The sequence below is a fragment of the Diceros bicornis genome, chromosome 34, assembly GCF_020826845.1.
Source record: "Diceros bicornis minor isolate mBicDic1 chromosome 34, mDicBic1.mat.cur, whole genome shotgun sequence".
NCBI classification, from domain to species: Eukaryota; Metazoa; Chordata; class Mammalia; order Perissodactyla; family Rhinocerotidae; genus Diceros; species Diceros bicornis.
This window is the reverse complement of record NC_080773.1, coordinates 25621688-25754864: the sequence shown is the minus strand read 5'-3', so window position 1 is coordinate 25754864 and position 133177 is coordinate 25621688. Positions and strand designations below refer to the sequence as shown.

The window sequence follows — 133177 nt, the reverse complement described above, 5'->3', positions numbered from 1 at the left end:
ACTAGGGGTACATTTAACTCGTATCTCAAGGAGCGAGCAGCTGTTTTCAACAGCTAATAAATATCAAGGTTATAAAAGCACAAGACCATTTGTAAAGTTCAGCTTAAAGGTAAACAGGGCAGCCTGTTAGCATCCACAAGAATTGTGAGTTAATTTTAACCTAATAAATATTCTGAAAGTACCCATAAGAAGACAATCTATCATGCCAAAGAAACTTATCCTTTCAATTAATGTCATACTCTATGCAATCTTTGCAATCTTTGAGGATGCCACTATCTTCAGTGAGAGTTTATCTGTTAAGCAAGCTTTGAAGTCAGACAGCCTAGATTCAAGTTCCTCCTCCCCATGGATTAGCTCTGTGATTTGGGGCAAAGTATATAATCTCTTTACGCCCCAACTTCTGTAACCGTAAGATAAAGAAAATGAAAATGGTTCCTTCGTAAGAGTGTCATGCAGATTAAATGAAATAATGTACATGAGACACTTAGCACAGTATTTGGTATATAGTAACACGACCCAAATGTTAGCTATTGATAGTAATTATTATAATTGCTAATAATTATCATATATTATTAGAATATATTTATGCATTAGGAATCTTCATAATCACTTTAATATTGACCGACCTAATATATACGTATCAGCTGTTCCAGAAGGGAGCAAGATTTTTCAGTGCAGGGAAATGTAAACTGGGCAATATTTTATCACCGGTTTGCTTTGAATAGGCATAAGTTGGTTACAATCATTTCTACGTCTTTTTTTTTTTTTCTGCCTTTCTTATATGAGGACATCTGTCATTGGATTTAGGGACCACTGTAAATCCTAGATGATCTTATCTGGAGATCTTTAATTACACCTGCAAAGATCTTTTTTTCCAGATAAGGTCACATTCACAGGTTCTGGGGGGTTAGGACATGCACATATCTTTTGGGGGCCACCATTCAACCCACTACAGCCACCTTGAAAAACAGTTTATCAGTGTCTTACAAAGTTAAATAGAAATTTACCAAGTGACTCAGCCCTCCCACGCCTAAGTATTTACCCATGAGAAATAAAAAGTGTCACCTTGAAAAGCCTCAAAATGAGTTTATTCTATTCGGGACTAGCCAAAAGAATTACAACTCAGGATGTGCATGCTCTGGCAAACATAGGCAAATTCAGAAAACAAAGGCAGGGAGCTGCTTTTATAGAGAAAAGGGGGAGTAAGGAGGCGCTGTTCCATTGGGGGAAAGTAACAGTTTAGGGTGGCAACTGCTTCTCATTGGCTGAGCTGTGGCATTTCTCATTGGCTGAGCTGCAGCATTTCTCATTGGCTGAGCTGTGTTGTTTCTCATTGGCTGAGCTGCTGCGATTCTCATTGGCTGAGCTGTGGCATTTCTCATTGGCTGAGCTGCAGCATTTCTCATGGGCTGGACTGTTGCCAGGTGGGGAGAGAAATCTTCCTTCAGTAGTAAAGCAGTTTTACTTCCTGTGGAAGATGCAGGAGTATGTCTCTTCATGGTTGGTGTAATTTACGATGTGTCATAGGGTGTGAGAACTCCCCCTACAGGCCTTCCTAACTCCAATTTAGTTAAGGTTTCTTCTATTAATTTCCACAAAACATATGTCCATGCAAACATTCACAACAACCTTGTTCATAACAGCCCCAACCTGGAAAATTGGAAACTACTGAAATGTCCATCAACAGGAATAGATAGTGTAGTGTGTCCACAGGATGGAATACTACTCAGTAGTAAAAAGAACTACCTACTGGTATATGTAACACCACCGATAAATCTCAAAAACAGTATGTTTTGTGCAAGAAGCCAGACACAAAAGAGGGCAAGCTGTATGAGTCCATTTATGTGAAATTGTATACAAGGGAGCACTAATCTATAGGGACAGAGATCAGATCAAGGTTGCCTGGGGCCGAGGAGTGGGGATAGGGGATTGATTACACACAGGCATGAAGGAACCTTTGGGATCATGGCACTCTTCTGTATCTTGATCGTGGAGGTGGTCACACACTGTACACAATTGTCAAAACTCATTGAAGAGTACATTTATAATTGGTGCATTTAAAATTTTTTCATTGTGGTAAAATACACGTAACAAAATGTATCATCTTAACCCTTTTTAAGTGTACAGTTCAGTAGTGTTAAAAACATTCACATTGTTGTGCAACCAATCTTCTGAACTCTTTTCATCTTGCAAAATGGGAACTTTATATCCATTAAACAACGATTCTACATTCCCCCCTCCTTCCAGCCCCTGGCAACCACCATTCTGCTTTCTGTCTGTATGAATTTGACTGCTCTAGGGACCTCATATAAGTGGAATCATACAGTATTGTCCTTCAGTTGTAACAAATGTACCACACTAATGCAAGATGTTAATAATAGTGGGAATTGGGTGGGTGTATTAAGGTGTACAGAATTAGGGTATGGGGTTCCACTATAACATATACCCTTTAGGGTGTATGGGAACTCTGTAGTTTTTGCTCAATTTTTTTCTGTAAACTAAAACTGCTAAAAAAAAAAAAAGTCCATTAATTTAAAAAAAATCGTGGATAACGCGTTAGTCAGGCAAAAACAACAGGTGTCCATTATAGGGGTCCATAGCTGCACTTGGTATCCACTCTAATAGTAATTTGCACGTCTGGGGGTGATTATGGAGATTAGAAGAGATAATAAAGGTGAATGCCCTTTGCATATTTAAGTATTTGAGACCAAGGTCATTCATCATTCCTGGGCACACGGTTTCTCTCTTTCCTCCTAAGATACAATTCTCCAGGCCTCCCTTATGACTTCGCGATTGCAGAGAGATGTAGCCAATCAAGAGTGGCTCGCCAGTGACATCACCTGTCACCAAGGCCTCCACGGGCCCAGCGCACTGTGGCGCCCTCTGGCGGGCTGTGGGGAGCCGGTATCTGAGAGCGAGCCAATCTGGTCAGCTGACTCAGGCAGTGCCCTGTGCAACGCCCCTCACGCCCCCTGGCGACTCAGGTCACTTTCCATCTCCACACTGACAGTGCTTGTGGGAGAAACCTGGCCAGGAGAGAGAAATGCTGAGAAGAAGGGAAGGTCAAAATTCCCTGGCATCCAATCAGATACAGGCATTCACTCGTCAGGCATCCAATCAGATTAGCGGATCCAACCAAATAGCGCAGGTATCCAATCAGCTAGGGCAGGGTTGCCATGACGACACGAGTCTCCACAGGGTCTGCAGGGTGCGCGAGCTCAGGCGCTGAGCGCCACCTGGCGCTTGGCAACGCTTGGCCACCTCCTCCAGCCAGCGCGTGCAGGTTGAAGGCAGCCAATAAGGCGGGGCAAAGTCTCCGTGACGTCACCAGTTGCCTAGCGGTCCGGGGGAGCGCGTGAGCTCGCGCGCGAGTTCGCGTGAGCTCCCGCGAGCCCGCAGGCGGGTCGCGCGCACTGTCTCCAGTGCAACGGTCGGTGCGCATGCGCTCATGTTTCAGTTTTTTGTTGTTTTTTTTTTTAGCGCGATAAAGGGCGGGAAAGGGCGAGAGGCGCGAGGGGAAGGGCCCTGAGGCCAGAGAGACAGCGACCGTGATCAGGAAGGATGGAGGGGGGTTGTTATAGAGATGGAGGGGACAGAAGAAGAACCTGTGGTCACAGGGGACCCGGGCGGAGGTAGTGAGGACAGCGACAGAGAAGCCCACAGAGGGGGCTGTGTGATAAGTGGAATCAACCATGACGAAGAGGATGGTCAGAGGCAGAGGGAGAGTGTCAGAGACAAGACAGTGAAGCAGACAGGGGGAAAGTTGCAGAGGAGATGGAGACGGATATGGAGATGAGCAGAGCCCGAGGGGACTGAGATGGAAGACCCCGGGGGTCCTGGACGGAGACCCGGGGTCTAAGAAAGAAGGGAGAGAGACCCCGAGGACAGTAATAGAGACACAGAGAGAACCATGAAGAGAGAGGACAGCAACAGAAGGGACAAAGACCACGGAGACAGCCATGGAGGGGAAAGAGATAAGGGGACAGTGGCAGATAAAGAGAAGGTGACAACTACAGAGACAGGAGACAGAAGACAGAGACTCAGGGGCGACAGAGACACAGAGGGCAGCGACAGAGAGAAGGCAGAGATAACGGAGAGTGATATAGGGAACAGTGACAAAAACAGAGGAGAAGGTGCCAGGGACGAAGTTGGGGACAGCAGTGACAGAGGCAAAGAGCAACTGCATACAGAGGGGCGGAGATAAAAGTAACAGCACTAGAGATACAGGAAACAGTGTCAGATATGGAGCGGACCGGCATACAGAGGGGACAAAGAGAGAGACGGAGGGGACAGCGCTGGAAGGCTCAGAGGCAGAGAGGGGACTGTGACAGAAATAGAGGAAAGGAGCAGAGTGGGGGACAGAGAGGGAGGAGACAGGGTCAGGGGAAGAGCAACGATGCACAGACTTAGGACGGAGGGCGATGGCGGTGGCAGGACCAGAGCACGTCCAGTGACTCAGGGACGGAGGAAGAAATCGAGGCAGAGGGGACGGTGACATAGGAGGGACAGTGATGCAGGTGACAGAGACAGATGTAGAAACGTAAAAGGCATCGAGACGAGAAGGGGCGTGGGGCAGGGACGAGGGACTGGTGACGGAGATGGAGGCTGGCGGGGCAGACGTCCTGGAGACAAGGCTGGGGAGCAGGGGTGTGGGCATCCAAAACAGCTGGAACTGTGTCTCGTGGAGGAGGGTGGAGACAGAAGGAGGACATGACCGAGACACGACAGAGGAAGAGAGGGACACTGGGAAACCAAGTCACGGAGGTGAACAGAGAGACGGGAGGAAGGAAGTGAGAGTCAGAGTCACCTGGGACCTGGTGAGAGGAAGGATGACAGACAAAAGTGGAGACGAGCGGAGAAAGGAACGAAGTCGCAGAGACAGTAAAAGGGACTCACTAACCCACTCATGCCAACTGAGACCCACGACCCAGCCTATGACGAGCTGATCCTGGGAAGTACCCGAAACAGGGAGGCTCGAGCCTCCCCCCTGATGCCACTCTGATGACCTGTGACCTTGATTCGAGATTGTGTTTTGAGAGGTGTCCACACAGCTTCTACAGTTGTGACCGTGTTTCCGAATACCCCAGTCGTCCCCACGGTAGCCAGAGCACAAAAAGCCTCCAAAATCGCTCTGTTTTCATTCATTCATTCATTCCACAACTACTGAGGACTCACTATGTGCCGGACACTATTCTGGGTGCTGGGGAAGCAGCAGCAGACAAAACAAAGGCCGTGCACCCAGGGAGATTTCAGCCTAGTTGGTGGACAAGTAATATGTAATGTTAAGTAGTGTTAGGTGCTGAGAAGGAAGATTGAGCAAAGCTAAGAGGACAGAGGAATTGGCGTTGTTGATGGCAGGCTGGGTTACTCAGATCACCCCTCCCACCAAAACGACTACAAATGCTGGGTGAAACTTTTTTCTGTAAGTCTTAAAAGCATTGAAGGTCTCTCAAGATTGATCAGGCCATAAACAGAGGGAAACAGGAACGCAGCAAAGTCGTCCGAGGACTTCTGCCCCCAGGGAATTTTACGATCCCGGCAAATTTGAACTTTCACTTTGACGGCTTCTTACACGAAGGGAATAAAAAAGGCTGAGGGTCCACGCAAGGTGGGGAGTCCACACGGAATGGGAGAGCGTGGCTGTCCCTTCAGGGGAAGGAAAACCAGAAGCAAATTGACCCTCACTTGAGAATTTGCAGTCCATTACACACGTGGCCCAAAAGACCTTGGGTGTGAATTTAGTTTAGTCTTAGACTGGGAGTGTTTCTAAACTCTTCACGATATCATACACAAGATCTCTCTGGGGAAAAGAACCTTCATTAAAGGCCTCAAATCATGCCTGTAAATGTATTTTCAGGGAAAGTGAGTAGCACACAGTGAGATATACCCAAGTAGACAAAGTACCAGGAGCAAAAATCCGCAGCAATGAGAGACACTAGACACAGACTCACCAAATACTTGTGATATTGGAATTATCAGACAAACATACAAACCGTATGCTCTGTTTATATAAAACATGATTGCAATTTTTTTTTTTTGCAGGGGCCAAAAACTATAAAAAATTATCTAGATGCTTTGAAAATGACAAAAGTAGTGGAAACTTAAAACTTCGTGAAGAGGTTTAAAATTAAAAGCAACAGCTGAATAGAGATATAGTGAACTGGAACATGGGTTAAAAGAAACGATACACGAGGTACCATGAAGAGACAGGGCAGGAAACATATAGAAGTGAAGAGACACGGAAGGAGTGAGAGGGTCTTATCTGTATTTATTGTGAGTCTCCGAAAGAGAGGAGAGTGAGGATGTGGCAAAAGGAATATTTAAAGAAATAATCGTGGATTTTTCAAATTTTCCAAAATTGATGAGAAACCAAAAGATTCAAGAAGCCCAATGAATCAAAAGTAGGATAAATATAAAGAAATCCACACCTAGGAACATTATTCTATGTTTGAATAAAACCAAAGGCAAAGAGATCTCAATAGCAACCAGAGGAAACATGTCCTTCAAAAGAGCAATAGTTAGATAACAACCAACTTCTCAACAATATCAGTGGAAGCCAGGATAAGACCAGTGTGCTGATAGAAAATAACTGCCAATTTTATTTATTTATTTATTTATTTATTTATTTATTTATTTATTTATTTATTTATTTTTGGTGAGGAAGATTGGCCCTGAGCTAACATCTGTTGCCAATCTTCCTCTTTTTGCTTAAGGAAGATTGTTCCTGAGCTAACATCTGTGGCAATCTTCCTCTACTTTGTATAAGGGACACCACCACAGCGTGGCTTGATGAGCCGTTAGGTCCATGCCCGGGATCAGAACCCGTGAACCCCGGGCCGCCGAAGCAGAGTGAGCAAACTTAACCACTGTGCCACTGCGCCAGCCCCCAAGAAGTGCCAATTTTATACTCAGTGAAAAATAAATTTCACGGATGAGATGAAAATACATTTTTTGATTAAAAAGATGAAGAGAATTTACCACTAGCAGCAGATCCTTAGCAAAATATATTCTAAAGAATATAATTTAGGCAAGAAAAAAAAAGTGATCACAGGTGGAATATCAGAGATGCAAGATGAAATAAAAAGCAAAGAAAGTGATAACTATGTGAATAAATCTGAACAAATTTTGGCTGTGTAAAACAGTAACAACAATAATCATGATACCTTGTATATTGAAGAAAGACAAAATGTAAACACATAACAATAAAAACACATGTGTTAGGAGGGGTTATATGGTGTTAGAGTATTCTAAAGTCCTTGTATTGTCTAAGAGGTAGGTAAAGGTGTTGATTAATTTTAAGCTTAGTTAAGTTAGTTTGCAAGTTTTGGTTTCTAGGATGAGCAGTAAAATAACTAGAATTTATTATTTAAAAACTAGTACAGGGGCTGGCCTGTTAAGCGGTTAAGTGCGTGTGCTCCGCTGCAGCAGCCTGGGGTTCGCCTGTTCGGATCCTGGGAGCGCACTGACGCACCGCTTGGCAAGCCATGCTGTGGCGGCGTCCCATATAAAGTGGAGGAAGATGGGCATGGATGTTAGCCCAGGGCCAGTCTTCCTCAGCAAAAAAAAAAAAGAGAGAGAGAGAGGAGGATTGGCAGGTGTTAGGACAGGGCTGATCTTCCTCAAAAAAAAAAAAACTAGTACATAGGATAATGAAATGATAAAAATTAATGAATTTGAAAGGAAAGAAATGAGAGGAAAAGAAAAATAGAGCAGGTAGAACAAATAGAAAGTGCAAAAGTATAAGATGGTAAATTTCAACTCAGATATCATTGTAATTTTATTACATGTACATGGACCAAATATTCCTATTAAAGTATTGGCAGACTGGACTTTTTAAAAATCCAACTATGGATATTTACAAGATACATTTAGGACATAAGAATCTAGAAAAGCTGAAAGTAAAACAATGGAAGGAGATATATTGTACAAATATCAAAATAAAGCTGGTGTAGCTATGAGTATTAGATGAAATATAATTTAAGGCAAAAAAATTACTAAAGATAAAGAGGTATTTTAACGATAAAAGGTTTAATTCACCAGAAAGTTTTGAAAGTTTTAAATTTGTATGCACCTAACAACATAGCCTCAAAATACATAAAGTAAAAATTGACAAAACTTTGAGGAAAACTAGATAAATCAGCAATCATAGTGGGCGGTTTGAACCTACTTCTCTAATAAGTGATAGCACCAACAGAAAAAAAATCATTGAAGATATATAATATTTGAAAAACAAAAATTTGACCTCATGGACATGTATAGAACACTGTAACCGCTAGCTTCAGAACACACATTCCACTCAAGCACAGATAGCACGTTTAGAACAATTTACCATATTCTGGGCCATAAAGCAAGTATCAACAAATTTCAAATACTTGAAATCAAACAGAATGTGTTTCTTTACCACAAGAAAATTAAGTTATAAATTCATTACAAAAATATAACTTTAAAAATCCTCACTTATGAATTAAGAGATGCTCTTTGAAATAGCCCCCCGGGTCAATGAAGAAGTCATATGGAAATTCGAAAACATTTTGATCTGTATGATGACAAAACTACTATATACTAAAACTTGTGTGATGCAGTAAAGAAGTACTTAGAGGGAATTTTTAGCATTAAATGCATCCATCTCAAGGAGTTAGAAAAAGAATAACAGAATAAGCCCAAAAAAAGCAAAAGGAAAAAGTTGCAATAAAGAGGGAAAAAAATAAATACGATGCAAACATACAGTAGGGACGACCAGCTAAACCATAAGTTGGTTCCTTGAAAAGTCTAGTAAAATTGTCAGACCTCCAGTGATGCTGGTCAAAGACAAAAAGAGAAAAGGTAAAAATAGCCAATATCAGGAATTAAAAAGGGTCCAGGTGTTGCAGAAATTAACAAGGTAAAAATTGGATATTGAAAACAATTTTATACCAAAAAATTTGAAAATATAGATGAAATGGACCAATCCCTAGAAAACTATAAGCTACCAAAAATGACTCAAGAAGAAATATAGCATTTAATTAGCCCTAAAACCATTTAAACAAATGGAATCAGTGACTGAGAAAAAAAAATTAACCACAAAGAAAATGCTGGGTTTGGACATTGCCACTGCCAAGTTCTGCCAAACATTTAAGGAAGAAATAATTCCAATATCATGCAAACTCTTCCAGAGGCTGTGAGAGGGATCACTCTCCAGCTCATTTTATGAGGCTAGCCTAACAGTGGTGCCAAACCTGACAAGGAGAGCATGAGGAAAGAAAATTATAGGCCAGTGTTCATTTAAAAAATGCTAAATAATGAAACAAATTCAAGGGAATCCATGCTGGCTTCTCTGCAATATTAAATGTTTTCCCCAAAAAATTCGGAGAGCGCATACTTTGCTGGTTCTTGAACGTGCATTTGGTCTGCCTCTTGGGTGGTCCAGTATTGCTTCCAGGCAGAAAGAAGAGAGGGGAGCATGTTTGAGGGGCAGAAAGAAAGCCAAAATAGCTGGAGGGAGCATAACGAATGAGAGGGAGAGGGGCTCAAAGTAGGGGCGTAGAGGCAGGGGTCAAGTTGTATAGGGCCTTGTAGCCATAGTGAGATGTTTCTTTCTTATTCTAAAAGGAGAGGGAAGCCACGGAAGGACTCTTTCTGTGTAAAAAGAGCTAACCAGGCCAGAATTCAAAACCTTCTTCACACATTTGCTGTGTATCTTGGGCAATTCACTGTACCTCTCTGATCTTTAGTTGTGCCAAGTATGTGAAGAGAGAGAGAGAGAGAGAAACAACCCGGGAAGGAGATTCTAGAGATACTGAATCTCCCCCCACCCCAGTTTATATCCTCCCTCCAGTAGATCCCAAAAGAGGGGCTGAGAGATTTCCCTCAAAGAAGCTAAGAGTGCTGTGATCCCAAAGAGCCTTTTTCCCCTTCCACAGAGAGCTCGCACCTTTAATTCCTTGGTCCAGTCATTTGTCTATGACCCACGTCAAAGCTCCCCTCCAGGAACGGAGGGAGGGATCCTGGACCCCCAGGAGACATGCTCTCTTCTCTCTTTCTCTTCGATGTCTCTTTCTTTTTTTGGTGAGGAAGATTGGCCTTGAGCTAATACCTGTTGCCAATCCTCCTCTTTTTGCTTGAGGAAGGCTGGCTCTGAGCTAACATCTGTGCCCATCTTCCTCTATTTTATGTGTGGGTCACTGCCACAGCATGGCTTGATAAGCGGTGCAGGTCTGCGCCTGGGATCCAAACCCGCCAACCCCAGACCACTGCAGCAGAGCACGCCGAGCTTAACCCCCACTCCCGCTGGCGATAGGTTTGGGACAGAGCTGGGCTTCATAACCTGGGCCCTGACCTCAAGGGGGTCAGAAGTTTCCCTGAAATTGTATACAGAGGTTTGTCTGCCTGTGCTTTTCTCTAGGGAAAGTGTTTCTAGCCCAGATTCTCAAAGGATTATTTCACTTGCAAAGGACAAAACTCCAATTCAAATTGGCTGAAGAAAAGGTGGGGGGAGTTCATTGCCTCATATAAATGAAAAGTCGTGGCTGGCCCCAAGCTTCAAGCACGGGTCCAGGCTTACGTGATGTGCGTCGCTGCATTTCTGAGCCCTGATGTCCTCTGATTGGCTTCATCCTCAGACAGGCTCTCCCCCGATGGTGGAAATACAAGCTTGCGATTATACGGGGCCCACCTTGATAATCCAGGCTGCTCTCCCCGTTGTGGAGTCGGCTGATTTAATTCCATCAACAGCCTTAATTCCCCTTTACCATCCAACCAGATGCATTTACAGGTTCTGGGGATTAAGGCATCTTTGGGGAGCCATTATTCCGCCTACCACAGAGGGATAAATGCTGAGGGGGCACCCACAGAGTGGTCACCACAGTTTGACTCGGGGGTTAGAAGCAAAGTCAGGGTGAGGAGGGGCAGAGAAACGGAAGGGGAGGGAATAAACTGAACACACGTTACCTATCAAACGCTACTCTTGGAACTTCATGTACATTCTCATTTACTTTTTATGACAACCCTATTAAATACAAATGAGCATCCTGTTTTATGTATGAGAAAACAGAAGCTCAGGGTCCTGCCTGGTGACGTAGTGGTTAAGTTCATACACTCCACTTCTGTGGCCTGGTGTTCTCAGGTTTGGATCCCGGGTGCGACCCATGCACCACTCATCAAGCCATGCTGTGGCGGCGTCCCACATGCAAAATAGAGGAAGATGGGCACAGATGTTAGCTCAGGGCCAATCTTCCTCACCAAAAAAAAAAAAAATGACTACAACAGAAGCTCAGAGTGATGGAGTGACTTGTGTCACACAGGGAGCTGGGGGCACAGGCGGGATTTGAATTCAAGCCTGTCTGCTCTAAAAGACGTTTAAAAGAGAACCTTCGGTTTATATCATAGTATGCATGCATATATAATCATATATATTTCTTCCGCTTTAGAAAATTATTTTTCAATTTTACAAGTAATGTATGGATAGATTGTCCTTACTTTTTTTTTTTTTGCTGAGGAAGATTGGCCCTGAGCTAACATCTGTGCCCATCCTCCTCTATTTTGTATGTGGGACACGACCACAGCATGGCTTGATGAACGGTGCATAGGTCCACACCCGGGATCTGAACCTGTGAACTCTGGGCCGCCAAAGCAGAGCATTCAAACTTAACCACTATGCCACTGGGCCGGCTCCTATTATCCTTGATTTCTTAAAACGGTGTTTCAGATGAAGCTAAATTCCCCTTCGATCAGCTGTCTCCAACCTAGGTCTCTTCCCCTGGAACTAACTGTTGTCATCAGTTTATGTGGGTCCTTCCAGATCTTTGCCTAAAAGTGTGCATATACATCTAGTAATGTAGTGCATGCATAGTATTGTATAGTAAATGAGTAGTATTGTTTTGAGCAAGCCTGTGAGTGTGTTTTAACATAAATGGGATCCTACCGTACATATTGTTCTGCAGCTTGCTTTTTTAGCTTGACAATATGTCTTGGAAACTTTTCCAGATTTATTTAAATAGCTCTGTACCATTTCTTTTAAGAGCTGCAAAGGCATTCCAGAACGCTCGTGTTTCTTTATTCGTTCTCCTGTGGCTGGACATTCGGGTTGTTTTTGGTTTCTTTGCTTTTACAAACAACATTGCCGTGAACATCTTTATACAGGTTTCCTTGGGCATGTGTATGTTCCTTGGGGTCAGTTAGGAGAGGCAGAAGAATCAGGTCATGTGAGTGTATTCATTTTAATTTTAATGAACATTTCTGATAATTTTCAACTATTGCTACGTCGCAAATACCAAAAACTCAGCAACTTCAAGTAATAATCATGCGTTATTGCTTAGGTGCCGGCTGATCCAGCCTGGCTTGTCTAACGCTGCTCTGCTGTGGGCTGCAGGTCTGGCTGGCTCAGGCTGCTCCAAGTGTCTCACTCTGGGTCCCAGGCCAAGGGAGGGTCGGCTACCACGGAAAGCTTCTCGTGGCCAGAGCAGAGATGCAGAGGACTAACGGCAACGCGCTGGGCCACCTAAGTCCTAAACTCAGAATTGACAAACTGTTGTTTCCACCCACATGTCATTGGCCAAAGCAACTCATGTCACCAGGCACAGAGTTAAGGGGCAGGGAAGTACTCCACACGTATGATGAAGGCATGACAACAGTGTGCACGCAGTGCATACCAGTTTTCGCTTCTGCAAGCCATGGGGCAGAGGGCCTGCTTTCCCACATTCTCATCACACAATACACTGGTCAACTTAGTTCTCGCCAGTCCTATGGGGCAAATATATATTGACTTTTTTTCCCAAATGCTTTCATGGCTACCATCAGCCATGAGGCAGCACAACGCAGAGGGAAAAGCACCAAGTGGAAACGAGAAGAGGCTTCACTAATAACCCCTCTAGCCGTTCCCTGTGATTTTAAAGTCGCTTCCTCCATACAGATCCCAGCTGCCCCACCCATCAGCGGAGCCCAGGACTTGGAGCCAGATGGCCCAAGGTCCGAGTCCCAGCAGCTCTCTGTGCTTGTTTTATGTGACTTTGAACAAATCACTTAATTGCTCCCAGTTGCCATCATCGCAGCAGCAGAATAGGGTCAATAAATTCTGCCTTCCCCACTTCGTGTAACCAGAGTCCTCTAAAATCACGCATATGCAATCGGCACTGAAACAGGAAGCACTGCTGATTCAACTCTTCATTTTAGGGTTAAGTCAAGTGACAGCCCATAGAGTGGAAATGAGAGTGTGCTGGGCAGTATGAGACGATGGAGTCAGCTGGCAGTCCCTCACAGCGTCGGTCAATTGTGTTACACTTGCAAGTAACAGAACCCCAGGGAAAACTGGTTTAAGCAAAAAAAAAAAAAAAAATGGAGAGAGAGTGCATATTTCTTGGTTCATGTAACTTAAAAGTTCAGGACTGGGGTCGGCATCAGGAATGGCTGGATCAGGCAGCCAAACATTGCTGTCAGGAACATGTCTCTCCGTTTCTCCCCTCCGCTTTCCTCCATGTTGCCGTTATTCTCAGGCAGCCTGTTCTCTATACGGCACAGTCAACAGGTGCCTTCAGGGAAAATTACAAAACAAAACAAACAAAGATGCCCCTGGGATGGACAAATTACAAAAAGCCACTGACTCTGGGTGGATAAATTTCAAAAAGTCATCCCTCTCATCTGGCTGGCACGGTCTTGTATCCAGGACACAAGGTTTGGCTAGAGGAGCACAGGCTGAATTTGTGCAGAGCACAGATTGCCCAAACGTGGGCAGCAGCCCTCCGTGCAGCAGCATGGTCACTGGCAGCTCCAGGCTACATTTCTACGAGCTAACCAACCCCAGGATCCAGCCAGCACCTTCTCCCTGGTAACCAGGAAAGGTCCCAGGATTGATTCGCATTGGTCAGGAGACTCCAGGCCCGGGTCCCACACCTTCTCCTAATGCCTAGGATGGGATAGCTGGTGAAATGGCATAGAATGAAAGTAGCACAGGGCATGTTCCCACAGGAAAATGACAGCCCCTACCAGAAAGAGGAGGAAAGGCACGCTGGGCTGATGAGAAAACGGATCCCCAGTGCACCCCCCCAAGGAGATTTCAGTCTAATGAGGGGAATAATAAACAAGGAGATTAACTAGAGACTTAGAAGCTGGATCTGGAAGGGCACACATGGTATCTAATTCAACTCCCCTATCATAAAGATGGGAAAACTGAGGTGAAGAGACCCTTCAGTGAGAGATCAGTCTACTAGATGACATCGTAAGCTTCATGAGGGCAACTTTTTCTTCCCCACTGTTGCGTTCGTCACTGTACCCCCAGCCGCCAGCACAGAGCTTAGTCCATATATGAGATGAATGAATGAGTTATTAATAAATAGATAGGGCCAGAGTGATTAGAAATGAAAGCAAGAGGACGGGATACAGTGACATCCCCAAGATCATACATACTCTATTAACGTTTCAGTTGTTTCCAAATTTGGCTATTACAAATGATACACATCTTTGTGTGTATATTTTTGTCTACTTCTCTGATTCTTTCTTTCTTTCTTTTTTTTTTTTGGTGAGGAAGATTGGCCCTGAGCTAACATCGGTGCCCATCTTCCTCTATTTTGTATGTGGGACGCCGCCACAGCACGGCTTGATGAGCCGTGTGTAGGTCTGTGCCCAGGATTCGGGCCCACAAGACCCGGGCCACCAAAGTGGAGCGTATGACTTAACCACTACACCACTGGGCCAGCCCCTGTATTTCATTTCATAAAGAAATCGATATTTTTTTTTTTCTGGGAAAGAGTCACCCTGAGCTAACATCTGTTGCCAATCTTCCTCTCTCTCTTTTTTTCCTCCGAAAGCCCCAGTACATAGTTGCATATTCTAGTTGTAAGTCCTCCTAGTGCTTCTATGTGAGCGGCACCCACAGCATGGTGACTGACAGACGGGTGGTGTGGGTCCACATCCAGGAACCCAATCCGGGCCACCAAAGCAGAGTGCGCCAAACTTTAACCGCCCAGGCCATCAGGGCTGGCTCTCTGATTATTTCCTTAATATAAGTTCCTAGGAGTCAAATTACCAGGTCATTAACAAGACTTGGCAGCAAAACCTGAAATGATTTTTACATTAACCATTTCTTTTCATTCCTTTCAATAAAGCCCAAGGGCATAGCATAAAACAGCTCAGTGATTCTTTTTTCTGGCCATCAAATGAGCAACAAATGTTTTAAGCTTCTACTGAATGCTGGGAGAGTGCAGCAAAGCAGACATTCGTGCCCATACGCGGTGTCAGAATGTAAATTGCTACCACCCTTTTGGAAAGCGATTTGGCAGTAGATGTCAAGTGCAGGAAAAATATTTATGCTCTTAAAGCCTGGAATCCACCTGCAAGTCAAAGAGAGACTTATATACCAAGAGGTTCATCATGATGTTATTTATAATAGTTTTTTTAAATGAAATTACCAGGGTGTCCGACTAGAAGGGAATGGTTAAGTTAACTATGCTATATCCACTCCATAGAATATTACACAGCCATTTAAAGTGACATTTGGAAGAATACATATTAGCATGGAAATGTTGGCGAGATAATGTTCAGTGAGCAAAAGCAGAATGCACACATTTTATATGAAGTATGAATGTAACTATGCTTTTCAAGACTGAGTGGAAATGCACCAAACTGTTAAAGAGCAACTCTATTTGGAAAGTGAGAGTATGGAAATTTTTTTCCACTTTTCTCTGTTTCCCACCTGTTCTTTCATGACCACTGTGGTGACAGAATAAAGATGCCCGCGTCCTACTGCCTGGAGCCTGTGAATGTGTTGATTTACACGGCAGAAGGCACTTTGAAGATGTGACTAAGTTAAGGATCTTGAGATGGGGAGGTGATCCCGCATTACCCAGGGGGGCCCAACATAATCACAAGGGTCCTTACAAGAGGGAGACAAGAGAACCAGGGTCGTGAGGGCAATATGACAATGGAAGCAGAGGTGAGGGTGATGCGAGGCCACGAGCCAAGGAACGCAGGCGGCCTCCAGAAGCCGGAAAAGGCTGGGGAACAGATTCTCCCCTGGAGCCTCCAGAAGGAACACACCCTGATTTTAGCCCAGTGAGACTGATTTTGGACTTCTGACCTCCAGAGCTGCAAGATAATAAATCTGTGTTGTTTTAAGCCACAAAGTTTGCGGTACTTTATTAGAGCAGCAATAGAAAACTAATCCAATCATGCACTACTTTATTTATTTGTTTATTTTTTTGTGAGAAAGATCAGCCCTGAGCTAACATCTGTTGCCAATCCTCCTCTTTATGCTGAGGAAGACTGGCCCTGGGCTAACATCTGTGCCCATCTTCCTCCACTTTATATGGGACGCGGCCACAGCATGGCTTAGCCAAGCAGCACGTTGGTGCGTGCCCGGGATCCGAACCGGTGAACCCCGGGGCCACCGCAGCAGAGCGCGTGCACTTAACTGCTTGCGCCACCGGGCCAGCCCCATGAATAACTTTACTTTAAAAAGTAAACCTTTAAAAAAATAAACGCAGAGAAAAATACACATATCGTAAGTGTCCAGCTCAGTCAATTTCCATAAAGGGAGCACGTCCGCGGAATCAGCTGCCAGATCAAGAGAGAGAACATCCCTAGCCTCCCAGAAGCCCTTTCGCGTTCCCTTCCAGGCACCACCCTCCCTCAAAGGGTGCTCACCATCCTAGCCTCAAAGCCCCTGGATGAGTTCTGCCTCTTTTCTGATTGCCTTCGTTTTTCATTCATTATGGGTGGGTCGTTGTGAGACCCATCCATGTTGTTGCATCTGGTTGTGGGCCATTCATTCTCGTTGCTGTGGGGGACGCCATTTGTAAATATACCACAATTTACTCATCCATTCTATTGTCCACGCACATTTGGATGGCTTTCAGGTTCTGGCTTTTATGAACAGTGTTACTATGAAAGTCCTCGTACATGGGTGAACATGTGTATGCATTTCTGGTGAAGAGATACCCAGGAGTCATAGGGTGGCAGATGCTCAGATTAGAGGACACTGCAAGCTGTTTTCCAGAGTGGTTATACCAACCTGTGCTCCCACCAGCGATGTAAGACAGTTTGCCCGGTTTTCTGACGGTTTGTCTGTTTCCTTAGTGGTTATGTGGAATAAATAAGAGGAACCTCAACTAAATTGGAGTCGGGAAGGCCTGTAGGGGGAGCTCTCATGCCCTATCACACATCATCAATTACACTAAACAGGAAGAGACAGACGCCTGCATCTTCAGAGAAAGTAAAAGTACTTTACTACTGAAGGAAGATTTCTCTCCCCACCTGGCAACAGCCCAGCCAATGAGAAACGCTGTAGCTCAGCCAATGAGAAACGCAGTAGCTCAGCCAATGAGAAGCTGTGGCTGCACTGAACTGTTACTTTCCCCCAATGGACTTTCATTTAGAACAGCCCCTCCCTACTCCCCCTTTTCTCTATAAAAGCAGCTCCTCTCTTTTGTTTCCTGGATTTGCCACAGCATGCACGTCCTGAATTGAGATTCTTTTGGCTATTCCTGAATAAACTCATTCTGGGGATAAAATAACAGGGGAATTTGCTTTTTAAGTTGATGATTAGAAGGAATTCTTTACATATTCTGGACAGGAATCTACCCCTGTCTGTGGCTTGCCTTTTCACTTTCTTGTTGGTGTCTTTTGATGAACAGAGGTTCTTAATCAAGTCTAATTTACCAATTTTTTTCCTTTGTTTAACTTCGATCTTCTTTAAGAGATCTGTCTTACTCCAAGTACATGAAAATGTTCCCCTATGCTTTCTTTTAAAAGCTGTATTGTTTTACCTCTTAGATTTAGATATATAATCCATCTAGAATTAATTTTTGTAAATTATATGGGGTAGAGGCCAATGAATTACTTTTAGGTACAATTTACATAGAGTGAAATGCATAGATATTAAGGTTACAATTCATGGAGTTTGACAAATCTACACACATGTAACCAACACCTCATTCAAGATAACAAAACTCAGAAAATTTCCTTGTGCCCCTTTCCAATTAATCTCCAACCCCATAGGCAACCACTACTCTGATTTCTATTAGTAAAAATTAATTTTACCTTATCTTGAACTTTATATAAGTAGAATCATACAATATGTACTCTTTGGGGCCTGTTTTTTTCTTGCTTAACATAATGTCAATGAGATTCATCCACATTGTTAAATGTATCAATAGTTTATTCTTTTTGTTGCTAAATAGTATTCCATTTTATGAATACACTACAATTGGTTTATCTATTCCATTGTTGATGAAAGTTGGGGTTGTTTCTAGTTTTGTGTTATTATTAATAAAGATACTCCCAACTGTCTCACCCAAGTCTTTGTGTGGACAGTGAGGATACACGTTTTCATTTCTCTTGAGTAAACAACTAAGAGTGAAATTACTGGGTTATAGCAGAGGTTATAGGATCACAGTCTTCTTCCGCTTTGTTCAATGCCTGTAAACAGTGGCCTCATGTATTTTGTCCAGTTTTATAGTTGTTCCTCGCAGGAGGGCACGTCTGGTACCAGTCACTCCACGGGGGCCATAAGCAGGAGTTCCCGACGTGTTACATTTATAATGAAAAGAAATTGTGACTCAGTTATGTCCCCAACAGTGTGGCAGAGGAGAAAGAGCACGTGCTTTGGAGTCACATACAGCTGGTCTGGAATCCAAATCTGTAAGTGCTGTGTCATCTTGTGTACATACTCACCTCTTTGAACTTGGGTCTTCTCCTCTGTAAAATGGGGAGGATAATAGCACCTTCCTGGGGGGATTGTTGGGAGGGGTAGAGATCACTCAAGCGCCTGTCTAATATATAATAGACCCAGCAAAAACAGTTAATGGTTTGCTGTGCTGAGGGGTGACTTTGTTTCAAGAAGAGCTTTTGAAGTATGTAGAAGACTGGATGGATTACGTATTGTATTCAGCAAATTTAATGCAAATACACAATTTTCCTTTACACTTTCTAGACTCTGGAAATGTAGTGATCACTGAGAAGAGACCACGTCTCTGTTCTCAAAGAGTCTGCCTTCTAGTGAGGGAAGGCAGTGAGTAGTAGGTAAACAAACAAATAAAAAAAATTTCAGTTATGGATAAACGCTATGAAGAAAATAGAACAAAGTAGTGTTACAGAGAGTAGCCAGGAATGGGTAGGAGGGTGCCTTCAAATCGGTTGGACAAGGAAGGCCTCTTTGAGGAGGTGATATTTGAACTGAGACCTGAAAACAAGAAGGAGCCAACCACGTGAAGATCTGGGAGAAGAGTGTTCCAGGCATAGAATAGCCAGTGCAAAGGCCCTGAGGTAGGCATGAAGTCACTGCAGTGGAAGAAGCTGGAGTGTAGTGAGTGATGGGGAGAGAGGCAGGAGATGAGGTTGGAGTGGTATGGGGGCCCAGACCATGCAAGGTCTTAAGGCCACAATAAGCACGGCAGATTTAACTTGAAGTAAGGTGGGAAGTCCTCAGAGTATCTTAACTTGAGGGATAATATGATCTGAGTTACATTTTACAGGATCGCTCTGGCTGCTGTGTGGAGAATGGATCGTAGGGAGGCAAGAGTGGCAGCAATAAGGCCACTGAGGAGGCCTTCAGCCGGCCATGGGAGAGAGGGTGGAGGCTTTTGCTACTGTAGTGGCAGAAGGGGTGGAAAGAAGGGACTGTGTGCAATATATTTTGGAGGGCGAGCCCCAGGACTGGATTTAGGGATGAGGAGAAGAGCACCAGTGAGGACAATTTCTACCTTCTTTCCTGGACAACTGAATGGAGGGTGGTACATTTGCTGAGATAAGGAAGATGGGAGGCACGGCAGGTGTGTGTGGGTGGGGCGGAGTGGAGGGCTCTGGTTTGGACGTGCTGCATTTGGGAAGTGGAGATGTCAAGTGGTCCTCTGTGTGCTTGCAGGGGGAGCTGGTGCAGAGGGCAGGGCTGGAGACCCGCACTGGGGGGTCCTCCGCTGACTGTGGGTTTACAGCTGGGGAACTGGGTTGGGTCACCTGGGGGAGAGAGAGCAGAGTGCGAAGAGGGCCTGGCTCCTGCGGCTCTCCTCCCACACTGAGAGGCCAAGGAAGGAAGGTGGAGAATCGGACAACGTCAGTGAGGGAGGAGGAAATCGAGGAGAGCTTGGAGTCACTAAAGCCAAGAGAAGAGGTGGTGTCAAGGAGGTAGTGGGGAAGGGCTGCAAAGCGGAGGAACAGTATGGGGGGTGACAAGCAGCCCCGGGATCTGCACCATGGAGGTCACTAGTGACCTTGACAAGGGCAGCTGAGTCAAGTGGGGGGCAGAAGCCCAGCTGGTCTTTGAAGAGAGACTAGGACATGAGGAAGTGGAGATAGGGAGTGTTCCCGACTGTTTCAGAAGTTTTGCAGAAAAGGGCAAAGAATGCAGCACACTGCAGGGAGATGTGGTGTCAAAGGAGGGGATTGGGGCATGACGATGATGATGATGATGATGATGATGATGATGATGATGATGATGATTTTCTGGGAAAGATTCATCCTGAGCTAACATCTGCTGCCAATCTTCCTCTCTCTCTCTCTCTTTTTTTCCCTCCCCAAAGCCCCAGTACATAGTTGTATATTTTGGTTGTAAGTCCTTCTAGTTCTTCTATGTGAGCCACCACCACAGCATGCTGACTGACAGATGGGTGGTGTGGCTCCGTGACCAGGAACCGGACCCTGGCCACCAAAGCAGAGCACGCCAAACTTTAACACCAGGTCATCAGGGCTGGCTCAAGATTATTTTTTAAGATGAGCGATACCAGTGCAATCTTAAGTGCTGATGCAGAGAGAGAGAAATAGTTTATGCAGGAAGGGGAGAGGGTTGATTGCAAGTGACAACCTGCCCTAAATGTTACTTCTCTCAGCCAAATCCCCCCCCAATTTTCCATGAAAAATGTCAAATATACAGAAAATTGGAAAAAAAATTTAATGAGCATCCATATACCTAGAATTTACATTCAACAAATGTTAACATTTCAAATGCCAAACTATTTGAAAGTAAGTTGCAGATGTAAATACTGCAGCATGAATCTCCTGAGAATAAGAACATTCTCCTACATAATCACTATATCATCTCATTATCACACCTAAGAAAATCAAGATGAATTCCCTAATGTTTTTAAGATCAAGTCCAAATTCACATTTTCCCAATTGCCCAGAGACTGTCTTTTTTTTTTTTTTTTTTTTTGCTGAGGAAGATTCGCCCTGAGCTAACATCTGTGCCAATCTTCCTCTATGTTGTATGTGGGTCACCACCACAGCATGGTTAATGAGTGGTGTGGGTCCACACCCAGGATCCAAACCCAAGAACCCAGGCCACTGACGTGGAACATGCCGAACTTAACCACTATGCCTCAAGACTGGCCCCCAGAGATTGTCTTTTAAGGCTTATAAAAAATGTTTCAAACCAGGATCCAAGCAAGGTTCATTCATTGCATTTGGTTGTTATATCTCTTGAATCTCTTTTAATCTAGAGCAACTACTCCAACCTTGTTTTTCCCCTGTGATAACTGACTTTTTGAAGAGACCAGGCTGATCATCTTGTAGTATGCCCCACATTCCGGATTTGTCTGATTGTTTCTTCATGGTGTCTTTTAGCTTGTTCCTCTATCCTATTTTCTGTAAAATGGAAATTAGGTCTGGAGTAGGGGTTCCCAGATGTTGTCACTTCACAGTGCCTTTAGTGTGTCAGCGATTCTTTCATTGTACACCTACGTCCAAAAGAAACACCTAGCCATTCCATTTATTAAGTAGTTAGGTCCACACAACTTAAGGAGTATTTATGTCCTAACAACTTACCCCTAGTTGAAAAAGTAATGCACATAAATTGAAATAAAAATATTTTATTTCACTCTTAGACGACACTAATTTCTTACTAATGGGATGTGTGCACCTGTCAGGCCCTGTACAGCCTCTCAGACTTGAGAATCAGGTTGGACACCCCCACACTCATTTCTTGTTCCACAAAGATGTTCAAGGCAGTGCTTGCTTTAAATCACTGAACTGCCAAAAACTCAGTTTCACAAAGATAGATCATCCCAAAAAATGTTACACAAGTCTAATGTTGAAACCATGAACCACTTCAGAGCTAGTGGGTCACGTGGTGTCTAATTGATACCAAGTATCACATTTCACTTGAAAATTTTACATATCCTGTAACCAGGTGTGTGCTGAGCCAGCCAGTGCCAGCTTTCCAAGAAGGAAGAAGAAAGAACCGTGCATCTCTTCTCGTCTGAACATTGAGGTCACAGTGTTCAGTGACAACTTTTTCCCAGAGAACTGGTTGTTAAACATTTACAGCGCAGCACTGTGTGGCCCACTGTGAATTCGCTGTGGTTCCCCCAGGGTGTCTCGGCATATGGTTTGGGAACCGGGGGTCTTGAGGCTTCATTCGATTCAATTTAAACATTCTTGGCAAGAAAATTTCATACATGATGCTGCAAGAATCGTAAATGATGCTGCGTTCTTCATGTTGCGTTCCATCAGGAGGCACGTATGTCAGAGTGTCCCACAATTAGTGATGCTAAGTTCAGATGGTGCCTACTATCTCTCTCCATTACAAAGAGATGACTCACCTGTAGGGTCAGATTCCAGTGACATGTGAATATCCGGACGATCCTGGCAGGAATGAATTTGGGGGTTCACAATGATGATTATCATTCTATCATATGTACATATCATCATATCACATCTATATATGATGCATCTGTGTATATATATACACACACACATACACATATATACATGCATATATGTGTATGTGTTACACATACACACACACAAAATAACATTACAGTCATTCATTTCGATGTTGAAACTGTCCCAACTTTTGCCAGTAGGAGCCCCTTCAAGCTGGCTCCTGTGTCCTTTTAATGTGACCCCATTAGTATTCAAGCACTTCCTTGCCTTTTGAGCACAAAAGATACCCCAGGCTTACTTTGTGCTTGCCCCACCCAAAATCGAGAAGCAGTTACTTTTCCAAGGAGTCTGGTTCTTTTTTGGGGGAATAACATCTAGAAACCAAGCACAGGGTGGTACACGTGCTTATTTCAGCCAAACTTTCAACCACCGATGGAAGCAGATGGTCTGAGACCATCCTGTCTAGGAAACAACCAGAGTGCTGGTGTTCTGTGTTGCTGTGTGTTGTAGTCACCTATTGCTGTAGTCATCTATCACCCCCAATACTGAGTGGCTTAAAACAACAAAATCATCGTATTGTCTCTTAAGGTTTCGGTGAGTCAAGAATTTGGGAAGGACTCCGCTGGGCAGTGCTGGGTCTGGGTCTCTACGTGGACACAGTGAGACTGTGGCTGGAGCTGTACCAGACGGGCAGCTAAAGCAGCTGAGTGCTAGCCAGGCATCTTTCCCCCTTTGGGTGGTGTCAGGAGCTTCCTCCCAGCGTGGCAGCCTCAGGACAGTCAGTCAGCTTACAGAGCCACCGAAGGCTCAGAGCGAATATTCTGTGGAGGAAAGCAGAAGCTGCAGCTCTTTTATGACCCAGCCTTGGAAGTCACATGGCCTCACTTCTGCCAACTCATTGGTCGAAAAAGGCACAAAAGCCCTCCCACTTCCAAGGGAAGTGCCCGTGGAGGCGTGTCAGAGCATGTGGGGTGGGGATCTCCGCCATCTTTGAGAAATATGATCAGCCACACTGACTCAGCACAAATACAGATGTTTTGGAACCCAGACAAGCAGACAACAGGGATGTTACTCTGCTTTGAAAGTTGAGCAACCAATACCATGTTCCTTTTTCATCTGTTGCCATCTCTCCTAAGAGTTAGAGTTAGGGTTTGGGTTAGAGGCACTTGAAGGTCAGAATTGGGGGTAGGGTCTAGGGCCTAGCTTAGCAACCACTGTGATGTTCCCGCCTTTGTAGAACTCTCCACCATCAGAGATGAACTTGATGACCTACCAGCAAAGGTGAAGGCCCACGGTTGCCCAGTGTAAGTGTATTGAACGAAACACATGGACACTGGGGGGTGTGGTGGGGGTGGTACCTTTGTCCCCCATGGATCCCACTTTGAAACAGTTTTCTGAGCAAACCAACTACATTAAGTGACAATTTCCTTCCTTTGCCCATAGTTTATTTATCAAAGATATACCTAACTACCCATCAGAACTTCTAATCAGGGTGAGACAAGCAGGTAACACACTGAATAGATAAAAATTTTTTTTTTTTACAGCCTGAAGCAGAGAAATTTGATGTTTGGGTTACCCTCTGAAACACCACGCCAAAGGAAAGGTATAATTTACGTTTGGTTTTCTGAAACAGTCAACATACATCTTGAGTCTCCGTTACTACGGAGGGTCCCCAGGTCACTGCCACCCCATCTTACATCACAGGCCCCAATCAGTGTTAAAAACACGAATGAAAAATGGGGGTCGGGGGTCAGGGGTCAGGTTGCTCAGGCCGGCCGCTTGAGTTAAGCTTTAGGGCAAAGTTTAGGGGCCAGCGGGTAACGCTGAGGTTTGCTTTTGTGTCTGAGCTAACCCTGGGGCTCTGTCATCGCCTTCGTCCACTCTCCTTGGCTCTCACCATGCTTCTGCCACCTGTCTGACGTCCTCTCCCAAACAGGCCAAGCTTGCTGCCTTCCCAGGGCCTCTGCTCCCCAGACCCCTCTGCCTGAGGGCTCTTGCCTGCTCCCACACGGCTGCCTCCTCCCCATCAGTTAGGAGGCCTCCCCCATCACCCTCCGCCCCGCCAGCCCCCTCCTCCCTAGCACCTTCTTTGATTTCTCTGAAACGGGCCCTCGGGTTAGCTCTCTTTTGGAAAGTAGTCTCCCGGAGAGCAGGGACCCCCTCTGTCCTGTTCTCCAGCTGATTCTCAGGGCCCTGAACAGCGCAGGCACTCAGTGAACACCGGTAGCTGACTGCAGCTCATGGCAGCTCATTTCTCCTCCGTCACACGGGGACAGTCATACCCTACGGGCAGGGCTTCAGACCAGGACCAGGGAGGATCACAGGCTGGTAAGACATTGAAATTCTCCCCTACATCCCGCCTCTGGCCTCTCCCCAGGGCCCTCTAGTAACTAAAGGGTTAACTCTGAGCACAACGGGGGCCTCCAAGACCTGCTCTGCTGTGCCCACCAGCGCCCACAGCCCTAGGAGTCAGCTCAGGGTGGTTGTTCAGAATCAAGATGTTTCTGAAGTGCTCAGCACAGAGTCTGATGGTGCACGCACACACGCACGCAGGCCACGCTGGCTGCTATTACTATTGTTTCCCCAGTGTTACCACTGACCTTGGGCCTACGCTGTGCTGCGCTCCGGGTGTTCACACTCCTCCTAAACCAGACCTTAGCAGAGCCCAGGTGGGAGTCCAAAGCTGCACAACCCACCTGTCGCTCTCCGGCCCTCCTCTCTGTTCCTTGGTTTCCCCTCTCTGTAGCGCTCACGTCGTCTCCAAGTTAACCAAGCCCCACCCACAGCTGCTTCTCTGCGCCCAAATGTGACCTCCCTCGTCTTGTGAACTCATCATCTGTCTCTCACTCTGGTTCATTACAGATGTCTGTCTGGCCCGCTTTCCCTCCCCCTCCAAGCCCCCTCTTTCCCCAGACCCGCCTCCACGGCGCCCCATTTCTGCCTGTGGTGGGGAAGGCCCACTTTCCCTTCCTGGGGCTCTCAGAAGGAGAAGGCGAAGCGGGAGGGCCAGTCTCTGGGGCCCTGGCACTGACGGCAGGATCCTTCATCAGTTCTCTCTCCTCCACGTCCATAGTTAGTAGCTGGACTTCTTGGGGGGACAAGGGAGAGGTGAGATTTCTGCCCTAATTTCACAACCTGAAAGGCAGTTCAGTGCCCAGGACCGGGACTGCCTCCTTTTAGCCCCCTCTGGGTTTCTTTGCCCCCAAATTCCCAGTGCCCCCCATCCTTGGTGCCGCAGCCCTTGGGGGTAGTGGACAGGAGGAGTTGATGGGGCGGGGGAGGGCAAGGTGATCTCTCTGAGGCCTCTGCCATCCCCCCTCCCCCCTCCCCACACCCGAGGTGCAGTGGCGGCTTCACAGCTCTAAATGTGTCCCCAGCACCCGCTGCCAGCACCTGGGGGAGGTGAGAACTCGGGTGGGGAGGCTGTGGGGCCACGGCCCCTGCCCCCTCCCAGGCGCCTCCACCTGACAGGTCTGGGCCAGGGCCCCCCTTCTTCTCTAGCTCCTCCAAGATCCCCCGTCCAGCCCAGGACCCCGGATTTGGAGCCTGCCCTGCTCTCTGAGAGCCTCCTTTCCTCCCGGCCTCTCCCTCCTCTCCCCTCCCTCTCCCTCCCCCCGCATCCCTGCTCCTGGGCCCTTTCCTGCCCCGGTCCCCTAACCACCTCTCCTGGTGCTCTGCCCGCTCCCTCTGGCTCCCCAGTGGGCTTCCCTCCATCGTCTCTCCCTACCTTCCCCTTCGCTCCCGCATTCATCCCGCTAATATTTATCACAGGGGCACTAGGAGTTTCTCCTGGCCTGGCCTGCCTTCTCGTCCCGACACCCCCCCCCTCCCCTCTTTCCCTCCTCTCCCCTCTTCCCTCCCTCTCTTCTCTCCCCCTTCTTCCTTCCCTGCCCTCTCTCTCCCCCCCTCCTTTTTCTCCCACCCCCTTCCCCCTGCTCTCCATCCCCCTCGCTCGCCCCCCTCCCCCGTCCATCCCCCTCGCTCGTCCCGCCCCCTCCCCCGTCCTCTGCGCTGCTCTCCCCCTCTCCTCTGCCCCCCCCCGCCCGGCAGCTCCCCTCCGGCCCGCCCTCCGCTCTCCTCCATCATCAGTATTCGGCTCCCGTCTCCGGCGCCCTCGGCTGCTCGCGGTCGCTGCCGCACCGTCCGAGGCGGGGGCCGGGGCCGGGGCCGGGGCCGGGGGGGTGGGTGGGGGGAGCGCGGCGCCGGCGGCCCGCGGAGGGAGGAAGGAAGGAAGGAAGGCAGGCTGGAAGGAAGGAAGCGAGGAAAGAAAGAAGGGAAGAAAGGCCGGCGAGAAGGAAGGCGGGCGGCGGGCCGCGCGGCGGGCGGGCGAGGCGGCGGAGCGGCCCCCCGAGCCCCCCGGGCCCCCCGAGCCCCCCGCGGCCGCTGCGGACGCCCCCTCCCCATCCCGGAGCCGGGGAGGGGGGAGCGAGAGACCCCGCCGGCCGCGCCCCGCCCCCCGCGCCTCCCGCAGCGGCCGCGCGCCCCGATCCCCGAGCCTCCTGGGGGGGTCCCCCCCCGCGGCCGGGCATGCTGCCCCCCGAAGGAGCCCCTCTCCTCGCTGTGAGTAGCCGCCGAGGGGCCCGGGCGGGGGTGGGGGGCCTTCTCTAATTAGGGGCCACTGGTCTCCGGCCTCCTCGGGAGGGGGGGGCGGCGGCAGAGGACAGTGGGCGGGGCCTGATGGAGAACCGAGGCGGGGGGCGGGGAGGCTGGGGGGGGGGGGTCTCCGGGCCGTCGAGTTGTGTATTGGGGGGTCGTCGCCAATGCCTGGGGACCGGCGGGGGGGTGTTCGTCCTGCGGCCGCTGCGTATCCAGCTGCGGGTTGAGGATGGAGGCTTAGGGTGGGGGGGGCTCGCCGCGCGGGTTTGGGCCCCCCTTTCCGGGGCGGGAGTGCGGGGTCTTCCCCCTCCATGGCCCCTCCCACCCTCCACACCGCTGCTGCTTGGGGGGGGCACGCCGGGGATGGGGAGGGGGAGAGGCGGGCACGGGGTTTCCTTGGTGACGGCGCCTGGCAGGAGCGGTTGCCGTGGCAACCGGGGAGAACCGGGGAGTTTGGGAAGTGAGAATGGGAGAGATGGAGGGGGTGACTAGAGAGAGACAACCCCCTCCCCAAGCTTCAGCCCTTCTCCTTCTGGGGTCCCCAACCCCTCCCTCTTCCCAAGACCCCCTTCCTTGACCCCATTCTGCTTCGGGCCGTTTCTCCTTGGGCACGTGTCTCTCTGGGACCAGGCCTCTCTCCCACCATCCTTAGCCCTCTCCTCTGAGGGACCTCTCCTCTCCCCATTTGCTGCCCTCCCGAGCCTTCCCCCGCCAGACACACACCTGCTCTTCTAGGACCTTCTAACTGCACCTCACCTTCCCCTCAGGATCCTCTCATCCCCGCATCTCTGACTCTCTCCCCCCAGATAGTCTCTTCCTTGGCCCTCTCTCCGGGATACCCCAACTTGAGCCTCTCTCTCCTCCAGCCCCACTCCCTGTTCCTCTCAGGACCCCCTGTCCCTCTCCTCTCTGCTTGGGACCCCTCCCCCCAGCACTCCAGCGTCTGTCTCTCAGACCCATCTCTGTCCAGGACCCCCTTCTCTGACCTTTCTTCACGCAGAGCCCCTGTCCCTGCCTCCTCGCCCCGTGGGATCCCCCAACCCCAGAGCCCCCAGTCCTAGGGCCCTCCTTTCTGGAACCTGTCCTTCTCGGACCCTCGACTCCTTCCAACTCCCCATCAGTCCCGGGAGCCAGAGGCCCAGGCTCTGTCCAGGGTTCCTCCCATGTTTTCAAGCCTCCACTTCCCTAGGATCCTCGTCCTCTTGGGCCAGGGGCCCAGCCAGTCCCTCCAGGGTATGAGTCCCATGCCCTTGATGCCCCCCCGCCCGCCCACCCCAGCCCCTTCCCACTGCCACTCCCACCTGACCCTCCTCTCCCCACCCCCACCTCTGCTGCTCCTCGGGAGCACCATCCCCTCCTCCCTGTCCTGCTCCCTGCAGCCTCAGACCCCGCTCTTCCAAAGAGACTTTCTCAGGGTGGGGAATTCCCCTGGGGAGAGCCCAGCTGGGAAGGCGGAGGGGGAAGGGAGCCTCAGGGCTGCCCCTCAGCCCCCTCCCCGCCCCCTCCCCAGCTGGGAGCTGCAGTGGAGCCTCCGCAGCCCCATTGCTATGCGCCTCACATCCCGAGTCCCGGCCGCGCAGCCGCCAGACAGGAACTCGGGCTCCAGCAGCAGCTGGGAGTAGCCCGAGTCGCTTCCCTCAAGGTCCAGGCGGCAGGCAGCATCCTCTCTCTCCCCCCAAAAACTCCCCACCCCCAGGGCCTCGGCCAGGATCAGCCCCTCCCTCCTCCTGTGGCATCTCTGTCTCCTCGGTCCTTCCAACCTGCATCTCACAGGTTCCTCTTCCCTTTCCCACCTTCCTCCGGCTCTTTCCGGGTCTCCTCTAATCCTGGCCACCCGATGATCCCAAACTCAGAAAGGAGAGACAGAGAGTGAAGCAGCAGAGAGAGAGAGAGAGACACTCGCAGGCAGGGACCAGGCAGGGGAAGGTGGGAGCCAGAGAGGGGGAGGCACAGCCGGAGCGAGAGAGGGGGACCCGACTCCCAAACAGACACACACACAACGAGGGCGCATCACCACGGAGCCAGACAGACACAGAGTTACTCACTTCATTTCCAAAAGAAAGGGGGAGTTGGGGAGAGAGGGGGACACACCATCTGCACACAGAGGAGCGTGCGAGGCAGAGACACAGGGAGCCACAGACTCAGGGAGAGTGGGGCCGACCCACAGAGCTGGTGAGAAGGAGCCACGAGTGGGGCGGGGGGGGGTGAGAGGCACAGTGTCTGACTTGTCACAGGGACCCCAATCAGCCGTGGGAGGGTGGGAGAATGGGAGAAAGACACAGAGGCATGTGTAGGCAGAGGTGGACACTCGTGTACGTGCACACACACACACACATGCAGAGTCATTCGCTGGCAGCCAGAGACCCAGATGTGGAATCAGCGAGACCCAGTTACAAGTGCGGCCGGGGGACCCAGAGTCAGCCAGGGGCCAGGAGAAAGACCTGGAGTCCCGTGCACGCACGGAGACACACACGGTCCCTCACACACAGAGACCTGGAGGCAGCACCTCATGGACACGCGCGCTCTGGCCTCCGCACGCATGCGGCCACCCCAGGACCTCACACTCACAGAGACACAGAGCGAGAGGCACGGAGGTGGCTCCTCTAAGAGGCAGCCCACGTCTTGCTAATACTGTCACAGAGCACACACCGCCAAACCCAGAGCCCAGCGTGAGGGGCAAACGTGTGTGGAGGGACGTCCCGCTCCATCAGGACACCGGCCGTCACCCTGAATCCCACCCAGAGGCGGCTGGGAGAATGCTCCCCACGTCAGAGGGCTCCCGGAGGTCTCCCTGCTACCCCAGGGGACGGCAGGTATCAGAGCCACTGACACGTCTCTTCAAAGTAGCTCCATGGCTAAGCACACGCGGGCACGCAGTCTCGCGCACACGTGCGCAGAGGCCACATGGAGAGGCAGATCCCCAGGGGGAGAGAGGTGCTGGGAGGGGAGGGGAAGCGCTGAGTTCTCAGCCTCCTCCAGTGCCTGGCTCCCCTCTCCACCTCGGTCCCCACCTCTGTCTCCTCTCCTCCTGCCCCCATGGTGCCCGGCTCACCTGCTGGGTTGGCAGCCCTCTCTCTTCATCCTCCCTCCCCATCTGTCATCCCTTCTCACCTCTCTGGCCCAGCATCTGTCATCAGGTGTCACCTGGGCCTCCGTCTCCATCAAGCCTCTGCATCTCCCATCCCGTGGGCTGACCCCTCACCCTGTGCCTTCCTGTCCTCGAACAGCCATCTACACATCCCTGTGCACCTCGGACTCATTCATCAGTCTTTCCCCGCCTCCATCTGCTGTGAAACCTGCCTCTATTTCCGGTCCCGCTCAGCACCGTGCTCCATGCCTGTGTCACTCTCCCACACCTCGGCCTGTCCCCTCTCCGTCATCTCCCTGCCTCCTCCCTGCCCGGGCTCTCCAGCCATCCCCGAGCACTTTCTCTGTGTCCTGCGGGCCCTGAGTGTTATCTCCCCCTGGTGCTTTCAAAGTGTTTAATTTGTTACCAACTTTCTAAAAAATTAGCAATTTCACATAAAAATCCATTCTCATCACAAGAAAAAGTATTTGTGTGTGTGGCAATGGGTGTTAATTTGATCAGTTTGCAAATATCCAACCGTTACGTTGTACACCTGAAATGAATATAGCATTATATGTCAATTATACAGCAAAAAAGTCCAGATTCTCAGCTTCTTTTGAAAAGTCCTCCCCCGGGGTAGCAGTGGGCTGTGCCCGGGTGCCCCTCAGGCCACCATCCCCGCTCTGCTCTAACCTGTCACATCCACCTGTCTCGGCTGCCAAGCTGCTGGGCTCCACGGTCCACTGAGTTTTCAAACTCTGCTATGTTCTCTTCTCTTTCCTCTCCGCATGGCGCTCTTTCTGCCCTGTCGCTCTCTCACGCTCCTTCCCTTGGTTCCTTCCAAAATCTGAGCCCCTCTGTCACCGGCTATCTGCCCACCTGTCTTGCTCCTTCCTTCTCCTCAGCAGCGTGGCCCCAGCTCCGAGCTCCCCGCCCACCAAGGGCAGGAAGACTTTTGAGGCCACGAGCGTGCAGAGCACACACAAGCTCTCCATGGCCGTGGTCCGCTTTGAAACCGCCAGCCCCTCGCATGTTCTAGAGTCAGCGTGGCATGACGCCACCATGTTGCAGCCCGTCCTGGGCTGGCTGAAGCTGGGGCGGGCCCCAGACCGCACACTTGTCCCCTCGTGTCAGACTGCAGCTCACAGGCAGGGGCAGGATTCCGTGTGCGGTGGGGGCGGGGGCATGTTTGGAAGTTTGTCTGGTCCCAGGTCTCAGAGCGTGTGGGGCGTGATGCTTATCAGTGGTGGGCCCAACTGTGATGGGCCAGTCGCTGTCCCAGGAGGGCGGGGGCTTCGCCTGGCCCCACGTCCAGGTCAGGGTGCACATGGCAGGGGCCCCTTAGGGCTGTGACAGCTTCAGGCCCGGCATGAGCCTTGTCCGGGTGTGGGGACCACATCTTCGTTTCCTATCTGGCAGGGGGTAGGGAACCTCCTCATCTCTGAGTTCAGGAACCGCCATCCCCACTGGGGAGAAACCCCTCTCCCTTCCCTCCCGTCCCTGAGAGTGGGGTGGCTCTGCCAGACAGGGGGTGGCAGGAGAGTAGAAAAGAGGCAGGATGCCCCCTGGTTGCCTGGAAACCTGCACACAACTGTTGTCATGGCAGGCGGAGGCGGAGGGGCTGCATCAGAGGCCTGGGGGATGGATGGGAGGGGGCCCTGCTGTCTGGGGACCAGGCAGGAGTCCATCCCAGGGGACCACTGGGTCCCCACAAGGGCCGCCCAGAGTGAGCATGCAGGGTCCTGGTCGGGGAGTTGAGAAGCACGTGTGTGACCCAGGCTGGGAGGACAGGGAGCAAGGCGGGCTGGGGGCAGCGGCCTGGGCCACCCCTTTCCTATCTCAGCTGTGTCCCCCTGACCCCCTCAGGCACACTGCTGCCCAGGGAGCCGAGCTCAGGCCTCGGAGCTCTTGTTCAAACATTGCGACAGAGGTCAGAAAGCTGTGCCAGCCCCAGCTCTCCCAGAGGAACAACCCCCAGGCGGTAAATGGGGAGATTTGCCCTCCCCTTGCCTGAACCCTGAAACGCAGGGCCGAGATGATAGTGAGAAGAGCTGACATTACTGAGAGCCAGGCTCCGCGCTAAGCGTTCTGTGGATTCCTTCCGTAGACTCCTCATGGTAGTCCTGCGAGGGAGGAGCGTCATCTCTAGTCTGACGTATGGGGAAACTGAGGCCCAGAGAGACGAGGTCCTTGCGGAGCTGGGACTGCAAACCAGGCATCGGGTGCCCTGCAGATTGCCTCCCCCAGCTGAGGCCACTGCTCTCCAGAGGGGAAACTGAGGCCCAGAGAGGGGGTCGTGCTGGTCCATCGGGCCCTCCCAGTGGAAATGAGGATTGCTAATAATAACGATGATTAGATTGCTAATAACAATAGACTCCTAGAAGGTTAGGCTTTAAGAGAACTTGGAGTTCCTACAACTCAGGGGCTCCCAGCGTCTCAAGCTTGTTTGTGCCCTAAGCTCCAGGGGGAAGGGACCTGCCCACGCCGTCCTCACAGTGGACTCTCCTCACTCAGGTGGGAGTGTCCAATCCACGTCCGGCTGGTGGGGGCAAAGGACCCTCAGGTGATTCTCTGAGCCCCCCCCTCCCCAATAAATGAGTGGTTTTGATCCATCTAGAAATGTTGGCCTTACATCTGGGGAGGGGGAGACTGAGTCACAGAATGCAGAAAAGATTTGTTCTTCTGACCCAGTGAGAATAAACGATCACTTTCAACATCACTGTCATTCACGTGCCCAGCACGGGCGGGACATGTCATCACGGACCCCCACCCAGCTAGGTGTCATTATCTTCACAGACAGAGCCAGGGCGGGGGGGACCACCGCCAGGAAGTGGCGAGGCAAGAGTTTAAACCCAGTTTTCTCTGACACCAACGCTCTTTCCACCTCTCCATCCTTCCTGGAGTGACGGGGTGACGCTATTGAGGAGGAGGAGGGTATTCACAGTTAGATAACGATTTTATTGAGCACTCTCTGTGCCAGGCAGCGCTCAGCTCATCAGCTTTCGGACCACTGAATCCCTTCCACCCTAGGAGGTAGATTAGCGATGTGCCCACTTTACAGATGAGCAAGCTGAGGCCCTGAGAAGTGGTGGCCCCTCTCCAAGGCCATGTGGCTAATTGTAGCAGTTGAGGTTCTAACATGGGTCCGGCCCACCCTGGAGCACACGCTACACAGAGCAGGGGGAGGGAGGAGGGGAGTTCCTTATGCATTCTGAAACGGGACGCCAGAGCGAGATGTGCCCTCAGAGCCCCGTGGCTCGTGGCTCCTCAGAGTGAGCCCCGCGACCAGCATCCCCGGGGACCAGCGTCCCCGGGGACCAGCATCCCCGGGGAAGTGCAGAATCTCAGCTTCACCCTGGATCCACCGAATCCAAACCTGCCTCTTGCACAAGGCGTTCTGGACGCACACGGATGTCTGAGAAACACTGCCCCTCTTCCAGCAGTCTGCAACTTTTTATTACATTTTGTAGCACCCCCAACACACACTTTTTTTAAATGAAATAGCTGTGCACACCCTGAGATAGAGAACAGACCACAGCATCGCCCGCCCTTCCAGGGAGAAGGAGCGAGGGAGGCCACAGTCGGGCTGGCTCACACCGTGCCCCGCCTGGCCTGCAAACTCACCCTCTGCACCCCTGCCGAAGCCTTGGCAATGACCGCCATTTTGAAAACCACCAATACCAGGCCTGCCTGGTCCTAGCTCTCTCCTGGGGAGACGCGGTTCTCAGTGTTCTCAGTGTTCAGCTGCCCTCACCTCCCAGAGTCACACAGGGTGGGGGCCAGAGGGTCAGTTTCCATCTTGGAGCCCGCCTGGGTCTGGGGGTTCATGGGTGCAGCAAGGGCCTCACCGCGCCTCAGCATGCCCTTCTGTGAAGTGGGGCTGTGGCAGTCCCTCCCCGTGGGCACAGAGCAGGCCTCGGAGGACACAGGCAGAGCCCGCCTGGCTCTCAGGCATCTCACTCGTAGTCAAGTTTGATCTCCGGCTCTGATCTCCGTGGCTCCTCCTCTAAGAGCCTGTGAGGGAGCCGGGCAGGGTGTCGGAGCAGGAGCCAGAGCTTTGGGGACGCAGGCAGAACCCTCTCCCAGTGGGACTGGGGTTCCTGCACTGGGACGGCCCTTCCAGGCGCGAGAACCACGCCGTCCAATGCAGTAACCACGACAGCCACAGCCACATGTGGCCATTGACATCTAGATCAATTTAAATTACATTAATTCAGTTCCTCAGACCCACTCCCCACGTGGCGGGTGCTCCATAGCCACACGTGGGGGTGGCGCCATATTGGACACTGCGCGGGGCGGGGGGGGGGGGGGGGCATCCCCGTGGCCGCAGGGGGCGCTGTTGGCCAGCCACTCGTCACAATGCTGAACTAGTTCCGTTTTGGCTGCTGCCCTCAGGCCTCCACGTGTCGCCCAGCCCCCTGCCCCCCAGCCCTTTGTCAGATGGTATCTGTTATTCATTCCCATTTCTCAGATGAGGAAATGGAGTGACAGCACGGAGAGGAGCAGTTCCTAGCAGAGAACTGGCAGCCATTTACCAGCAGGGCTTTGAGCCCCAGCGGACACTTGCCTGTCACTTACAAAGTACCAGACCCTGATCTGGGCGCCCTGCGCAGCCCTGAGCGCCGCCGACTGTCACCGACGTCCCGTTTGACAGAGGAGGACACAGCAGCACAGAGAGGCGCAGGGGCTGGCCCAAGGCTGCACAGCCAGGGACTGAAGGCAACCAGGCCGAGGGTCCCTCCGCCTCTGCTCCCTGCAGCGTCTGGGCGCCTGATGTGAGCCGGCTCCCCACCTGCGAGCAAAGATGGGCTGGGGGTCCTGTGTCCCGAGACCTCGCCGTTCTCCGCCCCCCAACCTCCTTCCCTGCCTTCCCCCCTCTCCTGGCTTTAAGCATTTGACCCCCGATCTATAAGAACCTGGCTCCTCCCTCTGCCTCGCCTCCCACATCACCTCCAAGTTCTGGGGCTTTTGCAAATTGGCTGTATCTTTCCTTCTTTCCCTCTTCCCCATGCCCAAGGCCCAGTCCCGGCCTCATCCTCTCCCCCTGGACCCTTGGCTCGGCTCCTCCCCGGCCTCCCTCCTGCAGTCCACTGGCAGGGGTCTTTCCAACCCAGAGCGGGGCCTGCCCGTCCCCGTCACAGCCCCAGCCCTGCGCCCCGGCACCTCTCAGCCTGCTGCAGAACAGCCCCTAACTCCCCCCTGCCTCCCCGGCCCCCGGGCCTTTGCACACAGGGATCCCTCCGCCTGGCGCCCTTCTGCACCTGCTGCCTTCCGCTTGTCGTTCAGGTCTCAGCTCTGACGTCTGCTCCTCCGGGCTGGGCCGGGGCGGTGTCCCTCCAGGACGCTCCAGGGTCCCCACCCTGTCCCACCCCCTCCCTTAGCCTCTGGACCACTAAGTGTCTAACGACCAAGACAGGCCTCCTTCGCCCCTGTGCACCCAGCACCGGCAGGGGCCCGGCGGTAGGGGGCGCCCACTCGCTCCATCTTCCTTCTGCAAGTATTGACTGAGGCTGTGTGGGGGCCCGGGTGTCCCAGACACTGGGGGCGCAGCGGTAACTAGCCGGACGGAACTCCCTGCCTGCGGGGAGGGGGAGAGTCACGTGCTGGTGGGCAGACAGAATAGACAGAACTAATCATTGTCCATCAGGTAATGTACCAGGGCTGTGAGGAAAAGGAGGAGGGAGCGTAGGAGGCAGGGCGGGGGGGGGGGGGGGCAGGGGCAGGGGAACCCTCCCAAGGGGACATTGGAGCACAGACGGGAACAGAGACGGAGAGAGCCACGCAGGGCAGAGGAAGACCGCAGGGCCGCGGGAACAGCAGGGGCAAAGGCCCTGGGGTAGGGATGTGCCTGGTGTGTGGGAGGAGCCTCAGGGGGCAGAGAGGTGGCAGGAGCCACTCAGTAAACACTTGTTAAGTGGACCTATGAATGACCAGTCCCTGCCTCTGTGTGGGGAGTTGGGGGAAGAAGGGAGAGGGCAACCCCCTCCTCCAAGCAAGTCACCCCTCCCGGCCCCACCCCTGCCCCTGGGAGCCTGTTTCTGCTGCCTCGTGGCCAGCGGCCTGGGCGAGTCTGGAGCTGAGCCCCCAGCCCTGTTTGCTCAGCAGCAGCTCTGAGGGGCCTGGGCTGCCCTCTTCCCAGGTTCCTCCATCTCCAAAGTCAGGGGACTGTCCATTCTTGGGGCTTTGGGGTGGCTTTTATTTTAAAAGCATTCAGGACACGGGCTGGCTCAGAGGGACACGCGTGTGAAGTTGTTTCATCCGTCCCCGAGGCCTGCGCTGCCCACACCCTCCCCCCACCTTGACAGCTCCCAGCCCTGCCCATACGACAGGCATCCAGAGACAGAAGTGTTCGGCTCTCCCTGGCTTTGATGTCTCTCCACCCTCCTGGCTCCGGGCTCCACTTCCGCCCCAGTCCCTCGCAGTCGGGAAGTTCTTCTTTAGATCTAACCTCCATCCCTCTTGCTGCGATGGCAGTCAATTTCCTATCTTTTCTCTCACCTTCTGAACTTCCCCCAGGAAAAATGAGTACGCCCGACAGGAACGTTCCCTGCCTCCCTTGTCTCCTCGCCCCGCCTCCCCTGGGCCCCCGAGTTTCCGATCTGCCATCTGCCTGAATCCTCTCAGGCGCAGGGCCCGAGATTTCTCAGAGCTTGGGGTCGGAGCATGGCAAAGCTGGTGAGGTCTCGAGTGCCTGGGCTCCGTGCCTCTGCCTTCCCCTGGATCTCAGCTAGCTCTCTGGGCTTCTCTGTTCTGCTCCCCTTTGCAGTCTCTCCCTCTCTCTCTCTTCCCCTCTTGTGCGCGTGCGTCTGTCCATCTCCAGCCTCCGTCTCTGTTTCTCTGTCTCGAGGTGTCTCTGCCTCTTTCTGCCTTTCACTCCTCGTCTCTCTTTGGGGCTCCTTGCGTCCGTGTCTCTGCTTCATCCTTTGCACCAAGTGGGGATGGGGAACAGGTGGACCCTCGTGTCAAGGCCTCTCCCAGGGCGCGGGGTGGGGGGAGAGGCAGCGTGGTGACCTGGCCACGTTCTGGGTTCCAGCCCCAGCTGTCCCGCCTGCAGGCTGTGTGACCACCGGCCCGTGCCTTCAGCCCTCTGGATCTGCCTCTCCATCTCTAAAGTGGACGCAAGAACAGTCCCCTCTCCTAGGGCCGCAGGGAGAAGCCTGAGGCTGGAGGCACGGGCGGTGCTTAGCATGGGGCGAGCTCGGTCACTGCTTCTCATCACTGTGAGGGGTGCGCCGTGGCCTGTGGGGGTCACAGAGAGCAGGTCCCAGAGCTCCCGCCAGCCAGCGGGGTGTGAAGCCCGGGGTGGGGTCTTCACATCCCGTGCAGTGGGAGGAGGGAGGGGCGTGCAGGAGGACCGCTGCTGTTCAACCTGCCCCCGGGAGACCTCCACGGGAATCCTTGCTGCTGTCGTGACAAGCTTGGGGGTCTCTGGAGCCCCTCGGCTCTGCTGAGGCCAACCGGGGCGTGGGGGGGGGTGCACTTCCCAGCTGTGTGTTTGGCCTTGGGCAAGTGACTCTGCCTCGCTGTGCCTCAGTTTCCCCATCTGGGAAGTGGAGGTGATAACAGACCCCTCTCAGAGGGCCGATGGGAGAATTACCATTAATGCAAGTAATGCTCCCAGCTCCTGGCGGGTCGCTGCCAGCTACGTGGTGGACGTTTCCGCTCTTGGTGGTGCCGTTATTCAAGGAGTTGGCACAAGTCAGATGTGTGCACGACACCTGGCTTTGGGATCATGCGCAGAAGAGGAGGGGCTAGCGGCACCCCTGTTATCTGTGCTGGAGGGGCGTCTCTGGGGACAGCGGGGCCAGGCGTCCCCTTGGCATACGGCCGTATCCAGGCGTGTAGTTCACACAGCTGGGATCTGAGGGCGTCTCTCCTCAGGGCATAACGTTTAGTGGGGCGCCCGGAGCTGCACTGGGGACCTGCTGTTTGGGACCAAGGGTACGGTACCCAGGACCCAGCCAGCTAGGTGGCGCCATGGTGTGGGCACGGGTGTGGAGCTGAAGGCACTTGTGTTTGTGGCATATGGATGTGCTGCCTCCACCAGGCAGGCCTCCTGGGATGCAAGGGGACCTTGGGATCTGAGGGGTGAGCCTGGGATATGCAGCTGTTGGAGTGTGTCCAGGGCAGGGTGTGCAGAGTGGGGGACGTGGCCAGGCGCGTGTGTCTCTGTGACTTTGTGAGGGCCTGCAGCATAACTGGGAAGAATACGGACCAACAGCACCGATAACTTATTCCCTCATTCCTTTTCCCGATGTTTACCGAGCACCTGCCATATGCCAGGCACTGGGAGCCACGCCACGCACAAAACAGATGCAGGTGCACAAAAGCTTCCTGCCCTGGAGGAGCTTACGCTCAAGCGTGTGGGCTGATCAGAGGTCAGATGGTGACAAACGTTATATAGAAAAATAAAGCAGAGAAGGTTCTGGAGAGGGGCAGGGGTGCTGTGTGATGCCAGATGGTGTCACTGAAAAGGTGACACCTGAGCAGACCTGGGAGAAGACAAGACAACTGGGGATGAGCCTTCCAGGCAGAGGGAAGAGCCAGTGCAAAGGCCCTGAGGCAGGTGTGTGCACAGCCTGCTCTGGAAACAGTGAAGAGGCCAGTGTGGCCTGTGGTCCAGGAGTGAGCAGAGGAGGGGCAGGATCTGACTCGGATGTTGACAGGACCCTCTGGCTGCCGGAGGGAGGATGAGGGAGGACGAGGGTAGAAGGGAGGTGGCCCCTCTGATGGTCCAGGGGGAGATGGTGGCCAGGCCAGGGAGCCGGCTGGGGGCGGGGATGAGAGGCGGTGGGATCTGCGTGTGTTGTCAAGGTAGAGCCATTTTCTGAGCATTGAGCCAGCCAGTCCCCGACGGCCCTCTGAGATAGATCCTCTTATTATCCCTGTTTCACGGCATTTTTCTGCAGCTCAGGAAAATGAAGTCACTGGCCCCAGGTCACACAGCAAGTAAACAGCCGACCCGGGATTCAAACCCAGGCCCCTGGCACTTGGTCAGCAAGCTCGACGATTGCCACTCATCCTTTGTGGCCTGAGGGTGTCCTGGGTCCTGAGCGTGGACGTAGCGTGTGTCAGCATCTCTCCTCGTGGCTGCACACAGTAGGGACTCAGAAAAGATTTGTCGGATGGATGGAGGACTCGAATGAATAAACGCGGCCGCCCTGCCCATTTTGCAGAAGTGTATCGGGAGGCGGGTGCCAGGATACGGCTAAGGTCCAGGGGAGAGGGCTGCGTTGGGGGTGGGTTTCTTTGTGGCATGAATGGGGGCTGGCCCTCGGCTGAAGGACCGGGGCGACGGTGACGTGGGTCCAAGTTTGCTGGCATATCAGGGGTGGGGTTGGGGTGAATGGTGTTGCGGTGGGGTGGGGGGCTTTGGGGACCCCCCCCGCAGCTGTGGGGGGAGCCTGCAGTGAGCCGCCAGCTTGTCCGCCCCAGGGCAGGGGGGGGGTGCGGGAGGGGTGGCTGTGGCCAGCCATGGGGGGTCAGCGGTGGCCGGGCCTGCGATGCAGCCGTGGGGCTGTCTGTGCCATGAGGCTGGGCTTGGCACGGCCCAGACCCCCCTCCCCGGGCAGCCCAGCCGTCAACCTTCCTCCCCACTTCCCGACCTTCCCCGGCTGCCCAGAACCAATGGGTTAATTAGATAAGGGAGCCTTTGATTAGCGGAGGAGGGGGAGGCCTCGCAGCGCAGCGGTGCAGGGAAGGGGGGCCGGGAGGAGGGAGCAGAGAGGGAAGGAGGGAGGGGGGCGGGGAGGGAGGGAGCGAGCAGAGGCACAGCTTGGCTCTGCACTGCCGTGTGACTAGAAATTGTAATCGCAGAGAAAGCTGGAGAGACAGACAGAGGCTGGGCGAGGGACCAAGACAGACGGACAGACAGACAGAGAGTCGGACCGAGCCGGGCTCCCAACCTAGAGAGGGCGATGGGGACGGAGCGAGAGTGAGGAGGGGATGGAGGAGAAGGAGAGAGGGGGCCCGGTGGTCCCCAGGGAGGCGAGGCCGTGGGGGGGGGCCTGAGGAGGGGACAGTGACCGAGACGGGGGCAGGGAGAGAAGAGGAGGGGCTGGGGTCAGTGGGTGGAGAGAGAAGAGGCTGGCAGTGGGGGGAGAGTGGAGGGAGAGGTGGGGGTGGGAGACGGGAGGAGGCAGCAGGAAGGGAGGAGAAGGCTGCTGCAGGGTCCTAGACGGCCGCCCCGGGGGGTGGGCAGGGCGACAGGCGAGGGGGGGGCGCGGGGAGACCCAAGAAGCCCCTGCGCCCCCCCCAGCACAACCTCGACGGGAAGCCCTGGAGGAGTGGGGAGGCAGAGCCCCCCAGCCGGCTGGCGGCATGTGGAAGGGGGGGCCTGGGGCGCAGGGAGAGGCCCAGCGGGAGCCGAGCCACCCGGGTGAGTGTCCCTTGCTGTTGGGGGGGCACCAGGACAGAGATGGCGGAGGGGGAAGGAGGGAGGGGGAGGGAGGCCCAGCCGCTGCAGAAGCCGTGGTGGGGGGGATGCGGGCTGGCAGCGGGAGCCATGGGCACGGATGCGGGGGTAGAGATGCGGCAGCGGGCCTTGACCAGGGTGGGTGCCGCGGGCTCCCGAGGGCCATCCTGGCCTGTGGGTCCCCCGGCCCCAAATCCTGGCCTGCTGTGCTGCGCCGGCCCCTAGGCTTAGAGGGTGTGGGCTGGGCCATCGCCAGTCTCAGGAGGTGGGCAGGACAAGGACCGCGCACAGACCTCCCTGTCACCCTCGGGGAAGCGAAGACCCCATCGCCCTCACATGGACACACAGACAGAGGCGCACACGGCCCCCCGGCCCTCCAGGTGGACAGATGAGCGCGGGGTACAGACAGAACCAACCCCCCTCTCTGTCCCTCTGTCCCTCTGTCTCTCTGTCCCTCTCTCTCTGTCCCTCTCTCTCTCTTCCTCTGTCTCTGTCCCTCTGTCACTCTCTGTCTGTCTCTCTGTCCCTCCGTCCCTCTGTCTCTCTCTGTCCCTCTGTCTCTCTTTGTTCCTGTCTCCGTCTCTCTCTCTGTCCTTCTGTCCCTCTGTCCCTCTGTCTCTCTGTCCCTCTGTCTCTGTCCCTCTGTCTCTCTCTGTCCCTCTGTCTCCATCTCTCTCTCTGTCTCTCTGTCCCTCTGTCCCTCTGTCTCTCTGTCCCTCTGTCTCTCTGTCCCTCTGTCTCTCACTCTGTCTCTGTCCCTCTGTCTCTCTGTCCCTCTGTCTCTCTCTCTCTGTCTCTCTGTCCCTCTGTCTCTCTTTGTCCCTCTGTCTCCATCTCTGTCCCTCTGTCCCTCTGTCCCTCTGTCTCTCTGTCCCTCTGTCCCGCTCCCGTCTTGCTCACACACGCATTCAGGCACGCAGACAAACGCACATGCATTTTTATCTGAGTTGAAGTGATCTTGGAAAGTGCAGCAGGAGGGAGTAACGCGTGTGTGTGCACGCGTGTGCGTCCGTGGGCCTGAGAGCCGCCGTGTGAGGGCGTGCCCCGTCACTGCTGGTGGTGTGAGCGCGTTGGGGTGCGTGGTTTGTGCACGCCGCCCCCCTCTCCCCCGCTCGTGGGGAACTCCCGGGTCGGCCGTGCTGGAGCAGAGCTTGCTGGCGTGGGTGCGTCTGTCTGTACTCGAGACGCTGTGTGGGAGGGCTGTGGATCCAGGGCCACGTCGCCCTCTGCCACTAGCCAGCCAGCTCGGTGCCCTGGGACAGGCCGTTGCCCTCCTGGAGCCTCAGTGTCCTCATCTGAAAATTGGGCACCCTCACAGCTTCCTCCTGTGTACCGTGAGGCTTACATCAGAGGACTGGGTGCAGTCTGGTGCCTAGAAAGGGCTCCGTCGGCATTCTGGAATGTTATTATTGTTGTTGTTATTGTTAACGTCGTGATTGCCCAGCCCTCTTTCCTGATTGCCCAGCTCTCGTCCTGTGGAGATGGGAGCGGGAGGACCTGACCCCACACTGCCCACTCCCCGCCCGGAACTCAGGCCCAGGGTCCCGGGCCGCAGCCCCTTCCCCATCAACCGCCCAGCGCCGCCGTGCTGCGGCCGGCCGCTGCTGGCTCAGCCCACCAGACGCTGTCTTTGCCTTGAGCACCTGCAGCCCCAGGGCAAACGGGTGCTCCCAGCCTGTGCTGTCACCCCAGGCCACCCTCGGCCACTTCCTCCCCGTTGTCACCTCCAGTCTCCTCCCTCTTCCCAGCCTCACCTGCCCAGCCCCGTCACCTCACCTTCTCCTCCAGGTCCCCCCGTGAGTCTAACTCAGATCCCTCCTGCTGCGGCGAGGCCCACAGGGCCTGGGCCGAGAGGGGTCTGAGGAGTCGCGTGCCGCTGGGCAGAGCGTGACGGGAGGGTGTGCAGGGTGCTGGGGCCCTTGGGCTCTTTGCAAACCCCCCCGGGAGGGAAAAGTGAGGGGACAGGACAGGAGGGCTGCTCCCCTCCCAGAGGCGCATGCAGGCGGCGAGTGGACCTGAGTGGGCACTGTGATGGGAGCCAGAACCCCACCCTGGCTTGGCCCTGCGCCCTTTCTCTGTCACCTTTGTCCGTCTGTCTCTCTCTCTCTCTCCGTCTCTACCTATTTATCTGCCTTTTTGAAATCACACAAAGAGCTAAGTGTTGAATCCGACTGACTTCTCCACTTACTGGCTATGTGACCTGGGGCGAGCTCTTCCTCTCCCCCAGCCTCAGTTTTCAGTTCTGTGAAGTGGGCATAGTCTTCCCTGCTGGAGAGGATGAGAGGAGAGGAGGGCAGAGCGGACAGGGCCAGCCCCTCTCTGCCCCCCTCAGCCCGCCGGCCCGGCCCTCTGGGACTGTCTCTCCCTCCGTGGGGGGCTGGGGAGCCCCGCCCCCGTGGGTCCTGAGTGCGGGGCAGGGAGGGGACGATGGTGGAGCCTGGGTGTGGGGAGCAGCCGGGCCACTCGGGGGTCCCATCCCTCACTGAGCCTCTCCATCTCTCTCCCCGACAGCCCCCCGGCGCCCCCGCGGAGCATGAACATTGAGGATGGCGTGCGCCCGCGGCTCCCCGTGCCCCCCGCTGCCGCCCGGTAGGATGTCCTGGCCCCACGGGGCCCTGCTCTTCCTCTGGCTCTTCTCCCCGCCCCTGGGGGCCGGCGGGGGCGGCGTGGCCGTGACCTCAGCCGCCGGAGGGGGCTCCCCGCCGGCCACCTCCTGCCCCGCGGCCTGCTCCTGCAGCAACCAGGCCAGCCGGGTGATCTGCACGCGGAGAGAGCTGGCGGAGGTGCCTGCCAGCATCCCCGTCAACACGCGGTACCTGAACCTTCAGGAGAACAGCATCCAGGTGAGCCGGCCGCTGCCGTGGGGGCACAGGTGGCGCTGGGGGAGGGGCAGGGTGGTGGCCGGTCCCTCCGCCCTGAGCTGGCGAGGGCCTTCTGGGCGGCCCCACGCCGTCCCCTGGGCGCTTACGAGATGCCGTTGCATCCTGTCGATTGAGCCAGGCTGGCTGGGTTTTCTCGGCACGAGGCGACCTGTCTCTCCGTGTCGGGGCCCCGGGGCAGGACCGCCTGCCCGCCTCCCACAGCACAGGCCGGGCGAGCCCGCGGACTAGCCCGGCCCTGGAGTCGCAGGTCGGGCTGGGAGCGACCCTTCCTCGAGGCCTCTGGGCCGTCTGCGCCGCCGCCCCGCTGCGTGGCTTCGGGCACGGGACAGCGTGACTCTGCGCCTCAGTTTCTGCATCTGAAAAATGGGGCTGATAAGCACTTCGGCCCCAGGGGGCTGGTGTGAGGGCTGACGGGTTCACACTTGTCGGGGGTTTGGGGTTGTCAGGCACCTGGTGCGTGGCTGGTGCTCGGACGGGCAGTTGCCGTCCGATTAATCGTGACTGTGATCGAGGTGGGCCACAAAGGATGCTTTCAGGGCAGAGCTGTGCTTTTGTAGAGCAGGGTCTCGTCCTCTGTTCTAATGACATTGGGGCCGAATCATCCTCCGGGGGCGTCCCGTGTGCTGCAGGCTGTTGAACAGTGTCCCTGGGCTCGACCACTAGATGCCAGTAGCCCCGCCCCCAGTTCCAAAAATGTCTCCAGATGTTGCCAGATATCCCCGGGGCGGGGCATCGCGCCTGATTGGGAACCACGGTCCATCCTCTGTCCAGTTCCCAGCAGGCGTCTCCTACCCCGGCCCACAAAGCCCGGAGAGAAGAGGCTCCTGTGTGAACGTCCCAGCCCCCCCAGAGCTGACATTCCCTCCTCCGCCGCCTGCCGTGTCTCTGGGGACAGGGAAGGGGTCAGCGGCCCCCATCTGACTGTCCTGGGGAGGCTGGGGACCAGGGCTCCCCTCCGCGGGGCAGAGAGGGGACCTCTTAGGGAGGCCAGGACCAGTGAAACCAGAAAGCTAAGGGGCTGCGTCACATCCCCCCACCCCCTCGGCGGGACTGTGTCCTCCGGCTCTGCGCCAAGCCCTCTTCTTGGTGACGATCGAGACCCAACCCGCACAGCCCTTCCCGGCCCGGGCGGCTCACGTCCTAGCGGGGAAGATGCTGTAAACAGATCAATGGGGCGCCACGCGGGGCCGGGATAACGGAGATGTGAGAGCGTCAGGGAGCGTCTGGGACCAGAGCTGCCGAGTCCACTCCACCAGCGGCCCGAGGCCACCGCTCTGTCCCTTCAGTGCAACCTGACCATTCTCTCTTTGGGGAGCTCAGTGAACAATTCGGTCCCACAAGCGCTTGCTGAGCGCCCGGCCCTGCCCTGGGCGCCGCCCGCAGACCTGTGGACGCTGATACACAGCAGTGACCAAGAGCACCCCCAGCCCCCCAGCTCCCAACTCCACGCCCAGCCCGTCCTCCCAGGGGACGTTCTCCTCTGCCCAAAACCCTCTGATGGCGCCTGGACTCCAAGGAATGAAGTCCGGGCTCTTTACCGTGGTGCCCAAGTGGCCCGCGGAGCGGCCGCCTGCCAGCCTCTCCGGCTGATGTCAGTTGCTCTCCCAGCGCCGAGAATTGCTCAGGCCCCCTCTGCCTGAAGACGCCTCTCTTTGCCCCTGGGGTCCCCCAGGCGAGCCCCACCCCACCGCCTTCCCTCTGGGCCCGCAGCCCCCAGACATCCCTGCCCTGGACACTTCCGTTTGTTAATATCTCTTGGTTGTCTTGGCACTTGGGACACATCGATGAGCAAAACCAACAGCCAGCTCTGCCCTCCCTGAGCCCGCGTTCTAGACGTAGTCAGGATAAGTAAGCGGACCAAGCTGTGGGTTCAAGATGCTAAGGGCTGTGGGAAAAGGACATAGATGGGCGAAGGGGAGGGTAGCTGCTGCTTTAACGACCCGGAGGTCAAGGTGACCTCATGGAGAAGGTGACATTTGAGCAAACGTTTGGAGGAGGTGAAGGCAAGAGCCTTGTGGATGTCTGGGGAAGGGCATTCCAGGCAGGGGGCTGCACGTGCAAAGGCCCTGTGGTGGGAGCCCGCATGGTGTGTTGGAGGAACAGCGAGGCTGGCGTGGCTGGAGTGGAGCGAGCCAGGGGGAGAGGACAGGAGGTGAGGGCAGAGAGGGACAAAGGGGCAGACCGTGCAGGGCCTCATGGTCACGGTGAGGACTTGGGCTCATTTCTGAATGAGACGGGAGCCAGGGGAGGCTCCGAGCAGAGGACAGCCGGGCTCTGACTTGGGTCTCTCTGGCCGCGGCACAGGGAACAGACCATAGGGCAGGGGTGACGACGGGGAGGCCAGTGCCGGGTTCAGGAGAGAGAGGCTGGGGGCTCGGCTCAGACCAGCCTGGTTGCAGTGGAGGCGGCAAGGAGTGGACACAGTCTGAGTCTGTTTTGAAGAATGTTCCAGCAGAGTGGTTGTGGGAAGAGAGAGAGGGGGTCACACCAAGGTTTTAGGTCTCTCCTGGCCCCTTTGGTTGGACCTGTTTGCTCGTGTGTCTGTCACCCCATCTCCCAGGCCTCCGGCCCCCAAACCTTTCTGATCCGCATCCGTGTCAGCATATCCACGGGAGCCCCATGGACATATGTGAATTTATTCATCCCAGGTCCACTGCACCCATGTGTCGTGTACATTATGAAGCAGACACAAAAAGGGACATTGTTGGGGCTGGCCCGGTAGCGTACTGGTTAAGTTCAAGGGCTCCACTTCAGCAGCCTGGGGTTTGTGGGTTCAGATCCTGGTGCAGACCTACACACCACTCATTGAGCCATGCTGTGGCAGCGTCCCACATACAAAAAAAAAAAAAGGAACCTTGTTAAAAGATGGAAACATGACTGCAAATCTTAACACTCTCATTCTCCTCCCTGGGGGCTCTTGTACTCCCACGCTGGAGAACACCGACCCCCACAAACTGCACATTCCCCGAGGGTGGAGTGTATCCCGTCCACAAGAGTGGACTCTTATGAACGCCTCCGTTTTTTTGTTTTGTTTCGTTTTGTTTTGTTTTTTTTTTTTGCTGAGGAAGATTGGCCCTGGGCTAACATCCTTGCCCATCTTCCTCTACTTTATATGGGACGCCACCACAGCGTGGCTTGACAAGCAATGCCTCGGTCCACGCCCGGGATCCGAACCTGGGAACCCCGGGCCGCCAAAGCGCAGTGCACACACTTAACCGCAGCGCCACAGGGCCGGCCATGAACGCCTCCGAGTGGACACCTCGCACGTGGCCAGAGGAGCGGGGCCACCTCGGGAGCAATCAGAGGTGCTTAAAAAATAATAACTTTTTAATTATCCAATTTAAAAAAATAAACAAAATCACCCCTAGTCCCCCCACATAGATATAAATAACTACTGTTTGCATTGTGTTTCAAAGCCTTCCTGGCTCATTTCTGTGCCCAGGTAGATGTACTTTTTAAATTATTTATTAAAGAATGAACAAATTAATTTAGAAAAACTAGAAAATACACCCAAGTAAAAACCCAGAGACAAAAGCCAACTGTAATTCAACACCCACAGGTAACTCGCATTCACCTTAGTGTCTTTCCATTCAGATGCTCTCCACGCACATTCTCAGCGTGTACACTGTGAGCTGGGTCTGTAAACGGATTTCTTGCTTTTCTTTTTTTTAACGAAAAAATGGAATGGGGCAGGCCCCATGGTGTAGTGGTTAAGTTCAGTGCGCTCTGCTATGGCGGGGTGGGTTCCGTTCCCAGGCACAGACCTACACCACTCATTGGCGGCCATGCTGTGGTGGCATCCCACATACGAAATAGAGGAAGACTGGCACAGATGTTAGCTCAGGGCCAATCTTCCTCAGCAAAAAAAAAAAAAAAAAAGTTGGAATCATAGCATTTCATACTGTTTTGCAACTGGCTTCTGGCACCTAGGAGCATAACCACAGACATCTTTCTCCCTGACATCGATACTCGTCTGTAATATCGATTTTAATGACCGCATAGGCTCCTGCTGTGGGGATGTCCTGTTGCTTCCTAGTCCCTTCTGATTTCCAGTGTCTTAATTGATACAAACAACACCGCAGTGGACATCCTCGGTGCTCGTTCTTCCTACCATTCTGGATTCTGCCCTTGGGATAAATTCCTAGATGTGGAATTGCAGGGTCAGAGGGAAGATCAGAGAAGCACAGCCCTGTCAGTCCTGTGTGTCCTGCTCCTTTGAGTGTTGTCCTCCCTCACGGTGGCTGTGACCTCCCAAACACACACATACACACACACACACACACACACCTGAGGCCTGGCACCAAAGCTCCGTGGAGATGGCCTGAGTCCTGGAGATTTGCGAGCGTCCCCTGTCCACGGTCACTTGCTTGTCGCCTGGCTCCCACACGGACAGTCACCTCCATGAGGGAGGGACTTCACCCCGCCCCCTGCTGTGTGTCCAGCGCCTGGAGCAGAGCCTGGCGCACAGTAGGTGCTCAGTAGATACTTGTGGGTGAATGGGAGGCCAGCTCAGCTCCCGCCCCAGGGGACTTGGCAGAGGCGGGGGCACCATCTGTCAGCAGAGCAGGCGGCGAATCCCGCAGCTCCCGTGAGAACTGGGGGCGCCCGAGGCTCCCTTCCCCTGCTCCCCCTCGCCCCTGGCCCTGTGGGGGCCACAGGGGGGTGGGGACGCCAAGTGCCCTGAGTGGCCGCGCTGGCCTCTCTCTGGGACGGTGGCGTCCGCTTTTGCAGAGGGTTCAAGTGCCCTTCTGCGACGTGATGGTGACAGCAGGTGGTGGTTTTAATGTCTTCATGGGCAAAATAATCTTTTTAACAAAATCAGTAGTCTTCTGGGGGCCCATAATTGTTTCTGAGATTGGACAGGGGCGTGCGAGCCCGGAGCCTGCCGAGATGCCCTCTAAGGCGGAGGCGTGAGCCGCCCTCCCTCTGCCTCGCTGCCCCGATGCACTCAGGCCACATGCCACCGTCCTGTGCAGCCCTGGGGAGCATCACTGGGGCAGCACCCTCAGCCTGCAGCCTGCGGCCCCTGCTCCTCCGTTTCCTCGTGGCTCCAGATAGCAGGGGATCCTGCTCCTTCCCGGAGGCTGTGCTCCCGTCCCCGTCCTCCTCACTGCCTTGTCTCCTCCTCCCCGCTCGGGTCCCCTCCTCCCCAGAGCCAACATCCTAATGTGTTCACTGTGGCTCTTTCTGCTTGTGTGTGTTCTCGCAAAATGCTTATTGTTGCTTTGTGTGCATGTGGTTTTAATTTATGTAAATGAAGCTGCCTTATAGATGGCTGTCTTTGTCTCCCTGTTTTCCCTCGGACTGGGTTTTTAAGAGCCATCCATGTCGCTGTGTGTGTGTGTGTGTGTGTGTGTCTACTCCGTGGCTTTCACTGCTGCAGAAGTCCCCCCGATGGGCGCCCCCCACACTCTGCCCCCAACCCCGATCAGGACGGACACCCTGGAGGCTTCGAGCTGCCCCCACCACAAACCCACCCTCAGGACACCTTACGGATCTGCGTGAGGATGTCTTGGAATGTACACCAGGGGGAATTGCTGGGTCAGAGGACACACATGTACTTAACAAAGTAGCCTGATCCCCGCGGCTTCGAGGGGGCTGCCCTGGGTCCCCCCAGGGCCCCCCATGAGGCTGTGTGGGCAACACGTGTGAAGGCACTTGCCGAGGAATTGTGCTTCTGTCCTAAGATGCCAGTCAACCCATCGGAGGGAAACACTCGCAGTTGTGTTGAAGGAGCCCCCGGCCACGCGGAGGCGCAGCCTCAGGTCGTGGTCATCAGGGCCCCGGTTAGCGAGTCTCCGTAATCCTCACGACGGAGTGTCGTGCAGCCGTTTAGAATGGAGTTTCGAAGAATCGCGAATGACACATGCAAATCCTACATATAATATTGAGCTTTCAAAGGATGCAAGTAGGACGTCCAATTCGTTTTTTAAACTTAATTTAAAACAAAAACAAAAACCAGGGACCACCAGGAATGTTAGCAGCATCTTCCTCTTTGCAGCAGTGCAATGGAGGAGCTGTCATCCCTTCTTTCTCTTTTCTCTCTTCGCCAGATTTTCCTTCGTGAGCGCATTTAATACTTTGTGCAATCAGGAAAAATTAAACTTAAAAATCATAAGTACAAAATGTTTTAGAAGCTGAAGCAAACAGTCTTTGCTGGCATTTGCTCAGTTTTCCCAGGAGAAGGGAAAAGAAGCTAAAATTGGTGGAGTGTCTTCCCCGAGCCCGGGTTGGGAGCGCTCTCCTGCAGAGTTCCTTTATTCCCGGGAGAGCGGGATTATTTCTCCCATTTTACGGATGTGGATGTGGAAACGCAGGTGCAGGGGGCTCACCCAGCTGGCTGTGGCCGGGTGGCTTGCCCTTGGCCCCGGGAGCCAGCGTGGAGAAGCGAGGCCCAGCCAGTCAGTGGTGCGGCCTCGGGAAGGTAAATTTGTCGCAAAGCAGAACCCACCACAGAGCATTACCAAGGCAAACACCAGAAATGGCTTTTCAATTGCCCACCTGTCTGAGATTTTCCAGGGGGCTGATCCTCCCGCATCAGGAAATACAGGGAGCTTTGGACTGGATGGACTTTTCCCAGCCAGGGCCTTGAAGGAAGGAGAGGTGGGCTGAGGGATCCGGAAGGGCCTCTCTGAGGTCAGCTGGGCCGCCCCCTGCCTGCAGGCCGGCTGACCCCACAGTCCTCTGGGCAGGAAGGAGCAGCCGCCCACTCCCAGGCTGCCAGGACTTCACATCTAATGTGGCCTCTCCAGCTGCCATCCCACTCTGCCCTCCTCTCCTTCATTCCCCTGGGAGCGTCATCTTGCGGGTGTCCCCTTAACCTCTCTGGCCCTCAGTTTCCACACCTGTCAAATGGGACTCCTGATGCTCTGTCAGTTTCTTCTTGACTTTTTTCTTTTTTCTTTTTTTTGCTGATGAAGATTAGCCCTGAGCTAACATCTGTGCCAGTCTTCCTCTATTTTATATATGAGATGCTGCCACAGCATGACTGATGAGTGGTGTAGGTCCGTGCCTAGGATCCGAACCCTCGAACCCAGGCCGCCAAAGCGGAACATGCCGAACTTAACCACTACGTCACAGGGCTGGCCCTTGACTTATTTTTCTGATGACATATAACACACACACACTGAGAAGAACACAGACGTAAATGTCGACCTCAAAAGATTATCGGGGGGCCGGCCCGGTGGCATAGCGGTTAAGTTCCTGCACTCCGCTTCGATGGCCTGGGATTCACAGGTTCGGATCCCGGGTGTGGACCTACACACCACTTGTCAGGCCATGCTGTGGCGGCGTCCCATATAAAGTGAGGAAGATGGGCACGGATGTTAGCCCAGGGCCAGTCTTCCTCAGCAAAAAAAAAAAAAAAAAAGATTATCTGCAAGAGAACGGCCACGAAAATGCCACCCAGGTGGAGAAATGGAACACGAAGGGCCCCCTGAAGCCCCCGTGCCCTCCCCCCAACACCTTCCCCCTCTCCCCAGAGACGACCCCTCCCCGACCTCTGACTCCAGGGACCGGTTTTGAGCCACATGCAAAGGGACGCGTGCGTCTACACTCGTGCAGTCCTGCTGCCTCCTGCTTCTCGCTGCTGCCGAGCCTCATCCTTGTCATTCCCTGCAGCCGTGGCTTTTTCTCTTTCACTTTTGTGTCATTGGGTAATACTCTATCTGATGAAGAGACCACAAATCTGTATCCATTTCCTGTCGACGGGCATTGGGACCGTTTCCAGTTGGGGCTCCCATCCTGTCAGTTTGTCGATTTAGAATCGTTTCGAGCCGCAGGAGACATAGGTGGAAATCCTCCCCCGTTTTCTCCGTGGAGAGCGGCCGTCGAGCCGTGGGCTGGAGCTGGAGGGGAGCCAAGGGTGCCCCGGACTCGCGTGTGACCGCCACCCCTGGGACCGTTAGCGAGCCGGCTCATGAAGGGACGCCACATGTCACACGTCACAGGGCAGAGTCGGACGCCGTGGAGCGTCCACTTCTTTCATTCCCCCAGGTGTGTCCACCTGTTTCCCACGGTGATGAGCAGAGTCCTGGAGGACGCGGCCCCGCCCGGCCTCCAGCTCCCGCCTGGCGTCTCCCTCCGCCTGCACCCTGGGTGGTTACCTGACCCTCTTCCTCTCCCTCTCAGCTCAGCGCCTTCACACCTGCTGTTCCCTCTTTCTGGAATGCCCTTCCACCCTCCCATTCACCTAGTGAGTGTGGGGGACAGTTCAGGTGTGACTCATGACTCTCCCGCCTCCTGGCCCGGTGGCCTCGGCACATTCGAGAACCTGTCTGTGCCTCAGTTGTGTCATCAGTAAAGTGGGGATAATGCAGGCCCTCCATCCTAGAGCTGCTGAGAAAGTCGATGCCTTCACTCTGGACGAGCACGTGCTGGGTGCCACCATGTGCCAGGCTCCTCGAGGCTCTGGGGACACGTGGTCGCCAGCAGGTCGGATGAGGCAGCACGTGTGTGACAGCGTAGCGGAGGGCCTGGCAGGTCGTCGGTGGCTGAGAATGTCCACTGAGTGTGGATAGCGAGACCGTTATTACAGTCGCTGTCCGTCTTGACTCAGGGAACGTGTCAACCTCAGAGGCGTCTTCACCCCCGTCCACTGGTCCCGGTGGCACCTGAATGTGTTGATCACACTGGTACACGTGGGTCTCGGTCACCCTGCCGCCATCTCTCGGCATAGAGCCTGACACACTGTGGGTCCCCAAATACAACTGTCGAAGGGCCAGCCTCGTGGTGTAGTGGTTAATTACGTTCAGCACGTTCTGCTTCGGTGGCCAGGGTTCATGGGTTCAGATCCTGGGCACGGACCTACACCACTCGTCAGCCATGCTGTGGCGGTGTCCCACATATAATGTAGAGGAAGACTGGCAATAGATGTTAGTTCAGGGCCAATCTTCCTCAGCAAAAAAAAAAAAATGCAAAACATGCAACCGTTCAATTAACCAATCAGAGAAGCTTGCCCTGGGGCCTTTGACCTCACGACAGTCCCAGAAGACAGACCAGTGGGTGCTCATTCCCCCTCTTCAGTTGAGTCTAACTGAGGCTCCCTGAAACAGAAGACCCACGTCTCCCCTCCATTCGTCACGTCCCCTCTCTGAGTTGGCCTCCCACCAGGAGGGTGGGGATGGGAGGATGCAGGCGGCCACCAGCGTCGCTCCGAGTCCTAGTTCTGCAGTTGGTGAACTTCAACCTCACGACAGCCCTGAGAGCAGCTCCTTATCTCCATCTGACAGACGAGGGTTCTGAAGCACAGAGTAGACGCTCCTGCAAGATGCCACGTGGGGAAGAGGAACTGGGACTCGGCCCCGGCAGGCCGGCTGTGGAACGTGATCTCTTCAACACCGTTCCTGATGCTTCTCAATCCGTAGCCCTCTGGGCTCCACGCCTGGTGACTCGATTACAGGACTGTCACCGAGTCCCAACTCGGTGTCCACACAGCCCGTCCCGGCTCTGGCCTTGCCCTTGCTGTCAGGACACCTGACCCAGCTGCCTCCCGGCCTCCTGGCCACAGTCTGTCCCTCATCCCCACCAGAGTGACCACGTCACCCCTGGGCTTTGAAACGGCTATGTCCCCTGGCAGCGAAGACCATCCTGTCCCAGCCACACCGCATTCAGGGGCGCCTTCTGCTGGCCAGACGCCACCCCAGCTCCGCGCTCCCCTCCCTTCGGAAAACACGCCTTATCCTTGAAGAGCCGCAGTCTCCCGCCCTGCTCCGTGCCAGGCATCCTCCTCGCGGGTCACAGATATCGGCGGTTTAATCCTCATGACGCCGACGCCATGAAGCGGGTCTTGTCCCCACCTGCAAACAGGCTCCGAGACCCACGGTCCCTCTCCCGTCCCTCCCCGGCTAGTCTGACTGCAGCACCCCCTTCATGCCCCTGATTCATTTATTGAGCACCTGCTGTGTGCCCCACGAAGCTGGGTGCAGAGGGGGACCGGGCAGAAAGCCAGCAAGTACAATAGCCATGTGTGCTGGACGGAGATGAGGCTGAGCACAGTCGTCACGGGGGGTCGGGGGGTTCAGGGGGCAGAGATGCCTCTTGAGAAGGAGATGTTTGACCCCAGCCTGAGCCCTCCTCTAACCCCACTCCCCCACCCCACCACCCACTGCCTTAGGCAGAGTTGGGGTGCTCATAGCCGCTGAGACATCCCTGTAATTAGATCTTACCACTCTCTATCATGTGGGGGGGACATCGGGCCAGACTCAGCACCCAGGGCAGGGCCTGGCCCGGAGACCTCAGGAAGCAACTCCTAGGTGGATGAATGGACGGAGACGGGAGGGGGCGGACAGACAGGTGCGTGGAGGGACAGTCACATAACTGAACGCATCGGGAGGAAGAGGTCTCCCGGGCAGGGATGGTCAGGAGGGCTCAGCGAGGAGAAAGGCTCTCACGGGAAGGCTGGAGTGACGAGCGAGGCCTGACCAGGTGCAGAGGCTGGGCGGGCGTTCTGGGAGGGGACAGCATGAGCTCAGGCGTGGAGGACGAGGAGGGTGACAGGCACGGACATGGATGGTGACTTACCAGGGGCTGCCTGAAGCCCCTGACGTGTGAAAACCCTCTCACCCGTCCCGGGAGGTGGATCTCGAGATCCCCACTGCACAGACAGGGGAGCAGGCCTCAGGGGTCTAACATGCACCCAAGTCACAGAGGTGGCGGAGGGGCAGCCTGGACCAGGAGCCGGTCTGACCCCAGAGCCCTCAGCCCCGGGCTACACAGCCCCGCGTGAGAACAGCCCGGCTGTTCTCATCCCGTATCACATCCCGGGGACGAGATAGGTCATTTGGGGCGCTGAGGGTTGGTGGAATTCGGGCCCTCTCCTCTCGAATAAATGGTGGGGCCACCGGGCTCTCCCCACCCCGCCCTGTGTGGCGGTGGAGGCTGAGAGGTTAGCTGCGGCGGCCCTCGCCCAGGACGGCTCCTGGAAGGTGGGGCAGGAGCCTCGAGGCTGGTTAGAGGTTGGTGCCCAGCATAGCCTGGAGGCTCCCGGCAGGGACAAGTTCAGGACTGGTGTGGGGCGGCAGGGGGTGAGGTGATATTGACCAAAATGGTGATAGTAGACTTCACCGAAGGTGGGGGAGGCCGAGGCCCTGGGAGGCCGTGTCTAGGTCTGAGTAGCTCAGGGGGCGAGGAGGGGGCCCCCAAGCCTGCCGGGCTCCAGCCACATCCTGGTGCTCAGGGAAGGCCCCCGTGACTAGGGAGGCACAAGTCCCTCATCCCAGGGAAGGAGGAAATATCAGAAGTCATCATAAAAGCATTGGTCCGAAAAAATAACAGTGCATTTAAAATTGTGAGTGTCAAAAAATTAACACACACACGTAAAGCCCCGGTAGTAAGCTTCCTAAACTTTTGTTATGGGTTTGTCACATTCAAAATGTATAGAAACGATTTATCTTAATACTGTTAAGATGAACCATTCGCTTAATCATTTTCCAACCACGGTTAAATTTTTAATAAGGGATTACTTGACAGTTTATTTTCTTAAAAACCCCAAGAGAGCGCAGTAGAGTTTTTTCAGTGTTAGCAACGTTTACCTACCACAATGGACTTGGAAAGTCCCCTAAATAATAGGCCGGGTTGCAAGATGAAAGAGGGGGAGAGGCCCCCGTTGGGGGTGGGAGGCGGTCACTGATGGGGCCGTGTTCCCTCGCCTGACTGGTGTCTGTATCCTGGTGACTCCGCACAGAGCAGGGATCGGGGACGGCTCAGCAAACGTGGGCTGAAGGGAAGGGACTTGAAGACTTGGGTGGTTTGGCCACTGTCAGAGGCAGGACCCTCAGCCTAGTTCTTCCGCTGTATCACAGAATGTCAGCATCTCATCAGGCCAAAGATTTCAGGCTGGGAGGGCACAGGGATTTGCCTGCTGCAGGCACCAGAACCCCCCCTGGACCACCTGGTCCATCCTACTCTGTGTCAGTGGCCAGGAGGGTGACCCAGCCTCTGGCGTCAGAGAGGATTTAAGATCATCTGCTCTGGGGGTTTCAGACTGTGCTGTGGAGGGGCCGCGGGCCTGCCTCTCCCCTTGCAACCTTGGCCACACTCTCGATCTGTTTATGCCACTGCCACTTAAATGGTCATTTGTGTATTTATGATGTTTACTGTCTCTCTCTCCACACTCGAGGTCGGGCTCTGGGGAGACGGCTGTGGCTGTCTTGTCCACAGCGGGATCCCCAGAGCCCAGCATGAGGCTCGACACATAGCAGGCACTCGGAGAATATCTGTCAAATGAGCAAATCAACACATGGGTAATGTCTGGATAATGAACGGGCTCTGCAGCTCAGAAAACACATGGAAGCCCGCAAACAGCCCAGCCCTCTCGGGTTAGGGTGGGTAGGCGTGATGGAGACCTCGAGTTTAGATTCAGGAGAAGCAGACTTTGAGTCCTGGTTCTGCTACGTTGGAGCTGTGAGACTGAGGGCAAATAACTTAACCTCTCTATAAGCCATCAGATGTGAGGGAGGAAGGGACACATGGTTGAAAACCCCCATGTGACAGGATTTCCACAAGGATGAAATGAGAGCAGGACCTCAGAGCATTTAGCACAGGGTCTGCTACATAACTGGCATTTAACAAATAATGGGGGCCGGCCCAGTGGTGCAGTGGTTAAGTTTGCAGGCTCTGCTTTGGTGGCCCAGGGTTCGCAGGTCTGGATCCTGGGCGTGGAGCTACACACCTCTTATCAAGCCATGCTGTGGTGACATCCCACATAAAATAGAGGGAGATGGGCACAGATGTTAGCTCAGGGCTAATCTTCCTCACCAAAGGAAAAAAAATAATGGCTCCCCCACTTTTGCCTTATTGGGAACCTGCCCAGGATGGCACTTTGTTTTAGAGTCAGAGATGAGATCAGCCTTGTATTGTTTGGGAGGAGAGGAGAGGAACTGGCTGACTTTGGTCTTTAGGTATGCATGTTAAGTTTTAAAGGTAACCACTAAAAGAAGAGAAAATATACACATTCTAATATAGTAGATGAGGGAAATGGAATACGAAGAAATTCAATCAGTCCAAAAGATGACAGGAAAGGGTAAAGAATAGGCCGAAAAAGATCAGGACAAACAGAAAGTATAAAATAACATAATAGGAATAATTCCAAATCTATTAGTAATTACAATAAATGTAAACGGACTAAACTTTCAGTTAAAAGATAGGGATTTTCAGACTGAATTAAAAACAAAATCCAAAAGACACACCTAAAACGTTAAGGACAGAAAGGATGTAAGGAAAAATGTAATGATGAACGTAAAAACAATGGAAAACACTAACCAAAATAAAGCTGGTGTGGTTTTAATAATATCAGACACATGGACTTTAAGGCAAAAAGGAGAGTAAGTTGGAACCAGAACACCAGTGCTCACTGAGGGTTCCAACACGTGGGCATCGTCACCCAGGCCAAAAGGTGTGATGGTCACCGGTCACCCATCTGCCGACACAGCCAGGGTGCTCTCCAGTAAGAACCTGTCCATTCTGGTCCATTTACTCAACAGACTTGGCTGAAGTCTGCTGTGAATCAGGCCTTAACCCGGGTGCAGGGAATGCAGAAATCATTCAGATGGAGTGTCTACCCGTGAAGACTCACAGCCTAGACAAGGAGACAGACGTGTTAAACCAGTGTGATAAGGGTCTGATAAGAGAATGTGTGTGATGACTTAGTGAGCAGGGGGCCAAAGAGGGCTTCTCGGGGAAAGGCGGTTGGAATTTTCCAGAGAACAAGGAGGAGGATGGCATTCCAGGCAGAGGGCATAGCCTGTGCAGAGGCAGAGAGACTGGGCGGAGTGTGGCGAGCATATGTAACCCCATACATCTCCCTATGGCTGGAGCAGAGGAGGGGCAGGTCCTGCAGGGCCACTGACACCAGGTTGAAGGTCATAGGGAGCCACGGGAGGGCTGTGAGCAAGGATGTGCTGGGGTCGGAACTGCATTTTAGACAATGCTGACAGCTGATGTAGAGGAAAGATGCTGAGGAAGAAAGTGGAAGCCCAGAGATAGGACAAATGTTGATGATCATTATCAGCAGAAGCAATACTTTAAAATTATATATTATTGCATACTTGCCATGTCCCAAGCCCTCACCATCTTGTCCAGGCCTCACAGTAACCCTGCAGTACCTGTGAGGAAAGTGGGCTCAGAGACTCTAGGACACTTGCCCAAGGTCACACAGCTGGTCAGCAGCAAAGCCAGGATTCACACCGGCCCCAGCCCCTCCCCACGAGGCTGCTCCCAGCATCCCGCAGTGGAGGGGGAATCCACTGGAGTCCCGGTGAAAATAAAGAGACTCACTATTTGAAGCAACCCTACAGCACATCCTCAATAAAACCAGGCTTCTCTGTGCAGCAGCCCATCCTGCTTAGTTCCTGAGTGCATTGTTGAAGTGATTGGCAGGAGGGACCCCACCCTTTTCGGGGCGCCCCTTCATCTCCCTTCACTTACCCCCTTCCCATCCCAACTGGGACAAAGCACAAGGAGCAGGAGTAGCGTCAGGTTCTGCCAGGACGCGCCTCATGGACGTGCTGCATCGAGGTCCCTCCGTCCAGGGGACCGGGGAGACGCGGGGAGTGGCGGGCTCTGGGCCGGAACCCAGCTGCACAATTCCAGGCCCCCGTGCCCTGCAGAGCCGCTTGACCTCGCTGAGCCTCTGCCCCCCGGTCTCTGCAGTGGGGCACGAGGCTCACCTCCCGGGGTGGCTGCGAGGACTGATCGGGGGGCCTGGGCGCTGCAGAGGGCGAGGGTGGAGGGCACAGTGCCCAGGTTCAGATCCCGGCTCCCCCACTTTCTCATCCTCACCTCACGGAGCCGAGTCGTCCTCTGCAAAGTAAGGCTAACACCACCTGCCCTGCAGGGCTGGTGGGGGACAAGTTGAGGCGACGGCCCGGCGGGCAGCACCCAGGCTCGGCGAGCACCTGTGGGTGCCAGGTCGTGCGCTGAGTGAATCTCACCAATTGTCCTCAGGAGAACTCTGCGAGGTGCCGTTGCAAGGCCCTGTCACAGACATCGGCCCCTCCCCATTGGCTCCTTCAGGGCTGCTTTATCCCCATTCCAGGAATAAGCAGTGAATGAATGAGACATTTGGAATGCGTCCAAGAGGGGGGAACAGGAGTTTTCCAGATGGATGAAAAGGGAAGGGCATCCTGAGCACAGGGAACAGCGTATGCAAAGGTGGAGGACCTGATGAGATAGTTCCTAGAGTTGATATTGGCTGAAATGGAGCTGGAGTGAGGGCCCGGCAGAGGGGAAGAGAGAGGCAGGCAGACGCCCGGCCCAGCAGGGCTTCTGAGGCAGGTTGCATTTCCTCTGAGGGCACTGGGGAGCCATGGAGGGCTCTAGAGGCGGGCAGAGGCAGGATCAGATCTGGGCGTAGCAAGACCCTAGAGATAGACTGGAGGGGAGAGACTGGAGGCTGGGCAGGTGGAGGCCTGAGCTGGGCCCTGGGGACAGAAAGGAGAGGATGCAAGACATTCAAAAGAGACAGAAGCAGCAGGGCTGCTGGCTGACCCCACGGGCGAGGCCGTGGGTGCTGTGGGGTTCAAGGCCGCAGGCCAGCGTTTGACTGGGAAGGTGGGCTGGAGGGGCCGCGCTGGGGCAGGGACGCTGGAAGGAGCGAGGAGCAGGTGGGACATACATGGGAACTGGAGAGCCACCAGGACCCCGAGTGTGACCACGACGGCCGGTGGGGCGACGTCCAGGGAGTTCGTGCGGGCACTGTGTTCTCAATTCCTCAGCCCAGACTCTCAAGTCTAACCCTTTAAGAGTCCACCTCCCTCCCTCCCTAGTGATTGTCATGACCAGAAGCTCCTCCTGTATTATTACCCTGTTATTATTATTAAGAGAAAGGGCAGCTGAGGCCCAGCTTTGTGCTTTGCCAGCGTCTCCCAGGGCTGATACAAGGCCTCCTGCGGGGAGGGTTCCGTGGTTACGATGTTTGGGAAACCCCGAGTCCAGCAAAGTGAAACTGTCCTTTCCCACAGAACTTTCTAGAACTTCAACCCACGTGCGCGCCAGAGTCTCTGGGAGGGAGTGTGAGGTCCAGAGGGGTGTGATCGGGCAAGCATTTCATGGTGCTATTGTTTAGCAGCTCATGGGGTGAGAACAGACTGGGAGACGCGCCCCATTGGATTCTTCCCTGACGTTCCCTCGGAGGAGGAAACCGAGGCTCCGGCGGCCCACGTGGCAGAGCCGGGGTTCCGGAGCACGAGCAGTCAGGCCAGAGGCCCCCAGGGCCCCCTTCCCCTGCCCCCCAGCTCCCCAGACACAGCCGGGGCCTCCTGAGCCCTCCTGATCCTGGCTCAGTTCTAGAAGTCAGCGTGTTCACTGCAGGAAATCAGAGAAGGCAGAAGCACCTTAAGGAAAATAAAGAACTGACCCTCCACTCCATCTCTATGTCCAAAAGCAGGTATAGCCCTGGAAAGAATTCCAGAGCCGTGAAAGGCATGTTTTGAAGCATATTTTATGATATAGGAAAATGCTCACGATGTAATATTATTAAAAGGAAATGCAGGGTCCAGGAGGGTATATGACAGCACCAAAATTTTGTGAAAAATTAAAAAGATGATGAAAGGGGCCGGGCCGGTGGCGCAAGCGGTTGGGTGCGCGCTCCACTGCGGCGGCCCGAGGTTCGCCGGTTGGGATCCCGGGTGCACACCGACGCACTGCTTGTCAGGCCATGCTGTGGCGGCGTCCCATATGAAGTGGAGGAAGATGGGCACGGATGTTAGCCCAGGGCCAATCTTCCTCAGCAAAAAAAAAAAAAAAAAGATGATGAAAAAATATCTCCCCACATTATATGCAGAGAAAAAAGACTGGAAGGATGGGTAGCACGTTGTTAACATAAATTAACTCTGGGTAGGGGGCCTTAGGCTGATTTTTCTTTTCTTCTATATTTTTTCCTAAAATGAGTATCTATTACTTTTATCAGCAGGAAAAAAGGGTACATGGAAAGTCGCTTTGTTATTCTATCTGACATGGTCCCAGCCGGCCGGGCCCACTAGAGACTTTAACTGACGTTTATAGGAGGAGGAGGGGGACGGTCCTTCCTGGGTCCTACTCTGCGCCGTGTGTTTCCTCTGTCATCCGAATCCCATCCCACTGTCCCTGTAAACCGTTCAAAGGGACCTGAGAATTCCGGTTTAAGAGCCCAGATGTATCTCTCTGGGTCTTCCTTCACCCCGAAGCCGCAGAGACCCCTTCCTCACACAAGGTGCCCCGGTTGGTTTAGGAATCCTCTGGAAATCTGGTTTCCACACAGGGAATGGGCCTCGATTCTGATGGGGGAGGGCCCCAAGATGGGAGATTTCCAGAGGGGCTGCTTTCAAATTCACTCCCTTACAAAATGCAGCAAACAAACCCCAACCCGAGTGTGTGCTGAGACCGGGTCCCCTGCCCCCCGGAGGGGCCAAGTCTGGGGGAGACTGAGGCACACGGACAGGTGGGTGTGGCTGAGCCTGGGCGGGGGCTGCGGGGGTGGGTAGATGGGGCCAGGACGTCCTCCCGAGCGGGTGACCCTGGAGCTGAGTGTCGAAGGGCAGATGGGAGTAGCCGGAAAAAAAAGTAGGAAAGGTGTTCCTGGCAGAGGGAACAGCAGGTGCGAAGGCCTAGAGGCAGGGGCCTGTCTGCTGTGTTCCAGGACTTGCTAGAATAGGAGATGACGGGGATGGCTGGAAGAGGAAGGGGAGAAGGTCATGCCCAGCCTACGAGCTGCTGGAGGGCAGGGACCGTGTCTTATTATGGGATGGCACTGTGTGGAGTGGCATGATGGGAATGATGGGGGCTGTAAGAGGCTGTGAGCCGGGAGGGACAGAGAGCTGTGGTACAAACAGACCCTCTGGGGCAGGGGGTCCAGGTGGAGAGGAGGAGGCTAAGCTGGGGCCCGGGCCAGGGACTGGAGAGGAGGGGACGGAGGAACAGGGAGTCAGAGGACAGAGGGGGCACTGGGAGGCTGAGGGGCACCAGCAAGGGTCAGGCTGACCCCCGGGTTTTCATCAGGAAGGTGCAGTAAGAGAGCCGTCCTCCAGAGGTGACGGCGGTGTGGCCTTGGGTTAGAAGGCGCAGGGCTGTGATCCCAATGGCGCGGCACCAGTTATTCCACGCCAACAATAACAATAATAATAACGATGCAACGAGAGCCGCTGAGCATTATCCAGGAGTCCACACGGCCTGAGCTCTCACAAACCTCTTTCCATCTTCCTAACTGCCCTCCGAGGTGGTTTCCATCATCTCCCTTCACGGCAGCCGGGGACCCACAGGCCCAGAGAGCTCAAGCGACAGCCGACAGCCAGGAGCGGGGACGGGCTGTGAACGGGGCTCTGTCTTCACGGCCACACTCGAGGCCTCGGTTTCTGCATCTGTCAAATGGCTACAGCGACCAGGCGACCGTGCAGGCTGGGGCCCCGGACAGACACACCACCCGGGGGCCTCTGCTCCCTCCTTGAAACGGGGACCAACAGTCCTGGTCGCAAGGCTGCTGGCAGATGAAATGCAACTGCGTTCCTCAAGTGTCCGAGCCCGGGAAGAACCGTGTAAACGTACACAGCTGAACACATGTGGCCACTGAGCGCAGGGACAGGTAACACACGTCGGGTTTCCAGGACTTGTGTGAAAAGAGTGTAGGGTAGCTCACTCATAAGGCGTCATCTTGATCACACGTGGAAATCATAATATTTTGGATCTATCGGGCTAAATATGTTCTTAAAATTGATTTCACCTGCTTCGGGTTTTTTTCCTTATCGTGGCTTCTAGGAAATTTAAAATTCAATATGTCGTCATCTTATATTTCTGCTGGAGAGCGCAGGCGTAAATGGTGGCTGTCACTGTTTTATGATTATGACCGTACCGGGAATATTATTGTTTCTGATGCTGGGTACCTCTCAGGTACAGCATTGGGGTTTTTTTACTTTTTTTTTTTTTTTGTGAGGAAGATTGGCCTTGGGCTAACATCTGTGCCCATCTTCCTCTACTTTGAATATGGGACGCCACCACAGCATGGCTTGATAAGTGGTGCGTAGGTCCGCACCCAGGATTTGAACTCGAAAACCCTGGGCTGACGAAGCGGAGTGCGCAAACTTAACCATTATGCCACCGGGCCAGCCCCATTTTTCTACTTTTTTAAAAGTGTTTTTCTACTTATTATAAAAGTAATTTTTGTTCATTAAAGAAAAAATAAAGAATAAAAAATATAACAACTAAAGTTATTATATATAACTTATGTAAATATATTTTACAATATATATGTAACTAATATGTAACTAAAATATATAATAGAAATATAACGAAAGAATAAAAATTGCCCATAATCCCCAACAGCTGGAGTTCATTACTAAGAAGAGCTGGGAGTATTTCCTGCTAGTCTTTTCTTGGTGCAGATATGCACGTACCTAATTCTTCAGCCTCCTTTTCTTACAAAGTTGTGACCACACAGTATGCTGCGTGGAGTTCTCCTAAATGTCATAAGGCAAGCACTCCCCACCTCCGCATTAACTAGGCTTCAGAAATGCCATCTGATGGCCGCGTGGTCTTCTGTGCCTCGGTGTCCCTGGCATGGTCATCATTGAGGACTCTGGTGAGATTCCGCCTCCTGTGCCCCGCCCAGCAATGCCCCTCCTTTGGTCCCTCCACTTCAGCCCCAAGAGGTGGGGCTGGGTTCCAGGGTTAAGAGCTGGACTCTGAAGGCAGATGGCCTCTGTCCATTCCCAGGTCTGCCGTCCCCTCCTGTGCAACCTTGGGCAAATCACTGCACCTCTCTGTGCCTCCGTTTCCTGCCCCGAAGACGGAGATAATTCCTAACCCCTCCTATGAAACCCTTGAGGCTCCATGTGTTTGTGCATCCCGACACTGGAAAGGTATTAATATCCAGCACACATTTTTATAGCGCCCCAGCGGATCTTATACCCCTTATCAAACGTGGGAATATTTCTAGCGTGAAACGTTTGAACGGTCACACGAGTGGGATCAATAAAAGCTTTAAATAGCTTCACATGAGTTCTGATCAGCTTTTGCCAACAAATGGGATTTGGTGCCAAAGTCATGAAAACTCTGGTTTTCGGAGCTGTATGGATTTCAGAGTTGCGGGTATAAATAAATACCTATTTCATAGGGCAGCCTGGCAGATTAAATGAGTTGTTGCCCATAAAGCGTTTAGAACAGTGTCTGCCACTGAAGAGGTACTCAGTGCGTGTTAGCTGCTGGGGTAACTGTCTTTAATCTTTTTTATTGAAGTGTCATTTACATATAACAAAATGCCCCCATTTTACGTGTTCAGTTTGGGGAGTTTTTTTAACAGTTGCATCCACCACCCCAATACAGAACATTTCTATCACCCCGGAAAGTTCCCTTATGTCCATTCCCGGCCCGCCCTCCACACACAGGCACACTCGGAGACACCGCTTAGCACACCTAGAACGAGGAATGGATGGAATCCTCCTGCGCATGCGCCTTGGTGTCCGGATATTTTTGCTCAACATCATGTCCGTGAGATTCAGCCAAGTCATTCTGTCAACAGTTTCTCCCCTGTCGTTACTGAGCCGCGGTGTCCACTGTATGGACCCAGAGCGTGTGTCCCTCCCCTGCTGACAGACACCTGGGTCGCTCCGGTTTAGGCGGTAATGAACACGGATGCTGTGTGTGCCCAGGACCAGCGGATGGAGGGGCATCTGCTCTCGCATCTTTGGGGAGATGCTCAGGAGTGGGGTGGCCGGGGTGTGTGTAACTCCATGTCTCACTTTATAGGAAACAGGCAAACCGTCCTGCAAAATGGTCTTATCCTCCCACCACCCAAGATGGAGAGACAGGGCTGCCCCACCCCCTCGCCGGCGCTCGGCGACGTGGCGATGGTTCTCGGTAGCATCCGTGTCGCTGATCGGTGTCTCCCTCCCCCACCGCAGGTGATCCGGACGGACACCTTCAAGCACCTCCGGCACCTGGAGATCCTGCAGCTGAGCAAGAACCTGGTGCGCAAGATCGAGGTGGGCGCCTTCAACGGGCTGCCCAGCCTCAACACGCTGGAGCTGTTCGACAACCGGCTGACCACGGTGCCCACGCAGGCCTTCGAGTACCTGTCCAAACTGCGGGAGCTGTGGCTGCGCAACAACCCCATCGAGAGCATCCCCTCCTACGCCTTCAACCGCGTGCCCTCGCTGCGGCGCCTCGACCTGGGCGAGCTCAAGCGGCTGGAGTACATCTCGGAGGCGGCCTTCGAGGGCCTCGTCAACCTGCGCTACCTCAACCTGGGCATGTGCAACCTCAAGGATATCCCCAACCTGACCGCCCTCGTGCGCCTGGAGGAGCTGGAGCTGTCGGGGAACCGGCTGGACCTGATCCGCCCGGGCTCCTTCCAGGGCCTCACCAGCCTGCGAAAGCTGTGGCTGATGCACGCCCAGGTGGCCACCATCGAGCGCAACGCCTTCGACGACCTCAAGTCGCTGGAGGAGCTCAACCTGTCCCACAACAACCTGATGTCGCTGCCCCACGACCTCTTCACGCCCCTGCACCGCCTGGAGCGCGTCCACCTCAACCATAACCCCTGGCACTGCAACTGCGACGTGCTCTGGCTGAGCTGGTGGCTCAAGGAGACGGTGCCCAGCAACACGACGTGCTGCGCCCGCTGCCACGCACCCGCCGGCCTCAAGGGCCGCTACATCGGCGAGCTGGACCAGTCGCATTTCACCTGCTATGCGCCCGTCATCGTGGAGCCGCCCACGGACCTCAACGTCACTGAGGGCATGGCCGCCGAGCTCAAGTGCCGCACGGGCACCTCCATGACCTCCGTCAACTGGCTGACGCCCAACGGCACCCTCATGACCCACGGCTCCTACCGCGTGCGCATCTCCGTCCTGCACGACGGCACGCTCAACTTCACCAACGTCACCGTGCAGGATACGGGCCAGTACACGTGCATGGTGACGAACTCGGCCGGCAACACCACCGCCTCCGCCACGCTCAACGTCTCGGCCGTGGACCCCGTGGCGGCCGGCGGGGCGGGCGGCCCAGGGGGTGGCCCTGGGGGCGGCAGCGGCGGCCCAGGGGGCAGCGGCGGCTACACCTACTTCACCACGGTGACCGTGGAGACCCTGGAGACGCAGCCCGGAGAGGAGGCCCTGCAGCCGCGGGGGACGGAGAAGGAGCCACCGGGGCCCACGACGGACGGTGTCTGGGGTGGGGGCCGGCCCGGGGATGCGGCCGGCCCAGCCTCGTCGTCCACCACCGCGCCGGCCCCGCGCTCCTCGCGGCCCACGGAGAAGGCGTTCACGGTGCCCATCACGGACGTGACGGAGAACGCCCTCAAGGACCTGGACGACGTCATGAAGACCACCAAGATCATCATCGGCTGCTTTGTGGCCATCACGTTCATGGCCGCCGTGATGCTGGTGGCCTTCTACAAGCTGCGCAAGCAGCACCAGCTCCACAAGCACCACGGGCCCACGCGCACCGTGGAGATCATCAACGTGGAGGACGAGCTGCCCGCCGCCTCGGCCGTGTCCGTGGCCGCCGCCACCGCCGTGGCCGGCGGGGCAGGCGTGGGTGGGGACAGCCACCTGGCCCTGCCCGCCCTGGAGCGCGACCACCTCAACCACCACCACTACGTGGCGGCGGCCTTCAAGGCTCACTACAGCAGCAACCCCAGCGGCGGGAGCTGTGGGGGCAAGGGCCCGCCCGGCCTCAACTCCATTCACGAACCTCTGCTCTTCAAGAGCGGCTCCAAGGAGAACGTGCAAGAGACGCAGATCTGAAGCCACGGGCGGGGGGCTCGGGCCAGACCGGGACCCTCCCCGCAGCCCCGGCCCTGCTCTGGGGCGCACGGGGCAGCTGGGGCAGGCGGCTCCGAGCCCCATCGCATCTGGACCCCGGGCGGCTGCCCCAGCGAGGACAGGGTGGGGCTCCGTGGTTCCCGCCTCGCCCCCCATCCCGGCGACGGGAGGGGAGGCAGGGTTCAGGAGAAGCCGGGAACCCTCTGCTGTTCCTCCGCGCTCTCCCCACCAACCGTTCCCGGCCCCCCGCCTTCCAGGGGAGAGAGGAGCTTTTTTGAGGGGCGGCCTTTCCCCTCACCCCTAACAAACCCCCTTTGACAGTTCATTTTTTGCAGTTTGACGCCTGTCTCCCCTCCCCGAAACTGAAGAGACGGACACGTCATCAGAGCCTCCGGACCCCCCGGCCCTGTCCCCGTGCTGAGTCCCCTCTGGCCGGGCCCCCGTGTGCTGGGGGGGGGGGGCTGCCTCCACCCACCCCCACCGCCACCCCAGCCCTCACCTGCCCCACAGACTCTTTTGATACTGAAGGGAGGTTTGCGTCAACGACTACCTGCTCTGTAATTACTTTAAAAAAAAAAAACACGGAAAAAGTAAAAAAATATTTTTTTGGGGTCATGAAAGCATGGAGGAGACAGAAAACAGGGAATGTGGGTGGGAAGCAGAATGAGAGGAGGGAAGCTCAAGGTCACAGGCCCCATCCAGAAGGGGTGGTCTTAGCCCGCACATGTGTATTTGATCTCCCCGCAGTCCTTTTGAGGCACATACTGGGGTCTTCCTCCCTCCCCCTGCCCCCCACTTCACAGCAGAAATCGAGAAGGCCTGTGTTAGTTTCCTGGGGTGGCTCCAACAAGGTACCACAGACTGGGGGGGCTCAGAACAACAGGAATTCAGTGTCTCAGGGTTCTGGATCCAGGACTCCCAGATCAAGGTGTGGGCAGGGCCCTGCCCCCTCTGGAACCGGCACGGGGGGGATCGTCCTCCCCTCTTCCAGCTTCTGGTCACCCCAGACATTCCTTTCTTGTGACACTGTCACCCCAGTCTCCACATGGCGTTCTCCCTGTGTCTTGTCACCTCCTCTTCCCTCCTGTGCTTGTCTCTGGGCCCAAAGTTCCCCTTTTTATAAGGACACTGGGCATGTTGGATTAGGGCCCCCCCCAACTCCAGTACGACCTCATCTTAACTGGATCATCTGCGAAGACCCTGTTTCCAAATAGGGTCACATTTACAGGTCCTGGAGGTCAGGACTGCAGCGTGTCTTTTTGGAGGACATAATTCAACCCGTAACAGAGCCAAACCAGAGTGTCCCTTTCCACTGCAGACCCATTCGAGACACTGCCCGGAGACAGCGGGTGGCACCGAAGGGGAGAGACGGGGGGATGTGGGGGTGCAAGGGGTGCTCTAGGGGCCCGCTGAGCAGGAGGGGGCTGCGCTGTTGTCTGGTTAACGCAGAGGCAGGAGGGATGGGGCCCGGGCCTGGGGCGTGGGAGGGGGCCACGCGCAGACCCCTCGGAGGAGGGACAGGAGGCAGCGAGTGGGAGCAAACGCCAGGGGTCGGCCAGGACTGTGGGCAGCTGCTGGCGGGGCCCAAGGAGGCCGACGTGCCTGCACGGCCTCAAGAGGACGGGGGCGGGCCAGTCCCGTGTAGACAGGCAGAGGCGGACAGAAGCAGAGGGTCTGCGCAGGATGAGGCGTCCCTCCGGGGCAGACATGGCTGTTGACATGCAGGGCTGGTGAGGGGCGCAGGCCGGGGCTCGGCCCCTTTCTCCCCTCGCTGTGCCCCAGTCTGGCCCCCATACATGGCAGGCCTGGGTGCTGTGTAGGACCCCCAGGCCCCGTGGAGTCATGACTGAAGGAGTGCCCTGTGAGCCTGGACCCGTTCCATGCGTCTGGCCCTGCCCCTCTTCCTTGGCTGTTTTGCCCCACAGCATCTCCCCCAACCAGGGCTCTTAAAGCAAATGCTCCCCTTATCAGAGCTGCCACCTTTGCGATGACCGTCTGGGTGGGGTCTCTGGCCCCATCTGTCTGCTCTGTCCGCTCCGCTGCCTGTCGACTTGGGACTCTCCTCCTCGCGCTCTCTTTCATGCTCTCTTTCTCTCTCTCATCCTGTTTCAGTGCGATCCTGGTTGCCATGGCAACGCTGCAGCGGGTACCAGGTGGTGGCTGGGGGCAGGGAGCCAGCACTGCCGCAGCCTCCGCCATTTCCCATGCCAGGCACCCGCGAGGCGCAGCGGCGGGGGGCTCATTTGGGGGGCGCTCGGGGCCTCCCCAGGCCCTGCAGGCTTCTCCCAGCCGAAGGGAGGTGGGGAGAGGGGAGGGATGGGTGTGAGAGCGAGAATGCAACATGGGGGTGTCTGGGCGCATCGTGGTGGGGGAGGGAGGATGAAAGGTGGGAAGTCAAGGTGAACTGAGGGATGATCAGGTGGAGGGAGGGAGGGAGGTTCTGGAGAAGGGCTGCGGAGACGGCCCGCTGAGGCTAGGATGAGCCCGACTCCCGCTCCTGCTGCCTTGTGGAGAGACGGGGCACGAACAGGCCAGGCCTCCCTCGGAGCTCGGGGTAGGAAGGAGATGCAGGCCTGGCCTGGCTGGGAACAGGATGGCAGCCAGCCCGGAGGACATGGGGGCGGGGGCTGGAAAGCCAGAGACCCAGGGAGAAGCCGAGAGACGGCAACAGGGCAAGAGCAAGATCAGAGACAGGAACAGAGAAGGGAGAAAACACGGAGGAGGAATGTTGACAAGAAACACAGGTGCCGAGGCACAGGGGGAGCGGCCACCAGGGCGGGGACTGGAAACCCAGGGGCAAGGGACAGACTGAGAACCCAGAGTCCCGGCCACCATCACCTCTCCCTCACTCCCAACCGTCTCTACCCCCACCCCAAGCAGGATGCAGTTTCCATGGCAACCTGGCCAGCCAGAAAGGGGGGCGGGGGACTGCAGAGGAAATTTTCCACATCAGCAGGAAGGGAGGAGGGCGTGATGCAGAGAAGGACCAGGTCGGGTACAGTGGGGGCCACGTGGGGCCCCTGGAACCCCGAATCATCGTGCCCACTGCCCCCAGGATGCTCACCCCGCCCCCAGGCAGCAAACCTGCACCCCCACTTCCCGGCACTACAGGGAGGGGGGAAAGTTCTGGACAGGCTCAAGGGTCAAACGTCCAAAGATCAGCCGCTGTCCAGGCCTCGAGGGGTGGGGGGGGGGGAAGCAGGGAGCAGCCGACAGAGCTCGGACAGCAGACCAGCAGACTCAAGGGCATGGCCCTCGACAGGGTCCCGCGGAGGGTGGGGGTGGTGGGCTACGGCCGCCTCGGTGAGTCCCTGACTGTCTGGGGCCTCTTCCCCAGGCCCCATCATGAAGCCCCCAAAAGCCCTTGTGCCCTCCACAAACACACTTTTCATCTGTCTTTATCTGTGCCCTGTCTCCCTGTCTGCCTGAGCACCTTCCACTTTCCACCGCGGGGCTCCATCCCCTTCTGGGTCCCTGTCCCCCTCCCTCTGGGTCTCTGTCCCCCCCCCCGGGTCTCTGTGCCCTCTCTCTGGTCCCTGTCCCCCTCTCTCTGGGTCCCTGTCCCCTCTCTCTGGTCCCTGTCCCCCTCTCTCTGGGTCCCCGTCCCCCTCTCCCTGGGTCTCTGTCCCCTCTCTCTGGGTCCCTGTCCCCCTCCCTCTGGGTCTCTGTCCCCCCCTGGTCTCTGTCCCCTCTCTCTGGTCCATGTCCCCCTCCCTCTGGGTCTCTGTCCCCCTCCCTCTGGGTCCCTGTCCCCCTCTCTCTGGGTCCCTGTACCCCTCTCTCTGGGTCTCTGTCCCCTCTCTCTGGTCCCCGTCCCCCTCTCTCTGGGTCCCCATCCCCGTCTCTCTGGGTCTCTGTCCCCCTCTCCCTGGGTCTCTGTCCCCCTCTCCCTGGATCTCTGTCCCCCTCTCCCTGGGTCTCTGTCCCCCTCTCTCTGGGTCTCTGTCCCCTCTCTCTGGGTCTCTGTCCCCCTCTCTCTGGGTCTCTGTCCCCCTCTCTCTCTGGGTCTCTGTCCCCCTCTCTCTGGGTCTCTGTTCCCTCTCTCTGGTCTCTGTGCCCCTCTCTCTGGGTCTCTGTGCCCCTCTCTCTGGGTCCCTGTGCCCCTCTCTCTGGGTCCCTGTGCCCCCCTCTCTGGGTCTCTGTCCCCTCTCTCTGGGTCTCTGTCCCCTCTCTCTGAGTCTCTTTTCCTCTCCCCAGGACAGTCCCTTGTCTCCCACCTGCTGACTCAGGGACCGGAAGTGGGCCTAGAACTTGTTTTTGTCTGGAATCGTGACCCAGCACGAATGACAGGGAGCGTGCCCGCTTCCCTGCAGCTCCAGCACCTCGCTGCCCTTGGGGAGAGGTCAGTGACCTCACCATGAAAGAGTGGGGTTGCCTGAAGCTCCTGTTCTCGCCTCCCTTGGGTGCTGTGTGATTTCAGGCGAGTCCCTTACCCTCTCTGGGCCTTGGTTCACCCAAACGTGAAATGGGACAGGCCCATCCACCCTGTTTCCCCTCCTGGGCCAGGAGGAAGAGTGCCAGGTCTCTACAGACTGAGGGAACCTGGGAGGGGAGGCCTAATATGCTCCAAGGCCCTCCCCCATCTCTCCCTCTCCCAGGCACCCTGACCTTGTGGTGGAAGTGGCCCATCCCAAAATAATCCAGGAATCTGGGGCACAAATCCTGCGCTATGCCAATCTCTTGGTGAGCCCTGCCCCTTCCGCCTTGGCCCCAACCCACCCTACAGTGGGATCGGTCCCCTGACCTCAGCCCCTCCCCACTTCATCCGCCCCAGGTGGGGTCCCCCTCAGCCCTGGCTGACCCGGCCACGGAGCAGCAGCTCCTGGAGGCCTCGCGCCGCTGGGACCACGCTGTGTTTGTGGCCCGGGGGGCCCTGTGGGGCACGGAGGACATCACCAGATTGGACGCAGCAGGGGGCCTCCAGGTGAGGGCCCAGTGGGCTCCCCGGGAACCGGAAGGGGCCTGCAGAGACCCCAGACCCCCTGACCCCAGCTGTCACTTCCAGAGCCTCCGTGTCACCATGGCCACGCACCCCGACGGCTTCCGGCTCGAGGGACCCCTGGCGGCAGCGCGCAGCACCGGGCCTCGCACGCTGCTCTACGAAGGCCCTGTCCGCGGGCTCTGCCCCTTTGCCCCCCGCAACTCCAACACCATGGCGGCCGCCGCCCTGGCCGCCCCCAGCCTGGGCTTCGACGGCGTCATCGGGGTGCTGGTGGCCGATCTCAGGTGAGCTAAGCCGAGCGGGGGCTGGGGCTGGGGCCGGGCCGGCCAAACTGACCACTCTGCTTGCCCCAGCCTCACGGACATGCATGTGGTGGACGTGGAGCTGCGCGGACCCCCGGGCCCCACAGGCCGAAGCTTTGCTGTGCACACCCACAGGGAGAACCCCGCCGAGCCGGGCGCTGTCACGGGCTCTGCCACTGTCACCGCCTTCTGGCGCAGCCTCCTGGGTGCGGCCAGGCCCCTCCCCGGTGCCAGCGGCGCCCTCCCCGTGCCTGGGCTCCGGTGCTCGGCGGCTCTGATTCTGTCTCTGTTAATTGATCTTTATTTCTGAGTCTCCTTAACCTTCTACTCCACTACTTTGAATCTTCATCTCTCTCTCTCTCTCTGTCCAAGTCTCCTCTCTCTGAGTCTCTGTGTCCCCCTCACTCTGGGACCCTAGCTTCTCTGCGTGTGTCTCTGTCCCCCTCTGGGTCTCAGTCCCTCTCTCCAGGGCTTCCTCCACCCGCACCTGCTCTGTCCCTTCCTCCAGGTATCTGTGTCTCCTCCTCTCTCTGCCTCAGCCTTTCATTCCCCGTATCCCCCCGCAGGCTGCTGCCAGCTCCCCTCCAGGCCGGGGATCCGTCTCTGCTGAGAAGCCGCCTCCTTCCCGAGAGGACCTCCTCGCCTCATTTACCTCCCCATCACCGTCCCGCTGCTGCCCTGGCCTCTGTTTCCCTGGATCTCCCTCCCATCCCAGTAAATATTGGAGGCTCTTCTCCCAGCACGGTTTGGTGTCTGGTCCCTATCTGCCTTTCTGTGACGTCACGCTTCATCCTCACACTAGGCATGACGCTATCGTAGGGGGCGGGTACACATGGGAGCAACACTCCTGGAAACTATCGCGAGAACCTACTACATTTCCCAGAACCCTCTGAGCAGCAGGCGGCGTGGTAGTGCGCGAAGGGATGGGCCTCTGTACCGCAGAGTTCCGGGATTCACCGCAGGGGCCGACGGAAGTTGTAGTTCCGCGCTCTTGGGGCAAGAGCGGACTTCCGCGTTACGCTGCCCAGACGATCCGAGCAGAGCGAAAACTCTTGTGGGGGGGGCCGGGAGTCGTAGTCCAGCACGCGGGGGCCGCCGGGAGCTGTAGTCCGTCCCGTCTGCCCAGTCAGAGTGGTGCTGCCAGGCCCGCACTCGGAACTCAGAGCCGCCGGCCAGGGGGATGCGGAAGCCCCTTGTTCGGGGGAGCAGAGAGGCAGGCGGGGTGAGGGGCATTGCCAGGCAACGGGCGAGCGCGGCGGTTGGGGTACAGGCCGGGGAAAGAGCTCTGTTACTTGGTGTCCGGGGAGGGGGCCCTGTTGCCAGGTGACAGGAAGAGAGAATCCTGTTGTTTAGTGACAGGGGAGGGGAGTCTTTTGTTGCTAGGCGACCAGAAGAGACCCTGTTACCTAGAGACAGGGGAGGAGTCTCCCTCTATTGCTAAGTAACCAGAGAAGAGACTTGTTACCTAGTTGGGGGGGGGTGGTCTCTGTTGCTAGGTAACCAGAGAGGGAGCCTGTTACCTAGGGACAGGGGAGGAGGGGTGTCTCCGTTGCTAGGTGACCACCATAGGGACCCTTTCACTTAGGGATGCAGCGGGGATGGTCCTCTGTTGCTAGGTGAGCCAAAGAGAGAGCCTTTTCCTGGGAGTAGAGGATGGAGGTACCCTGTCGCCAGGAAAGGACCCAGGGAGAAGGGTCAGGGGTGCAGTGGCCTCTCAGGCTGCCCCCACCCCAATGGCAGTGCCCCCAGGGCCTGCTGGCAGGTTGGGCCTCCAGATCCCGGGCCCCCGAATACCTTCTCCCCACGCCCCCTAAGCAGGAGCTGAGGACGGCATGTCCCAGGCCCCAGGAGCACAGCCGAGCCCACCCTCCGTGTACCACGAACGGCAGCGCCTGGAGTTGTGTGCCATCCACGCCCTCAACAACGTTCTGCAGCAGCAGCTCTTTACCCAGGAGGCTGCCGACGAGATCTGCAAGAGGTGACCATCACCCACCCTGACCCCTGGAGAAGCGGGGCTCACAGAGGCCAAGCCACCCACCTGGGTCTCATAGCAAGGCAGAGGCAGAGCCCGGGGGCTTTCTGCTGGCCCAATCACCCACCTGGGCTGGACCTGGGGACTCAGAGATGGAGCTGTAGCCTCCGCACCTATCTGTCCCCACGCCGCAGCCCCAGCTCACGCCCCACCCTCTCTTATCTGGGCCCTCCTTGTCCCCACCTCCTCTCCAGCCTCCCAGCTTCCAGTTTTCTCCTCCAGTCCACACAGGGACCCAGCGCTTACCTTGCCCCTCCCCTGCTCACAGCCCTCCTGTGGCTCCCCCGCACCCCTAGGAGATGTCCCAAGCCCCATAGCCTGATAGGCAAGGCCCTGCATGCTCTGGTCCCCGCCTCCCTCTGCAGCTTCATATCCCGCCGCTCCCCTCAAACCAAATTCCTCTCCAGTCCCTGAATGAGCCCCACTATGATGCCTCTGGGCCTTTGCACGGGCCATTCTTTCTGTCTGGCACGGCTTCCTCCTCTTGGCAGCCTGGAACGTTTCTCCTCTCTATTCAAGATGTCAAACATCACTTTGTTATCTCTCCGCCTCATCCCCGCCTCTGTCCCCACAGCCCCAGCCCCAGCTCAGGCCCCATCAACTCCTGGGCCCTCCCCTTGGCCTCCAGTCTCTCCCCTCCAGTCAGTCCCCCAATGACCTACACCTAGAGATGACCTGTCTCCGCCTCTCTTGCTCACAGCCCTCCCGTGGCCCCTCAGAATCCTCAGGCATCCCAACCCCTCAGACTGATTACTATAGAACTTATTCATCTCCTGTCATTCAAAACAGGGATCTATCAACTCTTTCATGCCAAGGCCACGCTGGAGACCCAGAAATCAGTCTACTATGAGCCCTGCCTTGAGGGAGGCCAGGGAAACAGATACACAGAAAAATAATACACAAACTTGCCCCTCTCCGACCCCTCCCCACCCTGCCCACCAAGAACCCAGACAGAGAACAAAGGTGCCCTTGTTCAGAAGAGGCAGGGCCCAGAGAGACGAGTGGTGACAGGGTGGGCCTCCTGGGCTCGGGAACCGACAGCTGGAGGAAGGGCCGGGAGGCAGGAGCATAGGAGATGTGGTTGGGGACAGGTGGCTGGGAAGGGGTGGGGTGGGACGGAGGCCAGCAGGGACCAGACCAGGTGGGGCCTCGAAGGTCAGGCTGAGGGGCTGGGACTCTATCCTGAGGTGATGGGCAGGGCTGGGAGCAGGGGAGGGGCGGATGAGCACTGGGTGTAGGAGGAGCCCCCAGGCCCTGAGGGAGGTGGACTGGAGGGGGAGACTGGAGGCTGGTGAGGGTGCAGGTGGAGGACAGGCCTGAGCAGGGAGAAGTGGTTGGAGGACAGGGCAGAGAGAGTCGGGGGCACGAGGAATCGTGGGGGCTGAAGAGAGGGAAGAGTCCAAAGGTCGGGTGACTCACAGACCCTGGGGCTCTCCTGCTCTGTGGGGACTGTGAGGCCTTTCCAGGGGCCCCCAACTCAGCCTCCGACCACTTCCCAACCAGGTTGGCCCCAGACTCCCGGCTGAACCCCCATCGCAGCCTCCTGGGCACCGGCAACTATGATGTCAACGTGATCATGGCCGCCCTGCAGGGGCTGGGCCTGGCCGCCGTGTGGTGGGACAGAAGGAGGTGGGACTCAAGGCGCTGTGTCACGTGTCTGAGCCTGGCACAGGGGGTGCTGTGGGATGGTAGTCAGTATGGGCCGAAGTGGGAAAGGGGATGAGTGGAGAGAAGGAGGAAGGAAGAGGTGGGTGGATGGAAGGTTTGTGTGGAAGGATGGTGGATGGCTGGTGGACTGATGAGTTGGGAGATGGCAGAAGGATGAGTGGGATGACTGGATGGTCAATGGGATGAGTTGATGGACGGATGATGAGTGGACTGATGGTAACTGGGTAAGTGGATGGGGAGTGGGGGGTTGGATGTGTTAAGTAGGCGGTGATTGGGTGATGGGGTGTATGAATAGATGGGTGGTTGAGTGAATATAAGATGGACAATTGGTAGGTAGTGGATAGCAAGTAAGTGGTTGGGTGGGTAGATGGGTGGTGGATGGGTGGATGGATGGATGGAGGGGTGGATGGATGGGTAAAGAGTGGATGAGGAGTTGGGAGGCTGGTGGATAAGTTGTTGGGTTGGTGGCTGGCTGGCTGGTGGTTGATTGTGTCAGTGGGTGGATGATGTTTGGGTCAACAGTAGAGGGCAGTTGGATGGTGGATGCTGGTGGACTGATGGGTTGGGAGATGGCAGAAGGAGGAGTGGGATGACTAGATGAGTTGATGGATGGATGATGGGTGGACAGATGGTAATTGGGTAACTAAGTGGATGGTGAATGGGGGGTTAGATGTGTTGAGTAGGTGGTGATTGGGTGATGGGGTGTATGAATAGATGGGTGGTTGAGTGGCTGAGCGAGTACAAGATGGATAGTTGGTAGGCAGTGGATAGCACGTAAGTGGTTGGGTGGATGGATGGAGGGGTGGATGGATGGGTAAAGAGTGGATGAGGAGTTGGGTGGCTGGTAGATAAGTAGTTGGGTTGGTGGCTGGCTGGCTGGTGGCTGATTGTGTCAGTGGATGGATAATATTTGGGTGAACAGTAGATGGGTAGTTGGATGGTGGATGGTTGTTAGATGGCTGGGAAGTTTGGATGGGTGGGCGGGTGGGTCTGTGGTGTATAATGGATGGATAACAGATAGACTCAAAGGTAGACATGAAGAGTGGATGGAGAAATGGGTGGATGGTGTAGAAGTTGTTGAGTGGATGGTGGTCAGGGGCCTGCATGGGTAGGTGGAGGTGGGATGAACAGTAGATGGGAAGCTGGATGGTGGGTGGTTGCTGGGGGGTTTTGATGGGTGGTGGGTGGTGGACGGATGGGTAGGTGGGTGCGTAATGGATGGATAATGGATAGATGGACAGTGGATGGGTGAAGAGTGAGTTGCTGGGTTGGTGGCTGACTGGGGGGAGGTTTGGGTGGGTGAACAGGTGAGTGGATGGAAGCAAGGGTGGGCTGACAGAGCACAGTCCTTGGGTGGGCTCGGGCGGCCACCGCTGCCACGCCAGCCTGGGCCCCAGACCGTGAGTGACACTGGGCGCTGACCATGGTGTCCCCATGCCGCCCCTGCAGGCCCCTGTCGCAGCTGGCCCTGCCCCAGGTGCTGGGGCTGATCCTGAACCTGCCATCGCCCGTGTCCCTGGGCCTGCTGTCCCTGCCACTGCGCCGGCGGCACTGGGTGGCCCTGCGCCAGGTGGACGGCGTCTACTACAACCTGGACTCCAAGCTGCGGGCCCCCGAGGCCCTGGGGGATGAGGACGGTGTCAGGTGAGGGGAGGCGACCCTGGGGCCGGGGCTTGGCGCTAGACGGCCTCCCCAGGAGCCCCTGGGCCTCAGTCTCCCCCTCTCTCCACCCAGGGCCTTCCTGGCGGCCGCACTGGCTCAGGGACTGTGTGAGGTGCTGCTGGTGGTGACCAAGGAGGTGGAGGAGAAGGGGAGCTGGCTGCGGACAGACTGACCCCACGGAGGAGGGAACCACGGACAGCCTCCCGCCTGGCACGGTCCCTGTGCGTCCACGTCCGGCTCCCGAGGGAGTGCCGGGGAAGGGCCGGTCCGCACCTCACGGAGCCCGCGGAGGCCCCAGCCCCTTCCCCACACCCCTGCCCCCCAGCGCTGCTGCTGCCTCAATAAACGTGCTGACTTGCTCCCGGCCTGGCCGCGTCTGACTGGGGCCCTCTCCTTCAGTGACTCCGTTCATCAGAGAGCCCGGTCCCCCCATGGGCCATGCGGTCACCCGGGAGACCATGCACGCGGCTCCCTGCCGCCTCCCAGCTTCGCCACGTCATGCGGGTCACTCACCTCTCTGGGCCTGTTTCCTCACGGGGGCACAGCAGAGAACAGCACAATGCCTGCCCTTGCCAGGTGGGAGGGGAGAGACCAGGAGCAAACGAATCAGTGCAGTCCAGAGCGTTCCGTGGGGTACGTGCCAAGGAGCAAGAAGGGGTTTATTTCTTGACTCTCAATTCTACTCCATCAATTGCAGCAACGACCCCAAAGACGTCCACGTCCACATCCTAGAACCTGCGAGTATGTTCCGTTACATGGCAGAGGGGAATGAAGGTTGCTAATGCACTGACCTCAAAATAGGGAAATTATCCTGCTTTATCCGGGTGGGCCCAGTGTAATCACGAGCGTCCTTAAAAGTGGAGAGGGAGAGGGGCCGGCCCCGGTGGCCTAGTGGTTAAGTTCAGCGTGCTCCACTCCGGTGGCCTGGGTTCGCTTCCCGGGCGCGGACCAACACTGCTGTGTTGGCAGCCGTACTGCGCTGGCAGCCCACACACTGAAAAACAGAGGAAGACTGGCAGGGATGTTAGGTTAGGGCGAATCCTCCTCAGCAAAAAAAAAAAAAAGGTGCAGAGGGAGGAGGAGAGGAGAGGAAGAAAGAGACGTAAGGAAGGCAGCGGAAGGAAGCAGGGTCAGAGAGACACTACATTGCTGGCTTTGAAGACGAGAAGGGGCTACGAGCCAGGAAGTGCAGGCAGCCTCCCGGAGCTGGAACAGGCAACCAAATTCTCCCCCGGGGCCCCCAGAAGGAACCCGCCTGCCTGCACCTTGACTCTGGCCCAGTGAGGCTCATCTTGGACTTCTGAACTCAGAAGCGTCAGAGAATAAATGTGTGTTAAGCCACTAAGTTTGTTAGAACAGCCATAGGAAACTAATATGGTGGTGTTAGAACTCATTTAGGGCAGGAGGCCTCCCTGAGAAGGTGTAGTTTGAACAAAGACTTGAAGAAGGGGAAGGAGGGAGCCATGGGGAGGCTTGGAGGAAGAGCATGCCAGGCAGAGAATGGCCAATGCAAAGGCCCTGAGGCAGGAGTGTGCCTGGTGTGCTGGAGGCGAGAGAGGGCAGGAGAGGAGGGCAGAGAGGTGACAAAGGGGGAAGATGGTGCCTGTCGTGGTGGCGGACTGAGCAGAGGAAGGACAGGCTCCCATTAGGTGACTTCTCTCTGCATTCTCACCGGAGCAGGCCCCCCTCCTGTTCCATGTCCTTCCCCAGGGCCTGCTGTCCCTCTGTGCAGCTTCCTTGTCCTTTCCCATGTCCCCCAAGCCCCACCACTGGGTCTGGCCTGTGCAGCTCTCAGGCTGGGAGGAAGACACAAGAGGACATGAGGCCCCCCAGTCCCAGTGGGGGTCCTAACGGGGGTCCCACGGGGCACTGTGGGGGCCACAGGAAGGGGAGGGGTCCCGGGCGCTGGCTCTAGAAGGCTGAGGCGGGCTCTCCCGAGGGCCCGTGGGAGGGGAGGGAGGGCCCGGTCCGGAATTGGGAGCAGCTCTGAAGGAGAGCTGGGCCTGGAGGGAGCCATCGGGGTTATCTGAGGAGGTGAGGAGAGATGGGGGTGGGGGGGCTCCGAGGGCCGGCAGAGGGGCTGCACTTGGTTCAGGGCGGGTGGGCAGGTCAGTCCCGGGCGCCGACAGACCCCTGTGGGGCCGTGTGCGGGCAGACGGGAGAGGTCGAGGCCTGAGCCAGGACCCTGGGCACAGAGAGGAGGTGACGAAGAGTCAGGGAAGCTCTGGGCCTGGCGCCCTGGGGGTGAGGGAGGGGCAGTGAAGGTGCCCAGGGGTCTGGCCTGGGACCCAGAGGATAGCGGCCACCCCCACGAGATGGGACCCCCGGGAGGAGGAGTGGGTTTGGGGGACATGCTATGTGCGGTGGCACGTAAGGATGTGACAGGCCGGGTGACATGGGGGAGGGGGCCCAGGGTCGTGGCTTCAGGGGTCACGGGCCTGTCCGGGGCGGGAGGCATGTGTGTGTGAGCCCTGGGAGGGAGCAGGCGGAGAGGGGCAGAAATGGGGCACGCAGAGGCACAGGGAGGCGGGGCGCAGGGAGAGGCAGCGGGGCCCAGCTTGGGGCGTCTCCCCCTCGGTCCGGCTCCACTGGACAGTCAGCTCCTCCAGGGACACGAGCTAAAGCAACACCAAGAGAAGGTGGGAGCGGGTGCCACAGGACGCGCTCGTAAAAAGCCGACAGTGACGTGGGGACCTGGCTTGGTGGGTCCTGGTTCCAGACAATTCCAGAGGTCAAAGGGCAACTTGTAAAGTGAAAAGTCAAACAGCACAGGAGCGAAAAACAGCTGGGGTCCCAGGACCCCAACTCCGGGCGGCCGTTCCTTTCTTCCTTCCTTCCTTCCAGGGCCTCCTCCCTCTGTGTCCCTCTCTTGCTCTCTCCTTCTAGATGTTTCTCTCTGTCTGTCTCTCTCAGCCTCTGTCTCTCTCTGGGTCTGTGCCCGCCTGAGCCCTGAGCCCCCCTGGGCCCTCTGGGGCCCCGCCCTCTGTGCCTGTCGCCTGTCCCATCTTGTCCCAGACAGCCTGGCGGGACTCCCTGAGTGTTTCTATTCTGGGGCCTGAGTGACCTCCCCAGGTGCCTTCTCAGCTGTGGCCTAATATGGTCCTGGTGAGGAGCCCGCAGGGGATGGTGGGACCTGGGGGGATGGAGAGGGGAAGGGGTCCAGGCGGCCTCCCTCCCCTCCTGCTCCCAGCCCCCTCATGCGCTAACCCCTCCTGCTCTGCGCAGGTGAGAGCCCGGGCAGGCCCAGCCTGTGCACTGATTGAGTGCTTACTGTTTGCCCCTTAAACTGTGCCCAAAGCCGCACGCACCCTCGCTGGCCCTCCCCCGCTGGGACCCCCATGTCCCACGGGAACAACGCCTGACTCGGGCTGTCCCTTGCCCCAGGGCGCCCAGCCAGGCTGGTCCCAGAGCTTCCTGTGGGAGGTGGGGGGGCTCCTGAGGGTCCCGGCTGCCCGTTGGGGGCGCTCCATGCAGACCCACAGGGGCCTCTCATGCCCGCCCCGTTGCAGGAGGGGGGCTGCGGTCACGAGGCAGGTGCAGGGGCTGTGACAGCTGTCCCGCGCCCTGGGGTGCTGACAGCTGAGGCCCGATTTAGCTCTTGGGCCGGGGCTGACCAGATAAGGCGGTAGGGGGGAGCGGGCCCGCCCCCAGGGCGCCCCTTAAATCACCCGGTCCAGCCCGGGGGGCGGCCGCCGCGGACGCCAGGTGAGAGGGGCCGCGCTCCTTCCTCGACTTCCCCGCCGTCCCGCCCGCGCAGCGGCTCCGCGGTCTCCGGCTCTCTCTGTCGCTGTCTCTCCATCTGTCTCTGTGTCTCTTCCCATCTCAGTCCCTCTCGCTGTCCACTTCTCTCCCCTCCCGGTTCTAAATCTCTCTGCCTCTGTTTTTCTTTCTTTCTCTGTCTCTTGCCCCATCATCTCTCATCTCTTTCTCTGTCTCTGACTTTCCATGTCTCTCTGTCTCTCTCTCTCTGTCTCATTCTCTCTGTCTCTCTCCCTGACTTTCTCTCTCTCTGTCTCTTTCTCTCTGTGTCTATCTCTCTCCGTCTCTCCCTTTCCATTTCTTTGTCTCTCCCTGACTTTCTCTCTCTCTGTCTCTCTCTGTCTCTCTTTCCATTTCATTGTCTCTCCCTGACTTTCTCTCTCTCTCTGTCTCTCCCTATCTCTCTTTTTCCATTTCTTTGTCTCTCCCTGACTTTCTCTCTCTCTGTGTCTCTCCCTGTCTCTCTCTTTCCATTTCTTTGTCTCTCCCTGACTTTCTCTCTCTCTGTCTCTTTCTCTCTGTGTCTCTCCCCGTCTCTCTTTCCATTTCTTTGTCTCTCCCTGACTTTCTCTCTGTCTCTCTGTCTTCCCATCTCTCTCTCTACCTCTGAGCTTCCCCCCACTCCTCTCTCTCCCTTCTCCCCTGTCTCTCTGTCTCTCCCTCCTCTTCTCTCTGGGTCTCTGTCTGTCTCTCTGCCTCTCCCTGACTCTCTCTCCGCCCTCCCCTCTCCCGTCTCCCGTCTCCTGACCCTCCTCTCTTTCCAGCTCCGGATGGAGGCCGCCGGCCCTCTGCTGCGGTTTCTGCTGAATAAAGCTGTTCTGTCCTCACCTCTCTCGCCCCTGTGCCTCCTTCTTTCCTTCCTCACTCCTCTGCCTCTGAGCTCGGCCCCCCGCCCTGATCCCCGGTGGGTGGGGGGCGGGAACCCGGGGCTGGGGTTAGGGTCAGGGCTCCTCCCTCCCAGAGACAGCCAGAAGCAGAGGCTGAGAGACAGATGGAGAGACGGGAGAGATGGGAGATGGATGCAGAGGGAGCCCCCGAGACAGGGGGCCACAGACTCAGAGACGGGAGAGACACTGGGACAGCAGGACACAGAGACACAGACGGCGAGATGGGGAGATGTGAGCTCAGAGACAGGGGGATGCAGAGACACAGAGACTCAGAGACCGAGAGACGGAGCCCAGGCAGCGCCCATCCCCCCAGACACAGCAGACAAGGGCTGGGCACCACCCTCCCGCCAGGCCGTGCCAGGCCCAGGACAATGGGCCCCTGTCCCTGCTTCAGCGGGGGCAGCTGGGGCATGGGCCGGGCCCTGGGGGGGCCACCAGGAGGAGGCCTGCCCCCGCCTCCACCCTCAGACTCCCCCTCCTCCCTCGCCCTCCTCCTTCTGGCCTCCCTTCCCGGGTCTCTGCTGGCTCCCAGCCTGCTTTCTGCTCAGCCGGGGAAGGGGACAGGCATTTATGGAGCACCTGCTGTATGTACCTGAAATGCCTCCTTGCCTCTCCTGGCACCCTCTTGTCTCCCTGTCCCTTCCTCTGTGCCCTCTGCTTGTTCTTCCTGTGCTTCTGGCTCCCTTCCTTGGAGGAAACGGGCATTTATTAAGTTCCTAGTGTTTACCAGGCAATTTCCATACACTGCCTCTGCACCTCATACTCTTGTTGCTCTCCTGTCCCTTCCCCCCTGATTCCTTTCACTTCTTCCTGATCTGCCTGGTCTCTCCTGGGAAGAAAATGGGCACTTATTGAGCACCTACTGTGTGCCAGCGAATTGACAAACACTGCACCTCTCTTGTTACACTCTCTTCTCCCCCAATTCCTTTCTTTTCTTTCCTGTCTGACTTTTTGTTCCCTCCTGGGGGAGGGAATGGACACATATTGAGCACCTACTGTGTGCCAGGCAGTTTACACACCTTGTCTCCCTTCCTCACACCCTACTCCTCCCGTTTCTCCTCTGTCCTCCTGGGCTCTCGGCTCTCTTCCAAGGCAAGGAACACACATTTACTGAGCACCTATGGTACGCCAAGCAATTGCTTATGCTTTCTTTACTCTCCTCTCAGCCACAGGTCCGTCTCCACGGACCTGTGGTCTCTGCAGTCCTCTGCTTCTTTCTGCTCTCTGCCAGGGAAGGAAATGGGCATTTATGGAGCACCTATTGTGTGCCAGACAATTTTCTTACACTCCCCTCTCCCTCGATTCTCCCTGCTCCTTCATCTCTGAATTCTCCTCTTCCTTTCTGCTCATCTGCTCTTTCTTGGGGAAGAAAACAAGCAATTATGGAGCACCTACTGTATGCCAGGCAATTAACATCCCCCCTCATCTCCTCTTGCCTCTTTCTCCCTGCCCCTCTTGCTCTGCCAGCTTCTCCCTCTCCGTGCTGTCTGGGGGAGAGTACGAGCATTTATGAAGCACCTCCCGTGTGCCCCCATGATTTGCCTACGCTGCCTCCTCTGCGCGTCCTCTCCTTTGCCCAATCTTCTCGTGGTTACCTCCTCCCTCTGCTCCGCCAGCCCTACTGCCTCCTCTGCACACGGACCAGCCAACTTGCCCGGCCTTTCGTCTGTGTCTGCGCCTTCCTTTTTCTTGTTCTCTCCCCTCCAAGGAAGACAACGTGCATCTATTGAGCGCCCCCTGAGTGCCCACCGCCTCGCCTGCATACTTGCTCGCTCACTGTCTCTCCTCTCCCTGACTCCTCTCCTCCAGCTTCTCCCCCTCCTCTCGGCCCTGCCAGCTTTCTCCTAGGGGGAGGAAATAGGCACATATTGAGCGCCTGCTGTGTGCTGCTCCTCCGTATCCGCTGTCATTGCTTGCCTCCCAGGCTCCATTCTCCCTTCTCTCTTCCTCGCTGCTTGCTTCCCTCCCCCTGGCTGCTTTCTCTGGGCTCACTGCCACGGAGGGGAACGGGCACTTATTAAGTACCTACTGTGTGCCCACTGCTTTACCTATACTGTCTCCCTCCCCCACAGCTTCTCCTGTTCCATCTCTCTGCTGGAGTTTTCCCCTCCCCCCTCCTTTTCTGTCTGTCTTCTTTCTCCTGAGAAAAGAACTAACACTTAACAGGCACCTACTGAATGCCCGGCAATGTCCACCCATGGCCCTGCCTCCTCAGGCTGTCTTCCCTCCCCTGTTTTTCCTCTGTGGTGGTTTCTTTGCCTCCTTTCTGACTTGCCTCGTCTCTCCTGAAGAAGGGAATGGGCATTCATTGAGCACCTACTGTGTGCCAGGCTCTTTATAAGCACAGCCTCCCCTCCCCACACTCTCTCCTCCTCTCCCTTCCTCTCTGCTGCTGCTTCTCTTCCTTCCTGCTCTCAGTGCTCTCCACCTGGAAAGGGAAGGAGCACTAATTGAGCACCAACTGTGTGCCGGGTAATTGACACGTGCTGATCCTCTCCTTCGACCCTCTGTCCCCCCCTGCCCCTTCCCCTCCACCGGCTTCCTCTCTTTCTCTTTTTCTGCCTTCTCAGCAGGGGAGGCTCTGAACTTTCCAGACAGGAGGGGTTTAGGTGTCCTCAAGGAGTCTCTGTGGTAGAAGGGACAGGTTGTCTTCACCTCAGGGTGACGGTGACAACAGATTTGGACTCCAATTTGACTTCTTCATTGGAAAACCAGTGTGGGTGATAACAGCCACTCCCTGGCGTGGGGGAGGGAGCGGGGGACAGAAAGTGCTAGAACAGAACTGAGAGGCAGCACGTGCCCACCAGAGGGGGCACTGATTCTTCTTCTGGTCGCTAAGTCATGAATTATTACCTCTCCCACCACCCGGGGAACAGACAGGGAAACTGAGGCTCAGATGGGCAGAGTCTCCCTCCCTTCCTGAGCCTCTGCCCCTCCCGCTCCCCTTTCTCTGGATCCCAGGCTCTCTCTGTCTCTGTCTCTCCTCTCTGCTCCTCCGTCCCTGCCCATCTGTGTCTCTCTGACACACTCACTTCCCTCCTTGCACTAATGCACTCACACCACGCACAGCCTCCTTTCCCCGGCTCACAACCTCTCAGCTGTGTCTGTCTTTCCCTTTTCTCTTCCTCCTGCTCCTCCTCCCCCCACTCCTGTCTGTATCTCTCTATCGTCTGTCTGTCTGTCTCTCCGCACGCCCCCACACAGGTGCTATGCTCTCACGCCGACCCTCGTGGTCTGTCCTCTCTACACGCACACTCCTCCCCTACTTCTCCTCCTAAATGAAGCTCCTGGCCCTCATCTTCACCTTCTTCCGCCCCCGACCCGCCCGCCGTCTCAGGAAGCTCTTCTCCTTCCCTCCCGACTCCTCCCCGCCCCGCTTCTGGCTCCCACCCCGTCCTCCTGCCCCCAGGAGGTGGCGCTGGGGACCCAGCTGACGGCGGGGGTCCTCGCGCGCCTCCCGCGCTGTCCGCAGTGGGGGGCGGGGCGCTCTGGGACGCGGGGCGGGGGTCCTCGCCCTTCCGTTTACAGCCGCGCCCCCTTCCTCCCGCTGCTTCTCCGTGTCCCCTCTCTCTACTCCTGTCCCTTCGCCTGCAGCTGCTTTCCCTGACATGCGCCTCTCAGTCCAGCCTCCCCTTCTCGGCCCGGGCGCGTTCAGGGAGCACATCCTTGCCTTCTGCCCTTCACGGCCCCCTTCTCCTCTCCCCTGTCTCTCTTCTCTCTGTCTCTCTCCTTCCCTGTCTCTCTCCTTCTGTCTCTGTCTCTCCCTCTCTCTGTCTCTGTCTCTCTCTCTGTCTCTCTCCCTCTATCTCTGTCTCTGTCTCTCTCCCTCTCTCTGTCTCTCTCCCTCTCTGTCTCTCTCCCTCTCTGTCTCTGTCTCTCTGTCTCTGTCTCTCTCCCTCTCTCTGTCTCTGTCTCTCTCTCTGTCTCTGTCTCTCTGCCTCTCTCTCTCTCTCTCTCGGTCTCTCTTTCTCTCTCTCCCTCTCTCTGTCTCTGTCTCTCTGTCTCTGTCTCTCTCCCTCTCCATCTCTCTGTCTCTGTCTATCTCTCTCTCCCTCTATCTCTCTGTCTCTGTCTATTTCGGTCTCTCTGTCTCTCTCCCTCCCTCTCTCTCTCTCTCACTCCCCCTTTCTCTCTGTCTCTGTCCCTCTCCCTCTCTCCCTCCCTCCCTCTCTCTCTCTCTCCCCCCTCTCTCTCTCTCTCTGTCCCTCTCTCCCTCTCTGTCTCTCTCCCTCTCTCTCTGTCCTCTGTCCCTCTCTCCCTCTCCCTCTCTCTCTGTCTCTCTCTCCCTCTCTCTCTCCCCTCTCCCTCTCTCTGTCTCTGTCTCTCTCTCCCTCTCTGTCTCTCTCCCTCTCCCTCTCTCTCTCCCTCTCTGTCTCTGTCCCTCTCTCCCTCTCCCTCTCTCTCTGTCTCTGTCTCTCTGTCTCTGTCTCTCTCCCTCTCTCTGTCTCTGTCTCTCTCTCTGTCTCTGTCTCTCTGCCTCTCTCTCTCTCTCTCGGTCTCTCTTTCTCTCTCTCCCTCTCTCTGTCTCTGTCTCTCTGTCTCTGTCTCTCTCCCTCTCCATCTCTCTGTCTCTGTCTATCTCTCTCTCCCTCTATCTCTCTGTCTCTGTCTATTTCGGTCTCTCTGTCTCTCTCCCTCCCTCTCTCTCTCTCTCACTCCCCCTTTCTCTCTGTCTCTGTCCCTCTCCCTCTCTCCCTCCCTCCCTCTCTCTCTCTCTCCCCCTCTCTCTCTCTCTCTGTCCCTCTCTCCCTCTCTGTCTCTCTCCCTCTCTCTCTGTCTCTGTCCCCTCTCTCCCTCTCCCTCTCTCTCTGTCTCTCTCTCCCTCTCTCTCTCCCTCTCCCTCTCTCTGTCTCTGTCTCTCTCTCCCTCTCTGTCTCTCTCCCTCTCCCTCTCTCTCTCCCTCTCTGTCTCTGTCCCTCTCTCCCTCTCCCTCTCTCTCTGTCTCTCTCTCCCTCTCCCTCTCTCTGTCTCTGTCTCTCTCTCCCTCTCTGTCTCTGTCCCTCTCTCCCTCTCCCCCTCTCTCTGTCTCTCTCTCCCTCTCCCTCTCTCTCTCTCTGTCTCTCTCTCCCTCTCTCTCTCCCTCTCCCTCTCTCTCTCTGTCTCTCTCTCCCTCTCTCCCTCTCCCTCTCTCTCTCTGTCTCTCTCTCCCTCTCTGTCTCTCTCCCTCTCCCTCTCTCTCTCCCTCTCTCTCTGTCTCTCTCTCCCTCTCCCTCTCTCTCTGTCTCTCTCTCCCTCTCTGTCTCTCTCCCTCTCTCTGTCTCTGTCTCTCTTGGTCTCTCTCTGTTTCTCTGTCTCACACGAGTCCCCTGTTCCCGCCCCCCCCCCCGCCCCATCTCCTATTTCCTTCCCTTTCCATCCTCACCCTCACTCGCGCTTTCCTGTACCTTCTTTTCATTGATGTTTTACTCCTCGCTCTTTCCTCCTCCATCTTCTCATCGCCCTTGAACCGACCTTGGCCCCGTCGTCCTTCCGCCACTCCGCCCGGCCCCTCTCCGCACCTCGCTGCTTTCTTGGACGCTGTAACCTCCCCGGTTTCCCCCACCGCTTCCTGGCCTTTTTCCCTCCTGAGCGTCTCCCCACTTCTCTCTGGTCTCTGTCTCTCCGTCTCTCAGTCTCTCTCCCCACACCTGCTGTCTTCAGCCCTCACCCGCCCTCCCCTCCCCGTCCCGTCTTCTCGCCGACTCCAACAGCTGGGGGGCCTGTGGGACAACCGACGGGGCAGGGACGGGTGTCCCTCATGCTGGTGATGTCTCGATCCTGCCCCAGAACGAACGGCCCTGTGATTTCTGTTTCACAGTTTACGAAACTGTCTCCTGTCCTGCCAGGTCCTGGACCATCAGCCGCGGTCTCTGCAGCTGCACATTTGCGTCCGTCCCTCTACAGCTCGTCCTTAACTGGGACATGGGGACACTGCCCGTTGTCACCCGGGAGGTGGCAGGCCTTCCCTTCCCTCTTCTCTGTCTTCCTCTCTCCGTCCTGTGTGTCTGTCTCTCCCTCTCTCATTCTGTCTCTCTCTTTCTGTCCCTCTCAGTCTTTCTCTTTCATTCTGTCTCTCACTCTGTTTCTCTCTCTCTTTTTCTCTGCCTCTCCCTGTCTCTCTTACTCTGTCTGTCTGTCTCTTTCACTCTTTCTCCGTCTCTCATTCTTTCTTTTTGTCTCTCACTCTGTCTCTGTCTCTGTCTCTCTTCCTTCTGCTTTTCCCCGCCTGTTCCTCTCCTCCCCTCTTTATTCACCGGCTCCTCTGTCACACCTTTGACTCTGTACTGTCCCTGTCGTCTCAGTTGTCACTCTTTTCTCCTTGGTCACAAACATGCCCACGGGGGCTGCACGGCTAGGGAGGGACAGGTGTGGGCCCAGGTGGGGCTGTGAGCTGAGACCCTCTCCATCGAGCTTCCTAGTCAGGCTTCACTTTCCACCTCTCCTGCCGCCTCTCTGAGCTCCTGGCCCCGCACCCCCTGCCCCTTCCATCACACCCCCCGCCGTCCACGGTCCTCCGCATCCTTCCTCCGCCTGGCCCCCCCACCCCAGCCCTCCCTCGGCCTCTGCGTGTGTGTGCGCACGTGTGTGCACGTGTGCATGCGCTCTGCCCCTGGTAGGATCTCTTCCCTCCTGTTTCTATGCCTCTCTCCCCCCTCTCCTTCCCTCCTGTCTCCTTCTCTCCTCCTCTCTCCACATCCTGTCTTCCATGCCCATCCTCCCTCACTACACGCACGTGCACACACATGAACACACACACGCTCCTCTCTCCATCCTTTTTTCTTTCTCCCTCCCGTCTCTCCTCTTCTCCCGCCTTCACTTCTTCACTTCCGTCTGTCCCTCCTCCTCTCCTCTCTCCTCTCGCTTCCTCTCCCCCTCTCTTCCTCTCTCCTCTCTCCTCCCCCTCCTGTCTCTCCCTCTCCCCCCCGACCCCAAGGTCCTCTCTCCTCTCCATCCTCCATGTCTGCTTTCTCCCTCCTCCAGCGCTCACTGCCTCCCTCCTGTCTTTCTCTCCCTCCATCCTCCTCTCTCCTTTCCTCTTTCTCACTCTGTTTTCTGTCTTATTTTCTCCCGTCTCCTCTCTTTTCTCTCCCTTCCTTCCTTCCTGCTTCCCTTCTCCCCTCACTGTCTCAGTGTCTCTCTCCTCCCCTCTGGCCTGAACCCTTCCCATCCTCCCTCACTTCCTTCTGTCTCTTCTCTCTCCTCTGTGCCCCACCCCAGTCTACTCTCTCCTTCTCTGTCCCTTTTCTCTCCCTTCTTTCTCCTCTCACTCTCCCTGACTCTCTCCTCCACATCTTCCTCCTTTCCCGGCGTCTCTCCCCACCCCAGCCTTTCCTTCTCTCTCCTCTCTTCCTCCTTTCCGAGCGGCCCCCTTCTCCTCGCCCTCTCTCTCATCCATCCATCCTGCACTGTCTCCTCCCTCCTCTCTTCCTTCCTTCTCGCTCCATCTCTGTTTTCTCTCTTCCTTTCTCTCCTGAGTCTCCTTTTCTTGTCTCTTCTTTCCCACTCTCTCTTCCTTCTCTCTCTCTCCAGTTTCCTCTCTCTCCCTCCCCTCTCCCTGCTCTCTAAAGCTGTCACCTCTTCTCTGTCTCCCCTCACCGGCCTCCTTCCCTCTGCGCCTTCCTTCTCTCTCTCTCCAGTTTCCTCTCTCTCCCTCCCCTCTCCCTGCTCTCTAAAGCTGTCACCTCTTCTCTGTCTCTCCTCACCGGCCTCCTTCCCTCTGTGCCTCGTTTCCCTGTCTCTGGGAGGCCCCTGCACCCTCACCCAAGGGCTCCTCTCCCGCTCTCTGGCCCCTTTCCCTCTCCACACTCCCTCGGTGCTCTGAGGTTTCCGAGTTCTGAGCAGCACGTGGAGTCCCTCCAGGGATCTGCGCAGGCTTTGTGGCAGGAGGATGGACAGCCTGGAGGGGGCCTGCCAAGCCAGAGGCCCCAGGATGGAAGGGCCTTTGTGACACCCATTTTCTCTCTTTTCTGTCTGTCCTGCACCATGGACGCTGCCTGGAGAAATCATGCCTGCCCCAGGCCCAGGAAGGAGGAAAGAGGCACAGGCTCAGAGACAAGGAGCACTGTCTAAAGACGCACAGCAGGTAAGTGGCAGGGCCGGGATGGGTGGGCCGGGATGGGTGGGCCACCCTGCGGTTGGCCAGGAATTGGCTCCTTCTTGGCTCTGCTGACCCAGGACCCCTGTCTGAGCTGGGTGAGAAGGGGCCGCCTCCTGTCTGCTCTGTTACCCTCCCCAACCCTCCACCCCCTTCTCTTCCTCAGGCAGCACGGAGCACATCAGCGCTGGGAGGACCTCACCCGAGCCCCACTTCATAGATGAGAACAGAGGTGCCCAGTGTTCCTGACGACCAGCATCTGCTAGGACAGTGGCTCCACGGGGACCCCAACCTTCCCGAAGGACCAGCAGTGCCCCCTGCAGGGCACTTCTCCCCAACAAGAGGGACCACGTGGGTCTGCATGCCGCCTGAGAGGCAATCTCAGACGGGGTGGAGTCATCTATCGCCACCTAGTGGCAAAGGACGGAACTGCACCCCAGCTGTATTAGACACGAGAATGCCCTGAACAAAAACAGGCAGCGCCTAGAATGCTGGGGGGAGGGGGGGGGGGCGGCGCAGGGGACAATTTGCAAAATTCTGTAAAAATAAAAACGGTTACTCCTAGTCAATACGTAAATATACTCAGTAAGCTTCTTGGTATGCAAACTTAAACCTCTGGATTCCACATGTGTTTTCAAGTCATTCTATGGGTGGATTCGCTCCTGCATTGCCATGGAAATGCATATATAACTGTGATGGGAAACAAAGGAAGGTGGGATTTGGTTTACACAGCTTGCTTGGGAGCCTATTTCTAGGAATTGGGCCCAACTGAGTTTGTTTCCTTTGTAATGACAGTTATACCTCGCTGAACAAAGGTGGGTGCAAAGGTGAATGACTGACAGCTAAAGAGCCCCAGTAATTGGTCCCTGATCCTCACCATGGAGTCTCTCTGACAGGTTAAATAAAGGAGCCTACAGAATTGTTTCTAGAAGCCACATGCTATAACACACAATTTGGGGGAATAAAGAGTCTTTAAAATACTAAAATTAGCCTTAGATATTTTAAAAGATTGCTGGTCCCACAACTCTGTGCTAAGGACACCTAAATGCCAATATGAAACCCTAGCCTGGGAAAGGGGAGTTTCCTCAATGCCAGGGAGCAGGTGACAATGCCAGGGAGCAGGTGACACTTTGTGGGGCAAAGAAGGGCATCCAAGGGGTGAGGAAGCTGGGGGGAGGGGCAATCCCTTGACTGAGCATTTGCCTTGCAGGTGCTCTCCCATCTGAGACCAGGTCAGGGGGCAGGGTGACGGCAGAGGGAGGGCTGAGCTCAGTGGGGACAGAGAGGAAGGGATACAGCAGAAAGAGGAAGGATGGGGCCGACGGGATGGAGGGTGAGCATGGTGCCTGTGGTCTGGCCTGGTGGTACCTAACTGACTCATTAATTAAGGCTGGGGATGATAATGAGGCTGATGAGGAGGAATTGGTCAGAAACTAACAGGCCTCAAAGGCTGGGCTGAGGGGCTGGGACTCTGTCCTGAGGCGCCGGGGAGCTGGGGAGGGCTGGGAGCAGGGGAGGAACGGACTGGAGGGGCCCACTGGAGGCCAGGAGGTCAGGGAGGAGGCTGGGCTGATGGTCCAGGTGGGGGAGAGGACAAGGCTGGGGCCACAGGGGCAGAGGTGAAGGGCCGAGGCAGGGAGGAATGGTGGGGCGGGGCAGGGCAGTGCTCCGGTCTGTGGGGCTGGGTAGGTGGGGGCACCACTCACTGGCATAAGGATTCCTGGAGAAGCTCCACTGGGGCGGATGGCGGCTCTGACTGCCTCAGTGGGCCCTGAGGCTCGTCCTGCAGGAGGAGCCAGGGTCTGGAGACCAGCGGGGGGCTGAGTTGGAGATGGGTTTGGGAATTGTCAGTGAAGAGAGGCTGCTGGAACCTCCGGTGGCTGAGACCGTCTCCCAGCAAGTCCTCATCTGGCCGTGTGCCCTGGAGACACGCGCGTGTGTGTGAAATGACGCACGTACACGGTGATTCCCACAGCACCGCTGGAAACAACCCGAGGGTCCATCGACAGGGGTAAATGAAATCAACTCCGAGCAGCCACATCAGGGAACAAGGATGTGCTTTATATCAGAGACGGAAACTTCTCCAACTTACGTCAGGTGGGGGGGGGAAGCTAGAGCAAGGTAACTTGCAAAACTATTCCCATCCACATTTGCTTGTTTACGTAGAGAACATCTCCAGAGCACTGTTGTCCCCTGTGAGGGGAACGGGTGTCGGGCTGGGGTGAGTGGAAGGCTCTTTGCTTGGATCCTTCTCTATCTTTGGAGTTTCGTGCTACATGCCGATACTCCGATCAATAAAATGAAACAGTGACGAGTTCTCCAGGGACAGGCAGGAACTGGAAGAGACGTTTAATAAGGACAGAGCCCCACGGGGCCTGAACCAGCTCAGACATTGACTAGAACACACCACAGAAGGACTCTGCCAGCTTGAGAGCGAGCGCAACAGTCTTAGAGGAAAAGAATGGAATCAGATAAAGACCTCGAATCTCAATCTGTAAAAAAATGACAAAATGGTCCAGCAAATGACGGGGGGAGAACGCATCTGCAAATCAGACAAAGGGGTAAGAACCCCGAGTCAGGAATGCTGTCCCGGAGGGCATCGGGAACAGCTCAGGGGTGATCTAGGAGGAGACAACAGAACTCGAGGGAATGCAGACAGGACAAACAGCGCCCGCTGTCTCGTGCTGACGGAGGAAAAAATTAAGTTAGAACAACTCTCCAACACCGTTTTATGTATTAAAGCTACAAAAAGCTGGTAAAACAATAACCCCCAATGCTGGCAGGTGTGTAACACAACCGACACACTTGAGAATACCGAGGAAATGTAAATCGGCAGGACCCTTTGGGACTTCCAAGCCACCTGTCCCCGCCGAGGGGCGTGGCTGGCCCCCAGGGTGGGCTCTGAGCCTGGCAGGGCTGCTGATGGAAGAGACAGGGCAGGGAAGGGCTGCAGCAGGCCGCGAGTCCAAGGGCATGAGAAAACGGGAGGCGTTGAGGTCTCAGCAACGTCAGATGAATCACAAGAGGAATTCGAAACCGTAAACGCTGGCACTGAGCAGAGGACAAGAGCTCTCAGGAAATACCAACGGCGCCACCGCGCTCCCCCCGCCCCCCCCCCCCCCGCCCCCCCCGTTCTTGCGTGTGAGCAGCCTGTCGGGATACGGGGACTGGGGTTTGCCCCGTGGAGGGCGGCTCAGCAACATGGCTCAGGTTCTCGAATGCCATCTCCCTCTGCCCGGCCCTTCCAGTCCTGGGGTTTCATCTCAGTCACATCTGCGGCCCGGCGGCGGTGGGCGGGCTGAACGGGCCCCGGTGCATCTCTCCAGTGGAGCACAAAGGACGAGGCTGCTCTCTGGGCTCCAGTAAGGAAAGATCCACGGGGACACTGTGCAGGCGCAACGCAGCAAGGGCGGGACGGGGTGCTGAACTCAAGACTTTTGTGTCACAAAGAGGGGCGATAACACACGTCCCTGTTGCTCATGGGGGAGGACACGCTCTGGGGGGCAGTAAACGGGTACCAGGGACTGCGCGGACAGGACTCCCCACTGCGCACCCTCTCCTGCTGCTCTGACAGTTGGGCCACTCGACGCGTTCCCTGTTTGTAAACACGTTTCTAATCCGCCACAGTAATTCCACTCTTAGTCATGTGTCCCCGGGAAAACAAACTCACACCACCAGGAGCCTGGACGACACGCTCAGGAGAGCTATGTGTAACCACACACCGAGGGAAGCGAGCTAAATGTTGAGCATTTGGGGACCACTTTAATCAACCACCGCACGACATGGCGGAGCCGGTACACAGCTAGAATAATGGACGTTTTTGTGTGTTTCTTACATAAAGTGAACCGTGGAATTCAACAAAACCTGGACATCGTGACTGCCTTGTCACCAAATCCACGGCTGCATTTGGCTGTTCCAAGTTGTAACTTTTCAAAATGTTTATACGTTTCAATACATTGTCGATGTTTTTAAATAGACGGGGGGGGGGGGGGGGGGGGGGGGGGGTGATGAATGGCAGAGGCCTGGCCGGCCTCTCCTGACGCTGCATCCAGGGGAAATGGTCCAGGCAGGGAAGGATTCTATTTACAGCATCTGGCGCTCGGTCTCGCTAAATGTTAGTTCATTTTGTTTTGACTTTAAGCATCATTTCTTCAACCCCGGCAGCCTACAGAGGGCCTGGCGGCCTGACAGCAGGAATCCTAAACTTGTGCACAGAGCCGCGGGCACCGGGCAGATCAAAGGCAGAGCGGGCCCAGGGCAGGGCCGCCGGGGAAGGGAGCCGGACGCCCACGGCCAGCCCAGCCTGCTCGGTGCCCTCAAGGGCGGACTGACGGGAGGCACGAGGCCCAGTGCACGAGGCCCAGTGCGGTGTCAGACGAGTGAGGGGGACCATCTAGCCCGGGGGCTGCAGGCAGGGCAAGAGGGCACACAAAGGCATGGAGGCTGGAGAGAGCTCGGCATGTTCCCAAACGCAGGGCTAGGGAGGGGCAGGAGGCCGGACACAAGATCAGAGCTGGCCCATGAGCTTGGGCTCCATCCTGGGGGCAAAGGGAAGCCTCTGGGGCTACAGCAGGGCCCCCGCCGACAGGACTGCCGGGGCCCAGAAGGAAGGGACTCCTGGGGACGGGGAGGTGGGAGGGGCTGGTGAAGCCTTCTTGGGATGACCAAGGACACGGGCACTCTGGGGAGGGAGTCCCCTGGGTGAAGAGGACGGAGCACTGACACCCTGGGCCCCTCACCGGCCGCTGCCCCCACCGCCCCCCCCGCCCCCGCCCCCACCCTGGCCCCCGGCATCCGGCGCTCCTGACATCATGAGGAAGAGGACGACGGGAATGATGTACATCCACTGTGGGCCGGACAGGAGGACGGGAGGACAGACAGACAGAGAGACACAGAGAGAGGAAGGTGAGTGTGGGCAGTATCCCCCAGGGTGGGGAAGTGGGGGCCGGCGCGAGGGGAGGCCGAGTGAGGGAAGGGGGCCCAGGTCCCCTACGTCACTACGGGTAGGGGGAGGGCCGGTGGGGTGCAGGGAGGGCGGAGGCGGGAGGGGGCTCGGTCCTCACTCAGGCCTCCTGCGGCGGTGGTGCGGGCCCCGGGGCGGCAGGACGCAGGGCTGTGAGCAACACGGCCCCCCCCAGGATGAGATGCCACTGAGGAGGGAGGGGCGCAGGTCAGGGCCAGTGGTGGCCGTGGGGTCCTGGGCCATCGGGGAGGGCAGAGCAGGGGCAGGCGAGCTCTCGGCCTCTCTGGGCCTCAGTTTCCCCACAGCTCGGCTGTTAGGCTACCCTGACATCAGGAGGTACTGCCACACTAACCCAGGCTCTGCAGGCACAGCACCCAGCGCCTAGCGCAGCGGGGCTCAGCGTCCTTCCGCCGCGGCCCCAAGGCCCCAGCCGCGCTGGCCTCCATGTCCCCTGCCCTTGCCTTGGGAGGGACCGGCCTCCTCCAGCCCCAGCACTCCCAGCTCCAAGGGCCCTGGGCTCAGAGCTGCTCTGGCAGCACAGTCTGCCCCTCCTCAGCTCCAGACCAGCCTCCTGGGCATCTCCTCCCAGAGCCTTGCCACCCCCAAATGCCCCTCCCCAAAGCCGCCCACCTCCCAGGACTGGCTGGAGGACCCCACCCGCCCCCTCCTCTCCAAACCTCCCTGTTCCTTTGGCATCTCGGCCGTCTTCCCCTCTCCAGCCTTGTCCTTTCCCCTGGACCCTCGTCCTTCTCCTGACCACGGCCCTCCCCACTGCACTTCCTCCAAACTGGCCTCCGTTCAAGATTGACCCTGCCTGTGCCACCTCTGCCCCCGGCACAGGCACTCAAGGGGCTGGCCCTGGTTCCCAGCAGCACCCAGCTCTGGGCCGGCCATCTGCTGAGACTGGACGCCCCATGAGCACTGGCATGAGCTGACACGGGCCGGGGCAGGGTGCTGGCCTCCACAGTCCTCACCTTCTCGTCCAGGCCTGGGCTCAGCCCTGGTACCAGGGGGACGTGCACGGAGGCCCCAGAGGGGACAAGGCGGCCTCACACACAGGAGGCCCGGAGGATGAGGAACAGGCCCGAGGGCCACTGGGGAGAGGAGCAGGGCAGAGGGGACTCAGGACTGGAGGGGGCGGGCCTGTCGGGAAGGGCAGGGGCAGGAGCCCCACTCACATATTTGGCGAAAAAGGACTTCTGCTCCTGCGGGTTCTTGGCCTTCTGAGCCTGCTCCATCTCCAGGCGCTCGATGAAGGCCGCCGTCTCAGGACTGGGGGCAGACGGGGGAAGGAGACAGGGTGAGGGGCCAGGAGACCCTGAGGCGGTCAGGACGGTGGGGCGGTGGGGGGAGCCAGCCAGCGAGGACACCAGCAAAGGCCGCGGAGGGAAGGATGGCCGAGCCGGGGATGGGCCCCTCACCCCGGGGCCGTGACGGGCGGCTGCAGCTGCACGGAGGTGTTGAACAGCTCCAGGTCCACGTCCTCCACCTCGTGGCCCCGGCAGCCCCCGGGGTGCGTCACCACCGACACGCCCACCACGTTGCCAGCCACGTCCACGTGCAGCGTCAGCTGGTCCGAGAGGTGCGACTCCACCAGGGAGCACTGCGGGGGGAGGGGGTTATGGGAGGGGGTACAGGGGCTGCTGCCCAGGCCTCACCCACACCACGACCCCAAGCCTCCGGCCCCCACTATGGGGGCCCCGAAGCATCTTTTAAAGCCTTCAATGGCCCTTGCTACCCCTGGGTACAAGCCCAAGAGCAACAGTCTCCCCAGGCCCACGAGGCCCCGTGCTGTCCCCTCAAAGTGCCCACCACCTGGACTGTCCCTCCAGCCCAGAGACCCCTGAGGACAAGGCCAGAGCCAAGTCTCCGCCAGCCATAAATGCTGGGGCACGGGTGGCAGGAGCCAGGCTAGGGCGCGTAGGAGGAGTGAGGACGGGCCAGTCCTGTCACTGACTCACCGCGGGGACAAAGGAGGAAACGTAGCCGCTGGCTTCTGGGCCATCAGGGGCTCCAGGCCGCCGTGGGACCCGCACACGGTATAGGCCGTTCAGGGCTGCCACATCCTGCAGGGCGGACAGAGAGTGGCAGTGAGAGGGACGGTGCCTGGCCCCAGGCCCACAGCCAGGAAGGCCCTTCCCCAGTCTCACCTAGCATCCCTCACTCCCTGGCCCACCAGAACCAGGCCTATCCCGGTCTGTTCCCACCAGGGTGGCCCTGTAGTGGGTGAGGCTGGGAGCCGCTGGGGCACCCTACCTGGGGGAGAAGCCACACAAGGAGAGCCGAGCCCAGCCCAGCCCAGCGATGGAGTGAATCTCAGGGACACTTTCCCCACACCTGGATCCAGCTGCACCTGGTGTCCATCCCACACCTGGACTCCTGGTTATGAGCAACAAACTCTCTTTGGGGGCAGCTGTGACAGAATCATCAGCAGTAAAGCTGGTTGGGGCAGACCTCACCCGCCAGCCGCCACAGGGAGGGTGCCCACAGGCCTGTGGCCTAGAAGAAAACCTGAGACCCCCGCCTCCCTTATAGCTACATCTGGCAAAAAGGAGAGAGTGGAAGTGGATGGTGGCAGCTTCTGCGAGCTTTCCCTAAAAGACTGCTGTTCCCTCTGTGCCCCGGTCTTCCCTTCCTCTACCCTGCTGTCTCGGCCCCACCAGAGCCCTGGCACCTCCCTGTGCCATCCCTAGGGAGGACCAAGCCAGGCCTGGGAGGAGCCTGGCCCCAAGGAGGCTGTGAGCGGGGCCACGGGGAAGTAACGTTCCCCTCTTGGACCATGGCTATTGTGGGGATCTCTCTCTTTCCTCATAAACAAACCTCATCCTCATCAACTGTGAAGTGTCTTGGCCAAATCTGGAAGGCTGAGAGGAGCTGATCATATGAAAACTGTGCGGGGTGAGATGTGCCAGACAGAGGGAACAGCACGGGCAAGGGCCCTGAGGCACGCATGTCACGCGCCAGGGCACACATCCCTCCCCCCAGCCCCCAGCCCCGGTCCCCTCCTCACCCGGAGTCGGCCCCGCTCCTCCTCGTTGAGCTGCCGCTGCGACAGGGACAAGGTGCCGTCCTGCTGGTTCCAGAGCAGTGAGCCCCGCTTCCGGAAGTTGGCGTTGTCATCTGCGGGGAGACCAGGCTCAGCCACCAGCCCACCACCGCACCTTTCCAGCCTTGCAGTGACCAGGCTGCTTCCGCACCCTGAGCCCCCATTTTCCTACCTGCAAAACAGGGGACCCCCACCATGTCCTGCCCTCCTGCCTCACAGGGCAGCTCACGGCAGATGCCTGAACCCCACAGCTCCTAAGCCCCGCCTCTGCCTTACCAGGTGACCCAGGGGTGCACACATAACCTCTCTGGGCCTCAGTTTCCCTACCTGCAAAGTACAGGGCCTGCAGAGCTGGAGAGTTCCCAATGACCAGGCCACGGCAGAATCACTGGGGCTTTCTTGGGCAGATGCCAAGACTCAGGGGTCTGCAGTGGGTCCCAGCTTTAGTGTTTGTAACAAGTGGCCCCAGGGTTTGAGGCCTCAGACTCAATTATTAGCCCCTGGGCTGCACTGACATTTGTGGTCTGGGAATCTGGACACCTGCGTGACTGTGGTGAGGAAGCCTGGGTCTACACAAGCAGAGCATCTAACCACTAGTGCAGGGCATGGAACAATGGGTCAGACAAGTCTGCTCGCAGGTTATTACTGCTGCATTGACCCTTCTGCACCTGGGATTTGTCTTACAGGGATGGGAGGATTCAAAGGTTCCTTCTATTCTCTCATGCCCTCCCCCATCCTCCCCAGGGGCCAAGCTGTTAGGAAATGGCACCCAGACCAGATTTCCTGACTTAATGGGGCACAGCTAAGTGTCCAGGAGAGGCCGTCGCTGGACTCACCAATCTCAAATGAATGCTCCAGCAGCAGCCCCACCGGGCCGCAGCCCTCGCCCTCTCGCCCTTCCGCCCCGGCCTGCAGGAGAGAGAGAGGGCCCAGGTGAGAACCATCAGAGCCCTCGGCAGAGCAGACCCCACGGACCCCTGCAAAACTTTATTTTCATATTCATATCCAAACACCAATGCTAGCCCACGATTCCTCCCGGAGCTGCCCATTCATGAAAATTCATGATCTGGACAGTGCCCAGGACACCTGGGCCTGCAAAACCAGCGTAACCTCGTTTCCACGGCAACTATCTCTAATCCACGTTCACGCCTAGCATCATAAATATTCATGAGTTCAAGGGCACCCTGCCTTCCCAAGCTACTATCCAAGTGGCCTCATTTGCCCCTTAACAGCCCCTGTAGCCGCGATGCCGCCCGAGCTCCGCCAGGTTCCATGCTGTCCTTTTCTCCAACACTCTCCACATTCCTCCTACCTCTACATCCTCCACTCTACGCCCCCGCACCTGCGCCACCTGGTTCCAGATTTCAATCCACGGGCTCAAGATCCCGCCCTCCTCATGCATATTCAAGAGACAGAACTCCTCTAATTGCTCGAGCGCCCCTCCCAGCCTTTTTCATTTTAGCCGCCCCGACGTCTGATTCGCTAAGATCCCGCCCTGGCCACGCCTCCTCATGCATATTCACGACCGCGGGTCCCTAGGGTCCCAGGGTCAAGAGGCTCACGCCCCAACCTTCTCCTTCCGCGGAGCCTCGTTTTCACCGCACCCACCGCCCAGGTGGCAAGACTCCCTCCGAGCCCCGCCCCCTCATGCATATTCACGACCACAGCCTTCCTAACAATCCTCTCGCTTTCTCCCGGTCGTGGGGCCTCGTGCGAGTGCATGACTGCAGCCTCCCTTTCCACGGATCTTTCACTTCTTCTCTCCTCTCGGCCCTGCGCAGCTTCGTCCCCTGCTCAACCGGCCTCAAAGCCCGAGACCCACCATTCCCGTCGGCCCCTCCCTCTGTGCAGTCAATGAGCACTCACCCCCCGCGCAGCGGCCCCAGGCCGGCAACCACTACCCCGGGCCCGGCTGGGCGCTGCGGCCGCCATCAGCAAGAGCAGGAGCAGCCGGGTCGCCCCAGCGCCGGCGGCCGCCATCTCGGCCCCTTCCCACCAGCCAAGGGGCGGCTGTCAGCCGGGCGCCGCGGAGCACGCCGGGAGGAACGGCCGTATCCCTCCTCCCACGCGCCTGCGCGGCTCCTTGCGTCTGCGCACTAGCGCCCGCCCGCTACCGGGGCCTGACGTGAGCAGGGCGGCCGCCCTTTCATCCGAGTCTCCGGGCGCCGCGCCCTCGGATGACGTCACAATCGCGGGCGTCTCCACGGTGACGGAGTAAAACCACGTCCGCCGCATTGTGATGTCACAGAGCCCGCGGCCCCGCCCTCCCGTTTTCCTCCCGGCCCCTCCCTCCGCTCCGCCCAAGGGGCGGGGCGTTGTGATGTAGCCGGGGCGCAAGCCTAAACCGGCCCGCGGTGGAGCAGGTGAGGCGGGACCAGGTGGGATGGCAGGTGAGAGGCGCAGCCGGGCCTGGGGAGGTTGGACCGGGTGAGGGATGGGGCCGGCGATGCGGAGACCGAGAGCCCCGATCCCGCTACCCTCAGCGGGGGGCTGCCCCGGGCCCTACCAGCTGGAGAGCCCCGGCCCAGCCCCCTGGAATAGACCCCCGAACTTCGCCCCCCTAGAACGCCCCCTGTTTCCAGCCTGTCCCAAGGGCCGGCCCGGACGGCTCCAGCGCCACCTCCTGAGCGGCGAATTCGACCAGCTGCGAGACTTCTCCATCTTTGAGAGCAACTTCGTGCAGGTGCGGAGCCCCAGGACCCCCGAGCCTGGGCCTGAGCCCCGACCCCTGACTTGGGGAACGCCTGCTCTCCTACCACTGCTCCCCCATGACCTGCGCCCCCAATACCTCCAGACTTTTATCCTCCCTCTGAACCCTGGCCTCTGTCTCCCTTGGTTCAGTTTTTCTGACTTCACATGGGTACGACTCTTGACCTTTGACCCCAGGATATCTGACCCCCGATTTGGTGTTTAACTCACTTGGTTCGTGACCATTAACCCTACCAAGATTCCTGACCTCTGATCCTTCCCCAATCCTGCCCCCCATCTATCCTGTTTCTAACCTCTGACCCCCGCCCCAGGTGACCCGGTTAGGAGAAGTCGCCAACAAGGTCACCATGGGGGTGGCAGCCTCCAGTCCAGCCCTGGAACTCCCAGACCTGTTGCTGCTGGCAGGCCCCACCAAGGAGAATGGACGCCTGCAGCTCTTTGGGTGACTGCCCCACCCCAGCCTAGACCTCCTCCCCCAGCTCTGGGGCCCCCCGGGGCCCTCTGCGGCACCTCCCCTCACCCAGATGGCCCCCAGGGCCAGAAGCCTTGGATGGCTGCCAGCCCTCTCTGTGCTGCTGTCCACTCAGGAGAACAATGGGGCAGTCCACAGGGGCCAGAAATCAGGGATAGACAGACATGAGGGGGACACTCCTCAGCCACACCCTGGCAGGGGTCAGGAGAATGACCATTTATGCAGTGCCTACTGCATGCCAGGCACCCCCTGGGCCATTCACATAATCTCATCTCTGACCTCATACTCTCCTATGGTTGGGCCTCTTAGCCCCATTCTCCAAAGAGATAAACTGAGGCCAGAGAGGGGAGCCACTTGCCCAGGATCCCACAGTGGGTCAGGGATGGGCTGGGATCGGAACCTCAGGCTCCTCATGATTGCCCGCCTCACGGTTCTTGAGCTCCTGGGCCACACCGCACACTGCCCCTCCAGGTCTTTGCTTTTTCTTTTCTTTTTTTTAATTTTATTTATTTATTTTTCCCCCAAAGCCCCGGTAGATAGTTGTGTCATAGCTGCACATCCTTCTGGTTGCTGTATGTGGGACGCGGCCCCAGCATGGCCGGAGAAGCGGTGCCTCGGTGCGCGCCCGGGATCCGAACCCGGGCCGCCAGCAGCGGAGCGCGCGCACTCAACCGCTAAGCCACGGAGCCGGCCCAGGTCTTTGTTTTTTCATTGAAAAAGTAACGCAGGGCTGGCCCAGTGGCCTACTGATTAAGTTCCGTGTGCTCTGCTTTGGTGGCCTGGGTTCGGTTCCCGGGCATGGACCTACACCACTTGTCAGTGGCCATGCTGTGGCGGTGACCCACATACAAAATAGAGGAAGATCAGCAACAGGTGTTAGCTCAGGGCGAATCTTCTGCAGCAAAAAAAAAAAGAAAAGAGAAAGTAATGCAAATACACTCCAAGGTACAAAACACAGACAGCACAAAATATACCTTTCTCCCATTCTAGGCTTCTGCCTCCAACTCCAGCTGCAGATACCAAAACATTTACATGCGTGTAGTATGTTTACAGAAACATTCTGCCAGCAGCTTTCACTTTTCTGACCACATCTCACAGTTAATGAAAGAAAAAGAGAGAGAGGGAGGGAGGGAAGGAAGGAAGGACTCATTGTCACATACCCTCTCTCACACACACACACACACACACACACACACACACACACACACACGCCCACGATCCTTTGCAATTCTGAAATCCCCTCCCCGCCCCCAATAGACATGCCAGCGAAGTAAAATTCAGCTTGCTCTGCAAACTCGGCCTCAAGACTCATCCCCCAGCCCCTCGCCTCTGCCCAGCTTACGGCCCTGACCTGCACTGGGCTGGTCCTGACAGCCATGTAGTGTGTGTTCGCCCCTTCTTTAAGAACAGCAGCAGGCACGTGCTATATGCTGCTTTTCGCCTCTGCTCGCTCCCTCATCAGCACTGCATCGATATTCATTTCATGTCAGCATCAGCACAGCCACCAGAATGGTCTTGAAGGGATGTCTGTCTTCAGACGGCCCGGGGTTCACATCCTGGCTTTGTCTCTTCTTCACTGGCTTTGGTTATGTTCCCTACCTGTCTGTGCCTCAGTTTCCTCATCTGGAACATGGGGATAAGAGGAGAGCCCACCTTCCAGGGCTGTCGGGGGATAAACTGAGTACATTTGTAAATTGCTTGGAACAGCACCTGGCACAGAGTATGCGCTCTGTGTCAGCTGTTATCCTTCCATTTGGGGAAGATGATGATAGATCGAGTCCCCTACTGAGGGACACTGATGCTGGTGTCTTTGGGTTACAGCCAGTGTGGCAGGCAGGGATATCCATGTGCACAAGTGTAAGGGTGTCAGTAAGATGGATTCCTAGAGGTAGAATTGCTGGGCCAGAGGGGGGTATGTGGCTACCTGTGTTGTGGTTAAGTACATGGGTGTGACTTGGGCTCAGATTCCCGCTGTGTGACCTGGGCCAAGTTACTCACCCTCTCTGGATTGTTTCCTCCTCTGCCTTGTTGAATGCTGAATCAGGCTGGGGGCCTGAGCAATTCATTTATTCAAATACTCAACAAGCATCTGCAGAGCACCTACTGTGTGTCAGCTCTGGGTACTAGGGAAGCAGCAGTGAACAGAATTGGACCAAAAGCTCTGCCCTCAAGCTCACCTTCTACTGGGAAAGCGGCAGAGTAAATGACAATTTGTCCAATGGGGTAACGTCTGGAAAGACATATCAGGTAATGGTCTGCAAGAGTGAACATGGTTGTAAATAGGGCAGGGGTTGTAAACAGATCTTCTCCCTGAGAAGGTGCTTCTTGAGAAAGACATGAGAGAGATGAATAGGCCAAGTCAGGGGAGTGGCTGGAGGAAGATTTCAGATTGAGGGAACAGCCTGTGCAAAGGTCCTGAGGTAGGACCAAGCCTGCCAGGTTTATAGAACAGCGAGGAGGCCTGTGTGGCTGGAGCCGAGTGAGCGAGGGGAGTGGGTGGGAGGTGAGGGCAGAGAGGGAATAAAGGGGGCAGACCCTGCAGGGGCTCGTGGTCCAGCTGAGGACTTTCCTTTTAATCTGAGCCGTGGTAGGGACAGGAGCTAACTCAGGTGTTTACCGGTGCCCTCTGGCGGGCGCGTGGGAACAGACAGGGTGAAGGCCGGGGCAGCGCGCCCAGGCGGGAAATTCCAGAGGCTGGACCCTGGTGGCGGCGGTGGAGGGAGTTAGAAGTGGCCGGATTGTGGATACATGTGAACGGTGCAGCCATCAGGACTTGGTGGCAGGCTCGGATAGGGATGTGAGACAGCAGGTCGGTTTAGGAGCGACTCCACGATAACCGAGCAAGTGGGAGGATGTGGTTAAGATGGGGAAGACGGAGAGGAGCAGGTCTGGGGTGAGGGGAAGGTCAGGAAAGTGGTTGTTGGACGTGTTATGTGTCCGATGTCGAGCCAACATCCAAATGGAAATTTCGAGTAGGCAGCTGTCTATTCGAGTCTGGAGTTGGGGAGAGCGGACCAGCGGGAGACGCAAATGCGCTTTGTGGGCGCAAGACAGTTGGGGATGGATAACATTCAAGAGGCAGAGAAAGTGAAAAGATTCCTTCCGGGCAGAGAGGGGCGTCGAGGTGGGCGACCTGGAGCCTGAGGGCGCCCGGGGACAAGGCTGTCGAGCCAGGGACGGTCAGACCCTGACGCCGCCCCTTCCGCCCGCCCAGGCTGTTCCCCTTGCAGTTCGTCCAGCTCTTCGTCCACGACGAGAGCCGCTGCCAGCTCAAGGTCAAGTTCCGCACCGGCCGCGCCTTCTACCTGCAGCTGCGGGCGCCGCCCGAGACCCGCGACCGCGAGTTCGGCCAGTGGGTGCGGCTGCTCTACCGCCTGCGCTTCCACTCGGCCCAGGGAGCCGTGCCCTTCACGCAGGAGTACTCGGCGCTGGAGGACGGCGAGGAGGACGAGGAGCCGACGGAGCGCGAGGAGGTGGCGCAGGGGCGGCCGCGAGGAGGGAGGAGGCGGGGCTGGGGGCGGGACTCCCGAGTCTGGAGGAGGAGGGGCTGGGGGCGGGACTCCCGGGTCTGAGGGAGGCGGGGCTGGGGGCGGGACTCCCGGGTCTGAGGGAGGCGGGGCTGGGGGCGGGACTCCCGAGTCTGGACGAGGAGGGGCTGGGGGCGGGACTCCCGGGGCTGGGGGAGGCGGGGCTGGGGGCGGGACTCCCGGGTCTGAGGGAGGCGGGGCTGGGGGCGGGACTCTCGAGTCTGGAGGAGGAGGGGCTGGGGGGCGGGACTCCCGGGTCTGAGGGAGGAGGGGCTGGGGGCTGGACTCCCGGGTCCTGAAAGGGTGTGCATTCGGCTTAGCGAACACAGGATGTCAAAGCAGGGCGGGGTTGGCAGGGCCTTGGTGCGCTGACAGAGGTGGTTGTAGTTCCCTAATTGGGTCCGCCTCACCCCAGCCTCTCTCCCCTTGTCCTCCCGCGGTGGGATCTAGGGAGGGAATGCGGGCCAGCGTGAAGGGGTGGGGTCGGCCAGGCCAGATGTCCAGTTCCCTGTAAGGCCTGGGGAGGGGAGGGGCACCAGTCCTTGAAGGCGGGGGGCACTTCCTCTTGACACACACACACACACCCACACACACCCACACCATCTTCCCAGGAAGTACAAAGTCCCCTCACCTACCCCAAAATTGCAGACACACCTGCAGTCCAGGCCCTGAGACAAACTATCTTGTACCATCTTCAGGCCATGGAGACCAGACTCGACCCACAGACCTCTGAACTCTGGGGGCTCTGATTCCTCTAGCCTTTGAGGTCACCAAAGGACCAGAGGTCAAAGCCCCCTACCTCAGGGCGGGAAAGATGAATTATTAAAGTTAATAAAGATCGGCCACTTAAGAACCAACAACCAGGTCGTCAGCCGTTTGCCATGGTCACCAATTCAATGCATTTCCAGTGTGGCCGCCTGGGCGTGGTCTTGGTTCACGTGTCTGGCTCCTGGGCCATGAGACCCCGTGCCCGCCATTCCTTCATGGCTCCCCCACTACAGCAGCCTTCCCAGTTTGGCCTTTGGCTCCTCTCTGCCTCATTGTGGTTGCCACTGCGGCGGCCAGCCTCCCTAGTCTCAGAGGGCAGCCTCCACCCTGGTCTGGGGTTCGCCTCTGACCTCTGCAGTTGCCATGGCAACGTGGTCGCCTCACTAAAGGAGCTGTTCCAAGATGGGGCCTCAACGTGCTCTGTTCTATCTGGGCTGCCTTATTCTGGTCGCCCCTCCAACCTGGCTGTCCCCATCACCCACCCGCGGGGACCAACCCCTACAGGAGGAGGGAGCCGGAGCTACAGATGCAAGGAGGACAGACACAGGCCGGTGGAAACAAGACTGTTATCTTCTCAGTGACAACTCCGGGAAGGGAAACAGCGTTGGGGGTCCGGGGGAGGACTCAGCAGCAGGAAGTCTTGGCGGGCGGAAGAGTTTCACTGTGGCACTGTGGAGACAAGAGAGGGTGGGTGGAAACGCGTGGCCCCCCAGGCCCCTGTTCCCCTGGGTTCACTTGACCCGCAGGGGGAGCAGGTTTCCCCCCACCACCCCACTCCCCACCCTCATCTCTGGGGTCGGTCAACTAACATCACGGCGCCCAGGATTACTGTAGTTTGCAACCCCAAACTGGGACCTTCTGAGCAGGGATTTCTGAGCAGGGGCTGGCGACCAGCCGTCACGGGAAACCTGAAGTAGGGATCTTTCTGGGCTGATTCAATAGTTCACAAAGGGGACAGCGGAACATTAGAAACTGGGTCCGCCTGGAAGGGCGGTGCTTTAGAATGACAGACAGGAAGTGCCTGGAGAGGGGTCTCTCTGAGCCCTCGCTAAGGGTCTACGGCTGCTTCTGTCTGCTGGGCTGTCCTCAGGGCCACGGGGCGTCACAGTCAGGAAGCCCATATTAACATCAGCTGCCTCTGAGGGACTTGGTTAGCGGCCTCCCCACCAAGCCTTGACTGGTGGATGTTGGATGGACTGAAGCCCAAGGCAGAGGAGGCAAGGAAGAGCCTGCTGGGTAGAGGGAACAGCATGTGCAAACTCCCAGGGGCAGGAGAAAGCAAGGCCAGTTTGTCCAACCGCCAGCAGCTTGGTGTGGCTGGAACAGTGTGGAGAGAAATGGGGTTCGTCAGGCTGGAGGGGGTCCGGATGCAGAACCATGACACCAGGCTGAGGGGCTCCTGGCTGTTGGGGAGCCTGGGGAGGCTGTGAGCAGGGGAGGGGCAGGTCACCTCTGGATGGAGAGCCCTCTAGGGCCTGTAGGGGGTGGACTAGAGGGAGAGACAGAGGCAGGGAGGCCAGGAAGGAGGCCGGGTGAGAATTCAGGAGGAAGAGGACAAAGCAGGCTGGGACAGAGGCGGGGACAGGAGGGATGCAGCTTGGTGACAGGCTGTGGAGGGAAAGGCAGCCCACAGCCCCTGGTCCTCCGCCACTACCCATGTCTGTTTCAACGCTGAGTCCACACATCTCCCCGGGGAGGCCCAGGCGCACTGGGGTCCTCCGCGATCGTTTGCTGAGCCCCTCTGGCCCTCAGTCACCTCTTAGGTGTCCTTCAACTCCTTTGGCAAAGCTCGGACTCCTGCCCAGGCTAGGTTGGGTGTGCCCCCACCCCACCCCACCCCCAGTGCCCTGTGCTGCCTTCACTGCACCCTTCCTGTGGGGCCTGGATCCGCCTCCCCGGTCCTCCTAGAGGGCCCGGCTCTGCCTGGCTCTGCCCTCCGCCCTGCTCAGCACGGCCCTCCGTTAGCTTTAAAGGGCGCAAATGCAGGTCAGCCAGGCAGAGCGCCGGGGGCCACTGCGCCCTCACCTCGGACTTCCACCTTGCACTCGGCCAGCGCCTCCCCCAGCTCGTTGACGGCCCGACAGGAGTAAGTCCCGCCGTCGAAGGGCGACGGGCGGCGGATGTTCAGCGTCAGGACCCCCTGGTGGTTGGTCATCAGGTACTTGGGGTCTTCGCGGATTTCCATGTTGTTCTTCATCCAGACCACCTTCGGCTGTTGAAGGGAGCAGAGAGCAGGCCAGCTCAGAGAGCGGCCCCGGGGCGATGGCAGATTGGGCTTGAGAGGCAGCTCTGGATGCTCCTTTTGGCTGTGCCGCCACCTCATTTTAGCTGGATGGTGTTGGACTAGTCACTTCTCCTCTCTGACCCTCAGTCTCCTCTTCTGTAAACGCAGGCTGATAATCCCTACTTCGCAGGGTAGTGGGGAGGGCACTACATGATTCGACCTCGTTGTTCCTCTGCCCTCACCTCCCACCCCCGCCCTCCCTCTGCTCCAACCACACCGGGCACCTCGCTGTTCCTCAGACAGGCTCCCACTTTGGGACCACCGTGGCACTGGCTGCTCCCTCGTCCAATACAGCTCTCCCTTCCTCTGTTTTTTTTGTGAGGAAGATTAGCCCTGAGCTAACATCTGTTGCCAGTCCTCCCCTTTTTGCTGAGGAAGACTGGCACTGGGCTAACATCCGTGCCCATCTTCCTCTACTTTATATGGGACGCCGCCACAGCATGGCTTGACAAGCAGTCCGCAGGTCCGCACCCAGGATCTGAACCTGCAAACCCCAGGCTGCTGAAGCGGAGCACATGAACTTAACTACTACCCCACCAGGCCAGCCCTGTCTTCCTTCCTCTTTTCACCACATCAGCTCCTGCCTGTCTTTCAGGTCTCTGCTCACACATCACTTCCTGGCCCCTGGGCTGGGGCAGGAACACCTAGTTCACTCTCACAACGGCCTGCCCTTCTCTGGCACACCTGCCACCTTTTATAATTGTATCGTCACTTGTGTGATTAATGCCAGTCTCCCCCAACATCCAGAAATTCTTGTCCGATTCACTCAGCAGACAGAAAGCCTCTGAAGATGTGCGTTAAAAGAATAAACGTGGTGAATAAATGAATGAGTGAATGAATGATGTAAATAAGCAAATGGAGTGAATGAATGAACTGAGTTAGTGAATGGATTGGGAGGTGAATGAATGAGTGGAATGAGTGAATGAGTAGAGTTGGTGAATAAAGATTGAGATGGAGGAGGTGAAGGAATGAATGCATGGTGTGCCTACAGGGCTGAAGCTAAAGGCTGGGAATTAGACCAGAAGTCAGCAAACTTTGTAAAAGGCCAGGGAGCCGATATTTTAGGCTTTGCAGGCCCCTTGGTCTCTGTGGCCATGCACAATATGCAAACAAGTGTGCACAGCCGTGTTCCAATAAAACTTTATTTAGAGAAACAGGCGGCAGGCGGGTTTGGCCAATAGTTTGCCAACCCCGGGTCTAGGTGGCCGCTGGAGGTCAAGGTTGCCCCACACTCCACATAGCAGTCTGGAGACTGGGTGGGGCCAGAAGACACTGGGAGCCCTGGAGGTTTAGATCCCCCCCTACAAAAGGTTTCCATTGCCCAGGGAGGTCAGAGTGTCATGATCTGAGACGGGGGCTCTGGTTGGAGGAGGAAAGAGACGAGAAGTAGGTTAAAAGTGAGCAGATCCTGGGCGGCTGGCCCCGTGGCTTAGCGGTTAAGTGCGCGTGCTCCGCTGCTGGCGGGCCGGGTTCGGATCCCGGGCGCACACTGACACACCGCTTCTCCGGCCATGCTGAGGCCACGTCCCACATACAGCAACTAGAAGGACGTGCAGCTATGACAACTATCTAGTGGGGCTTTGAGGAGAAAAAGGGAAAAAGAGGAGGATTGGCATGGATGTTAGCTCAGGGCTGATCTTCCTCATAAAAAAAAAAAAGTGAGCAGATCCCATAATAGGAGAGAGAACTCAGGAGGAAGAACCGGTGTGGCAGGGAGGAGTGGGGGCTTCTCCTGAGTGAAGATTGCCCTCCAGGGTCACACACACACACACACACACACACACACACACCACGGCACCTTTGGGTGGCCTCTGACGGCGCAGTTGAGAGCGGCGGCATAACCAGCCACGACCACACAGTCTATAAGAGGCGTCAGGAACTTGGGGGGCATTCGGAAGTCATGCTCCTTGAACTCAAAGGGTTTGAAGGTGATTCCTGGGTGGAGGAGAGATGCATCTGTAAGTGACCCAGCTAGACTGTCCCCAGGGAGCCTGTCCTCCGTCACCAGGTGCCATCAACTTGGAGTACAGGGGTGCTGGGGACGGAGGAGTCAAGGTTGAACCCCAGCTGAGAGGGGGGACCATAGCTCGCAGAGAGGGGTGGCCAGACCTGTCTTGAGGATGCGGGCCGTGTTCTTGGAGACGCCAGGCAAGTCGCTGAGCCCACAGAAGTTCTCACTGTAAACGCGGAAATAGTACTCATTGCCCACAATGAGGTCGGACACGGTACAGCTGGTGTGCCGGCTGTGTTCATAGACGGTGAACCACTCCTAGTGCAGGGACGGAGAAGGAGAGTTGGGGACAGACATGAGAAGGACCAGCAGTGAGGAAAGCACATCCAAGGGTGCACCACACTCAGAAAACCCGCCGTTCTCAGCAGCACTGTTCACAGTGGCCAGAAGGCGGGAACAACCCAAATGTCCATCAGCAGATGAGTGGCGAAGCAAAATGCGGTGGATCCAACCATGGAATATGACTCGGCCATGAAAAAGGAATGAAGCCCTGCTATGAACTACAGTGTGGATGAGCCTGGAAGACTTTACACTGAGTGAAAGAGGGCAGACACGAAAGGCCACATATTGGCGGATTCCATTTATATGAAATCTCCAGAATAGGCAAATCCACAGAGACAGGAAGCAGATTAATGAGATTAGCAGTTGCCTGGGGCAGGGTGGGAGGGAATGGGGGTGACTGCTTGACGAGTATGGGGTTTCCTTTTGGGAGGATGAAAATGTCTTGGTATTAGATAGAGCTGGTGGCCGCACAACATTGGGAACGTACTTATTGTTAACGTTAGTGCCACCGAGCCAATTCCGACTCCTAGTGCCCCCGTGGACAGCAGAGTGGAACCCTGCCAGGTCTTGTTGCACTGTTCTCATTTCCAGCACTCTATCAGACAATGCTCCGCTGCTGTTCACAGGGTTTTCATGGCCAATTTTTCCGGAAGTGGGTGGCCAGGTCTTTCTTCCTAGTTTGTCTAGTCTCAAAGCTCCACTGAAACCTGTCCACCACGGATGACCCTGCTAGTACTTGAAATCCCAGCTGCTGGGGCCGGCCTGGTGGCACAGCGGTTCAGTGCACGTGCTTCGCTGCGGTGGCCCGGGGTTCGCAGGTTCAGATCCCGGGCGCGCACTGACGCACCGCTTGTCAAGCCATGCTGTGGCGGCGTCCCATATAAAGTGGAGGAAGATGGGCACAGATGTTAGCCCAGGGCCAGTCTTCCTCAGCAAAAAGAGGAGGATTGGCAACAGATGTTAACTCAGGGCTGATCTTCCTCACAAAAAAAAAAAAAATCCCAGTGGCATAGCTTTCAGTATCACAGTAACACGCAGCCACAGTATGACAACCAACAGACGGGTGGTGTGGTTCCCTGACCAGGAAATGAACCCAGGCCTTGGCAGTGACAGTGCCGAATCTTAACCACTAGACCACCAGGGCTGGCTGGGAATGTCCTAAATGCCATGAAATGCCACTGTAAAATGGTTAATGCTTAATTTCATTATGTGAATTTTACCTCAATTAAAAAAAAAGAAAAGAAAAAGAAAACCCATCACACACCAAATCTCAGCCCAGAGGCCTCCCTCCCCGCCCCAACCAGTTGTCCCAATCTCTCTGGGCGCCTCAGTCTCCCCAGCTGTGAAATGGGAACAGCGGGTACCGGCTCTGCCCATCCGGCCAGCTTGTCTCCCCCTCGCCCACCCCGCCCGGGCCCCTCTGGTCTCTCACCATGGTTTTCTTGTCGGCCTTCTGGACTAAATAGCCCGTGATCTCACTGTTCCCATCATCCTTGGGGGGCTGCCACTCCACCAGCGCGTTGGTGCCCCACACCTCCTTCACCATCACGTGCTCTGCTGGCCCCGCCTTTTCTGGAAGGTGTGGGGGCGGTGGTTACATGCCAGCCCAAGCGTCCCTGAACGTCCAGCTCCTCACCTCCTCGCCCACCCTCCTCGTGCCCTCCCGCCCCGCCGCGCACCCACGACCCGGATGTGGATGGTGGCCGTGTCCTTCATGTTCTCGATCTGCACGCTCAGCTCATACTCCCCGGAGTCGGAGCGGGCCGCCTCGCGCACGAAGAACACGGTGTCGAAGTCGCTGGTGCGCACGTGCACGCGGGAGGTGTCCACGGGCGCTCCGCCCTTCGTCCACACCACCTTGGGCCGCGGCTTTCCCTGGGCAGGGGCAGCGGGGAAGAGACATCAGCCAGGGTCTCCCTGGCGGGAGCTGACCCCCAACCCCTGACCCCCCGACCCCAGCTCCGCACACCTGGAAGGGGATGACAAGGTTGAGATGCTCTCCCACTTTGCGGATGTAAGTCTGGCGGAGCTGGCGGGGGAGCCGGATCTTGGGTTGCTCTGAGGGCACAAACGGGGGGCAGGGGTGCTCAGCGCTGGGGTGGGGGGGACACTCAAGGGAGGGACAGAGAGTAGTGGCCACAAGCTTGTTGGGAGAGGCCCTAAGGGGGAGGGCAGGCCGGATGACACCAACTTGGTCGTCAAGACAGCAGGGTCGGGGCCCAGCAGTCGCTCACCCACGATCTCCCGAATGGTGACCGGCTGGGTCAGGGTGGCCGGCTGGCTGCGCCCCGCGATGTTGACCCCGACAACACGGAAGACGATTTTCGCGCCCGTGGGGAGATTCTTGACGGTGAAGCCACAGCGCTCGACGGGCTCCGTGTTAGCAGGGATCCATTCGTCGGCTACAGGAGACGAGCGATGCCGGGGGCCTTCCTTCAAGCCCCTCCCGGGAGCCCCTCAGCTCCTGCCCCTTCCCATGCCTTGAGCCCCACCGCAGTGAACTAGCAACAGCTGACACTGATTAAGGACTTATTATGACCAGGCTCGAAGGGAGGCACACCTTAGCTCATTAATTCCCACCTCCGTCCTATGTTATCCCCATTTTAGAGACAAGGAAATTGAGGCTCAGAGAGGGTAAAGAATTGGGGGTGTTGGCTAGAGACAGCTCCTGGGATTCCTGCCTCCGTGATAGGTGCCCTTCCGTCCTGGGTTTGTCACCACGGGTTGGGGAACCAATGTGGGTCAGATCAACAATCAACAGGGTGAACTCTAATAAAGTGGGTTCTGGAACATCAGGGTGATGCTGACACAGATTGGGGAGGGGTCAGCATGGGTAGGAATGGGACGAAGAGCACTGGGAAGAGAAAGAGGGAAGAAGCTGACCAGAGTCCAACCATCCATCATGTACACGCATTACCACATGCAGCCATCACTGAACCCCGTCGGGATGGGAACTGTCTTCACCATTTTTAGATGGAGAAACTGAGGCTCAGAGAGTTGCCCAGGGTCACATAGTTAAAAGTGTAGGGGCAATATTGGAACCCATATCTGTCTGACTTTAAGGCCTGGGAAATGGTGTCGAGATGATCATGGCTGTCTTCCCAGTGAGATGACCGTGTCGGAGATATCCCCATGGCCATGGCACTGGGCCTGGCACGGAGTCAGCACTCAACATGTTTGTTCCATGGAGGATGGAGGGTTGGATGTGTGGAAATATGGATGGATGGATCGATGGATGGATGGATAGGTGAGTGGATGGATGGACGGACAGATGGAGAGACAGTAGACAGATGGCTGGATGATTATACAGGGAAATGGATGGATGGAAAGAGGGAGGGAGGGAGGGAGGGAGGGAGGGAGGGAAGAGAGAAGAAAGATGGTGGTGAAGAGATAAATATATTGATGAAAAAAATGTTACTGGATGGATGGATAGTTAGATGATCCAAAAGATTTTCAGATGGATAGCGAGATGGTGGGATGGATGACTGGGTGGGCAAGTGGATGGGAGGAAGGTAGGAAGAGAGGGAGGGAGAGAAAGAAGAAAAGAAGGAGAGAAGGAAGGAAATGAGGGAGGCAGAAAGAAAAGAGCAAAACGAAGGAAGGAAGGAAGGAAAGATGGATGGATGGATGGGTGGGTGGATGGCTGGATGGGTGGGTGGGTGGGTGGATGGGTGGGTGGATGGATGGGTGGGTGGATGGATGGGTGGGTGGGTGGCTGGGTGGGTGGGTGGGTGGGTGGGTGGATGGATGGGTGGGTGGGTGGCTGGATGGGTGGGTGGGTGGATGGGTGGGTGGGTGGATGGATGGGTGGGTGGGTGGGTGGATGGATGAGAGGAAGAAGGGATAGAGGTAGTAGATCAACACAAGGATGGAAAGATGGATGGATGAAAAGGTGTTGCTGTATGGAGGATGGATGTAGGGGAAGATGGAAGGGAGGAAAGGTGGATGGATGGATGGATGGATGAATGGATGATAGATGGATAGGTGGGTGGGTGGGTGGATGGATGGATGGATGGACGGATGAGAGGAAGAAGGGATAGAGCTAGTAGATCAACACAAGGATGGAAAGATGGATGGATGAGAAGGTGTTGCTGTATGGAGGATGGATGTAGGGGAAGATGGAAGGGAGGAAAGGTGGGAAGGTGGGAGGGAGGGAGGGAGAGAGGACAAGCTGGTCACTGGGGGCCTGGCTTGACCCATCCCATCCCAGGGGTTCACGCAAGTACGGACAGAACAAGGGCAGCCCACTGCACCAGAGCCCTCTCCCGGCACCGCCCTACGTGCAGTCCCCGGGACTGAACACCCCCTGGGGCTCTGTGTGAGCCTCCGCCCCTGACCAGGCCTGACGGGGTCACTCACATCCCTCCACGCAGTACTCCACCAGGTACCCATCGATGCCGCCTGCGCCGATCTTATCTGGAGGCCTCCACTTGAGGGTGGTGGTGGTGTCTGTCACATCCTCCACCATCAGGTGCTGGGGTTCACTCGTGGGCGCTATAAGGATCCAGGGAAAGGGGAGGTGGGGGTAAATGAGGCGTCACTGGTCACACGGAGGGACAGGGGTCAGAGCTGGGGTCACTGGTCAAGAAAAGGATCAGAGGTCAATGAGCAAGGACGTGTCAACATGGGTCATTAAAGCAAGCTATCAAGGGACAGTGAGGTCTCCAAGGGCAGCGATAGGTGTTAGTCTGGTAGGTCAGAGGTCAATGAGGTATTTGGGCAAGAGCAAGGAGTCTAGGATCATTGAGATCAGCGGTGATGTCCTGGGTCAGGAAGAGATCGGGAGGATGGCTGGGGCTGAGGGTCAAAGGCCAGGTGTAGGGTTAGAGATCAATGACCGGCAGGACACGGGTGGGAGGTAGGTGGGGGCTCGGTGAGAGTGCAGAGGGGCGTTACCAATGGGCATGAAGGGCTTGGTGTTGACGCTGGGCTGGGAAACCCCGATGGCATTGACGGCAAAGACGCGCATCTCGTAGAGAATGCCCTCGATCATGTTGGTGGACTCGTAAGTCGTCTCCGTAAAGACGTCGAAGTTCAGCTTCATCCAGCGGTGAGAGCCCTTCTTCTTCCGCTCCAGAAGATACCCTGGACACCCCCCAAGCACAGAGGAGCGGGAGGTCATAGAGGGGGTGGCAGGTCAGTCGGGGCAGTGAGGGTCATGTCAAAAAGTCACATGGCCCAAAGAGGCCTGAGGCCATGAATCTTAGGTCAATCTCAAGGTCACAGAGCAGTCAGAGGTCACCCATCATGGGGTTGGGGATCAAGAAGAGTCACAGGTCATGAATCAGGGGGCCAGGGGTCACAGAAAATCCCAGGCTATTGGCCAAAGTGAAGATTCCCAGTTCATTAGGGAGTAAAGAATGATGGAGAAGACCAAAGGGATTGTGAAATATCAAAGACGGAAACCAGGTCTCAGAGGGAGGTCATCAAGGATGCTCAGGACTCTTGGAGGTTAAGGAGAAGTCAGAGGGTAGGAGAGGTCAGAGGTCATGGGGCTCTCACACATGGGCACTCACCGGTGAGCGGCTGCCCCCCATCGTACTTGGGTGGCTCCCAGACAAGGATGGCCCAATCCTCTCCAACCGAGGTGACACACACAGCCTCTGGGGGGTCTGGGACATCTGCAGGGAGGCAGAAGAGTCAGGAGGTTCCCTCACAGCCTCAGGGAACCACCCCCGGCTCAGCCCCGTGGCTCCCTCTACTCACCCACCACTCGCAACAAGATGGAGGCCACGTCCTCGCCAACAGGGTTGGTGACCTTGATGGTGTAGCGGCCCTCGTCCCCTCGCTCGGCACTCTCGATCACGAAGCTGCTGGAGTCCGCCCGCTGCTCAATGCGGACCCTGCCCTCGGTGGTTGAGAACACCTGGACACAGCCACCAGATGGCCTTGGTCTGCCTCTCCCAAACCAGACCTGCCTCTGCCCCTCCCCTGCTCAGAGATCCCCAGTGGCTTTCATCACTCCACAACGCACAAGGCCCTGGACCCAGCACAAGACGACCTGTTGGATCTACTCCCAGTGCCCAGAAGTTGCTCCCTCCAGGAAGCACTCTTGGATGCCCCCAGGAGCATCCTGAAAGTGATGGCCTCATCCCTTGAATTCTCATAGTTCCCAGCACCTCCCTTTATCTCAGCCCCTATCACCCTAGACTATGACTTTTGGGGCATGTGTCTGCCTTACTCCAAAAGGGAAGGCTCCTGAAGGCAGGGGCTGCGAATGATTCATGGCTGTACCCTCAGTGCCTGTGCACAGAGCTGGGCAGAGAGGAAAACTCAGGGGAAGTTTGCTAAGGGAAGGAATGAATGAAGATTGAGTGAAGTCTGTCTGTTTTACAGAAGAGGAAATGGAAGCCCAGAGAAGAGGAGAAAAATTGAACTATCCCAGGGCCTGGAATATACGAGGTGAGGTGAAATATTTGTTGGATGGATGGATGGATGGAGGGATGGATGGAGGGATGGATGGATGGGTGGGTGGGTGGATGGGTGGGTGGGTTGATGGAGGGGTGGGTGGGTGGGTGGGTGGATGGATGGATGGGTGGGTGGGTTGATGGAGGGGTGGGTGGGTGGGTGGGTGGATGGATGGATGGATGGGTGGGTTGATGGAGGGGTGGTTGGGTGGATGGATGAGTGGATGGATGGGTGGGTGGGTGGATGGAGGGGTGGGTGGGTGGGTGGATGGATGGAGGGGTGGGTTGATGGAGGGGTGGGTGGGTGGGTAGGTGGATGGATGGATGGATTGATGGAGGGGTGGATGGACGGATGGATGGACGGATGGATGGATGGACGGATGAGTGGATGGATGGATGGGCGGATGGATGGATGGGTGGATGGGTGGATGGGTGGATGGGTGGATGGGTGGATGGGTGGATGAGTGGATGGATGGATGGACGGAGGGGTGGATGGACGGATGGACGGAGGGGTGGATGGACGGATGGATGGACGGATGAGTGGATGGACGATGGACGGATGAGTGGATGGATGGATGGATGGGTGGATGGATGGACGGGTGGATGGGTGGATGAGTGGATGGGTGGATGGGTGGGTTGATGGAGGGGTGGGTGGATGCATGGATAACTGGATTGATTGATGGATAAATGGACAAATGGATTAATTACTGGATGAGTGGATGGCTGGATGAATTAATCAATTAATCAAAGAATATAAAGATGGATGGATGGATGAGTTGATGGATGGTTGGATTGGTTGACTGGTTAATTAATGGAGTAAAGGATGGATGGACAGATGAATGGATGGTGGACCCACCATGTCCTAGGCCAGTACCAAGTGATGGACAAATATAATCTCCAATCTTCAAAACAACCTTCTGAAGAAAGAATCATAATTCTCATTTTACAGACAATGAAACTCAAGCTCAGAGAGGGAAAGCAACTTGCCTATAGTCACCCAGCACAGCTGAGAGGGAAAAGTCAGGGCACAGGGCAAGTCCCACAATACCTGATCCTCCTTCAGCCAGGTGGCAACGGGACGGGGCTCCCCTGTGATGGACACATCCAGCCTCAGCTTGTTTCCAGCCACAACCACAATCGCATTTTCTGAGATCTCCCCTGAGCAGTCCAGGTGGATCTTTGGTGGCTCTGGTGACAGAAAAGAGATCCTGGGGAACTTGAGAGTGAGCAGCTGGGCCCTCCCAAACCCCTCCAGAGGCTCTCCCAAGGAGCTGGGTTCCAGCAGCCATAGAGAACCAGCAGTCCAGGCCCCCAGCTCCCTCCTCCCTCAGACCCAGGAGTCCAGCCCCCAGCCCCTCCTCCCTCAGACCTGGGAGTCCAGGCCCCCAACCTCCTCCCTCAGACCCGGGAGTACCCAGTATACCACAGCAGCCCTGGTCCTTACCTTGCTTCGGGACATACTCCACCTTGATTTCTGGAGGACAAAGAAAACTGGACAGTCAGGTCTAACGTTAGGTCTAAACCGAGCGGGCCTCTTATCCCACCCTCACACCCCAGAGGCAGAGGAGAGGGTCTGGCATCACCCAGGGACCCGGGGGGCTGGGGGCGGGTTTAGGTCCATGACTGTCCCTCCTCCCACGTGGACATGTGGACAGGCTTCAGCATATACAGTGCTCTCTCCCTCATCTTCTCATCTGACTCTACCCATGATCAACAGACGCCTGCTGTCACCCTCATGTACAACTAAGGAAATTTAATCCTCAAAGGGGCATCCAGGCCCTGGGGTCTAGGAAGTTGGGGGCTATGGGCTCCAGGAGAAATGAAGGGGCATCCTCACCCAGGAAGTTGAGCTTGGCCGAGAGGGACAGGGCATAGCCATCGGGCACGAATGTGTAGTCGCCCTCATCCTCGGGGCGGACATCATCTATCACCAGCTTGTGGATTCTAAGGGGTTGGGGGTACGGGGCAGGGGTCAGGCCAGGTCGCCCTGGGGACCACCACACTGAGGAGAAGCACCCTCCTCAATGCAATCAACATGCCCACGCTCACCACTTTTATTCTGGGCTTTGGAATGCTAAGGCCTGGGTTTAAATCTCAACTTTGCCACTTACTAGCTGTGTGACCTTGGGCCAGTTACTTAACCTCTCTGTGCCTCAGTTTCTTCATCAATAAAATAGAGATAATGATAACAATCTACACCAGGGTTGCTGTAAAGCATTTAGAAAGCTCTCTGGCACATAGTAAGTGTCCTATAAGAATTAAGATTCGTTCTCATCATTATTGAGACCACCGGCAGGCAAGGTTCCTTACACAGAACCCAGAGAAAGCCTACAATCCAGAGCTATTGTCAGGAAACCCACAGGGACACAACGTCCTACTGGTGTCCCGGAGGCTATCTGCATGCCGCAGATAACCAAGTGTTTATCCCACGTGGCCATGTGTTACCTGCTGAGTTCCAGCCCCTTGCTTCCCTGGCTAGACCCCCCGCAGTAGACTGTCTGCCATATAGGCACAGGTTTTCCCTTCCCTGTCTCCATGCCCCTTGCAATGAGACCTTGCAGCCTGTGACTTCCTTTGCCCAACAGAATATGGCAGAAGTGACATGAGAACAGTTCCCAGCCTGGGCCATAGAGGCCTTGTTTGCTTCCACACTCTCTCGGGACCCCTGCTTCTGCCACGTGAAGATGCCAGGACTAGGCTACTGGGGGATAAGACGTCACACGGACCAGAGCAGAGGCAGCCCAGTGTTCCCAGCAGAAGTCCTGACCAAGCCCAGGAAGATCAGCAGCGCTGACACTCTGTTGACCACAGAGGCACAAGAAAGGCCATCCTAGACCAGCCAGCCCCCAACCAACCTGTGGACTCGTGATTAAATAAATCCCTGTTCTTTTAAACCACTAATCTGGGGACAGTTGTTATGCAGCTGTAGCTAACTGATACACGTGCCTCACCCCCACCCACCCCCAGCCCCCTCCACAGTCTACTCCGCACCTCCCAATGTGGGAGATGGTGATCCTCTTGCTGGGCCGCACCTCGACCCCGTTCTTGTACCACTTGCCCGTCACCTTCTCATCGGACACCTCGCACTTGAACTCGGCCTGTTCTGAGGCCTTCACTGTCAGATCGGCGATGTCTTGCAGGACCTCCAGCTGTTTCTCTGGATGAGGAGAGAAGATGGGGCCATCACAACTCTAGTCAGTCCACAGATAATTGCGAACACCCACTATATGCCAAGCACTGTTCCAGGCACTGGGGCTACAGCCGTGGACAACCCAGAAACGATCCGCTGGCCTCATGGAGCTCACATTCTAGTGGTGAGACAGACAGTGAACAGGAAAACACATCAACATACAACAAGAGGAAGCAATGAGGCCTGAGGGAAGGCAGGGAAGAACCCACAGGAGAATGCAGAAGTCTCTCAGGTAGAGGGGACAGCACGTGCAAAGGGCCTGCGGAGGAAAGCAGGCTTGTTGGGGTGGGAAACCGCAGGCAGGCCAGTGGGCAGCAAGCAAGGCAGACGTGCTAGGAGATGAAATGGATGGGGCAGACGGGCCCAGTTCATGGACCTCGTGGGCCACGGAGAAGACTTTGCATTGACTCTGAAGGAGGCGGGAGCCACTGGAGGGTGTTGGGAAGATGGCTGGGATCTGACTTATATTTTTAAAATTTAAAACATTTTTTAATAAATAAAATAAATAAATTTAATAAATAAAAATAAAACATTTTATTTTTTACATTTAAAACATTACATGGGGGGCCGGCCCCGTGGCTTAGCGGTTAAGTGCGCGCGCTCCGCTGCTGGCGGCCCGGGTTCGGATCCCGGGCGCGCACCGACGCACTGCTTCTCCAGCCATGCTGAGGCCGTGTCCCACATACAGCAACTAGAAGGATGTGCAGCTATGACACACAACTATCTACTGGGGCTTTGGGGGGAAAAATAAATAAATAAAATCTTTAAAAAAAAAAACATTACATGGTTTACAAACAAAATGATAAGAAGATTTAGATATAGAGGGAAAAATCTCCCACCCATCCACCTCCAGTCACCCAGATCCAGATCCCTTCTCCAAAGGCACCTTCTATCCGGTCTAGAGCTCTCAGAGCAAATATGTACATACATTTTCTTTCTCCCCTTCTTTCTGTCCTTCCTTCCTTCCTTCCTTCCTTCCTCTCTTTTCCCTCCTATACAAATATAGCATATTTGCTTTTTTGCCTAAATACATCTTGGAAATCTTTCCATATCAGTAAATTAAAAACTGTCATTTTTTATAGCTACATATAGGTATAGCATAATTTATTTGGCCCATAAATGACTTGGGGTTTTTTTTACACTTTTTTTTTTTAAGCATCCTTTTTTTTTCAATGTTTACATTTAAAGAATTATAGACTCACAAGAGTTTGCAAAAATAGTGCACAGAGTCCCGTGTACTCCTGGCCCAGCTTCCCCCGATGATGACATCTTCTATAACTGTGGTCCAATATCAAGCCAGGAAACTGACGCGGGTCCAATACCGTGAACTAGACTACAGAATGTGTTCAGTTTTCACCATTTGACTTACATTTTACAAGGATCACTCTGGCTGGCGTGTGTGTGTGTGTGCGTGCGTGTGTGTGTGTGTGTGTGTGTGTGAACCAGGTGGGGGCAGGCATGGAAAGAAAGCAGCCACTGAGGAGACTACTGCAATAGTCCAGGCATGAGGGGACGGAGACCTGGGCTGGTGAGGGCAATGGAGCTGGGGGGAATAAGTGGTCAGATTCAGGATTTCCTTTGAAGGTGCAACCACCAGGACTTGCTGGTGAATTGAAGGTAGGGTGTGAGGCAAACAGAAGAGTCAGGGACAGATTCAAGATCTGGGGCCCGGGCAACTTTGAGCTGCGAGGAGAGGCATACGCAGGGCGGCCCCCGGCCCCACCTCAAGGCCCCGTACCTTCCACGATGAGATCGGCCTCACACTGGCCACCGTTGGTCATGACCCGGTAGCGACCCTTATCCTCCAGGGTCACCTCCGAGTAGATGAGAATGTGACGCTTCCCATCTTTCTTGAAGCGGTACCGGGACTTGAAGGAATCCTCCCGCGTCATTTCCACGCCGTCCTTCATCCTGGGCAGAGGGGACGTGAAGGGGAAAGTGAGGGGCCCACACAGCCCCGGGTCTGGATGTCAGAGAGTGAGTCAGGGGCCCGAGAGACAGTCCTGAGCAGGGGTCAGGGGTCAGAAGGGAGGTCACGGGAGGGAGGAGAGATGAAGGTTGGCAGAGGCATCTGGAGTAGATGGGCCACAGGTGGGGGTCAGGGTGAAAAAGAGGAGAAGCTCACAGGCCACAGAGAGATGCCTCAAGGTGCCAATTGGAGGTCACGACACAAAAAGAGGTCACGGGGAGAGGTCAGAGCGTGGAGGAAGTCCTGGGGTCACAGAGAGGGATGTCCACCATTGTGGCCCCTGTAAAGGCACTTCCCTGCCTGGGACACTCCTCCCTTCCCATTTCACTTCTACTTCCCCATCATTCAAACCTCAGCTCAATGGTCAGCTACTCCAGGGAGCTTTCCCTGACCTCCCGAGTCCTATTTAAAAGCAATTACAGAATCAGTGACTGCTCTTCTGAAATACTTGTCGAAACAGAACTTCTATATTTACTTGTGTGATGACTTGACTAACGTCTGTCTCCATCTTCTATACACACACACCTCAGCAATTTACCAGAATATGAACTCCACGAGAGCAGGTGCCATGTTGATATATTTTCTCCCCATTTTATCTCCAATACATGGAAGACTGCCACCACACAATAGGTGCTCAATAAATATTTGTTGGATGGGTGAATGAATAGAGGGATGGACAAATGGATGGGTAGTTGGGTGGGTGAGTGGGTGGGTGGATGGGTGGGTGGATGGATGGATGGATGGATGGATGGATGCATGCATGCATGGATGGATGCATGGATGGATGGATGGATGGACTAGTAGATGGAAGAATGAATCAATAGGATGGATGGATGGGTGGATGGGTGGACAGATGGATAGACGGATGGATGGATGGATGGATGGATGGATGGATGGATGGATGGATGCATGCATGGATGGATGCATGGATGGATGGATGGATGGATTAGTAGATGGAAGAATGAATCAATAGGATGGATGGATGGGTGGATGGGTGGATGGATAGACGGATGGACGGATGGATGGATGGATGGATTAGTAGATGGAAGGATGAATCAACAGGATGGACAGATAGATGGATGCATGGATGTATGGATGTATGGGTGGATGGATAGATGGATGGATGGATGGATAGACAGAAGGATACATGAGTGGATACACCAAAGGATAGATGATTGGTTAAATGGGTGAATAAATAATTTAATGAATCTGCAATAGCAGGAATGAGGAAAAGGACCCCAAAGAGGATGGGATGGGTAGAGGTCAGAAGTCCTAGAAAGAGGTCATGGGTGAAGGTCAGGACTTATAGAGAAAGGCTAAGGTCTCCTGGTGACTGAGTAAAGGTCCGAAATCTCCAAGAGAGGTCATAAAGATCAGGGCTGAGGCACAGAAGCGGTGGACACCTCTATGGAGATCAGGGATCAAGAGTCACTTACCACATGACCTGGGCACCCTCTTCCGACACCTCCACTGCCATTTCCACCCGGTCGCCCACAAACACCTGCTGGTCCTCGAGGGGTGTGATAATCAGGATCGGAGGTTCTGCGGGGTATGGGGGGACAGGAGGTCAGTAGTTTCAGGACCCCCGTCAGAGCCCCACTCCCCAAACTCAGGCCCAAATCCCCAACTCACCTCTGACGAACAGCTCGGTGAAACACTTCTCATCTTTGACGGCGACCTCATAAGCAGCATCATCCGCCAGCGTGCATTTGTTGATGGTGAGAATTCGCTTCTTACCAACGTTCTCAAACACGTACCTGGTGCAGAAGTCTCAGCTCAGTCCAGGGCAAGGAGGAGATCCTAGCCCTGGGGTGGATCAGCCCACCAGTTCTCAGGCTAAGTCCCGCCCTCTCTCACCTAGAGAACTACATTTCCCAGCCTCCTCTGCAGCTGGGTTGGCCACACCACCCAGCTTGGACCAACGGAATGTGAGTGGATGTGATGGACGTAACTGCTAGGTCATCTCCAACTTTGAGTTGCCAGCTCTGGACTTCTCTCCTTCCCCCTTCCTGTCCGCCAGACACAGATGTACCCATGACCCAGCCTCCGCCATGCAGATGAGGACAATACCACAAGACATGGTGTAGCCAAAAATGTGGAAACTGGATCCCCCAAAAATCTCTAAGAGGAGAGCTGGCCCACTAGCCTCAATCAGCTAGAAACACATTTCTCTCCAACTTAACGTATTCTGGGGACTCTTTCTTACAGCATCTTAACCTATGCCTTAACTAACATAACTTTTTTTTTTTTTTTGGTGAGGAAGATTGGCCCTGAGCTAACATCTGTGCCCATCTTCCTCTATTTTGTATGTGGGGCGCCACCACATCATGGCTGACGAGTGGTGTAGGTCTGCCCCTGGGATCCGAACCCAGGTCGCCAAAGTGGAGCACACCTACCTTAATGACCATGCCACCAGGCTGGCCCCCTAACCTAACTTTTTATCTCATCCAAAATGCTCATGATGACAAATTTAGAAAACACAGCCAAGGAAAAAATAACAAAAATAGAACCCATCTGTAACTGTCCCACCAAGAGATCCTGCTGCAAACATTTTGGCCTCTGTCTTTCCAATCTTTTTCTTTATACACATACAGATTAATTCTGTGAAGCAGAAATGGGAACTGTGTGCATAACAATAACCTTGAACCGCTTCCCGTGTTAGTATGTATTTTAGAATATCTTTTTTTTTTTTTTGTGAGGAAGATCAGCCCTGAGCTAACATCCATGCTAATCCTCCTCTTTTTTTGCTGAGGAAGACTGGCTCTGAGCTAACATCTATTGCCAATCCTCCTCCTTTCCCCTCCCGCCCCCAAAGCCCCAGTAGATAGTTGTATGTCATAGTTGCACATCCTTCTAGCTGCTGTATGTGGGACATGGCCCCAGCATGGCCGGACAAGCGGTGCCTCGGTGTGCGCCCGGGATCCGAACCCAGCAGCGGAGCGCCCACACCTAACCGCTAAGCCAGGGCCGGCCCTAGAATATCTTTTATAGTGACTGCACAACATCTTTGTTTAGTATGGAACTGTACATTTTGGTTGTCTTCCATTTTTCGATACAATAGCAAATGCTTCAGTGAAGATCTCTACAGCTAAATACGCATAACCATGATAATTCCCTTACAATAAATACCTAGAATTGCACGTTCTAAAGGCTTTATAATACACTGCCTTTCCGAGATTTAGCAATGTACGTTCCCACCAGCAACATTTGTATACCCACTTCCCTGTCTTCCCCAGCTCTGGGTTTTATCATTCTGTAAAATTTTTGACCATTTGGAGAGCAGGAACACTTGTTTTGATTTGCATTATTATATTATTATTATTATTATTATTATTATTTGCAAGGTTGAGTGTACTTCACAGTGTATTGGCCATTTGGGTTTCTTCTCAACTGAATCCCTATTTTTCATTGCCTTTGTTTTTGTCACTGTCTTTGTCTATTATTCTACTGAGGTACATGCACTTTTCATATGGGGGAGAGAGGGTCCTCTCTGGGTTACGAGTGGCCAGCCTTATTTCCAGGCGCTCTCTCTGGGACTCGGATCTCCCACCCAGGGACCGCCCCCCGACACATACTTGCTACTCGGTTTGATCTCCTGGCCGTTCTTGAACCACTTGAGGGGAAGGTCTGGGTCACTGATCTCCACTACCAACTTGATCTTGTTGCCCCTGTCCACTTGGTAGGCTGGATCGAGCTTCTTCGTGAAGGCTGGAGATTGAGGGATGCAGGAAAGACGGGGCTGTGAGGTTCTCGCTGCCCTGGTCATTCCTGGAGCTGACAAGTCTCCCTCCCCAGACCATGGGCTCCCCAAGGTGAAGGTCAGGGGGCCTCCTATGAACTTGGAAGTCCCTGAGAACAGGGCGCTATTACTCCTCAGATTGGGACCTCCAAAAGATAGGTCCAGGGTCCAAACATTGGATACCCATGACACTAAGGGCCTTATGAGCTCCCCTCAGACCAGCGCTGACCTGCACTCTTCTTGACCTCGACCTTGGCCTTCTTGAGCCGCTTCAGCATGCCCCGGAGGTCGGTGATGCCGTACTGGAAGGCAATCCTCTCATACTCACTCTTCTTTGCCCCTTTCAGGAGCTCCCAAACCTCAGGCGGGATGCCCAGGTCATCATCATCTTTCTTCTTCTTCTTCTTCTTCTCCTCCTCAACCACCTCCCTGCAGGTGGGGAGAGCAGGCCGGGCCACCAGGGGGTGAGGAGGTGAGGGTCTCCCTCCGCCTTCTCCACCCACTTGCTATGTTGCTTTCCCTCTGAGGCTGCTCTCCCTTATTCCCTCCCACCTGGACCATTGCCCCAGCCTCCTCCCTGGCCTCCTGGCCTCCATCCAGTCTCTTCCCCTCCAGTCTGTTCCCCATGTGGCCCTAGAGGGATATTTCTGACCCCTGCAGCAGATGCCATACCCTCCCCATTCAAAATTCTCCCATGGCTCCCAGCGCCCTCTGGAGGAAGCCCCAGCAACTCTGCCTGGCAATCACGACTCCACCCACCATCCCATCACCATTCCCACAACCATCCAAACCACGCTACTTGCCTTTTCCCAAACTCCTGGCTCTCTCCTGCCTTCCAGCCTTCTCACAAAATGTTTCCCTGCCCGAGCACCCCTCCCCACCTTCTCTTCCTAATGGACTCCTCTTCATCCTATAAGACCTAGGGCCAAGGTTCCCTCCTCCGTGAGGCACTCTCTGTTGTTCCAGGCAATGAAGTGCCCTCACTCTGGGCTCTCACAAGGCCCCTCTGAGACTCTCTCTCTGACCATGCTAAACAGTCTTGGTCTGTGTCCATGTCAGTTGGATCAGACCCGTATTCCCAAGGCAATGAGCGACTCAACATCAAGGACCCAGTCAAACTTCTCTCTCTCCCCTGATCTCAGCCCAGGGCCTGGTAGACGGGAGGCCTCAGAAGATGTTTGATGAGTGAGAGAGTGAATGGATCTCTGGAAAGAAGGAAGGAAGGGAAGAGGACAAAGGGAGGATGGATGAATGGGTGAATTTGGGGACAGATGAATATTTGGACTGATGTACAGAGCATTGGGGGAGGAACTGATAAATAGATGGGTAGAGAGTCAATGGATGGCTAGGTTGATGGATGCATGGGCCAATTGACGGGTGGGTTGGTGAGGGATGGGTGGCACGAAGATAGGTGGATGGGTTGATGGAGGATGGCTCGGTGAGTGGATGGTTTGATGGGTTGGTGGCAAATGGTTGGGTGGGCAGTTGGGTGACTATTTTGATGGGAGATGGCCAGGTAGGCGGCTGGCTGGGTAAAGACAAACAGATGAATCTATTAGTAAAAGGGGTTGTCGGGGATTTGGTTATGGGGACAGATGAGTGAGTAGAAGGATGGATAGGTGGACCAGTAGACAATAAATAACTGAGCGAATGGACAAGTATCATGTTGAACAATATGAAATTGCCAACATCCAATCATTTTTGACCTCCATAACAGCAATTTCATATTGACAAATCTAACAGAGAGCTATCTGGGTGGATGGGTGTGTCACCGGAGAGGTGAACAGTTGATAGAGGAATGCCTGGCTGCGTGGGTGGATGAGTAGATGGGTGGGTGGGAGGTTGGACTCAGTTGGGAGAGAGGTACAGGTGCAGATGGATACACAGGTGGGAAGGTGGATGGCTGAGAGACAGATGGGTGGTGGAAATGTGGATAGATGGGTGCCTCAACACATGCAGAAGTGGATGATGGAATGGGTGGGTGAAGGATGAATGGATGGGTTAACGAATGGGTGGCTGAGTATAATGGCAGATGGGTAGACGGACAGTGGGAACATGGTGGGTAGATGAATGGATATGTGGGCTTATGGATGGGCAAATGCACAGGTAGGTGAATGGACGGATTAGTAGATGGATAAATAGGTAGCTGGTTGGATGGATGGATGAGTGGACAGACTGGTTGGTGGGTGGACAAGCGGATGGATGGTTGGTTGGGTGAACAGGTGGATGAATTGGAGCCTGAGTGGACAGGGACGTGGATGTGAGGATGATGGGTTAAAGAGCGGGTGGGTAGGTGAACTGGTGGGCAGATGGTTGGTTGGGTGTGGGTGAATGGGTAGATGGGTGGATGGACAGGTGGCTGGGTGGGCAGGGAATGGGTAGATGGAGGAGGTGAAGGAGTAAGCAGGGAGTCCCAGGACGGCAGTGGGGAAGCAACGGGGGCAGTGGGATCTCACCCACCAGCCTTCTCCTCCCTGAGCCCTCATCTCCCCTCTCTATGCCAGGCAGGGGGGCTCACCTCTTCTTCAACAGGCCGCTGAAATCCAGCTCACCCGCGTCTTTCATCTTCCCTTCGTCCCTGTGGCCATGGAGATGAGGTGTGACCCCCACTGAGGTCCTGACCCTCACACTCACCCTGGGTCCCCACTCCTCGCCTTCCCCAATCCTTCCTTCTCCCGCAGCTCCCCCTCCCAAGGGAGACCCTCCCATGATCCTTGGCACCAGGAGACCCCCTTCCTCTCCCCATGCTCCAGGGTCACTTACGAACGCTTGAAGATTTCTAGGGTCTGCCCAGAGGCATCCTGACGGGGCGCTAGGGAGAGGTGACAGGGGAAGGGAAGGTGAGCTGGAGGCAAGGCTAATCAAAGCCCAAGAACACGCCTCCAGGCCTGCACAACCTCCCCCAGGCCCCTTTCCCTCCACCTCTTGGGCCAGCACACCCTCTCCCTTGGGCCTGAACACCTTTTACTTCTAGATTCATTTCCCTGCCCACTGGGCACCACTCTCTCTCAGCAGCCTCTAGCCCCTCACACCTGGGCCAGCACACCCTTCTCCCCAGGCCTGAGCAACCTCATTCCCTGTGCCCTCCATGTTTAACCCCCTCACATCTTGGGCTGCAAACCCCCAGAGCCTGTTCACCTTCAGAGATCCATGCCCCCGAATCTGTATAACCTCCCATTAATCCTGTACATCCTCACCCTAAACCCGTACACCCTTACTCTCTAAACCTGGACACCCTTACTTCCCAAACCTTTACTGCTACTTTCTCAAGCCTGTATGCTGTGACCCTGGAATCTACATAATTTGCCTCCTAAGCCTTCGCATGTATACCCCAAAACCCTGAACCCTTTCACCCCCAAACCTACACGTCCTCGTGCTCTAAGCCTACAGACTCTCTCCCCAATTTTGAATACCCTGACCCCTGAATCTGTCCTCCCTCCTCCAAAAACCTATGCCAGCCTCACCCCCGCATCTGTACACTCTCCTACACCCGGCTGGTACATCCGTCCCCCAACCCCAGACCCACCCCCTGGGCCCCCACCCCCACCAACGTACCCTCCACATCGATGTTGAAGCCACAGCTGTCAGAGAGGTCCTTGGCTTTGACCTCGAGGCGGTAATCCCCACGGTCCCCCAGTACCACCTTCCCAATGTGCAGCTCCAGGGTGTATACCTGGGGGCCAGGCCAGCAGTGTGGGTGCACGTGACCGCCCCCCAGCACCACCCACATCCCCAAGAACCCACCCCACAACTCTTTCTTCGAGTCCTCACCCCCGCCCCACAGGAGGGGACACCTGTCTCTTCCCATGCCTGGACAACCTTGACCCCTGGGGGCCCATATCCCTGACCCCTGACCCCCTGTGCACATACCCAAGTGCACCCTCCCTAACTCAACATTCTCCCCTCCTGCCCAGCACAACCTCTACCAAACAGCCCCACACAACCTCCAGCCCTGGAGCCCCCATTCTCCATCTGTGGGGCTGCAGGCCCACAGTGACACCTCAGACAATAGGCCTTCTGAGAAACCGGGCCTGCACACCCTCCAGCCCTGGCCCACGTGCCCTCATGTCCCCACAGGGTCCTCACATTGCTGGCGGCGTCGTGGGACTCCTTGCAGGAGAATCGGGCCCCGCTCTTGCTGCCCAGCTCCAGCCACTTCCCCTTGATCCACGTGAAGGTGGGTTTGCCCTGGAGATCCTTCCCGTTCACCTTGGCGACAATCAACGCATCCTTCCCTGGGGGGCCGGGGGGGGGGGTGGTATGGGATGGGAGGGAGGGGCCGGGCAGAAGCATTACACTCTACAGAGAGGACTGGGAAGTTGGGGGCCCCTAGCCCCTCCTCCCTCAGACCCGGGAGACCATGCCCCAGCCCCTCCTCCCTCAGACCCGGGAGACCATCCCCCAGCCCCTCCTCCCTCAGACCCAGGAGTCTAGCCCCCAGCCCCTCCTCCCTCACACCCAGGAGTCCAGCCCCCAGCCCCTCCTCCCTCAGACCGCCTCACCATTCACCACTGACACAGAGTCTGGCTTCTTCAGGAAAATGCCAGTGGGCTCCTCAGCAGTGGGAGACTGGTCCTCAGGTGGGGCTTCTGCTCAGGAGACAGGATTAGGGGGTCTGAGGCAGGCTGGGGAGGGGGCAACAGGCCACTCTGGGGGCGGGGCTTAGAGCTAGTGAGGGACACTGCTCAGAAGCCATAGACCAAGGGGTGAAGTGGCTTCTCCTGACCTGGGAAAGACCACATGTCACCCAGGTGGCTGCATCCAGGCTCCCCCACCCCTTTGGGCCTCAGTTTCCCCATCTGTGAACTGGAGGGTGGTGGACTGGATGGTCTTGAAAGGGACTTTGGGTAGGAGAGGTGTAAAGATGGACCGGGGCGTTCAGAGCCGGGCAGGATTCGGTGATGAATCAGCCACTGGCCGGGGGCTTGAAGGCCAGGCTAAGAGGCTGGGCTCTTTCCTGGGGGCACTGGGGAGCCATGGAGGGCTGTGAGCAGGGAGGGGCCGGTCGGCTCTGGAGCTGTGTGGAGGAAGGACTAAAAGAGAGAGAGCAGGGAGGGTGCAGAGAGGCGAGGGGAGCCTGGGTGATGAGGTGCCAAGTTCTGCTGAGCCCACCTGAATGCCATCTCACCTTTGGGGGCCTCTGCAGGAGCCTCCTTAGGGGGGGCTTCCTTCGGAGCTGGTTTGGCCGCATCTTTCTTTTCGGGGGCCTTTTGGGCCGCTGTGAGGTAGGAGATGTTCACAGTTGAGCGTGTGCTCAGTGCCCTCCTCTTCCAGAACCTAGGAGTCTGGGCCCCAGCCCCTCCTCCCTCACACCCAGGAGTCTTGCCCATCCAGACGTAAATTTATCTCTAATCCCCAGAGTCTGCACGATCAGGTTTCCCCTTGCCTCCTTTCCCCAGACAGGCCATGCCCCCTCCACCCAGGCCACCAGGCCTTGACCTTCTGGGTCCTGGGAGTATAATTAGCTCTTCCTCCAGGCTGGAAACTGGACACTTGTGCTGAGCACAGCATCTTTCACCTGCCCTGCCTTCTGGCTCCTGGCCCGCAGGGGCTCCAGCTACACCAAGGGGCTGGACTCCCACCCCACAGCCTGGTTGGCCTGGTGCCGGGGGACTGGACACCCCAGAAGGAGGGGTCCTCCTGGGATTTGTGTCTCCCCTGTTCACTTCCTCATAGAGAGAAAGCCCCATCCTCATATAGAGAAATGCCCCCCCGGTCCCATTGAAAGAAGGGCCCCCAAACTGTACATAAAGAAAGGCGCTCTGGCCCCTATATGGAGAAGGTCCCTGCATTTTTACACGGGGAAGCCTCAATTCCCATAAAAAGGAGATGCCCTCATCCTTGTACAGAGAACAGCTCTCCTCACCATACAGACAGGAACCCCTAATCTCTATACACACGAGGACCCCATTCCCCTACAGAGAAAGGCCCCAATCCTCACTCAGGGAAGTGGCTCTGATCCCTATCCAGCAGACCACATCCCCAAATGTGGAGGACCCTCAGTGCCACGCAAAGACTCCCCAATCTACATCCACAGGACTCCCATCCCCATCAAAAAAAAGGGACTCAAATTCACAGAGAATCTCTATCGGCACCCAGAGATGGGCCCCTCAACTCCCTACAGAGAAAGGAACCCCCTTGCTGCACAGGGAAGAGGCCCCTCATCCCAACACAGAGAAGGCACCCCATCCTCCCAGCCCCACCAAGAGAGGGGCCCCTAGTCCCCATTCAGACATGAGGGCCGCATCTCCACGGAAGGAGGGAGCCGGGACCGGAAAGCCACCTGGTTTTGCCTCAGGCATGACGGCGAATCTCCTCTCGCTCCTCTGACCGCAGCCGTGTCCTGCTGGGCCCTCGGGAGGACGGGGGGGCCCCCAGGGGGAGCCCTTTAAGGAGCGCAGAGACTCCCAGGAGGCTCCGGGAGGCATCGGATGCGCCTCCCCACCCTCCCCTGCCGCCCCACATTCCACCCTCCTGTTCTGAAGGGCGAGACATAACAGCTGGACGAGGAGATGGCTGAGGGCCAGGTCCCCAGGGAGGAGGGGGCTGGGGTTCCGACACCTGGGTCTGCGGGAGGAGGGGCTGGGGGCCCGGACTCCTGGGTCTGGGGGCAGAAGGGACCTGGGGCCCAGATTCTCGGGTCCCGGAGAAAGGAGAAGGATGAAGGCCTGGACTCCTGGGTCCTAGGAGGAGGGAGAGGAAGGGGCTGGGGTCTAGAGCCGCCGGGAGCTGGGAGCCAGCACTCTGGCCTGGGGGGAGGGGAAGGAAGACGGGGTCTAGAAAGCCATTCTTAGCATTTGCAAGTCAGGAGTTTTCCGGAAACCAGAGCCGGGAGGGAGGGTCCGGTTTCCCAGCGTAGGCAGGACGGCGGGGGTGGGGAAGAGGTCTCTGTGCCCGCAGGCAGGGCACGGGGGCTCGGGGACTCCGGAGTCCAGCCCCGGGCGTGGGAAGCCCGAAGGCCTGGGGCTCGGCCACCTGGGACCCCGGACTGGCCGCCGCCTCTCCTGGGACCGCGCCCGGCCGGCTCGCCGCGACGGTTCCCGGAGCGGGCGCGGCGGGCACCACACGCGGGGGAGGCGGCGGTGCCCCCCGCGGGGGCGGCTGGGGAGGCCGGGAAGGCCCTGGAGGGCTGCCCGGACGCTGGCGCCCTTCCCGGCAGGGGGACCTGTGGCTTTTGAATGGGGGTGGTGGTGGCTGGACGCCGGGTGGGGGAGGTGAAGGAGGCAGGAGGAGGGGATCGGGAGGAGAGGGTCTTGGGGACATCAGGTGATGGGGGCAGGAGGGCGAGGTGGGTGTGAGAGAGCGGGGAAGCGCGCGGGGTTACGGCAGAGACGGGCTGGGAAGTAACGAAGGGTGAAAGAGCCGGTGGGAGGGAAGACAAGTCCCTCCGAGTTTTCTTCCTGCCCATCTCCTCCCTCCGCCTTTTCCAAAACTCCCTACGAGCCGGAAACTTCCCCGCCTCCAGGGGGCGCTAAGCCAACCGGGTGGCAGCCTCCGTGTGACGTCACGGGTTGCCAGGCAGACTGCCACGCCGCTCCTGCGAGCCCGGCGAGCTGGACGAGCCGCAGGTGCCAGGAGGGCGAGCTGCCACCTGGGGCCTCGCGCCCAGTCCCGCCAGCCCGAGGGCTGTATCCAGAGAGAGGGAACAGAGACCCAGACAGAAAGGGAAGCAGGGAGAGGGCAGGGAAGAACTCCAATCGTCAGGAAGAGAGGGAGACAAAAATTGAACCGAATCACCTGTGCCTGTATCTGAAGCCCCTTACGGCGGCCTTCAAGGCTCAGCCTGGGCTGGCTCTAACTGCCTCTTCCATCTCCTCTGTTATCTCCCCCCTCGCTGTCCCAGTGTCCCGGAGGGCCAGGAGGCCCTGGCGGACCAGCAGCATTGCAGTCCCTGACAAAGGCTCCTAGGAAGTCTGTCTACCCTGATTTGTTTTGTTTATTTTATTTTATTCCACACGTGGGGTGATGATGATAGTTTTTGCAAAAGGTACCTCATTTGCAAGAGAGGCCCTGGGGAGGTCCTCCACAGGCCCCTCCCACTCTGCCCCCCACCCGGGGGGGAGCGGGGGCTGTCCTTCTCTTGAGAGCAGGTCCCAGGCTGGGCTCTGCTACCAGCCACTGTGTGCCCCCACGGGGACGTCTTCCCTCTCCGGGTCCTCGACGCTGCCTCCTCCTCCTCCTCCTAGCCATCAGTGGGTGGTGGGGTGGATTTCAGAAGATGTGTCAAAGGCT

At 56.3% G+C, this 133177-nt stretch overlaps 6 protein-coding genes across 10 annotated transcripts; 4 read left to right on the top strand and 2 right to left on the bottom strand.

Moving 5' to 3' along the window:
• Window positions 1-26771: 26771 nt before the first annotated feature.
• Window positions 26772-66868, top strand: LRRC4B (leucine rich repeat containing 4B). Its single transcript, XM_058529950.1, has 3 exons — window positions 26772-27123; window positions 43152-43483; window positions 64390-66868. The coding sequence occupies exons 2-3, from the start codon at window positions 43187-43189 to the stop codon at window positions 66232-66234; spliced, it is 2142 nt and encodes a 713-aa protein (XP_058385933.1). The 5' UTR covers window positions 26772-27123; window positions 43152-43186; the 3' UTR covers window positions 66235-66868.
• Window positions 66869-69500: 2632 nt separating this feature from the next.
• Window positions 69501-71806, top strand: ASPDH (aspartate dehydrogenase domain containing). The gene is made up of 6 exons (XM_058530732.1): window positions 69501-69555; window positions 70396-70594; window positions 70851-70935; window positions 71027-71176; window positions 71258-71478; window positions 71548-71806. Exons 1-6 carry the CDS (start codon window positions 69501-69503, stop codon window positions 71804-71806), a joined length of 969 nt encoding a protein of 322 aa, XP_058386715.1.
• A 549-nt stretch (window positions 71807-72355) lies between these two features.
• On the top strand, window positions 72356-77218 carry JOSD2 (Josephin domain containing 2). Of its 2 annotated transcripts, none has more exons than XM_058529958.1 (5): window positions 72356-72718; window positions 73315-73474; window positions 75032-75157; window positions 76646-76840; window positions 76931-77218. In XM_058529958.1, the coding sequence occupies exons 2-5, from the start codon at window positions 73329-73331 to the stop codon at window positions 77028-77030; spliced, it is 567 nt and encodes a 188-aa protein (XP_058385941.1). In that variant the 5' UTR covers window positions 72356-72718; window positions 73315-73328; the 3' UTR covers window positions 77031-77218. The 2 variants fall into 2 exon arrangements, with proteins under 2 accessions (XP_058385941.1, XP_058385942.1); XM_058529959.1 differs by having other exon boundaries at window positions 73312-73474.
• Window positions 77219-91606: 14388 nt separating this feature from the next.
• EMC10 (ER membrane protein complex subunit 10) lies at window positions 91607-99585 on the bottom strand. 3 transcript variants are annotated; one of them, XM_058529953.1, is made up of 8 exons: window positions 99454-99585; window positions 98424-98496; window positions 97552-97661; window positions 96503-96607; window positions 95963-96144; window positions 95720-95813; window positions 94642-94728; window positions 94359-94424 (listed from the first exon to the last, which is right to left on the bottom strand). In XM_058529953.1, exons 1-7 carry the CDS (start codon window positions 99565-99567, stop codon window positions 94642-94644), a joined length of 765 nt encoding a protein of 254 aa, XP_058385936.1. In that variant the 5' UTR covers window positions 99568-99585; the 3' UTR covers window positions 94359-94424. The 3 variants fall into 3 exon arrangements, with proteins under 3 accessions (XP_058385937.1, XP_058385935.1, XP_058385936.1); XM_058529954.1 differs by lacking the exons at window positions 94359-94424; window positions 94642-94728 and adding an exon at window positions 91607-91914; XM_058529952.1 differs by lacking the exon at window positions 94642-94728 and having other exon boundaries at window positions 93934-94424.
• A 411-nt stretch (window positions 99586-99996) lies between these two features.
• Window positions 99997-105532, top strand: GARIN5A (golgi associated RAB2 interactor 5A). The gene is made up of 4 exons (XM_058529957.1): window positions 99997-100270; window positions 100608-100738; window positions 103983-104241; window positions 104994-105532. The coding sequence occupies exons 1-4, from the start codon at window positions 100022-100024 to the stop codon at window positions 105042-105044; spliced, it is 690 nt and encodes a 229-aa protein (XP_058385940.1). The 5' UTR covers window positions 99997-100021; the 3' UTR covers window positions 105045-105532.
• A 79-nt stretch (window positions 105533-105611) lies between these two features.
• MYBPC2 (myosin binding protein C2) lies at window positions 105612-131403 on the bottom strand. Of its 2 annotated transcripts, XM_058529945.1 has the most exons (28): window positions 131229-131403; window positions 130074-130163; window positions 129448-129534; window positions 129032-129180; window positions 128501-128618; window positions 127709-127757; window positions 127464-127523; window positions 125175-125374; window positions 124782-124914; window positions 122839-122963; window positions 122643-122748; window positions 120976-121148; window positions 119039-119204; window positions 117885-117991; window positions 117492-117521; window positions 117096-117235; window positions 115347-115506; window positions 115157-115261; window positions 114537-114725; window positions 114000-114134; window positions 111875-112042; window positions 111610-111698; window positions 111320-111515; window positions 111073-111212; window positions 109457-109616; window positions 109146-109282; window positions 107089-107275; window positions 105612-105732 (listed from the first exon to the last, which is right to left on the bottom strand). In XM_058529945.1, the coding sequence occupies exons 1-28, from the start codon at window positions 131371-131373 to the stop codon at window positions 105722-105724; spliced, it is 3555 nt and encodes a 1184-aa protein (XP_058385928.1). In that variant the 5' UTR covers window positions 131374-131403; the 3' UTR covers window positions 105612-105721. The 2 variants fall into 2 exon arrangements, with proteins under 2 accessions (XP_058385928.1, XP_058385929.1); XM_058529946.1 differs by lacking the exons at window positions 105612-105732; window positions 107089-107275 and adding an exon at window positions 108456-108706.
• Between the last annotated feature and the right edge of the window lie 1774 nt (window positions 131404-133177).

Excerpts from the sequence above, each read along its gene's own strand:
- LRRC4B (XM_058529950.1), top strand. The coding sequence starts at position 43,187 with ATGGCGTGCGCCCGCGGCTCCCCGTGCCCCCCGCTGCCGCCCGGTAGG. Across the intron at positions 43,484-64,389 it reads TTCAGGAGAACAGCATCCAG|GTGATCCGGACGGACACCTT; the intron begins GTGAGCCGGCCG and ends CCCCCACCGCAG.
- ASPDH (XM_058530732.1), top strand. The coding sequence starts at position 69,501 with ATGGCCCTCGACAGGGTCCCGCGGAGGGTGGGGGTGGTGGGCTACGGC. Across the intron at positions 70,595-70,850 it reads CTCGCTGCCCTTGGGGAGAG|GCACCCTGACCTTGTGGTGG; the intron begins GTCAGTGACCTC and ends TCCCTCTCCCAG. Across the intron at positions 70,936-71,026 it reads TGCGCTATGCCAATCTCTTG|GTGGGGTCCCCCTCAGCCCT; the intron begins GTGAGCCCTGCC and ends CATCCGCCCCAG.
- JOSD2 (XM_058529958.1), top strand. The coding sequence starts at position 73,329 with ATGTCCCAGGCCCCAGGAGCACAGCCGAGCCCACCCTCCGTGTACCAC. Across the intron at positions 75,158-76,645 it reads GTGTGGTGGGACAGAAGGAG|GCCCCTGTCGCAGCTGGCCC; the intron begins GTGGGACTCAAG and ends CCGCCCCTGCAG. Across the intron at positions 76,841-76,930 it reads GGGGATGAGGACGGTGTCAG|GGCCTTCCTGGCGGCCGCAC; the intron begins GTGAGGGGAGGC and ends CTCTCCACCCAG.
- EMC10 (XM_058529952.1), bottom strand. The coding sequence starts at position 99,567 with ATGGCGGCCGCCGGCGCTGGGGCGACCCGGCTGCTCCTGCTCTTGCTG. Across the intron at positions 97,662-98,423 it reads GGAGCATTCATTTGAGATTG|ATGACAACGCCAACTTCCGG; the intron begins GTGAGTCCAGCG and ends GTCTCCCCGCAG. Across the intron at positions 95,814-95,962 it reads CCGCCCGTCACGGCCCCGGG|TCCTGAGACGGCGGCCTTCA; the intron begins GTGAGGGGCCCA and ends GTCTGCCCCCAG.
- GARIN5A (XM_058529957.1), top strand. The coding sequence starts at position 100,022 with ATGGGGCCGGCGATGCGGAGACCGAGAGCCCCGATCCCGCTACCCTCA. Across the intron at positions 100,271-100,607 it reads TTGAGAGCAACTTCGTGCAG|GTGACCCGGTTAGGAGAAGT; the intron begins GTGCGGAGCCCC and ends CCCCCGCCCCAG. Across the intron at positions 104,242-104,993 it reads AGCCGACGGAGCGCGAGGAG|GCCATGGAGACCAGACTCGA; the intron begins GTGGCGCAGGGG and ends TACCATCTTCAG.
- MYBPC2 (XM_058529945.1), bottom strand. The coding sequence starts at position 131,373 with ATGCCTCCCGGAGCCTCCTGGGAGTCTCTGCGCTCCTTAAAGGGCTCC. Across the intron at positions 124,915-125,174 it reads CGAGGTCAAGAAGAGTGCAG|CCTTCACGAAGAAGCTCGAT; the intron begins GTCAGCGCTGGT and ends CTCAATCTCCAG. Across the intron at positions 122,749-122,838 it reads CACCGAGCTGTTCGTCAGAG|AACCTCCGATCCTGATTATC; the intron begins GTGAGTTGGGGA and ends CATACCCCGCAG.